Source organism: Ixodes scapularis, unplaced genomic scaffold (assembly GCF_016920785.2).
Source record: "Ixodes scapularis isolate PalLabHiFi unplaced genomic scaffold, ASM1692078v2 PGA_scaffold2__306_contigs__length_199485367, whole genome shotgun sequence".
NCBI classification, from domain to species: domain Eukaryota; kingdom Metazoa; phylum Arthropoda; class Arachnida; order Ixodida; family Ixodidae; genus Ixodes; species Ixodes scapularis.
In genome coordinates this window covers 180,482,589-180,610,072 of record NW_024609857.1, presented here as the reverse complement: position 1 = coordinate 180,610,072, position 127,484 = coordinate 180,482,589, and the positions used below count along the sequence as shown (strand labels likewise).

The 127,484-nt window shown below is 45.3% G+C and overlaps 1 protein-coding gene across 1 annotated transcript; it reads left to right on the top strand.

The window, feature by feature from the left end:
• Window positions 1-42,031: 42,031 nt before the first annotated feature.
• On the top strand, window positions 42,032-110,397 carry LOC115328450. Its single transcript, XM_040222720.1, has 10 exons — window positions 42,032-42,092; window positions 50,617-50,753; window positions 72,582-72,653; window positions 73,873-74,018; window positions 74,107-74,150; window positions 76,933-77,038; window positions 84,276-84,407; window positions 109,487-109,616; window positions 109,704-109,829; window positions 110,058-110,397. Exons 1-10 carry the CDS (start codon window positions 42,047-42,049, stop codon window positions 110,091-110,093), a joined length of 975 nt encoding a protein of 324 aa, XP_040078654.1. The 5' UTR covers window positions 42,032-42,046; the 3' UTR covers window positions 110,094-110,397.
• The last annotated feature ends 17,087 nt before the right edge of the window (window positions 110,398-127,484 follow it).

Here is a 127,484-nt window from a genome sequence, read left to right as displayed (position 1 = left end):
GTACAAGGATGGTGATGTCGGGAGCACAGACAAAAAGCCACTTGAGTGTGGCTTGACGACGTCTGTGCCTCCGATTGATCTAATTAGCGACAGCGGCTATTATACAATAATCAATATACTTTACCTCCTGTACGAATGCTCTACGCTGCACGTTTTTTATTATATATCTTTCGGCTCTGTTTGATTCTTCCGTGGTTAGAGGTCCAGTTTGAGCGCTAATTCATTTCGACTTTAATATGAAGCGGAGTATCCACGACATCGTTTGCCGAAATCGCATAGCTGTGCTGAACCGCTCAATTTCTGCAACCATCGTTCGGTCTGCTGCTGCCGTGGGCGACGCTGACACATTTTTCTTCTCCGTTTCTTAAATATTTAATTCTTGCTGTCCAGACTTTTCTGGCCACCGCTCTCGTACTGTTAACCAGCTAGGTCCTTTCCACCATACTTCACTGTAGGGCAGTTCTATGGCTGTGATTCCTTTTGTGACCAGGTTAACAGGGTTCTCTTTGCCTGGGTAGTGCTTCCAAGAGCAAGGATAATAGCTTCGCTGGATTTCAAAGAATGTTTCTTACAACTGTTTCCACTCCTGAGCTATCTTCGCACCGGTCCACAAGTGCATATCTTGCATGTTCTCCTGCAGCTTGATTTTAATGAAGACGCTTAGTCTGGTTACCAGAAAGCATCCTAACAGTTCTAGCCTCGCGACAGAAATTTATTTTAGAGGAGTCACTCGAGATTTGCCCAGCAGTATCGTGGATGACATGGTGCCAGAATCATTTGCCATATTTACGTATGCTACGGCTCCATATGGCTGAGCAATTAATTCGGCAACGACGGGCAGGTTTGTCTTAATCATCGCTCCCTCTATTTCCTGCCTGTAGAAACATGTCCATGACGTCAGAGACCTTGACGTCAAGAGGCAGTAGGTCGTCCCACTCCATCTTCTGTTCCCAGATTTGATGAAATAGGATCTTTGGTCGCACGACATATGGCGTGATGAATTCTAGGTGGTCGTAGGGTCGGCTGTTGTCAGTAGGACACACTTTTTTCTCTCTGAGTGCCTCTCCACGAAGTTCAGAACATCGCCTGATGCGAATGTTAAGAGGTCTGTTGCAGGATCCCATGTTACTCCCAGCACTTTGAAAACTCCCGCAACCCGCCCATATGGCTGTTCCTTGTGGTGATTCAAGTCGACCTCATGTTAGAGAGTTTTCGGGTTAGACACTCACTTTTGCAGCGTCATTGATGCTTGCTCGAAAATTTCTAGCGATTAATTGAAGATCCTAATGGCTTCTTTTTTAGCTGAATTCACCGCTAAGAATGGTCATCCACGTAAATGGAATCTTGCAGTAGCACCGCTGTGTCTGGATACTCGTTCTTCATTCTATCCTTGTGATGTTTTATCGTCTCAGACAATAAAAATGGGCTTGACGTATTTGCAAAAAGGAAGTCCGTCATCCTGGAGATGAGATTGGGGGAAGTGGTCTTCCAATCTCTGGCGTAGTTTCATACCATAGGAAACATAACACACCTCGATAATCTTCTTTTACGCTTATCTGGGGAAACGCCTTTTCAATGTCGGCCAGTAGCAGTAGTAGTAGTAAGTGGTGAGGGTACTACAACTGCCACTACTATGTCGACCACTAGCGCGCGCTATACAACGAGTTCAGCAGCTCTGAAGCAACGCCACATTAATTGGATTCAGGCTGGGGCCGCTTTCAAAACAGTCGTTCATCGACTTGGAGCTTTAGTTATGGAAAGAAGCGCCAAATACAACTCGCAATTTAGTGTCAGTGCATTTTTCACGACAAAGTGATTGGTGCAGTATTTAGAGCTTCCGAGATTCAGTCCGCTCACCTTACACCTGTTCTACAATTCCACCTCCAGTGTACCCCTGATTGCAGCATCATAGTCCCTCATCAACTTAGGGTTCTGAGTTAACTTTCTTGCTAGCTGCTGAAGCCTACTCTCCGCATTTTGTTTATTATCGTCTAAGTTCACTACGGGTTTTCACCGAAGGACCGCCTTGCACCGAAGACCAATATTCTAAACTGTTTCTTTGTAGGCGGCGATCCCGGGTTCTGTCTCTGGGTATGGTTCGTCGGTTACACCAATCGATTCAAGGTTCCAAACCTTTGCATGATTTCAAATGCATTCAAGCTGTTTGTCGTTGCGTTGAGCACGACCTTGTGTGAGCTCTGCATGACACATGCGGAAAGTTCTGTGGGACCGTGTACGGGTAAGCAGAGCGACGTCTCTATTGCTCAAAGTTTTCCGTCGAGTCTCCTAAATTGGCCCGTGACGAAGTTTCAATAACAATCGCCTCGAATCAGTATATTGACGCCGTTTGCTCCTTCAGCTTCGTAGAAGTCCGCGTCTGTATCCGATTGTTTCTAGTTGGCTACGCAGTTATTCTCTTGGACAGCGCAATCGTTGACCACAGATGCGGCTTGTCTCAAGTGTTTCCAGACGAAAAACTTCCCCTCTTTGATTTGTAAGTCACAAGAACTCTGCGGAAGTTTTGGTTTGCTTTATGGTCGCCAAATGCTCCTACCGTCACACTTTTGTTTCCCAGGTGCTTGCATCTGAGCTTTCGTGACGTTAGTTCTGAGACTAATGACTTGTGGCACATTCGACGGCGGAGGCTGTGCTGTTTTAATCCCAAGCTTTGCACTGTCGCTGTTTGTAGGAGGACGGTTTTCTTGTCACCGTTTTTAATTTTATATTGCAGGGCCAATGGAGCAACAGTAGTCGCTTTTTCCTCTTGTCTGTTTTTGTCGTCTATTGAACTTGACAAGTACATTGGGTCAGATATAATTTGTTGCGTGTCGACCTTGGCAGTTGGAGCAAGAAATGTTTTTCCTGCATTGTTTAGCCAGGTTGTTTTGCTTCGTGCACCTGAAGCCTTTTCCCGAGCTCGTTACAATCTTTATCTTCTCGGGAGGACCAATCGTTGTCGTGCACAGTTCTCTCTCGTGGTCTGCTGACCTGCAAAAAGCACAGCTCGGGTTATCACTCTTCTGTAGAAGTGTCATGGCTGATCCTTTTGTCGATGGTTTTGAACTGTGCTTTGTCGCATAAGATGCTGCTGCACCCTCTTTTCCTGCTTTACTTCTTGTGCCTCCTGATTTTTTTGTTTATGACTGTACTTCTTTTTCTGCTTTTTGCGTCAATTCTCAGAAACGGCATAAGTGATTATAGTTGCCTTAGCTGGGACTGTTCTCGAGCGTGCTGGTTTCCTTCTCCAGGCGGGTTTACAGCAAAATCTTCCAGGCGACGCTGCTCCTTCTTCCGAACAAAATCAGATGATGTAGAAGGCAGAAAAAGATAGTCGAATATGAATTTTCGTTCACCCCTAGAGAATAGAAGTCTTTTATATGCGCTTAAAGGACATCGTGTAGTCGTAGTAGTCCTCGGACGTCTTGCGACGTTCGAATTACCTGCCGTTCTGCTAGTTTCCCCATGTGGTCTTATACTCACAGCGACTCGCCACCAAAACAAGACTTCATGATGTCGCGCGCATCTTCATAACAGCTGGTTGTTGGTGGCGATCCAGCAATCGCTGCAGCTGCCTTTGCCGACAACGCTGATTTGAGGGAGTGGAACTTCTCGGCTGATGAAAGTTCTGGGTTACCATGGATGAACTGCTTGAACTGCTCCCAGAAGGGCTGCCATTGTTGACGTTGCCCGCTGAATTTCAAGAGTTCAAGTATTGGTAGCTTGACCTTGACTGACAAAGCGAGGATACGGTGGTTTATTGCGCTTTCTTGACCGCTTGTACTTTCACTTTCGTGAAGGGTCCGCAATTTGAAGGTCAGTCTTTCTGAGTAGGGTACGATACGATCGCTGTGCTTGACAATCGGAGCATACTCTTGTTCGATGTCACCTGCTGGCAACGATGGTTCGAGGGCAGAGTCAGTTTTGGTAAGCTGACCACGTAGCGTGATACGAAGAGCCAGTAAGACGTTGAGCTCTATCTCAACAGGCACTTCTGTCGTTTTTTTTTTAGCTGTATCAATTTCCGTCAGCAGCTTTGTTACTTGTGAACGCAGGTGTGGTGATATTATCGATGACGCCCGCTGTCGCGTTGCTGTTGCCGATGCCCGGGAATTCCACTGTCGCTCACGTTGCCCCCTTTTTTCCCTATGTGATGCCAGGACAGGTGACGCTTTGAGTATAACTGGCTTAGTATGCGTGTGTTTATTTAATATTTACAATATAGACAAAAGTACAGTTTATTCTCTAGATATCCGCGATTGCTGCTCTTATATATAACACTCTCTCTTTTTCTCTCTCAACCTCTCGTCGGCTTCCTCGACACAATCTCAGTTTCTCAAATCTCTCGATGTTCCTCCATCAAACTCTCCCGGTCGACTCTCTTCCAACCTCCTGCCTCTGCCCTCTTGAAGTCTCCTCCTCTCTCATTCCCGTCTTTTCTCCTCGGCGCTGGGTAGGCAGCGTCCCCCACTCTCCTTCCAATTACAGACTCGTCCCCCGTTCCCAGATTGTTCACCTCCGCGCCCACTTCCGAGAAAACACGGCGTCGCCGAAACCCAGTTGCCGGGCGGCTTTCCCAGCTCCATCTTAGCAGCTTTGTTAGGATCACGAGGGCCTGTCCACGACTAAAGAGAGCGCCCTCCCGCGCCACCTGGTTTTATGATAGCAGGAATTTTCGCTTGTGTTTCAGCCAATCCACGGCCGCGTCGTTATGGTCCCTCGCGTTCTCATGCTGGCTGGTGTCTGGTCCCGTAGCCTCGTTACATTAACGCTTGTGACACCTTCTCATCTGGCATATCGTAAAGTCCTGATCCCGGGTTTCGGCACTAAAATGTCGAAACTTTTGAGCTGATACGCTGATGAGTACAAGAAAAAAAAAACACTAATTTAATTACAGGTAACTGTGCTACTCACACATCCCCGCTCCAAGCGAAAGTCCCCGACAGAAAAATGTAACTCGCGCTCGGGCCCAGTCCGCCAACGTTCTCGCCCCCTTCTCGCTCCGCTCAAGGGTTCCTTTAAGGTATTCATTTCGCGCTGTGCTCGCGGTGATTCTATTTTTTTTTACTTATCCTAGAGAATAAAAGGGCGCGCACTACGCCGCACGCTGAATCCGAAAGCGAGTCGATATGTTGGTGACATCGCGTTTGAGTTAATTTTCGGAAGAACACACTAGATGGAGCCATTTTGAGGAACGTAATAAAAATTGGAAGACAGACATCGGCGTTTTGTCGTCGGCCCAAAGACTTTTCATTGATTGTATTGTTTTTATTAAATTCCCTTTCTAAAACGTATATCCTACCTTCTTTAATATCGTCTTTTGCGTTTATGGCCACAACAAGTCACAGGCGAAGGACTGGGCGCTCCACGAAGACCCGTTCGTGCATTTTACAAAGACAGACCTCCTCTCCAAAGTTGCCTGTACTGGAACGACGGACCTCTTGAAATTCCTATCCCAGACAGGGAGACCGGTGAAACGTGCGGTACGTTGCAATTATCGCGTTAAACCCACCTTCATTTATGGTCTGAAATCGGTCGTCCTCAGCTACAGGCTGGTTAGTCTGGACACCGTAGATATTTGAAAGTAAACAAACAGACATACCTCTCTCTACCTCCCTTCGTTGTGTGTGCGTCGTCATTCCAATTACACCTACTTAGCCTTGGGTTCCCTTTGGTCCAGTGACGCAGCCTGGAAAGCTTTATTCGCAGATTCTAACTAGGATGTCGCCCGCCTAGGGGCCAACGTCAGAAAGAAAAAGGAGGGGATTTTCTTGTGCAGTCTCGAAACGTAGGTTACGGAGGCCCACATACACCGCTATAACTAATAATACACAACGATAGTACTCTAAATGGGCAACGTGATGTGCAACTAAACCCCACGCCGTAACAACACGAAGAGGAAACCACGGCCTGCATGCGCTCGTGACCGGATCCGCCGGACGACGGTGGTTGTTCGGCCCAGAGGTGTGGGTTTTTCCCTGTAATAAGCAGTGCTCTATACTTGGTAGTGAAAACGTCTTGTTCGCTGTCTGGGTGTCCTCGGTGGCGGATGATTAACACGGAGCTACCTTCGAAAGTGAAAGTGATCGTAAAAACGTAAAGCTCGATGTGATCATCGTCGGCGCTCCCCGGTTGCCGAGAATGCAATAGCCTTGAAACGAATGTTATCATGGTCGACGGATGGTCAGCTGTGGTCTTGGTGTGTGTGTCTACTTTTACTGGTGCTTGTCTTTTTAGCGCTTATAATCGTCGCAATGTACCACCAAGTAGCCCGAGTTAATACCTTAATAAGTGTGCGCATGTAGAATTTGAAAATTAATTCTAAAAACAAAGGCAGGTTAGACGTTGCCTCATTTGGATTATACAAAATGTAATTATATGCTATGTGCATTGAGAGACTTATTCACGGTTTTAGTGCGTACGCGTACCGACTCCACCAACTATGCCCCATCGCTGTTGTCCGAAACCTTTGCACGGTTATCTTGGCAGCTGGCGTGTTTCTTCGAATATAGTTCGCGATTGACGCGTTGTTTTATTAATATATTTTTTTTTTATTACGTATGAAAAGGGCAGACACGTATTGCTCAAAGAGCTATCGCTGCGGCATCTTGAGTTCGCACCATTCTGAGTATGGCATATATAACCCCCCAGAGACCTCATAATATGCTATTTGAATTCAAATAAAGCGTTATTTTTTAGGCATTGTTTTCTCATAACTTTTGAACCAGTCTACTGGAATTTTATATCAGTGCATTCCTTGGACATGCGTAGTGTACATAATGTTGTTGAACCGGGCAAAATGTTAGCGAATGATTCGGAGCTTCTGTGGAGTTATTCATTTTTGCAAATTGACAAACAAGACAACCCAATTTCGGCCCATTACTATGTAATATGCCCGTTAATAATACAAATATTTGAACGATGTTTACGAAACTGAAATGACCTTAGCCTGCTTGCGCGGTTCGTAGGTTCCGAAAGTTTCCAGCGCTCACCCATGTAGAACATTGATCAAGAATCATTCAGTCGTCTCGCGCAATATTTTCGACCGCTTTTCATTTTCTGTACTCATTCTTAATGATGAGCGCTCGTTAAATAAAACAAATCATGACGTCACAAAATTGTGTTTAAGGCAGTGGCGCCCCGTTTAGTATCCACGAGACGTACTGCTGAATAGCGGCGTACCAAAGTGGACGCGGCGCTCATTCCTTTATACGTACATTCCGCCACCAGTGAGCGTTGTGTGACCTCAAATGTTACAAAAATCGCATGCCCATCGCATAACACTTTGTGTCGGATGACGAGACTTGCTGAAACGCAGAGCCCATGGCGAAATTATTCCCTTTCGACCGGGGCGGTTTCAATTTTTTTAATTTCTTTTTGCATTTTTGCTTTGCATGGTTTGCAGCTACAAGGAATTTTTAAATGTTAAACTAACTGCCCGCTCACCTTAAAAAAAAAAAAAAAACTACAGATTATTGAAAAGCAAAATTTGATCGCACAGTATTATTTGTAGGAGTCAGAACACGTCGAATTTGATTAATTGTGATGCCCAAAAAGGGGGGGGGGGGGGCGAACCGATTACCCTGTTTAACACCATCTTTGATTTTTGCAGCGCCCCTTATATTTGCTGGAACTTGCGAATAAACCAGAGAAGGGCGACTCTTCTGTGAGGAAGATCGAATAGCAAAGTACCGACCTCCTTGCTCTTTGATCATTTTCACTCCCTACTACTTCTGTGTTAAACGTGAAAACAAAATGGGTGATCCCTTTTACGCGAACCCATTTTTAACTGCCTCGACCGATCGATTTCACGATAATAAGCTAAGGAAATTTAAAGTAGAATTGTATCAGCCCAACCTACTAAATTAACCGATGGAGTGGCCCTGGGGGACTTATATTTGTCAATAAGCATAAGTAATGTCACGAGACCATTCAGCGATATATATTTGGTCACTTCAGCCGACGGAGGGAAAGTGGATGCCAGCAAAAGAATACAAATTGCCGCAAAGCAAGATTTCCTGCTGTCGCTGAAAATCAAACTGACAGTTGGTTGCCCCCAAAGTGAGTCTCAACCGAGAAAAAATATTACAAAACATTTCACCGAAATAATGCTTTCCGGATGAACTTCAGCTTGTTGAAAAAAGTCGGATTCGTTGAGGAGATTTTCGGAAAGAGTCACACTATGGAAGGCCGGGCCCAAGACAAAGAAGAAACTAGTTTTGATCACGGGGTTCAAATTGAGTCAATGAGGGTTAAACACGTCATGGCGCAGAAACAAATCGAAATCCACCTCAAGCTCCCTCGGACAAGTAGACATCTTCGTTATAATCCACATGAATGTCGTTGAGTTGCAACGATTATTGGCGTCAGCATTAGCGTAATGGACATCACGCCTTTTTTTTTTAGCATGCGCCATATTGTGTTTATCGAGATCATCGAGGCGGTCGGATGGGCATCCGGCTCGCACCCAAATTTTCGAGTTTGTACCAAATGTACGTTCTAATAACTGCTCCCAAATAAACCACCAAGTTTTTCTATGACACGATATCATAACCGACATGTAACGATCAATCCTGATTTATCGCACAGGCTTTGATTCGGACAGGACGGCATATTTACGTCCGTTTCCATGGCGGATCGTGATGTCATATTATTCCCCAACAATTACGCATTTACGTACGAAGATATCATAGAAACAGGACACGTGGGAGATGCGAAAGCGACTCTCTCTAGAGTCCTTTCCTTCGTGGTAACAAAAAGAAACGAAGTTATATCCTATTTCTTCCACCTCTTCCAATATAAAAAGTGTAATCGTAAGGGAAGTCAGCACCATCTGTCTCGACCTGGTTGGCAAAAAAGAACCCATCTCCAAGCATCTGCGATAAATCACGATTGATCGTTACATGTCAGTTATGATGTAGTTGTAGCTCGACGACTTTCATGTAGGGATAATAGCGAAGCTGTTTACTGCTCCGAGGGAGTTTGAGGTGATATTTCGATTCGTTTCTGCGTCATGAAATGCCACCGAAACTCCTCATTTATGAAATGCACGTAAGGTCTCCCCATTTTTGTCTCGACCACCTTTACGGTTCTGGAGAAAGCCACTTGCCACATTTACTGTCGTAACCTTCGTTTCAAATGGGGAGTGGGCTACACTCCGGCAATTATCACAGGCTACTGCCGCTTTTAAAAACAAGCAGCCTTCAATCAAACATTTACACGTTACCCCCAAAAGTAACTAAATACATTACTCGTTACCGATTCTTAAGAGGAACGCGTATTTCGCCTAATTTTTCGTTACTTTGACGGCCAAATGCACAACTGCTTTTGTTCCGTTTTTTGTTTTGTTTTTTTAGTAGTCGTCAAATTGAAGCAGTATCTTCTTCTCGAAGTTTTCCTCAGTTATGTCTCCCGCTTCATGTGTGGTGATGATAAAGAGTCGTTCTACAGACAGACGCGCTCGAAGGAACGGCAGTGTTATACTTCAGAAAGAGCTGGTGAATCTCGGATTCCCTTCTCTTTTTTTGTTCTCTCTGCTTGTAAAGTTCTAAGCTGATGATAGGTTCGGTGCATTTTGGCGTTGGCATCCTCCGGGTTTACGTTCGGTCTCTACACGATTCTATAAGGTTCAACCGACGAAACCTACTGTGTTCTCTGGATGAAGTAGAGTTCAAATGACGTGTTCAGCGATAGATGTTGCTATACTGTATTACTGTTTAGTTGTTTTTCGGGTTGCTCATCTGCCTTTGCCTCAATAGACGCATACTCCGGTTAAAATGAAAACGCGGCTGATTAAGCGTTATTGTTCGTAACTCCTCAAAAGTATCGAAATACCGTTACTCGTTTCTTGGCCTCAAAAGTAACTAAGCACGTTACTCCTTCCTTTCAAAAAAAGTAACCAAAACATTACATGTTTCAGAAAAAAATGTAACTAAGTAGAAGTAACTCGTTAGTTATAACGCGTTACTTACATCTCTGCCCCAAACCTCGGTTTAAAACTCGTGAACACCGGCATCTATATTGCAGATCGTGTCCGTCAGAGCTCATCACTGTGAGGTGAGCCCTGCCGAATCGGTAGGACCTATCAAGAAACGCGAAACGGACACTTGCAAAAGCTCTCGGGTGGCGGGACTTATAAAAGAAAGCTGACCCAACCTCGCTCAGATTGCAGACGACAGAAAAGGCGAATGGTCGGAAACTTTTTCGAAAAGAAGGACGACAAGAGATACTTTTACCTTGCACCTATGACCCTAGTTCTGTGCCCCCATCGAATCTAGTATTTTGTCACCACCACCTACATCGTTTCCCCATGAATAATTTATACATCTCGAGTTTTTCCCTGTCTTATAACGACGCCAACTTCAATTATATAATTTCACGTCTCCTCCTAGTGTCCTAACTTTTATGATCTGAAATTGAGCTTCCTGCACACTCAAGCGAAAATCGTGCGAGCTAATGGCAATCGTGCGAGCACCGTCGCTACCGACGGAACGTTCACACAAGACAAAGTCAAAGTCATACCAATTCAGGCTTTTGAATGATCGCTTTTCAATATCTCCACCTTTATCTGAAATAAGCGCTGGTAAAGCAGTACGAAAATTACGCCTACCACTTACATCTTGATAGTTTGCTAAACGCCAGTCGAACGAGCAGAAATCTTGGTCTTTCTTCGATTATCTTCGAAGAACACCCAGTGAATACGTCGGAGAGGTTGGACATTTCGGCAGAGGCTAAGCGTCTTGGCGCTCGTTTCAAGCGTACTGAGGGCTCGACCTTGTGCTTTATGTAAGCCCAACCCTTCACAATTTTTTCTAAGCAAAAAAAAAAAAAATATATATATATATATATATATTCTAAGCGAGGTTGACATTCGCCTAGTAATCAGGCAAAATACGGTAAATTTCCGACACTAGCAGCTGCGGTTGTTAAGAAAAATCACGCTGTGCAACTCTCTCGCCTCGTTCTCTACATTCAACGTATGCAAGTTGCCCCTACGGTGCTTATGGGATTCGAGAAACGTCTGTTCTCCTCTCCCGCAACATACTTGCTTTGAGACTTAAAGACCAAGACCAAGACCGTTTCCCCGGGCGTGTCGCACATCGTTCTTGACGATCTTTATTTTCATCGGGCGCCGCTCAAACACGTAGCTGACTTCGTCAATAGTAGAGCTTTTCAGGGAAGTTGCAAACACGACCTCTTCAAGTTTGAAAACTTCAATTGGAAAACTGCCGTTCTAGATGTCCTCGGTTCACAGCAGACGGAACATTTTTATTTCAGTCAGGATCTCTATATGCAGCCTTATAAAAACTTCCAGCATCGTCTCAATGAAAAAGACATTTCGTTTTTTGTAAGTGCCTTCTCAAAAGTCGCTTTGCTTCTTTACTACATTTTTAACCCCTACAAAGAAGAGCAGAGTTTGTGCACGATCCTTACAGCAAACATGAGACTCCCCCAGATTTTCAAGCAACAATTGTCAAAAGCCGTCATGATTCTCCTATTGCCCGAGACGAGGCGTCTCGGACAACAGGAGAATCATGACGGATAGAGATGTAAAGTTTGGAAAGTGAAAAGAAAACATATATGAATTTGACGCAGGGAACCAGTGTTTGCGTCCCTGCAGTTTCGCCGCACGTTTGCCTGCGACAAGATTAGTCGCAGACACCGACGCCGGACCTTTACGTAGTTAACACGCGCCGAGGCTATCTTCTGGCAGACACGATGTTATCTTTCTTGTGTGCCCCGAAAGGACAAGGCTATTAATTATTTTGACACTTTCGGCATGATCCCAGTACAGGGCGAATTCTGTGACTTTTTTGAGACGTTTGCAGCAATTTCTACACGAAAACAAATGCTTCAAGAATTTTTTTTCGCACATCTGCATCCTTTACTGTTTATATGGCGGTTCGCTCCACTGTTGTGGTATACCACTCCGAGAATGCAACAAGGAGTTTTCGTCCACCGATTATGAACGTAATGAGCAACTCGTTGCTGTTCTAGTGCGGAAGACTTTCCCGCTTCAATGTTAGAGATGTCCTGTTGCAATGCTTTGTAACCTTTAATAATAAATAGAAACACAAAAACGAAATTGAAAATGATTTTATATTTCATTACATTCACGACTATATATACAAAGCGAAAGCCTTTACGAAAAAGGGCTCAAAGGCATAAGATGTCATTCACACTAGCATTGGAAGGAAAATCTCAAAGGGCATCAGGGAGAATTGTACACAACAAACATTTCCAAAAAAAGTTACATGCGTCAATTTCACATATCCATTGGGTGATGTTCTTAGAAAAATAATTTTCCTACAGTATATATACGATTGTGTAAACATTTTATTAGGAGAACGTAACCAAATGGATGTGGGAAACTGATTTATGTAACCTTTTGTACGATTGTGCATTTATGCCCTTTGAGATTTCCCTTGCAATGTTAGTGTGAATGACTTCTGGTGTTCTTTTACCCCTTTTATTGTAGTTTTTTCGCTGTATACAAAGAAGAGAAAATGTAATAAAATATAAAATCAATTTCAATTTCGTTTTTTTACATGATCTTTACAAAGCACAGCAGCAGGACTTTCCTAACGATGAGGCAGGAAACACTTTCCGGACTACCACAGAAATTAGTTAATCGTTTTGTTTGTATTCGGTGGACGAAGATACCTTGAAACATTCTCAGAATGATATAGCAGAACGGGGGAGCACACCGACATATGAACTTTAGATGTCGCAAGTCCGCGACAAAGATACGATCTTTTTTTTTTTTTTTTTTTGGATGTAATATCTGACGTTTACAATAAATCCGTTGAATTTGCCCTGTATCAGAAACATAACTAAACTGTCAAATGAATTAAGAGCGTGGTAGTTCGGGGAAACAAATAATAGATACCAGTGTGTGCCAAAATATGACCTCGACGCAGTGTCAACAACGTCAAGGCTCGGCGTCGGCGCGTCTTGACATATCTAGCCACACTAAAATGTGCCAAAAAAAAAAAAAAAAAACACAACAGGAACGCGTACACTGGTTCCTGAAAATATTTTGCAAAATTTATATTCTTCCATCTTAATTCTTAGTTGGCGAATTTAACTTTTATTACCTCGTTAATCTTAAAAACGCGAGGTGTCTCGGATATGTGGAAAATCGTGACTGCTTTAGTTTTTTTAGATAATACTTGCTTGGTAGTCAGGGTGAGTTTCCTGTAATAATCGGACACAAAATGTGCTCTCCTCTGCCGAGAGTCAAGATGTTGTAGGCAAAAAAAGCGTATTTTGAGAAGGAACCTTTAAGAAACGGACGTGTTTTTATTGAGACGATGCTGGAAGCTAATAGAGGGGTCGTGACTGAAAGAAAAAAAAATGGTCCGTTTCTTGTCAGCCGGCGGCATCCAGAAAGGAAGTTTTCAGATTGAAGTGTTCAGTTATAAAGTAATCGTGTTCGCAAATACTCTAAAACATGTTTGCTTTTGGAGAAAGCGGCTACGAGCTTGGGCGACACATGATAAGGATAGAGATCGCCGAGAAGTGTGCCACACGCGCAAAGAAACCGTCGTTGTCTTAATCTTTCTGCCTTGAAGCTGGTATGTTGAGGGAGAGGACAGCAGACGTCTCTCGATTCCCACAAGCACTGTTGGGGTCACCTGCACACTTCAAATGTAGAGAACGAGGCGAGAGAGTTGCACAGCGTGTTTTTGTTTTACAGTCAAAGCTGGCAAAAGTCAGAACTTTTCAGTATTTTGACGCAATACTAGACGAATGTTAACCCCCGTTTGGAACGAGACTTTTTTCTGCTGGGAAAAGTTTTGTAAATAGTGGGGCGTAGATATCGCGCAGGATCGAGCCCTCGGTACGCTTGGAACGAGCGGCGAGACATTTCGCCTCTGTCGAAATGTCCAACTTTACCGACGTAATCAGTGGTTGTTTTTTTTTTTTTTTTTTTTTTCGAAGAGCATCGCGAAAGGACATTATCTCTGCCCATTTGATTTTCGTTCAGCAGAATATCGATATAAGAGCTGTATGTGTATATTTGATTTAGCAGGGCTTGGTTCAGATACAAATGCATAAATTGAAAGAGCGAGCTTCCACTGGCCAGAATGAGTATGACTTTTTCGTGTATGATCGTTCAGTCAGTTTCGACGGTGCTTGAGAGGTCGCCATTGGCTGCATTCTTTTCGCTTGAAAGTACAGGAAGCAATATTTTATAACGTGAACGTGAAGACCCAACAATGGCACGCAAAATCCCATAACTGACGTTGACGTTGTCATGGAGCCAGGGGAAAACCGGAGTATTCAGATTTTCCGAGTGCTAACAATATATGTGAGAGGGAGAACAAAAATTGATTTGACGGTGGTGAACAAACAGGATCGTTTTAGCAAGGTGCAAATATCTCCAATCGTCCTACGTGTCGACAAAGTCTCCGAGCTTTCGCCTTTTCTGCCTACCTCAATTTAGTCCAAATTAAAAGCTCATGTTTTTCATGCGTTCCGCCATCCGAGAGTGTTCGCAGAAGTTGTTCACTCGTGATTCGATATGTTCCATCGATTCCCTTTCTAACAGCGTCCCGCAGCGAAGAGACCTGTTTGACATGATCTGCAATGGCCATGCCGGTGATCATGAGTTTTAGACTGTGGTACGAGGTCATTCGTTTTGTAAAGGACAGTGAGAAACTGTACAAAATGTGAGAAAGTAGCATATTTCCCACTTGAAGCAGACGTCCCAAAACAAAATGTGGGAAGTGCGTTTCTCTAGAACCGTAGAAGTGGTCCAGACAACAGGGAGGGGGGGGGGGGGGGGCACCTTCGAAATAGTGTTGCGGTGACACGACCCGATCCGCCCCAAAATATAACCTAAGTATCTTTCTGGCCAACCAGGTCGAGAGAAATGGTGCTGATCTCCCTTGCGATTTTACTTTCTTATATCGCAAGACGTTTAAGGGTCAAGATATAACTTCATTACTCTTTAGTAAAAAGAAAGGCCATACTCTTAGGAGAAGCACTTTCACATCCTCGGAGTTTTTGTGCTTCTATGATATCGCAGTGAATATATAAGTATTGGGGCATATTATTTTACCATATGCCACGAAAAACGACGTAAATATGTTCTTCTTTCCAAATCCAGGCATGTACGATAAATCAGGATTGACCATTATATGTACGTTATGATGTAGTTGTAACTCGATGACTTTGATGTAAGGATACGAAGCATGTCTATACTTGTCCGAGGGAGCTTGAGAACAGATAGGTAGGAGCTATTCATTGAACAAATTAAAAAAAAATCAAATTGGGTTGTGGGGATATTTATACAGCGTGTAGTTGGTCAGCGCTTAGAGTTGCGACGAGTCACACGCTGTAGATGAGCAATGTAACCAGTGCAGTATAACCGCTAGCCTGGGGTCTTTAACGTGCACCACGCAGTAGTGATACATGACCGCACGCCGGTACGATGCTCATCCAGATCGAAAAGGGCAGGGGTGGGGCTCGAAGCCAGGATCCCTGTGTTTCGGAGCGCGAGCCTTCGCTCCACGCGCGTCGAGCTGGGTTTGCGCTTTATCCCACTCGGCCACCGAACCCCTGCATAAATTAAGTCTTGCGCTGATTCATAGAAACCCTCGAGGATCTCAATTCGTTTCTGCGTCATGGCGTGTTTAAACCTCTAGAGCTCAATTTCAACGTCGTGATCAAAAGCCGCTTCTTCTACGGGCAGGATTTCCGTAGGATGGCCTGGTCCAAAATATAATTTCAGAGAATCCGATTTTTTTTGGCAAGCTGGAGCTCACCGCGAAAGCATTGTTTTGCTAAAACGTTACGTAATATATATATATATATATATATATATATTGCATAACATTTTAGTAAAACAATGCTACTTTTATTTATTTATTTATTTATTTATTTCGATGGAGACTCACTTCGGGAGCAATCAACTCTCTCAGCGCGTTTTTCACCGACAGGTCAAAATCCTGCATTGCGGCAATTCGTAATTACTTTCTGGCACCTACTTTCCCCGTGTCGGTCAGAGTGACCAAATATTTCTCCTGAAATGTTCCCGTCACATTCTTCATGTTAATTGAATAAATTAATTAATCTAGGGCACCTTCACAGAGTTAAATTAGTAGAGTGTGTTGAGAGCATTTTACATCAAATTCGGTCGAAGATGTTTGCTTTCAAATCAAACTTTCTTAAAGAGATATTGTAAAATATATTGGTGAAGGCGTTTGAGAAATGTTTCACGTCAAACTGATCACTCGTTTTGTTCTCGCGTCCGACCCAGAAGCAGTAAATCGGGAGAACGATCAAAGTGCAAGATGGTTGGCTCTTTTCTATTCGCTCTTTCTCACAAGACTCGCCTCTTAATGGTTTGCAAAGTCTTCCGGAATTAATTACTAGATTGGAAGTTACCCAGGTCTTAGGAGGCGCTATTGGAATGACGACGCACACAAACCCGAACGAGAAAGAATGAGAGAGGTTTACTTTGTTTATTTTCAAATAACAACGGTGTCCACATACTGAGCCTTTACGGGAGGACATACGATGCCAGACGAGGAATGTAGGGGGCCTCAACATGGTAAGTGCAACGTACCGCAGGTTTCACTGTCCTCACTCTTTGCATGAGTAATTTCAAGACGTCCGTTGTTTCAGCAAAGGTGTCTTTGGAGAGGAGGTCGGTCGACCACCTTCTAAAATTCACGAACGTGTTTTTGTGTAATGTACAGTCCTTCGCCTGTTACTTGTTGTAGCCATACACGGCAGAGGCGATATTAAAAGCAATAGGATACACGTCGTAGAAAAAGAGTTCGCCAAAAACGATGACATGTATAAAAAGGAGCAGTGCCGTCACCAAAACCTTCATGTTGATCTTCTGATCTTTCTTACATTCCTCAATATGACTCGATTTATGTGTGCTTGCGCGCATTCTGTCAGACGTTATATCGCCAACATGGTCACTCACTTTTCGAATGAGGCTTGTGGGAAGTCGAGGAGGACGACGGCGCGCGAGGGGGCAGAAGCGGTGGCCGGCGGCCCGGTGCGCGTGAGAGTGGCACGAGGAGTTCGGACAAGGCACGGTCAGGATAACGACAGCGACTGCCAGGCCCAAAACCAAGACGCCGAACAGTAAACGATTTGAATCAATCCTTGCTCGTGTGACTTCTTTGGAGGGCGGACCAGGCAGGGACCGATTGGGCAGCAGTTTAGTAGAGCGACCCACAGGCTGTGACGGGTAGCGCAGCCTTTTATTCTCTACGGTGAAGTAATAGAAAAGGAATGAAGTCACCGCGACAACAGCGCTAGATGAATGCCTTGCGCCCGGAACGACGACCACTACGAGCCGCCTCAGTAGATCAGCGCAGGGCCTGATTCCTTCAACGCGCTTCTGCTCATGCAACTGGAAATTTCGCTATTTATTATAATGCATCAAAACCATGATTTGACAATTTAACACGCAAAATTCAATTATAATTTATGTGTGAAGAAAGGAAGAAATAATGCTACTAACACCCAGCTTCCAGTGGACAAAAAATAAAGAAATCAAAGAAGGTCTATTCTTCTTCGAGCTCCTATTTGGACTCAAAATGGAAGTATTTCAATGCGCGTTTTAGTGAAAAATAGCGCATGTTATGAACTAATTACTAGCCGACCTGAATTTCTGTGGTATGCGACCGGTTTTATATCTGGACCCGTTTGCTCGAAGCTGGTTAACTAACCGCGGTTAACCGGATTTCCCTACGAGGGGGAATTTCGGGTCATGTGACCGGCAGAGTAAGGACGGCGGGGTAACGTGGCGGTGCCATGGTGAGTGAGCGCCGCTGGCTTTGTAACTAATACATCGTAGTAGCTGCAGTAGAGGGCGCGTTAGTCAGGAATGAATGGTGCAGGAGGTCTTCGCGTTGGCTTACCTCACTTAATACGCAAAACATGAGCAATGGCCTCGCCGCATTTTTAGATAGACTTTCGACTCTGGCCATTCCTAAGCCTAAATAAACGCGATAGTTGTCGGCATGGCAACGTCTTTGGAAAGTGGATTGCCTTGACTCAATCGGCCGCACACAAAAGCAGAGAGCGTTCCCTTAGACCTTTCGCTAAATTTCAAAAGCACCGAGGTGCATGCTACGAGTGTAGTTACACGCGCTGCACCTGCTGGCATCTGCAGTAATAACTGTTCTGAAGCAAAAAGCCTAAAACAAAATTTGCCGTGCACCCGCGTTCCGCAAATATTTATTATGATTATGTACTTCAAATCTTTCATAAGTGGAAGGCCAGCGCGCGCGGATCGTAGAATTACACTTTCAGCGTTCTTCTCGATGTTCGAATAATTTACTAATAGTTCAACTTTCAGTGGAGCCGAGTTACATGTTTTTCAATTTATAACGGTGTTATATACAGTTCTTACAAGCTGGCCAACCATGCTGCCGGTGTACCGCCCGCCTTTCAGTGCTCACTTCTTTCTCATCGTTTCTAGGACTCACCTTCGTCCTCCTCTTTCGAAATCGGAAGGAAATTTCAACGAGGCTTTTCGTAACTTCATACAGCCAAATATTTAAAAAATTACAAACAAGGGTTAATTTAGTTTTAGCTTGCCAATTATTTGTACCACGAGCAATACAAAATTTTTCTTAAGCTCAAATGTATGCCGCGCTGCGTCGCGAAAACCAGGCAGCGCGCATTTTTTGGGCCCCCCTATTTCGGGAACCTTTTCACAGAAGCCAAGTATATTCGCTACAGCCAGTAGGTGAGACCAGCTACCACCCGATAATAAAATACGGAGCTATCGCTCATCCAGCCCTCGTCAAACTTGACTAGGTACTTGTAGGCACTTAGTAGGGAAGGGCGGTTAACTTTTAGCCGCGGTTAAAGTTAACCGGCTTTGAGAAAACGGGCCCAGATGGTTTTCTTAACAACATGGTTTTAATGCAATTCTAAAAAAAAGAATAGAGCATGATATCATCAAAAACAAAATGCACAAGTTTACAAAAAAAAGTTTTTCTTTGACTTTACAGGTTTTTTTATCCAAATTATTCATTTAGTTCCTGACCTAGAAATAACAAAATATTGCTGCGTCTCCTTTGGCATAGAATAACCTCACCGAAAATATGTTGTGTATCCAGACTTGCGGAAAACCACCGCCAGCGGAAAAGACATCTTAGAAGACTACACTTCTTACTGCGGAAGTGTGACAAAACTGAAGTGCTAAAACTTTGGTGTGCGTGATCGTTGAGCCTGTGGATCAAGCCATCTGCATCATCTAGGTTGTCCTAACGCCGACTTTACTATGACATGAGCCTCCCACATACAGGACTTGGATCACCGAGTTCGACATCCATCAGGAGCACCTTTCTGACGAGAACTAGGGACTGCCGACGACTTCACTGCCTGTATCATATACGCCTATTCAAAGGCAAGTAACACAAGATTTGTCAATAAATAAGAAATACAAGATTAAAATGGAATCGGTTCCGTTCCTTCAATTGATAATGAAACGGATTTCTGCACCCCCTCTCCCCCCCCCCCCCCCCCCCAAAAAAAAAAAAAAAAAAACTGAAAACGAGCCCGAAAATACTCTGATTTAAGCGCGCGAACCAATATTCATAGTGACACCGCACTTGATCGCACTGACATATTGATCCCCTAAGATCCTGAGACGAAAATGACAGGCTTTAATCTCATCAAACTAACTACCACGTTAGAAGCCAACTTTTCTTATGGAATTATATGAATTTGTCCTAACGCAAGACTAAACATCCCAGCCCGTGACACATGAAACTTCGAGAGTACTGCTACCCTTCTTCGCATCACCACACTGTGTGGCATTCAAAAGCTTATGAATAACATATGAGCAGCATGACCGTTAGAGTAATGGATGGTGTCCAGTTGACATCACCGAGAACGGAATTCTGCAGTGCGTCAAATAAAAAATGCCCGTGGTCAGGGTGCACAGACCAGAAACATCTGTGTCCCTAGCCCTTACCTTCGCGAATTCCAATGTCCCACAGGTTAATATTGGCTTCGTGCACCAAAAAGTAGGGCTGTACTATGAGAAGCCAACACAATGCAATCACTGTGGTTGACTATAATATGTCGCTGCTGAGTACCTCTCCGCTTCATGCGCCCAATATGGCACTAAGCACGAGGGAATAGACTGCAACGGGGCACCCCTCTGCATTAAATCCGGACCTGAACACATCTCCGCCTCACGTTCGAGTAAAAAAAGGCGTGAAGAATGGGATGTTGCTGAATATCAGCACAATAATCAAGCAGACTGCCTGACTGCAAAGACCACTGTCAAGCAGATGCTATCATTGGCCACTCCCGAGGCACACCCGGAAATCGTTTCTGAAAGGATGCAAAACAAGATGTCACGTGCAACATCTAGAGAAGGTGGGAGTAGGACATTTGAAGTTCTCCAACGCAAGATACAACCAAAACAAGCAGCCCCGAACAATGCCATCCAACTTCAAGAACTGTCGGAATTTCCGCCCTTGTCACATAGCATCGCAGCGCAGAGATGGTCGCAGAGGCACACATTTACGATCTCACATAACTGGCTGCCGCAGCTGTGGAATCACGGGACTCATGGCAGAACCCTCGTAAACCTCATTCCCTTATACAGGGTGTCACAAATGAAAATTTACAGGGTCTTTTTTACCCCAAAAATAAACTAGGCATCGCTGAACGCTCATTCTCCGCCCAAAGGTAGAGCTAGAGGTCCCAGCCAGATGCCAAAGTTTCAGCCCGATCCGATAAATTAATGAAAAGTTATAAGTGATTTTCTGAAAATTTAAGTGGGAAAATGGAGCCCATTTTTGCCCGTTTTCGGTTTCTGGTACCATAGAGCCCCATCTGTTTGAAAACTCCGACGGCCGCCAATTTCCCATTGAAATTTTCAGAAAATCACTATAACTTTTGATTAAGTCACCCGATCGGGCTGAAACTTTGGCATCTGATTGTGACCCCTAGCTCTACCTTTGGGCGGAAAATGAGCGTTCGCCGATGCCTAGTTTATTTTTGCGGTAAAAACGACCGTGTAAAGTTTCTTTCGGGACACCATGTAGAATACACGATTGGAGTACACATGCCATCAGAATACGCCGGGAAAGAAGAAGCGATGGACACTTCAAACGTGGAGAGGTCTCCAGGTTCAGCAAAACAGAAAACGTTTCAGCACAACTCAACACGGCCTTTTTCACCTCTAAATATTGGTGAACTGCTTCTTGTGGCGACCAACACTTTGCGTAGGATCGTTCAGCATTTCTCATCACCATTTGCCAGAACTCTAATTTAATTTATTTATAGAATCTTCACACACAATCAAGGATGGCTTGGCCATTGAGCGCCAACTTCCGCGAGCTACCATATTTCGATGAAATGCCAGAGGATTGAAAACGCGTTTTTCAGAGTTTCGCCAGTTTATTCTGAAGTACCGTTTTCCGAAAATGGTTATATGTGAATCCAAACTCGCAATCGATTTTCTACTCTAAGAGTATGAAGTATTTCACTCCGCCCGTACATCTAGTCATTCAGGAGTAAAAGTGGCAGCGCGGAAATAACTCACATATGTGTATTACGACGCTCCACAACATTCCGATAATAATTACGTCTGCCTAGCCACTTAAAAGGGAAAATGTAAGGTTTCTGTAATCGCAGCATAAATTCCACCGAGTGCCACGTTTAAAGAAGAAAGACTACAGGACGTTCTCAACATCTGCCTGGATCCACATATTGTCACGAACGACAATTAATGAGGCGATAAAAACTGAAGCAAATTAAACGTTTATTGAGTAAAAATTGTGCCAAAAGCAAAATATAAAAAGCCTGGCGTCCCAGGCGTCGTTGGCTTGGAAACAGCAGGATCGAACTCTGGGGCGAGACTGACACCGTCTTGCCACGCTGAGCCCCTCATGTACATACATGCGTGGGCTATTGCAACAGTCGGCACAGATGGTTCGGCGCGTGGAGCCATTCGAACCTCCAATAAGAAACACGATTCTTTATTTTACAAGAACACCAAATTTACAAAAAACAACATAAAGGTGAATCCTTAGCCAGGCATCAAATCTCGGTTCTTTGCATGGGAGCCAAGCACCACAACCGCTCGGCCACGGGCGTGTTGCCCACTTGGCTAACTGCGTCCTCGGCGTTACTTCCCCCTTTAAAGTGCATCGTTCTGATGCAACTAAAAAAATAAAAGCAAATAAAACAACGCTATACTAAACAGTCATTTGGAACACATAAAATTCGCAGTCTTATCGAGCGTGCGTTCCGTCGGGCACCACTTCGTAGCTCAGGTCTCCAAGGCGTCGAAGGACCTTGTATGGTCCAATGTAGCGCTTTAAAAGCTACTCGCTTAGGCAAAGACGTGGTACCGGTTTCCACACACAAACCCGGTCTCCGGGTTGGAAGTGAACGCCCAGGCGGCGAAGGTTGTAATGGCCAGCGTCGACACGCTGCTGGTCTTGAATCTAAACTCGGGCGAGCTGTCGCACTTATGCTTGTTGCGCAACCACCTGGGCGTCATCACTTCCGTTGCCAGCTAACTCGTGAGGTAGCGTGGCGTCAAGCATCGCAGTCACCTTGCGACCATGCACCAGCTAAAATGGCGTAACACCAGTGGTTTCTTCAACCGCACTGTTGTAGGCGAGCGTGACATATGGCAGGACCTTGTCCCAAGTATTGTGTTCCACGTCGACGCACATTGACATTACGTCGGCGATAGTCGTCGTTAAACGTTCCGTCAGCCAATTAGTCTGAGGATGGTGCACTGTGGTTCACCGGTGGGTGATGTGGCTGAGATGGAGGATATCTTGCATCAGCTGTGCAAGGAATGATGACCCGCAATCTGTAATGAGAAATTCGGGAGCACCGTGACAGCGGATGATGGACTCAATGAAAAAATTTGTGACTTCCACAGCAGTCCCTGAAAGAAGAGGTTTGGTTTCGGCTTACCACGTGAGGTGATCTGTTCAGTGGATTCCCGACGTTGACAGTGTAAATGGGCAAAGTAGATTCATTTCAATCTGCTGGAATGGTGCAGTTGGCAGAAAATTGGCTGCAGGAGACCTGCCGGCCTCGTCGGCGGTTTCTTGCGTCGCTGGCACTCGTGGCGAGATTGTGTCTATACGTGAACGGTTTTGGGTAGCTTGGGCCAGTAATACTTTCACGAATACGGGCCAGTCTCCGGCTGTAACCAAGGTGGCCGGACATGGGGTCGTCGTTGAGGCTTGCAAGATCTTTTATCGAAGGTCGGTCCAGATTTCCAGCAGCCACGGCGAGTTGTTATCCCTGAAATTCTCCTCGTAGAGTACACGTTGTCGAATGGCAAAAGTCGCCAGGGCTTGTGAAAAACAACGTGGAATGGTACTCTCGCGCAATTCCAGGTGCTGTATTAGTGCGCGCAGCTCACGATCGGCTTGTTGACGTCGCGCTACGTCGCCGGTGTTCACAGCGCCTAGGAAGCACTCGTCGTTATCGTCGTCGCTGCTGCCGGAAGGTGATTCAACAAGGGCTCTGTACAGGCAGCCAGTGTCAATGTCCTTGCGGCCCTACTAGTAGACCACAGTCATGTTGAACTATTGTAGTCGGACACTCCATCGAGCGAGTCGCCTACACGGGTCTTTCAGTTTAGCAAGCCAACAGAGCGATTAGTGGCCTGTGACTACGTGGAACGGGCTCCCGTGCAAGTTCGGACGAAACTTTGTGATTGCCCAGAAGACCGCAAGACATTATTTTACAGCCGTGGACTAATTTCTCTCCGCTTTGGACTTTGCGTAGGCGATGATTCCCTTGGTGCCTTCTTGCTCTTGTACCAGTATGCTGCAAGGCCTGCGTTACTGGCGTCCGTGTAAATCAAGGTTTCTGCATCCTGAACTTGAGTCCAAAACTAAATTGAAAAAGCCTAGCGTCGCATGTGTCGATGACGGTGAAACAGCAGGATCAAACGCTGGGCCGAGACAGGCTCCGGCTCACAATGGGGAGCCTATCATATATATGTACCCGTGGGCTTCTGGAACAGTCTGCGCAGAAGATTCTGCACGTAGAACATTCTACCCTCGAGTAAGCAACATGGTTATCAAATTAACGACAATGCTACATTTACAGAGACAGCAAAAAGTTGTAACCGCCGCCGGGCATCGAATTTCGGTTCTTTGCATGAGAGCCAAGCACGATAACCTATTTGCGTGGGGATGGTGGCACGTTAGCAGTGCACAGTAACAGAATGTACGCCATGGATTTTCAACACCTACTGAACTGCACGATGATTTCCTCCCAAAGAACGAGTCCGTGACTTTTCGTGGGCCCTACAACGTAGAACAGTCTTCATGGACTATGACCCGCACGTTCCCCGACATCACTGGGAAGGATCCCAGACGCGGTGACGCCACGGATTGGCATGTTTTAATCAATGGACAGCGACTGCTACCGTCGTCGACTGGACTTCACGCCAGTTGCAGCTTCGGCTGTGCTTATGCGCCGCTTGACAACTTTTTCGCCAGTGGGGATGGTGGCACGTCAGCAGTGCACAGTAACACAATGTTCGCAATATATTTTCAGGTAAGTAACAATGTCTCGTACTTGTGTAAGCGAGGTGACGGTATTTTTTTGTTCGTGCTGCAATTCCCCATGGACTGGATATCTATTGTATACGAGTGCTTTTGTATTTTGTACCCTCTGTTACTTTCGGTAGACGTGTGTCTCCTGATACACTAACTCTGCAAACTGCTTTTAATAAACCGGATGCCACGAACACATCTCTTCTTTCTCAAATTAGAAAGAAGAGAAGAGTTTACTGACCGCGCTGGCCAGTAAACTGCAACTAAGTCCTTGAATGAATTTGACTCGCAGGAAGGCAACCTATGCGACATAAGAGCATTAAAGGATGACATTGTTTCCGTTAAAAATGCGGTGTCTAAGGCAGTAAGTAGTGTAGACCATGTTCAATTTCTCCTCAATGAGCTAGAAGACGACTCGCGTCGAGAGAACCTGGTGTTTCGTGGGATAAGTGACGCACCAGATGAGGTCTCAGTCTGAACAAAATGTGATTTCACTATGCAAAGAAAAGCTTGGAATAGACATTGAGCCCTTTCATATTGTCACAAATGACAAGTGATGAGGCGACGAAAAGTGAAGTAAACTAAATATTTAATGGGGCGAACTTCTGCCCAAAAAATAAAAAAAGGAAACCGAAAATGACAATAGAACGTCGCGGGCGTCGATAGCCGCGTAGCAGCAGGATCGAACGCTTGGGCGAGACTGACCCCGGCATGGCCACGCGGAGTTCCTTTTGTACACGCGTGGGCTTCTAGAACAATCAGCGTAGAAGGTTCGGCGTGTAGAACATTCTAACGTCGAATCAGCCAACATGGTTCTCGAATTTACCAGAACATTACGTTAGAGTCAACAAAAATGCGTCACCGCGGCCAGAAATCGAACCCTGGTTTTCTGCGTGGAAGGCAAGCGCGATAACCGTTAAGCCACGAGCGCGCTGCCTGGTTGGTCAGCTGCGCTCGCTGCATTAATCCCCCTTTTAAAAAGTGCATCCTTCCGATGCAACACAAAACAAAACAAGGCAAATAAAAAGAACGCCAAACTAAGGAGTCGTTTGGCACACATGAGGTTCACCGTCCCATCGAGCGTTGTACGGCTTCAGACGCACGACGTGGATGACTTCAGGTCGTGGCGGGCGGCGTGATGATGTTCTTGTTCCGTCGGGCATCACCTCGTAGTTCAGCTCCCCTAGGTGACGAAGTACCTCCTATGGTCCGAAGTACCGTTTCAGCAGTTTCTCACTGAGGCCGCGGCGACGGATGGACGTCCAGACCCACACCCTGTCTCCGGGCTGGAATTGCACGTCCCTGCAACGAAGGTTGTAGCGGCCCGCGTCGACGCGTTGCTGGTCTTGAATTAGGAGTCGGGCGAGCTGGTGGCCTTCTTCGGCCCGTTGAGCAACCACCAGGGCCCGTTTGCTCGAAGCTGGTTAACTAACCGCGGTTAACCGGATTTCCCTACGAGGGGGAATTTTAGGTCACGTGACCTGCAGAGTAGGGACGCCGGAGTCAAATAGTACCTAGCATCAGACATTATGGCTGCTACGGCTGCTCGTCACGCTTGGGAACATTTATTTTTACGAAGATGCGTCATCGTCGTGCCACGAAAGAAACATGTCAACACAGTCTACAGTCGGAGTCGACGGCAGCTCGCCCACCGCCGGACGGCGAGCGTGCTGTGGGAGCAGGGCTACGCTTGACTGGTCACGTCAAGTTCACGCATCGCCCGTGGACTTGTTTCAACGAATGGTACAGTAAGCGGGATCTTCAAAATATATTACCTAGGTGACTGCCGCGATGTTTCACGAGAAAGTTATGAGATCTTACGGCTATCAAAATGTCATGTCAGCAGATATTGCTTTGTAATCAACATCCAGCTTTCTTTTTTTCACTTTTGAAACCTACCTTGAGCGGCAATCGCATGGTAGTGAAACAAATCCCTCCGAAAAACTGCCTCTAATCGCGGAGTCTGGTTTATAGTACACTTCGCCGTGTATCGTATATGCAGCGCATCCACAGCACCGACGACCCCTTTGCAGCGGGAGACGGTTCAACGAGGGCAAGATATAGACTAAAAACTTTCCTCGGAAGCAAATATCCGTTACCTCAACATAAACTGCCGGCACGGATGCCGGACTTGTACAACTGGGAAATAAACAAAGCTTCTATCATGAAAAAAGTGTCCATGTTTTCTCTGGCACCTGTCTTTCGTCAATTTATTTTGTTTTGGGATAACTAGATGTTTTGTTAGGATTATAAGGAGAGACATAATTACGTAGCAGACGATCACAACCAATCTGAAATCGAAAATGAGTCAGGCGACATCAAGCATCAGCATAAAACGGCGGAGGAATTGGACATTGGATGAACAATTACCACTAATTTGGGTAGTGGGCAAGCGAAAATATCAAATTATAGGGAAGTTCAGTGCTGCGATCACGACCCAAACAGAAAGACATGCATGGACTGTTTGCGCACCCCAGACCAATTACAGCAGTGTTCGAAGAACCTTTTAAAGAACATATTGCTGTACAGCTCATACAAGCACGAACAGCGCACAGGTAAGTTCATTGTGTTCTTAAGTTAAAAAAAATATTGCATTGCTTTAGTGATAATATATGGACAATCAAACCTAGCAAAGTGCATGTGGACATTTGTATATTTGTGCACCTTTGCCCTCTGCTGGGAGTCGACTTGTCTTCTAAGAACAGCAGTAAAAGCAGTGTTACAGCATCAGAAGACCATTTATTGCAGTTTATGTACAAGTTCGGCACAGGCTGTCTGGAACTCGTAACACCGTTCTAGTGGAAGACCCAAAACTTTGGACACAATATTAACACACACTTTTAGAGCACAATGGTCTAGGCCAACCGAGGCCGACAGGCCAAGCTGTAAGAAAGTAAAAATTGCATGATTACATAGTCCACAGTTTCAGCAATGTTATGTCACAGTTACTGAAGGTTTAAAAGAATGCCTCATGCAGTATTTGTTTATTTTGATTTTCCCATGAAAGTTTCATTTACATACTTGGTTGAACAGTGAACACCACCTCCTTTGTTTTTGCTCATGACTTGAGTAAGTAGTAGACAAAACGAAATTACTATGCCTTAATTCATAGGTGCTGGGCCAAACCCCCATGTCTTGACGCCCCTCGTCGAAGCCGTCCTCAAGACGATCGGCGAGGACTTTTCCAATCTGTGCGGGTTTGGCTGCCACGATAGGTGACACGGAAGAGTAGGTGACTGGTTTCTAGACCCGATTGTGTAACGAGTAAATGGTGCTAAGGAACCGGTCATAGTAAAGCAGAACTGTTGCTCCAGGCAAAGCTCAGAAAGACGAGGACAAATGTTGATAACAAGATGGGCATGTTGCCATTTGAATAGCATTACTGCCGAGTACTTTTATATAAAGACCAGAGTCCAGATTCCCGAAATATTCTTACGGCAAAAAAAGTTAGCAAATTCATCTTGCGACAAAGTTACAAACTCTTGAGTATTCCCGAAGCAAAATGTTTTTAGGTTTTGCGCACATTTCGACGAAATCTGTAACTTGTGCAAAACTTGCGAACATTTTGCTTCGGGAATACTCAAAAGTTTGTAACTTTGTCGTAAGATAAATTTACAAGCTCTTTCGTCGTAAGAAAGTTTCAGGAATCTGGCTTCAGTTTTATTTCAATCACAAAAGTTCAAAGGCGGGTCGAAGTATAAGTCACGAAACCGTCTTCCAGAGTACACTCCAAGATTTGACAAGACAAAGCGCTACCACATTTCTCAATATTTTCAGCAAGGCTGAAAGAGTTTTACCAAAGCTACAAATTTATGAAATAGGACGGCACGCAATGAAAAATCAGGAGGTAAAGCTGTTTACCATAATCTAATAAAAATTAAAGGCATCAAAGTGGAAATGGCTTTTTTATGCTAACTGTAACAGGTTTTCAATATGTAAATTAAAATATCACACACAGTGCAACCATCCTGTTGCTAGTTTTACCAACTTAAGAAAATTGGCTCAAACACTACCTTCATTCCAGCTGTGAAGTAACGACTCCCTTGACGGTAACCTGTGCAAGTAAAATCAATGCCAGTGAAACTATGTGCTGTAATGTTTAAAGTTGTCCTATCAATGTGCACAGTGCAACAAGATTTGACTGGAAATGTGACAACTAATTTTATGAACTGTTAATCACATAACTACACAGCTGCATTCGAACCTTTAGCAGTGAAAGTGTAGGAACACATGCCTGCAAATGCTCTTCACAACCAAATGCGCATTTTCCCACACCATGTATTGGGCAATTGTGCAAGAAGTAACACAGTGCTCCAACCTCAAGCATGCATGTCAGTATATAAACCAACTTAGCTAGCAAACTTTGTCCTCTGCACCAAAACGTATAAATACATTTTGGCCCAGCGTCGGCATCTTTATCAGGGTTACAAACTATGCACAGTGTGTTCTCTATGCCCATACTGACAAGAACAAAACCCGACCACTTTTTACACATGCATTTGTCGCAGCTCCAGGAGAATAGATCCACAGCCTGGTCCCTCTGGGAGCGGAAGTGCTGTACGAGAGTCTGCCACAGGAGGCGGTGCAGCGGGCTCCAACGAATGTGCCGTACAGCTGACGTTGGTGCCGGGAGGCTTCACAGCGGTTCCTGCAGGAGACAGAGAGGCAGCAGCAGCTGGAGGGAGCGAATCTCCTGCTGGAGAAGGGGTGCACAGAAAGGGTTAAACAAGCTGCCACGGCAACGATCGCAGCAGCAACTGCTGCAGAGGAGTTCTACCATCAGTCAAAAAATTACAAGAAGAACGAAAAAACTATAAAAATCTTTAATTGGACTGGAAACACAGCGTGCAGAATTGCAAATCAAATTGTTAAAAAACAATTAGGAGAAGAGTAAACGTCGACATATTATGCTGTTTTTAATTTGCAATTTGAATGTATTTGTTTACATATGACAAAGCCAACACAGCTGCTGAGAAATAAAATTCATTTTACTTGCAACTGTCAATAGATTTCTGGATTCAGATCCGCCGGGTCCAATCACGAGCCTGTTTGAAAACATGTGGTATATTTGCTATGGGCCCTTGTCCTTCGTCGGGTGAGATGAAATATAACTAAAGCATCTACAGTGTATTAAAAATTTTATATATCAACATTGTATCACAGAGGATAAGTTCTAAAAGGTATGTTTGAAGACTCTACATCATTGGGAGTACCTTGCCAGCACAGTGCACTGGAACTCTAGACCATGCGAAGCAGCATGCGCAATATGTTAGTATACTTACGCTCAACCGATGAACTGGCTAATGATGGCGTACCAAGCCTCACTGCTTTCGTAACGACCCGCTGCCACGGGCTCGACGGGAACCTCTTCAGGGAGGACAGTCCTTGGCATGCTGCAAGGGTATGTCTTGGCCAGGTTGTGCAGGACACAGCAGGCGACAGTGATGTCACAGCATCTCTCTGCTGCATCCTCAACTCAGCATAGAGGCATTGGAACCTACGCTTGAGCTGGCCTATCGTCCTGCACAGTGTATAAATAGAGCAAGATCTGTTATCCTTTCGAAGCGGTTTAACAAAAGCATCTAATGGGGTCGGCATGTGATGTCTATCATCGCTCCAGCCCATTAAAAACATGGTATTATGCCGAATATTTTATATTTTTGCTGGAATATTTTAACATAGTAATGATATGCAAATTTTGTTAAGACACCAGTGATGTGATTGGTCCGAGACATTTTGGCGCAGCTCTTGGAGCAGTCAAAAGTCAATTTTGGAGCAACAAAAAGAACTTCTGTACCACAAGCACACATTATTTTTTATTCATACCAATGCAAGCATTATGTCAAGCTTAATTTTTCGGCCTGTCCAACTAAAAGTCAATGTCTACATTGCCTTCTCACATACATTCAAACCTTTGTTAGCATCAACTGCACAGCAGGAGTCTCTCAAACACAAAACTATAGCGTTTAGTTGCATAGAGAAGCACCATGACAGGGTGACAAGAAGGTGAGTGATGAAGGACAACACAAACTGCTTCGAATGGTTATTTTAGGTACTGAATGCCACTGAAATAGTACAATATCATTGATGACATAAACTGATGCTTCCTTCAAGTTCTAGAGGTTTTAATAAAACTGTAATTTATAATTCAGATAAAAAGCAAAGCACTTGTCATTTGATTATCAACATAAATTACATTTTATCTGTAGAACTTTATAGCAAAAACGGCACGTGAACGAAACTTAAAAACAATCCCGCCGAACTCATTCAGGTTCTTCCCGATATTCCATCCTCTGCTCCTGTCAATTTAGTTCTAATCTACTCACACCTATTGAAAATTGATAGCTAAACAAACGAGTTGGCATAAATAAATAAACATACAAAAGAGCACATATAAATGTTCTTGCAATACCGAAGTACCCTTACTAAATCTTGAATTCGAAAAAGGTACCGCTAGGATCTCACAATCTATCATATTTACGAGCTAAAGTCATGAATTGTGCTGCGTTTTGCTTTGGAGGAGTACTTTCCGCTTAACAAGGAGGTGCGCTGCGGCGCAGCAGGACATGCAAAATCGCGATGCTTACTCAGTGGTGTTTGCTTCTCTGCAGTACACCAAAGCGCAGTGAAAAGCGCACTCAACGACACTAGCTAACCCTCCAGAATAAACAGACGACTAAAATTAAAATTATTACGAAACTTCCAGATACTGTCTGTCATTCATACAAAATGTGATCGAATAGTATGGTATTTGAGACGATAATCAGAAGTTTTGAAAACCTGAACACTTGCGTAAGCGTATCATAACGGACCGACCGCGCAGCGAGGCCCGAGCTATTATATTTTCAGTATTATTAAAGTAACATTAAGTTTTGGCAGTATGTTGGAGCAAATACCTCACATTTTCGTTAAATGTAGCAGAAGGTAGCAGGGTAATCAGTTTGGGGCAAAAGGCGCAGCAATCGCATCACTGATATAATGAAACTGTTCTTCGCAAAAACCTGCAAGGAAAACGCAGTTTGAGATAAGAAGTATTTAAGAGGATATGTTTGAATACGTCTGTACTCAAACTGTCCAAAAACAAGACCTGCATAAGCCAATGTGTAATTTGTTTTTTTCACATCGCAAGAATTGCTTTTTTTTTCTAAGAATTGCTTTACATTTAGGCATTTCTAACAACTGCTATTTTTTTTTTAAAGTATGAACTTCTAGTAAAAACTTGTAGGTTAATAAACCCAGTCATACAGCACCAACAGGAAGGATATGTTTCAGAGAACTTCTATTCTGGAGTACAAAGAGAAAAGAGCAAATGAAATAGAATAATTATTGTGACATATAGAGTTAGCTGACAAATGGTTGAACCTTAGAATAAACAATACAGGCTATGGCAGTAGGTTATAGCCAGTAGTATAAATAAGGTGGAGTAGAGATACGCCTTCCTTTCCTTGCTTCTGAGCAGCCGTAGCCTTCTATGCAAGAACATAAAAATGGTAACAAATGTAAAGTGCAGGCACAACCATATGAAAAAGTTTAGGTGCCTCAAGGTGCCGAAACCCTGAAGCATAGAACAAGGACGCATAGCCTGGCTTTACCGTTCCACGATGCTCCTCGTTGTGCTATGCGACGCATTGTAGGCGACCTCCGCTGCTGATGATGGAGAGAAGAAGGGCGTCATCAGCCATAGCTTGCCAGGTGCAGCCGCTATCTCCAAGCAGTAGACCATCGTAAACGCCATCGGGCAGCTTGCCTGACACCGAGCCCTCTGTGAATATCCTAGAGTCGTGGGTGCTTCCAGGCATCAACAGCACCCGCGACCAAAGGAAGCCCACCGACCTCAAAGAAGGCCTGTTGCGAGGCATGACCCTCAGCTTCACCTGGTCACCTGCATTGTAGATGAATCTGAGTCAGTCTGTAGCACTATGACATTAAAAGCGATGGTATTGTCGTTGTGATCACATGCTTTGAAGTAACACACCTATCATTCATCTTCATCAATAGCGGGCAATAAAAACCTTGTCCGCACAATGACAGTACTCAGTAGCCGCAAGACTAGCTCAGTAGCACCAAGTGCATAGTGGGGAGTGTAGAAACCAGGCTGTTTATAAATATGTGCACTCCTACTTTATTTGTAGTTTCGTTGCATTTGCACCTGCACCAATAATAGGTACTAAGGGAGTCATTTTGTACACTCCAGTTGGCTCGTGTAATTTTACAGCTCAGTTCACTGGTCTGCATGTCACGTTCATAACCAAAAAACAAATATCGAGTGCTGAAGCAACACTATTAATGTTCCTTTAGGGAGGTACCAGTATACGGGGGGATCGATACGCTGGCAGATATTCATGCTAGCAAGTCTACAGCTTAAGAAACAAAAACTGAAGGGTCATTGCACAGGTGGTGCGCCGTTAATAAATTGCAGAATATGTGTGCTCAGAAGACCACTTTCAACGAACTCAGGTATTCACGCACCAAAATTTCTATACAAACGGTTTCTGCAATAATGGTGATTGCTCATCGAGCAATCTAGGCCCAGGCTTTCTTCTTGCAAAACTGGCATGCACATGCGCCTAGTATGGGGACGCGCCAGGAGATGCTCCAAACCACTTACCCTATGAAGTCTCGGGCACGACGTGACAAGGCCAGAGTCTCCCGCCTCACAGTCCGCGAAGCAGTGGAGACATGCACGGGGATGTAGTCCCCTGCGGTGATCAGGAAGTTCTCCGTGGCGTAGAACTACAGACAATGACCTGCTGCTCTGCAGAGAGGACGCGGCTGCGAGGCGTTGGCCACTCCAAGTCCGGGCGCAGTGGGTCGGCGAGGAACACAATGCCCGCGCGACCGAATCGAAAGCGCTCCTGCACTTCGTCCTCGTCGAACCCCACCAAAGGGTTCAAGTGGTCACGGAACACACGCTGCCGTCCCCTCATCACAACAGCGTACTGGGCGAACACGCGCTCTCTTCGATGTCGGCGTCGCGTCACAGTCGACATTGCGTCCCTTATCTTCGCCAATCCGTCCGCAAATCAGTTGTCAGTCAGTCGGCGGGCGAGTCGGCGGGTCGGTTGGGAAAACGGCAGAGAAGACAAACAGTGAAAATCAGCTGATAACTAAAGCGCGGAAAACGTGCGTTGCAAGATAGGTGAACAAAACAACAAATCTATAAAGACCGTTGCCAGAACCGAAATCAACGCTGTAAACTTATGCTGTGTTTGGCGAAACAATACATGCATCAAAATATTTATGATATTTTGAAGTATATATATTTTTTTATGCAACAAAAAGAAACACTACGATAAGATGTCGGTTTTATTTTTTTTTTAATAAAGGCAAAACTAGCGAAAAAGTTTCTTAAAAGACTATTTGTTTGCTTCGACCGGCAGGTGGCGGTAGCTACCGCATAATAATAAAACACGGAGAAATTGTGCATCGAGTTTTTGTCGAACGCGGCTAGGTACTCGTAGGTACCTAGGTAGGGAAACTCGATTAACTTTTAACCGCGGATAGAGTTAACCAGCTTCGAGCAAACGGGCCCTGGGCGTCGTCGCTTTCATTTTGAATCGGCTCATGGGGCAGCATCGCATCCAGTGTGGTCATTAACTTCCGACCATGTACCAGCAAGGAAGGTGTGAATCCAGTGGTCTCTTGCACCGCCGTATTGTAGGCCAAAATGACGTAGGGCAACACCTCGTCCCACGTCTTGTGCTCTACGTCGACGTACATAGGGGTCATGTCGGCGATTGTCTTGTTGAGTCGCTCCGTCAGCCCGTTGGTCTGTGGGTGGTACGCAGTGATACGACGATGGCTGGTGTGTCTAAGCCGGAGGATTTCATGGGTCAGCTGTGCCATGAACAATGATCCGGGATCTGTAACCAAAATTTCGGGAGCGCCGTGCCGGAGGACGATGGACTCGATGAAAAACTTGGCGACTTCAACAGCTGTCCCTGAAGGAAGGGCTTTCGTTTCTGCGTACCGCGTGAGATAATCTGTGGCGACGATTATCCACCGGTTTCCCAGGGTCGACGGTGGAAAAGGACTGAGTAGATCCATTCCGATTTGCTGCAACGCTGCAGTTGGTGGAGGATTCGGCTGCAGGAGACCTGCCGGCTTCGACGTCGGTTTCTTGTGTCGCTGGCACTCGTGGCAGAATTGGGTGTAGAGGTGGAAATTTTGAGGAGCTTAGGCCAGTAATAATTTTCACGAATACGGGCCAGCGTCCGGCTGTAACCAAGGTGCCCGGGCGTCGGGTCGTCATGAAATGCTTCAAAATCTCCTCTCTAAGGTCGGCCGAGATTACTAGCAGCCACGGCGAGTTGTTGTTTTTGAAGTTCTCATCGCAGAGCACACCTTGTTGAATGGCGAAGGTAGGCACGGCTCGTGAGAAAACACGGGACACTGAACTCCCGCGCTCTTCCATGTGTTCAATTAATGCGCGCAACTTAGGATCGTCTTGTTGACGTCGTGCCAGGTTGTCGGTGGTCACTGCTCCTAGGAAGCACTCGTCGTCATTGTCGTCGCTGCTGCCGGTGGGTGTTTCGGCAGGGGCCCTGGGCAGGCATTCGCGGTCGCTCTACGTGTTGCCTGACCTGTACACTACAGTTATGTTGAACTCCTGCACTCGTAGACTCCATCGAGTGAGGCATCCTGAAGGGTCCTTGAGGTTCGCAAGCCAGCAGAGCGAGTGATGATCTGTGGCAACGCGGAACAGGCTCCCGTAGAAGTACGGACGGAACTTCGTGATTTCCCAGACGACCGCAAGACATTCTTTTTCAGTAGTGGAGTAATTTTTCTACGATTTGGATAGCGTCAAACTTGCGTAGGCTATGACTCGCTCGGTGCCTTCTTGCACTTGAACCAGTACCGCTCCAAGTCCTGGATTACTAGCGTCCGTGTGAATCTCGGTTTCCGCATCCTGATCAAAGTGTCCAAGGACAGGAGTAGTCTGGAGTCTTCGCTTCAGCTCGTCGAATGCCTTCTGCTGCTCCTCGGTCTACTCTAACTTCTCGGCGTCCTTCGTGAGATTTGTGAGCGGTGCGGAAATCTTTGCAAAATCCCGAACGAAGCGTCGATAATAGGCACAAAGTCAAAGAAATCTTCGCACGGCCTTCTTGCCTGTCGGCGCCGGAAATGCCGTGACGGCGCGAGTCTTCTCAGGGTCTGGGCGGACGCCTTCCTTACTAACAACGTGGTCTAGTAACTTCAGTTCGTCATAGGCGACCCGGCACTTTGACGCCTTGAGGTTGAGCCCAGCGGTGTGTGTGGCATGGAGAACAGCTCAGAGTTGTCGCAAGTGCTCGTCGAAGTCAGTTGAAAATACTATGACGTCATCAAGCAGACGAGACAGCTCTGCCACTTCAGCCCTGCCAGTACGGTGTTTATGACACGCTGGAATGTTGCGGGGGCCATGCATAGTCCGAACGGCACCACACTGAACTCGTACAGTCCATCCGGCGTGACGAAGGCTGTCTTTTCTCGGTGCCGTTCGTCGTCTTTGATCTGCCAGTAGCCGCTCTTAAAGTCCATCGATGAGAAATATCAAGAATGGCACAGCCAGTATAGAGTGTCGTCGATGCGGGGGAGTGGGTAGACGTCTTTCTTCGTTACCGCGTTCAGCTGCCGGTAGTACACTCAGAACCTAAGCGTTCCGTGCTTCTTCTTAACCAGCACGACTCGAGAGGCCCACGGACTACTCGAAGGTTGGATTATGTAGTCTTTCAGCATCTCTTAAACTTGCTCCTGGATCACTTCCCTTTCTTTAACGGAGACTCTGTACGGCGATCGATGCACAGGTCGCGCGTCGTCCTTGGTAACGATGCGGTGCCTCCCAACGGCGGTTTGGTGCACCTTCGACGACGGCGCAAAGCAGTCGCGGTATTCGTCAAGGAGGTTAGTCAGCTGCCGTCGTTTCGGGCCCGGAAGCTTAGGGTCAATGTCGAGCTGTGTTCAGTGGCGTAGGCAGAGGGGGGGTTCGGGGGGTCGAAAGCCCTCCCGAAATGCCAAAGCTACCCCCCCCCCCCCTACCTTCCCTCCCCAACGGGGCCCGCTCGCTGCCCGGCTGACGGAGTCGGTTTTGCACGAGGCACGGAGGAACGGGGGAGCACGGACCATCTCCAACTTACAGGCTTTCGGAAAAATTGTTTGTGGGGTAGAGAATGCTCAGATTAATAAAATATGCAATATTGCTTAATTCATGTTAATTCGATGGGATGGCGGAACTAATTAATCTCAGATATATAGAGAACAGATATTTCACAATATGGGGTGAAGGATGGCAATTTTGACGCAAAACAGGACAAACTATCCTCACTGAAATACACATTTCAATCAAACCAATGTGAATATAATAAAACGAACACACAATGATAATATAAAGCTATGTCAGTAATGTGAGGAATACTAAATGAATCGTAAAAAAAAATCGCACTGTAAGCAACGGGTGGCACTGCGCTCACGCACACCTTTTGTGATCAGAATTACGTGCTTTCAACTAGAAATTACCACAAATAAATAGGTAACTGCGACTAGTGATATTAGAATGCAATTGACAGGTTCTCTTTATCATCTCATTTATGCCAAGCGCCTACACATTAAAATGAAACCGCCTGCGTTCACGAAAAAAAAATATCCCGGACGTCCTCCGCTTGAACTTTAATGTCGCGGTGAACATTCAAAACCTCTATACTTCGTTTCAGCTTAAATGCAGGTGGAGCCAATGCTACAAGCACGAGTTCAGGGCTTTCAGCGTCCCTGCCAAGCACGCGCGCTTGTGCAGTGCAAGCACTGTTCAGGCCACATGGTCGCGCCTTTAGCCTCGGCTGCGTCTGGAACAACGGTCTGGAATTAAGCTGAAAGAAAGCATAGACCGAGCAGTCGCTCACTCGAAGTGGACGCTCTCAGGCATGTTTTCAACCGTCGTAGTGAAGAGAACGAGCGCTCAGCTTCCGCCGCAACTAGAATCTAGAGGAGACGATGGACGTTCTGAAATAGTGCCTCCGAACAGAGGGCGACCACCTGTATACCGCAGATGTGACGGGCGCTTCACGTTTCTCCCTCTTGCATTGGACGCCTAAAATTATTTTTGGCCAAGTTTCCCTCACTTTGCGAAAATCGTCGCTCACGGATGCGATGAAGTCCGTCCTGCTTTCTGCTTTGTATGTCAAGGTGGCATGCGATGCAATTCCTTATTACTATTAGGTTAATCTCTTCGCTGCAAGGAACATCAGAAACTTGAAGAGACATGCCTTCATATTCTCACTACGCAAAGGCGGAAGGCTAGTCAAGTTCCTTTCCACGTTCGGCGCAAGTTTCTTTGTGGTGCGTCATGTCATTTCTCCGAGTGACGGAAGGACGAGTTCGGACTGATGACTTCTTCTTACCCCGAGGATATGCTGCTGCTGCCTTTGGACCACGCTGCAAAATAAAACGGCCTAGCAAAGGTAAGACTCTCTTTCCTTCGGCATGTGGTTCTGTAACACGAATTTGTTAAACCTTTAATAGATCATAGATTTTGGTTTTGTGATTGTTCAGAATTACCTTCGCCCTAAATATGGGCCCCTAAAGTGTTTGTGCGTGGTCGGTTGTTCCAACTTTTCAATGTCGACTTTTTTTTTTGCTGTTGAATCTTTTTTTTATTTTTTGGGGGGAAAATATAGCTATTTTTGTGTTTTCTGTGGCCTTCACGCGTTGGTATTGCGGTGCTACTTGAAAAAGCGAAGGGAGTTTTGTGTTGTGAGAAAGCGTTTAAAGTTGGTGGGCCGCAATTACGACGAGAGTAGAACAGTGAGCCACCCCGCCCGTATTCATGTAAATGAAGCCTGCTCCGTTTTTAAAAATGACAATGCAGCGTTACCTGTTTTATCTTGACAGCGTCTCCCTAATCTTTGCCTGAGCGTCCGTGTCGGCGAGCTCACCCTCCCTCATTGACGGGGGGGGGGGGGGGGGGGAGGAGGTGCCGTTGAACCTTGAACCCCTCCCGAAATAAAATCCTGGCTACGCCACTGGCTGTGTTGGTGACGTATACTGTCGTGTTGAGGTGGCAAGGATTCGTCAGTAATCGCGGCGATTTGGGCGGCGTTTTGGAGTTCCTCGATGTGACCCACGGCGGTGCCTTTCGTCAGGTGCTGAGCCTCCTGTCGGAAGTTCGTTACGAATGCAACAGTGCGTCCGTGGTGAAGCTCCGCGATGCCTCTTGCGACGCCGATCCCCTTTCCTAGAAGCAGTTGGACGCAAACTTCCAGCAAAGCTTCTCCGCAGAAGCCTTTTTCGGTCGCGACAGGCACAAGTACACTGCAGCATGGTGGCAAGTTCACTTGGTCGGAGAGTACACGCACTGCAGCTGACGTGGTTGCCGTAGCTTTGCGACCCTCGGGCATAACGTCAGGTTTCCGCAGCCTCAATTCGTTGGCTTCCAGGTCGATGACGGCGCCGTATTCGCACAAGAAATCCACTCCAAGTATAACGTCTCTCGCACAGTCTCGTATCATGACGAATTTTACCGGATACGTCTCGTGGTGAATCTGGACGCGAGCAGTTCATCTTTTGACTGGCGTGATGAGATGTCTTCCGGCGGTTCGTAATTGGGGTTCATCCCACGGCATCATGAATTTTCGAAGGCGGCGGGACAGCCTCCCTACTCAAGAATGAGTAGTCTTCTGCGGTGTCCACGAGTGCCGATGCGTCAAGGCCGTCGATGACAACGTTCAGGCTGTTGGACACCGATGCAGGGTCGTCGTTGTGATGCGTAGTGTCGGGAGAGTGGGAGTGCTCCGTCGTTCTTTGAGGCTCTTTACGTCGATCGTCTTCGGCAATTCTACCTCCAAGGGTTGCCGCGCCTAGTTTCCCCGGCGAGGAGCGAGGGTCGACAGGCTTTCACGTCGGGGTCGGTGCATCGGCGAAGCTGGACGTCATGGCGACGGCGCCGGAACTCTCGGCGGGACGCAGGCTCGGGGGACTGGGGTCGTCGCAGGTACTCGTTGATCTCAGTAGGGCGTTCACCATGACGGGGGCGCGGGTCGTTCGGTTGGAACCCGCGTAGCCCGAGTCGTCGGTATGGGCACCGGCGGAAGGTGTAGTCTGCTCCCCCCAATGGAAACACAGAGGATGTCGGTCGGGCGTTCGCAACACGTCGGTCTTGCGGGGTGCGCGAGGAGCCGGGCAGGCGTACTGGACCTGGTCGTCGTGGCGTCGCTCGTGCTGCGGCGCAGGAGACTGACGTCGGGTCGGCGCGACATAGGTGCGAGGAGGAGGAGGTGGCCGTCGGGCCACTGCGGCGTAACTCAGCATCGGTGGTTCCGGAGCGGTGCTGACGAAAACCTCAGGCAGCAGCGCTTGCTGGACTTCTTCCCTGATAATCTCGGTGATTGAGGGCGAAGCTGGGCTTGCGGCGGCAGGTGGAAACTTCTTGATCTCCTCCCAGACGACGTCCCGGATTATCTTGCGGATATCCGTGGTGTTGCAGCCGGAAGACGAAAAGACAGCGACGCCGGGAACTCAATGATAGTGGGCGGCTCGAGCTTGAAAGGCACGTTCGATGATGATGGCCTCCGTCATGAAGCTTTCGACGGTGGTATGTGGGCTCCGCATAAGACCACCGGAAGTGATTTCCTTGACGCCGCGCATGAAGACATTGAGCTTCTTTGCTTCGGATGCTTGAGGATCGGCACGATTGCTGTTTCGCAGGACATCTTCCACGAAGCTAATGACCCTCTCGTTAGGGCCTTGGATCCTCGCTTGAAGAAGCTCTTCCGCGCGTTTTCTTTGTTGTTGGTTCGTGAATGCTCTTCGCAACTCAGCCTTGATTTGCTCCCACGAGGTGCTCGATGCTTCGTGGTTCTCGAACCAGTTCCGGGTGGTTGCTTCCAAGGTAAAGTAAGCATTCTGTAGACACTGCTCCTGTGTCCACCCGTTGTGACGGGCCACTCGTTCGTACTTTTGGACCCAGTCGTCGATGTCTTCGTGGCTTTCGCCGGGGAAGGGAGCCGGTTTCTGAGGAGCGACGGGTAGCTAGACGACGCCAGGAGCGGCGGGGGTCTGCGACTTGTTGGCCATCGTCGTCTTCTTCGGCTTGGGCTTGTCCAGCAGCAAACCGTACTCAAGATCCTCTCCCTTGGTGCGGCGGGTGGTCCGAGTTTTAGGTTCCGCGTTGAGTGGTCTTCTCACCGAGCCGGGAATCGGACTTGCACTGCGGGCCCTTGGAGGGGAACGCTGCATGGCATGTTTTACCCCTCACCTCCACCAGAATGTCACGAATAACAAGTGACGAGGCGACGAAAAGTGAAGTAACCTAAAGGTTTAATGGGGCGAACTTGGGCCCAAAACAAAAATAAAAAGGAAACAGAAAATAACAATAGAGCGTCGCGGGCGTCGATAGCGGCGTAACAGCAGGATCGAGCGCTTGGGCGAGACTGACTCCGGCTTGCCACGCGGAGCCCCTTTTCTACACGCGTGGGCTTCTGGAACAATTGGCGTTCAAGGTTCGGCGTGTAGACAATTCTAACCTCGAATCAGCCATCACAATTCTCGAATTTACCAGAACATTACGCTAGAGTCAACAAAAATACGTCACCGCGGCCAGGAATCGAACCCTGGTTTTCTGCGTGGAAGGCACGCGCGATAACTCTTATGCCACGAGCGCGCTGCCTGCTTGGTCAGCTGCGCCCACGGCAATACAATCAAGCACATCAGATTGATCGCTACTAGCGATATTTCGTTCAAAAATATGAGCCAGATATTTTTATGCTTCCCTTAATTATCAATAAGATCGCCTGAAAAACGAAGAATACTTAGATTGCCAAGTGTCTAGTTATTCGTATTTCTCCGCGCGTACGCCGCACAGTCATTGCAAAAAACTCACTCAATGTAACCAAAGTTTACAAATAAAAGTGCCTGTTTCCCGACATTATAAACCACAAACACATATGGCCGCCTGAAAAATGAGCGCAGCTGACAATTAGAAAAATTTTTTTCCACCAGACCAAAAACACCACTTTATGTTACAAGTGCGAGCGAAACAGATAATAAGTATTCATTTTATTTAATCGGCAAGACGGTACAGTACAGTACGCTGTCTCTTCAGCGGTCGAAGCTCTATTGCCGTCAGCAGTCCGCAGTGAAGGGACTTCGGTGACGCGGCATGTAATAAATTTGTAAGACTCTGCGCCGAGGCAAACAAGTATAGGTTTAATTGAATTACCACGGGGTAAAAGTCATAAATAAATAAATATAGAAAATACTTGAAATTGACCATAGTGTTTTTCTTCTGCACAATCGGCTGATCAGTGAATGTACTCGAGCGCGGATTTCGCAATAGCTGAAGAACTGAACACGAGGCAATACAAAGTCCTTTCCTTCGACGTAAATTTAGTGTTATTTATTACGGCAGTCGACACATCGTCATTTCGTGCGCACAAACTTCTGCCCATTTAAGGCTCCGTAGTTCTCTTGAAAGGTCGACCAAAGAGTTGGAGCGAAACAATAGTCAGTCGTCTACGGGGTTTCGACAGATCTTACTCAAGATGAATGCCTGGGTTATGCTCATGGCTCTGGGAGGCATTTTCGTCGGTAAGTCAAAAGCTTGTATTCGAAAAATGTTTCAACGCGCGCATTATATCTTGTCTACTTCTAACTGCTATATGCAATTCTTACATCGTTCGAGCGATTCAACATGTACGCCGCAACATTACTTTATACAAAATCAATTTATTGTACACCGAGCATCGATCATTCTACGTGAATCTCTAACAAAATAACTTTCATATAAGTTTGTCAATGGTTTTATAAACAACAATACTGTTTTAAATAAACAAAAAGTGAAGCAAATTAGCTCACTAATTTGTTAAACTTTCACTAGAAGCCGCCATTCGCTGTACGGAATTTTGGCGCTGCTGGTGCTATTGAAAAGTACTTTTTGCATAAGCTAAATAAAATAAGACAATATAACTTTAGGATTGGGTTAGACGAAAAATACTGCGAGTTGATTTATGTGCGGATTCAAAGACGTCGACATAAGCGTCAAAAGGCTTCGGCCCGATGAAGCGCACCGCAATGTAGGTTTGGTTATTCAAAATGAATCCGAAATTATGGAACCCAAAACGGCAAATTTTGTTCCAGCAAGACATAAAAAACATTAACAAACAAAATTAATGGGCAAGAAGAAAAGGAATCAGACTATTTGAAAACACATCAAGGTACTCTAGACGGTTCTGTGAGGCTGTCTTTAAACAACACCACCTTACCTTTGCATCATATCGTATTTATTTGAAAAGGAAAAAGTAAAGATTCTTAACACGAGGTTCGTCTATTCGTGGTTTTTCTGATGCTTATAAAATAAGACGAGAAATATGGTAAGTTTAGACAACATTCACTTTGTATTGAAATTTGGATCGAAAAGAGTATATCTTCTGTATGTAAAACAGCACTAGAGAGAGTATATGAGTCTATTGTTCAAACACATCGGCTGGCTCACATGCATCTGAAAGACTGTTAGTGGACATAGTTGCTGCCGAACGTGCGATATGTATGGAAAAGACAGTGATTATTCTTCAACACATAGCGGCGTAGCGGGTCTGGGTCAGATGATGGTCGGGCCGCCCGGCTTTTAAGCAAATTTCTGGGGCTAAGAGGAGACTCTATGATGACCTCTACCTCTGATGTGTCACGTCTACCCCTAGACGGGTCGGCGCCGTGACAACAGAAGTCCCGTCGACCCGGCTATGTCCATCTGGTTCAGGCTTGGCCGGTCACTGCTGCGAACACATCTGTGTGCCTCCTCCCCCGCCCCCCCCCCCCCATCCCCCCCATCACGCCGTTCTCTTTCCGCGCTTCTGTGTTTGTACTTTTCTGCCCTTCTCTTCAAATCAGAGGTCGTTATTGATACTCCGCTAAAAGGTCCCTTTTTCGGGTCTGCACAGGGCAGCGCCCTAAATGGGAAGGGGTTCCAAAATAACGGCATGTTGCTTTAATGATTCTATGAGTCGCAACAAAAATGTTTCGTATATTAGGAGGGGCGCCAAAATTTATACACACATTTAAATACGTACAACGTTCAAAACTGTTACGTTTTAAGAAAATATTTGATAGGATAGTGCAGGCACGATCGGTGGAATTTTACACGATTTTATGCTATATAACATTTGCGTACCTTATAATACCAAGAATAATTGTCGTCATTATTACTTCCGCTACGAAATCTAAATATTAGATTAAGAAAACAATCTACGAAAAGCTCGATCTTGTAACTTGTAGCTCTACAGGATTGCAGGACCGGATTAAGGGACTTCGAAACCCTGGGCTGAGGGCTCTTCTGAGGCTGTCATAATGATAATTATGACGACAACAACGGTGATGACGATATGACTGGTTAACACAGTACATTCTCGAAAGCCTAAGTTATTTTTTTTTTTTTTAGATTTCTACTTTCTGGAGCGATATCATTGCTCAAAATGAGGAGGAGCGTCATGTTATGCGATCACTCTATGCAAATTACCATTACTAGAAGAACGGAACGCAGCAATTTCATGACTACCACGACTAGCTTTCCAAAATGCGCTCAGGGCTACAAGTGCCGAACTGACTCTGCAAATGTAGTCAGTGTGCTCAACAGTAGTTGGTTCTCCGTGGTTAATGGCGGTGGGTCGGTAGGTGGCCCGTGGCAGACTCTCACGTGAACTAATGAGCGGGAAGGATAGAGCACAATGACAAGCAGCCTTACTAGTCTCGTTGGCATGATCGATTGATTGCACTCGGTAGTCACTGTCTAGACTTACTGATGATTCAGGTAGTAGAGTCTTCATTGAATGCCTGAAAACAACTGGTGACACCTTAATAAATTATGGTAGCTCTTTTTTTACAGTATTCTTTTATTAACTCTGATTTCAAACAAGACCCGCCTAGTAAGACGATTGTGATCTGACATTTGAATTGCGAATCAAAAAGAACTACGTAACCGGAAGAACGAGGCCTCGTCATGTTATCAGTTTTCCTGACTTAAATAAAAAAAATACTAAAAAAGGACTGGTGCAGAAGAATAAAGATATCCGGTTGGCTACCATTTACTTTCACTCTTAGGTTTGGTAAACTCCGACACTCAGAGGCAGAAACACGAAGCACAGTAACTAAAAACATCGTTCATTTGCTGTCTTTAGACCAGTCTCCTCATTTTTTTATAAATTAAACAAAATGCTTTTTTGTGAAACTTTTCTTTTTCTGGAAGGCCGGAGGCATTTCTTCTAGTTTGTAAAAGGTGGAAACATTTTGAACGAATTGTTATTGAAAAAAAAATTCTCCACGTTACTCAAAGGTCTTGGCGTTGCTAAAAGCTTCGATATGGAGACAATGAACACATCGAAAAGTAAAACCATGTGTGCGGCTTTTGGCTTAAACACAGACTTGACTAAAGGTCCACTATTGTTCCTAAGACGAACGTAAAAAGCGCCCATAAAAAAGAAGAAATCATGTTTAGCTTTTTCTTTTGGCTCCAATTAGTAAAAACGTTACTTTGACCACGGCGGAAGCGACAGTTCTGTCCTTTTCGCCAGGGAGCATCGCAGGCCGCACGTCAAAAACACGTGTTTGCTTCGTACACACTATACTTCGTTACACCTTAGCATGACCTATTGTTAGCCGCGCATGTTTAAAGCGCGAGCTGATTGCTTTGGGTGAAACCTCGGCGGTTGCACAAGCTCTCGTGCAGTGAGTGCTCCAGCATAGCCTCCTCTATGCTGAGAGAGCCAGGCAGATCGCCACGAGAAGCGGTCGTCGAAATTGAAAAGGTGGAGCGGCAGAGAATGGATGAGAGGAGAGCCACGTGACGGGCGCCCCGGTGCGGCGAGACACCGAAACACACTTCTCCCGAGCGATGGAATGTACAGCAGTGCTCCTCGCGTTCCTCGCGCTACCACTCCTTTTCTCGTCGGGTTTGAAAACCATCTTTCGGGTCCTCGCCGCTGCAAAAGCTGTGCGCTGACGTCCAGGTTCAACGAGAAATGCTCTGTCGTACCAGATCATGGCGCTCCAAATCTGAGATCGGGCATTTTATAGCCCTGTCGTGGAACTGCCAGGCTTCGTGAGCATAGAGGAGGCTATTGCTATAGGCAAGGCGGTCAAGGTTAGCCGCTCGTACTTGCACAGTTTTTTTATTTAGTCAGTCCTAAGGTGAGACAAAGTATATAACATTATCAAGAGTTAGAGCACGGCAGAGTGAAAAGGCATTTACGTTATATCCCTTTTGTTTCTATAATAATAGGATGGAAGGTTCCAGAAGGCTGAGGTCCCCTCGGCGTCTTTTTTAGCTCATACCCAGTTAGAAAAAGAAGGCCGAGATGTAGCGTGATGAGCCGGTCGCACGTCAAGTTAATCGGGTCTTCCTGTACACCAAATCAACAACCAAACAAGTTTGACAATCAGAATGTTGTTTGGTTTTGCTTGTAGCGCTATTAAGTTTGTCACGCTTCTCTTATTGAAGGGTGTGAAAAACGTCTGAAAATATATTTTTTTCTGTATTATGAAAAATATGTTTCTCTTTAATTTCTCTTTCCAAAATATATTTTTTGTGACCTACACTATCGGGTCTTCCAAGGGCCGGGGCCCCTGGGCTGCAGCATGCTTAGCCCGCACCATAATTCGGCCCTGCTGGTTTGGTAAACTTTGACGACGTTCTAAACGCGTTTTAGTATGCGTTGTATATTTTTGTGAAAAAAAATATACTATGGTTATATTTTGTTGAAGTTTATGATATGTGTCTATATAAAATATATTTATGAATACCAGGGGCCCTCGTAAGTACCCTTGTTGAGCTTATTACTTATTTTCTCCGTGATGCTCCTGCAAAGGGACATAAACTATGGAAATCACATGGAGTTAGAGTAGTCCGATTGATTTACCGGTGCAAATAGTAAAAAAAAAGGATGTTTCCGTATATTTTTTCAAAAGATGCCAGCGTTGGCATCTTTTGGTCACCAGCCTTTCAAAGGCCTTCAGACTCATGCCCTTTAAAACATCTGCGAACAAACACATGCAGAGTGGCACGTGCAGAGTCGGGGTCGCGAGCTCATTCGCCAACCGCTCAAACTTCCCTCAAATAAATGCCATCTGAAAGGCCTGCAAAGCAGGATGTAATAGTCTCTTAGCTCATGAACATGCAAGGAACAGAATTCCAGCGTCTGAAACACTTACGCCGCCGCTTCTCCAACCATCGCACGATCGCCCTGTGTCGTGTGGACGGACAGGGAGTTTAATCGGCGGAGGCAATTCCGCCGATGGAACTCCCCCCCCCCCGCCTTTAGCTTTCGGGATATTCACATGATTATAAAAGTAAAGGTGACAAACACGCTTAGAAAAGGTGCGGAAGCACGTCGGTATCGGCCTAACCCAGCGTCTTGTACACCGGGTAAACGAGGTCCCGCTCCTCGAAGTGCTTGCGGCAAACAAAAGCCGACGTTGACGGTGCCTTTCCCATCCTTAGTTTGATTGTCCATGCTCTCTTTAACATCGATCTCCTCGGGTGATGAACGTTGATACAGGCTTTTTTCGGGATTGCATTGCGGCACTAAACAGCAGGTCAGCATGATCACAAACCAGAAAAAGGGTGTAAGGAAGCGAGCCGGATGCGAGATCGCAGAGCTGAGTCCTTCCCCTGACGTTACGCTACACCTCACCTAATCAGGGCGCGGCAACCGCAGCCACACTTCTGTGTGCTCTCGGGGCTAATGGCTGACGGCCTTAAAAACAAAATTCAATGCACTGTTATGAGAGAGTAAGCCCCCCTCCCCAACCCCGCCCTTTCCCTCCCCTTTCTTGTTTTGCGGCACTTCCCTCGCTCCGTTCTGCCGCTCCCAGGTGTCGCCCCTTTTCCGCCAAAAATTTCGATATCCACTTCTTGACCCCCTCGTCTCCCTTTCCCCTTCGCGGCCGTAAACTTGAGGTACACTGCCTGGAGAAAATAAATATGCGTGTTCTAAAAGTTGGAGGTGTGCTGTCCATATTCTGTCCGTTATGCGTAATTCTTCCGTAAAATTTTATCAATTATTTCTTAGTTAACATCTAACGACTTTTGAACGCAGAATTTTAATCAAGGTCTTATTGGTCGGTGTTTTCTACCGGCAAGCTCTTATATTCACACTATGAAAGCTGAAACAGATTAAGAGAGAACTATGAGGTAATCGAAAAACCGAGTATCATTTGTGACTGACATGCGGAAGGGCTGATATTCCCTTCATTTTAAAGGCCAATCAACGAATTCATAACTCCGAAAAGCTCCAAAGGTGGTATTTAGTAGCATCATGCAACTAAAACCTAATCAATGACTATCAACGCAGGCCCCTAGCCAGGAATTTTTTTCGGGGGGGGGGGGGGGGGGGGGGGGGGGAAGCTGGGGGGAGTGGCCGGGGCCTACTTTCTGAAGGCCATGAATATTTGAGCACTGTTCTGAATTTTCAGTAATTATTTTTGGTAAACATGTTCCTGCTTACATTTTGTCAGTTTTTATTTTTTTTTAAAGGCCGATTGGTCTCATTATATTTGACAAAGACACAAAAATTCGTTAATCTCAGGTAAAAACTAAGAATATAAGTATGTGACATATTATAGTTTATATGTAGTAGAAAGCCCAATATGGCAAGCAGAAGACAAGCTGCGTCTCTATACAGTTTGTTTCGTTCCATGTTTTTGTATCTGAGCGAAACATAGCGTTTACACAAGGACCTCCAAGTGGATCTCCTGATCTGCCTTCACAGAAGTTAGATATGTTAAAGGTGACGTCGTCAAAGAATGGACGGCTTACCGAGCAATAGGTCCACGCTCTGGTAGAGAGTCTTGTCAATGAAGAGTGACAAAGCATGGATGACCAATCAAACTCTATACTTTACTTAGCGCGAAAACATAAAGAGTCAACAAAAACATACTCCAATATACAAGTGCAAAACGCGACGCGGCATTCCTTAGAATAAAGTAAATACTTAGAGAAACAGTTGTTCACAAACTTAAGACAGAAATGTCATACCATTATAAACAATAGGACAAATTAAAGGAGTACGGAAACGAAATTTTAGGGCTCGGTTTATTGCTTCTGTATATACCATATTATATCAGCACATGAGGAACATCAGTATTTTGTTTGGAAACGCAAGAAAAGTAATTTTAAAACAAATAAAATGGCTTCCCACTTGCACCTTGTAATTGGAGGGTCGACGCTTCGTTCGGGGATCGTCACGTATTGTTCTTTCCTCAGTGGCGCCACCCTCGGCAGTTCAAAGCACTCATATAGAGACCCTAGCCGAGTACGCAATGTCGAAATCGCGCTGCATCCGCGGATCACGATTGTTTTAGTACCGCCGAGTTGTTTTTGTGTTTATTCATCACGTTTTCATAAAGGATGCCACACAATTGCGCGGCAGAAGGTCGCGGCAACAGCGTGGCGCACTGCGACACGCCGACACAAGGGTTTCCGAACAATGAGAAATTCCGAAGCGTGTGGGTACGCCTCGCGCGTCGGCCGTCCTTCGGGCGCCGGTGAAAAGCGATCACCTCTATGGTGACCATTTTCGCGATGAGGACCATGAAAGGCTATCCACTTTGCTCGAGAGTCTGGGTCTTCCTGCCAAGAATATTCGGTGGCTACCAGAGGTTGTGCCGACTGTTTTTTTTTCCAAGAATAGAAAAGCAGAAGAGCTCAGCAAACCGCACGAAAAGCGGAGAAAACTAGTAAGTGAGCACGTCGTTAATAAATCACTAATAGAGGGTACCTCCAAGTTGCCAAATTATTTTTAAATGCAAGGCCTTTCTTGGCAACTCCGGCCCCTTCGAAGTTTTTCGAACGGATGGTCGGTCGGTCGGTTGGTTCGTACAGTTCTAGCCCTAATCGCATGTCCGTTACCGTGATTGAGAGTGACTACTCGTCCTCGCTGACATCTTCCAAGTCCCATTGGAAGTCGATGTCATTGTTATCTCGAGCTAGTAGCTCATGGCGGAACGCACAGCGGACTACAAGGGAATAAATGTATACGTCACGACGGTCGTCGTACAGCTGTGAAGTCCTCCGCCATTCCGAAACGCGAGACTGTCACAAGCAAGAGCCACCAACTGGCGGCGCTCATAATTACGTTAGCCTTTGGCTGTATTGAGGAGCCTGACGTTATGATTACGACGGAGTTTCCATGACGTATCCCACGCCTCGATGGCCGTGTTCGAAGCGCTCGCTAGAATCGGACGCTTCAAACAAAAAATATAGCCATCCGCTCAAAATACGAACGTGCGATTCTTATTTATGATTATCCTTGGTCATATTTTACCTATTTCAGAAATGTTTCCGTATATTCTGATTTTCGTTTTGGTACCCCAATAGAAGTGTAGGCCTGTGCTAAATAAGTATCATCTGGCTTGTCGGGCCGGCGTCTCCGCTGTGCAGCTCGTCCGAAGTGCGGGAGTCTCAGGTCGTGCCTGAGGATCTCTATAGGCAGGGGGACGGGAGTCAACGGGCTGTTCAGGAGACGATTGTAATCTGCCAAATTACGCAATGGAGCACGTCGTTGAGTTTGTCACCCTGCTTCTTGTCTGCCTGTTCCGGACTTTGTTCTAGTGATCTCCCAGACGCCAGCAATCTGACAATGATAACAAAAAAGGACCCGGGCTTGAGAGGGAGACATGCCCTGAAGAAAGCATGGTGAGAAAAAGGAGAAAAGCTAATTTAGGGTTAAAAGGACATCAGTCAAGCCGCCGCGGCACCAAGTTCTTTCTGATAAAATGAAAGGATGAGCCTATGAACTGCGGGCTAGTCAAAATTCGAAAAGCTTCTATAATCTCCCTCCCGATGCGTTCACAAAAATTTACCAGCGTTGTCGTGGCGGCAAAGCCGGGAGTGCAGCCGCGGCCTTATCAAGATAAGTTTTATTCTCCTTTTCTCTTAACACTACTTTGTTTGGTGATTCACAATTCATAATTAAAGAATGGCCCAAAGCAGGCTATTGGGTATACACAGGACGGCTTAAGAAAATCTATCCAGGAGCTTTAGGTTGTTGTAATCCGTTCTACTGTCGTCGAGGGTTCTATTTCAGAACTGTGTTGCAGGCTTGTGCTCATATGTCTGTTTCAGAGGCAAATACCGTATCAAGGGAGCAAGTAATAACGCTGGGCGTACGATTTGTGTGTGACACTTGGTTTGTGAAGTCACGGCAAGACAAACATCACACGACAGCTCTTCAGGACTACTTACAAATGTTTCTGAATGATGTGAGTCTCGACTATCTCTATCTTCCTGTGTTCTTATTAAATGCGATAGCTACTCACTTTTTACTTCGTAGTTTATTTATGTTCTTATTAAATGCGATAGATACTCACTTTTTCCCACTTAGATGATTTGTAACGCACGAACTAAGTCAAATTCGGGCTTTTATGTGCCAAACCAAGGACAGGCATCTGGCACGCACCCGCGGAGGACTGAGGATTATTTTAGACCACCTGGGGAGTTTTCACGAGCAACCAAAAGAACTGTTACGCGGCGCCTTATCCGCAATAAGCCTCCGCCATAGCGCGATCACCTAGGTCAAGATTTGAACCCGCCACATGAGGATCTGTAGGCGGCGCTTCGCTTCGGAGCCACGGAGGCGGCTAAGCGCACCAAGCCATAGCCTCCTCTATACTGACAAAGCCTGGCAGATCGCCACGAGACGTGGCCGCCGAAAGTGAAAATGGAAGAGTGGCAGACAAGAGGCATGTAACGGGCGCCCCGCTGCGGCGAGACGCCGGAACACGCTTGTCCTGAGCGATAAAATGTCTTATCGTGCTTCTCGCGTTCTTCAGGCTGCCGCTTGTTTTCTCGTTGGCTTTGAAAACCATGCTTCGGGTCCTCGCCACTGCAAAAGCTGCGCGCTGAATCCGAGAAATGACCTCAGCTACCAGATCATCGCGCTCCAAATCTGCGACCGGGCACTCTATGGCTCCGTCATCGAACTATACCAGGCTTTGTGAGTATAGAGGAGGCTATGACCAAGCAGATGGCACGAATCTTTTCTAGTGTATACCTACGTCAATTATGTATATATGAGGAAATTCACCCAATGAATGTGATAGGATATATTGTATTTTTGGAGCACAAAAAACCTATTTTTGGTCAATAAATATATTGGCTTCTTTATGAAGAATACAATTATAAATGGTATTGTGATACTTATATATCTATTATGATTATAGTGTATGAGCCCCTGGATTCCTTCTCCCAAGCAGGCATAAGCCGCAGACTCGACGGCCGGTGTCGTCCGGCTTCTAGTGCTCGCGTTCCGCCTTGATGGCCTACTTTCCCTCGCGCTCCTACTCGCGTGTGCTTTCTTGTGATGGCGGTAAAAATTGAGAATTTGACAATTTTATACGTGCTCCGTGTCGTACGTGTCGCTGTCTTTCCCGTTTCGAGGGACACAGTGGCAGTGACACAAGGAAGGGGACCGTAAGAAAGCGCTAACCCTTTTTTGTACAAAATAAATATCGCAAGGGTAACTCCAATCACGAGTGAAGGCTGCCAATACGGCCAGGATTAAAATATTATCAAAATAATCAAAAGGGTTCGTTGACGGACCGCTTTAAGCGCTAACGAACCTCCCCTTCTGTAGATTTTAGTTTCCGTTGCTGTTTCATCTTCGAACAGCCGAATGGACATCGACTACGTTGAGGTGTGCGGGAATGGGCCTCCGGAGGGTAACGACAAGTTCTCCGAATGTAACATTACCAATCTTATGTACTGTTAATATTAAAAAGCTTAAGACATACGTTGACGAAGAGCATTAAAAACGTCGACTGCCCGTGCACCTACGCTCCACTACGTCGATGTTTTTTTCCGACTACCTACCACCCGTACTCAGCCGATGAATATCGCAATCACCTCGCTGCACTAAAGCACCGCTACGCCGAATGGTGAACCATGTCAGTCCTCGTTGCATTCGCGAGCTTTGATTCTCACGAGGATGCCTTTTTCGTGGAACCCCTCTGGCAGAAGTGTTAAACCGAATTTGACAACATAGTGCTGGCATGCAGCGTTAGAGACCCAGCACGTTGGAGAGTTGTGCTACTGCACTATACCGGCAAGTAACTGTGTGACATAAGTATACGAAACGCTAACAGCGGCGACGGAATCGGTCGTCTTTACCAGTAACACGATCTCGAATGTCTTTAAACTCGGGGTTGAGAAGCTGTCCAAGAACCTTGATGCAAAGGCAAACCGAATGCCAGCGCTCTTTGTTTCGACAGAAACGTCAACTCCCCAATGAAGGCATTGATACCTGTAACACGATGATACAACACATCTCCATGCTATGCGGAATCACAGACCTGGAGGCGGAACTCAAATCGCATCTCACCCAAACTTGCTGCTCAGCAACGTTAAGGCGCAAGTCACTCCACAAAACGAACATGACACTGACGGAGTTACTCGAACATTCGAGGCATCACGGATATGGCATACCGGCAAGCGAAAAGTATGAAGAGCGCCCAGCTTGCATGGAAAATGTCGCACTTCGTGTGCAAAAAAATAGGTAAAGGGAAAAGACTGGTTATCTCAGCAACAACAATACCGCACGTGTGTACATTGTGGCGGCACCTAACCATATTGACCAGAAGTTTACCCGGCAACGGGACATACCTGCAGGATCTGTGTTAAGGCAAATTTGCACAAGTCTGCAGTTCGTCGGGACGATCAGAACGAGGACGGTAACTATATAAAACCAAAACCCTAACAAAAGTGGTCTCTCCATACTTCATCTCCAAGACCATCGACCGGCACAAAAAGTTGCCACAAGCATTCATAACCTCTATCTCGTATGGAACTGCGAAGCCAATGATCGATTCTGGTGAAACTGTCAACATGTGTGAGCACACTTTCAACACGCTCACCAGGAAGCCTTCTCGGCACACTTTCACAAGTCGGTCCTTATGAATCCTGCAAACCTTTGCACATTGTTTGTGACTTTGTGAATTTCTGGGTGAGCAATGCTACGACAGCCAATGGTGCAAAACGGTTGTACGCGTCGTCAAAGGCGACAGCCATCCACTACGACGCTAGTAATGTCGCGACTCAGCCACAGCACTGGTTTTATTACCTTTTGCATAATCGGTGTGTACTGCTGACACACTCCAAGAATATCCTGAGCACACCAACGGGATATATGCAAGTTCAAAGTGGTGTTATGTTCCTCCACATTAGCTCGCCTCCGGTATGCCAGAAACGCCGCCATAGATTGTTGGATCAGAAACTGAAGAAGGAAGCTGAACCTCAAGCCCTACATCGTGGATTTTATTGAATCGGTAAACGGTCCTGCCCTATGGGTCTCCGCAATAGTGCTTATTCCAAAGTCAGCAGAAGAAAATCAAGTTCGATATGTTTTGGCCACTTTTCTACATACGTAAAAACGTGGCCATAGAGACAACATCTAGCACTGACACTGAAAGGCGTGGCTGCTCAGCTAACACCTTCAAGGGTGTTTTTAAAGGTTGACCTACGACACGGCTACACCAGTTGGATATGTATCAGAAATTTCGCACAATCACCACCTTCACAACACCATCTGGCCTGTTCAGGGGAAACGTCTCTTTTCTGGAATTTGCTTAGCTGCTGAGGTATTCCAATGAGCAATCTAAACGGAGAAATTCCAACGAGCAAACTTAAATGTCATTGCAGACATAGCGGGAACAGTCAACATCACTGAAAACATCCTTGTCTACGGCTGCACAAGACAAGAACATGAAAAGTTCCTTGGTGCAAACCTGGAGCTATTATAGCGAACCGACTTCGAAGTGAACAGAGCCAAGTGTTTTTCTATCAACCCATGCTAGAGTTATTTGGCTTCATCTTTGAAAGGGAAGGACGCAAGGTTTGTCCCGATAAAGCGGCAGTCATTCAGAAGGGACCGACCTCAGAGCCTGTTAATAAATATGTTATCGTGGGTTTGCTACATATTGTTCTTCTTTCGTATCATACTTTGTCACTTTCTCCGCAGCACTTTGAAAGAAGTTTCGAAAGGCGCAGCCTGGCTATGGAATCGAGAGCAGAAAGACGCCTTCACCCAAATCAAGGAAGCAGTCAAAATGCGTTGCCTCTTGCACACTTCAACCCAGAGGCACAAACAACATTGATTTTTAACGCCAGCCCTGTTCCACTGGGTGCAATGCTCACCCAATATGGACATAACGACCCTCATCTAAGACCATTTCTGTACGCCAGACACTTGCTCCCATCAACTCTGCAAATATATGCGCAAAACGAACGAGAGGCACTTGCCATAATCTCTGAAGCAAAGTTTATGTTCATAAAGGTCCATAAATATCTGACGTCCATATTAACAACTAAGGCAACTAACACCCCTAAGAGGATTAAGAGATGGCGACTTTGTGTCTAGCTTTATGATTTTCAGGTGCGCTACAAACGTGGAGATCACAACCCTGCAGACTGCTTTTCTGGACATCATGTTGAGGCGCCCAAAAATCTGCAACGCTCTACTGAACAGTTTGTGTTTTTTCTGCATGGGAACAGCCCGGCTTAAATCACTTTTCCTTCATGAGGTTCGAACAGGTGCAGACAAGCTCAAACACTGCCATCGATGAAGCCATCGACAAACATGCCTGGCATTGGCTGGAAAACGGCTTCGCCTGCCGCAGGGATACCGAAGATCTTCGGTATCTCTGGGGTATCCCTGGGGTCTCTGTTCAAAACGATTACTCGCAGGTGACGTTAAGTAGACAAAAAATGCTTTGGGAAAGCACAAGTACAGAAAGAAACAACGGTTCCCGAGTTAAACTTTTCGACGACAAAATTCAAATCGATAACGACTTGTTCGTATGGGATTACAACACCACCAGCCGAACAAACCTGAGAGATAAGGTACAAAGCCCGAATAAACGACAATTGCGGGATACAAAAACAAAACCGCTCAGACTTATCAATAGGAACGCTAGAAGTCTCGTCAATAAAGTTAGCGAGTTAGAACACATACTAATGCTATATAATCCGCATATTGTCGTTGTCACAGAAACGTGGCTCAACGCAGACATAAAACACAAGGAAATAATACCACCTGCTTACAAGATGATACAAAAAGACCGCCCAACGCGGGGGGGGGGGGGGGGTACTGTAATTCTCAAAAAAATCAATCGTGCGCCTTGTGATGGATGATCTTCCAGATACCGAAAGTGTATGGTGCCAAATTACTTTCTGTGACAAAAAAGTATGTAATAGGAGCGGTCTACAGACCTCCTGATTCCCCACTGTCCACGATGGAAATAATTTACGATTTTACAATTGCTAACTTTATTAACGAAGATAACTTTATTCTTGCGGTTGATTTCAATCTGCCCAAAATAGATTGGACCAACCTTGAGGTAGACAACGTAGAAGTCAAATCATCTGAATTGCTTCTTGGTATGATGTTTAACCTGAACCTAACGCAAGTCGTAAATGAGGCTACCCGAGCGGAAAAACTACAAGCTCCGTACTGGACATAATATTTGTCGGTACAAGTTTGAGTGACAATGTTGTGTCTTTGCACGAGGGTATTTCACACCATAAATTAGTCCTGATGACTTGCAATATTGTATCATCAATGGCGGCCTCTAAGCGTCCGGTAGTTTATGTGCATGACTTTAACAACGCCGACGACGTCGATATCTTGGATTATCCAGAATCATCGTTATCTAGATTCGATGACGCAATGGACGTAGATGACCTGTGGTGCCGTTTTAAAAACATTATCAACCACTGCTTAGAATGATTTGTTCCTAAAAGGAATAAACGTGTTTATAGGCAACGCCCGTGGATTGCAAGGGACATTATTCAATTACAGCGTAGGATAAAGGAGGAGGTAGAGACTCCCTTCGGGAGGTACAGACTCGCTTCGATCTATGCCGGACATCACTATTACCGAACAAGGATTATTTTCACTATTACTAAATATTGATTCCAAAAAGTCACCTGGACCAGACAATATCCCTAATGAATTTTTAAAACGATATGCAGAGTGGATTTTTAAATACTTGACAAATATATTTCGAGTCTCTTTAGAACAGAATAGCGTTCCCAGGGATTGGTTGTGTGCCAGGGTTGTTCCAGTTCACAAATCGGGAGATAAGCATAATGTAACAAACTACAGACATATCTCATTAACCTGCACTTCCTGTAAGCTTTTTGAGCACATAATTTCCAGAAGCCTTTACGACTATTTTAAAGTTCAAAGGTCCTTTTTACTAAAAACCAACATGGATTTCGACGAGGGTTGTCCACAGTAACGCAGGTGCTTGAAACGTTCCATGAATTTTCGTGCTCGTCAAACGAAAGAGGGCAAATAGACGCGATTTGTCTAGACTTATCAAAAGCATTCGATCTGTTATCTCATGAAGGACTTATAAAAGAACTAACTAGTTACAGAGTTAATGATCATGTCACTCAGTGGATTAGCGCATACCTTAGAAATAGGAGACAGATTGTAGTTATTGAAGGTGTTGCGTCTTCTGTCTGTAGGGTGCCGTCGCGAGTCCCCCAAGGGTCAGTTCAGGGACCAGTGTTATTTTTATGCTACGTCAACGATTTGGCGAAAACAGTAAGCTCCAATTTTACACTTAGGTTATTCGCAGACGACTGCCTGCTCTACACTAAAGTTCGTAGCCCTGTGGACCAAGAAAACTTAAACTTGTCGCTCACCTCAGTAGATAATTGGTGTGAAAAATGGGAAACGAAGCTGAACCCGAAAAGACTGTATTTCTCAGAATAACAAGCAAAAAAAAACATTGTTACTTACAATTATAAAATAGGAGATGTGTCTTTAACAGTAGCTGATCATTTAAAGTACTTAAGAGTAACGATAGCCTCAGATTTAAGATGGAAACTGCACGTAGATAGTTTGTATCGTAAGGCTACAAAAAGTTGTGGTTCCTGAAGCGCAATGTAAGGCATGCTTCGTTTAATGTAAAATTATCCGCATACACAACCCTGGTAAGACCAACTCTGGAATACGCCTGTGCTGTGTGGGATCCGTCTAGGAAGAACCGAATTGATAAGTTAGAAAAAATACGAAGATTGGCAGCCCGCTTTATCTGTTCGAGGCATGGTCGAACTGACTCGGTGACTTCAATGCTTAAAGAACTAAGCCTCCCGTTATTGTCAAACGGCAGAGAATTTGGCAGACTTAAACTTCTTTTAAGCTCTCTCGAAACGAGCTGAACATCGACACCTCCCGCTACTTGCTACCACGCTCGACTCGGCCATTGCGGGGTGTGCATAACAAGGCCTTTGAAATACAACGGGTAAACAATGACATTTTTAAGTATTCGTTTTTTGTTAGAACTGTTAAACAATAGAGCGATCTACCAGGGGATACTGTAAATATAGAAAATATTGTTGCCTTTGAGGAAACGCTGGAGAATAGAAGCGGTTTGGTGCTCTGGGTGTGTCTTTTAGCTACATTTCAAACATTTTCAGAATGTGTGTCAAAACTTCTGTGCTTGTATCCGCGTGGTTGTACTGTATACTTTCTTATACATTGTGAAATGTATTGGAAAGTCATTTTCTTCCACTCCTGTAACCGCACTGAAAAAAGGGTGAACAGTATTAATAAATAAATAAATAAAAAAGAGATTAACGCGTTTAAATTGTGAAAGAAGAGCTCGCAACACTGAACAACATCATAATTCGTGGCACTAGGATACTGCTCTCCAGAGCCCATAGAATACTTGCAGTACAGCTGGCCCATGTTGGTCATCGAGGAATGGTAAAAAAAAAGAGCTTCTATTCAAAAAGGTGGGGTTCCCAAGAATTGACTATTTCTGCACTAAACCATTCAGACCGGCATTCCGTGCCAAGCATGCGACGAGATGTCTCGCCAGGAACCACTCAACATTACCAAGCTCCCCGATCAAACATAGTCAGAAATGGCCGCCGACCAACATGGCTGTTTGGAATCAGAAAGATACCTACGAGTTATTGTCGTCGACCCCCCTCGCTTCCCAATAGTGGACGTAGTTCAGTCGACGTCTGCCGGGCGGATAATTCCTGCACTCCGTAAGACGTTTACCCTATCTGGCACACCAGATATGGTAAAGTCCGAGAACAGTCCACCCTTTAACTAGAAGGTCATGGCAGCTATTGCTACAGAACCGAACTTTCATCACAGGAAAGCGACTCCGCATTGACCTCAGGACAATGGGACAGTGGAGAGGCTTCTGAAGCCTCTTTGTGAAACTCATCCAGACAGTTCACCTAAAGACAAAGGATCTCGAGATGAAACTGGATCCATACCTTGCCAGCTACCGGCAAACTCATCATCTCACCACAGGCCGCACACCTTACAACATCCCCTTTAAAGGGTCGCCAAAGGCTTGCTGCAGACTGCTATGCACCAAGGATTGCAGCAAACAGAAACGAAAACAATGAATCATAAAAGAAAGGAAAACATCGAAGCATAGTGACTGCTTGTAGCTGAGCTATTTGGATATTCATGCTTCTGAAGATGCCTGGTAAACGAAGAAATACCTTCTTACGTTCAGCTGCAGCATCTTCAGAAGCGTCAAATCATAACCAGTCTGTAGACATCTTAACGATTTTTAACATCCCTGTCCACTTCCTATCTTATCGCCATTTTTCTACAAGGTTTCTACAGATTTCCTGTCAACAGGAGTCTAGAGAGCACAGTCGTCAGAAATCCTGCCAACTGTCTGTCGCCAACAGTCGTTAGACTTTGCGTCGCCATAATCCCAGCTTTCCTACAGACCTGACTTGATAGACCATACACACTGAAAACATGACAAAATCGTTGATATGATTCATAAGCAGTTTTCGTGTGTAGTACTCCGAAGGAAAAGTCCATGAATGTAACCCTGTTTGGCAGTCAATGTTTACTAGTGGACCGCTGACTGTGCCCGACTGTACGTCAATCACGTCTGATTGGCCAACAAGTTACTCTGACCGACAGTCAAACTCCATTCAGACTCTACTTGTCGGCTTTCGGATGGTTTCCTGGTGGCAGTCGGCCGTCGCGAAATGCCATCAAGATGTCTTGGTGGCGATTCTGATTGTACATCGATTGTCTCTGACTGTACGTCAAAACGCTTTGACGTGCAGACAGACGTACGGTCAAAGGACGGAAAGTTCGTTCCGATACCACTATTTCGTCAAATCTATGAATACGAAAAATAATCTAAGCACAAGAAAACGATTTCGGGACGTGAGCCCATAAAACCGCTGATGTTATAGATATGACACGCAGCCGACCGACAACCTTGATCAGAAGCCCGCCGAAACGCCGAACACACCACTTCGCTTCGCCCATAAAGGCTTCGCCGAGGTTTCATGAGCGATCGCTCTCGACTCGTTTTGTTTGCCCGCTTGCTCCAACCTGTCGATCCTGCCCGGGCTCTAGAATGTCTTATGTTTTAGTGGAATTTCTACTCGACAAGACCCAGCCTTGTAAGGGACTTTAGCGGTGTAGTTGAAGACGACAAGGTGTAGTACCAAGTCTACTGGGCCGGAGACGCGCGAACAAAAGGATCGTTCTATGGCGCGAGAGTACTCTACATGGCAGGTGAGTAGAACTGAAGTACGGCGAGTGATGTATGAGTGCTTTGCATAACATGCTGAAGGCTTAACTGCATTTGCAGCCGAAGCATCTCATTTAAAACGAATGGTCAAATCGAGTTTCCAAAGCGATAGCATAGCATAGGGGTTAAGGTGCCCGATTTGTACGGAAGTGATGCGGGTTCGATCCGCGGTGGTCCTGCTTTCTTTTTTTTTTCCTCGAACATTTTGTTTTATCGAGGCATTTGCCGATATTTACGAGTGCGTATAGCTTTACTCTTATATAAAAGCTGCCCTCGTTGAGTAAATTCCCTTGGCAGTGACAGTCAAACGTCATCTGATGGACCATCAGATGACGTCTGATGGTCCATCACGTTCTACCAAGGCTGCTGACTGCCAGTCAGTGTCCCAAATTACGTATCTTGATGGAATTTTCAATAAGGACCCTACTGAAAAAAAAACATTTGGCGCCTGTATGAAAATAAACGGGTCCATACTGGTAACAGCTTAGCCATACCGGTCACCAGTTTGCCAAAGTCACTTCTTTGGCAAGCGGGTCACTCGTCGGGGCAAATGGGCGACTCGTTTGGGCAAAGTTGTCGCACGTTTGCTGAAACCGGTGACCATGTTGCAAACTGTACCGGTTTAATCAAACGGCTCTCGGGAGCCCGTTTAATATTGAACGTACAGATCGGCGGCCTGGGCACGCATAGCTGTTTGAGCCGTGGCAGCCAATATCTCCGGAAGGCTGGGAGCGCCGGTTCATTGATTTTAGATCGTGCGTGTAATGCAAGTAATTATATTTATATTTTAAGTGCGCTGATGTGCGCTTATACTGCAACGAAAACTAACACTTTTTCTTTTTCTTTTTTTTACGTAAACGCGCGACGTTGGTGAGCCGATATTTTTGACAGAACTTTAAAACTTTGTCCATCTTTTTGCCTCAATTTTCTTATTCAGCTCGAATCTTTCTCGCAGAAGACGCGACCGCATGAAAGAATGTACTTCTAGAGTCCGTTTCACTTCAATTCAAGACGCGGCGAAGCTAGCGCGAACACGTGCCTACAAAAATATCGAGCATTGCGAGAGCACGCCCGCCGTTGCAGCAGTCAAATTACGAGCTCGTGCTGGGTACTTTTTTGGCTCGGGCGCAAGCCGAGCTCATGGTCGACTCCATTTCCAGCGTGCGTGCTGAAATGCGCGCGTTTCGCCTGCTTTCCAAGGCTGCAATCGCGACGTGCAGTAGCAACTCCAAGAGAGAAGAAAAGCGCGAGTACAGCGGTCTGTGCACCCTCTCCCCTAGCATTGACTGCACTGCCACAAAAAGCCAACCGCAAGTTTGTTTGTTTTTTTTTTTGTTTTTTTTTTTTATAGAATGCATGAGGAGAGGGTTGGCGAGGGAGGGGGGTGGGGTGTCCCGGTGTCTTGCTCCTTGACCTCGCCGTCGCCCCCTTCCTCCTTTCTGGTCGGCTCTGTCACGTGACGAGAGTGAGGGTAGGGCACGCTCCACGCTGATAAGCATAGCCAGATCCGGCTGCGCGCGCGTTGACAGTCGCTTGTTTCTTTGTCTGCTTGTTTTCCGTTGCAACTTCGTTTGTCCTGCCTGCTTCGATCTGCCGCGTTTCCCTGCGGTTTTATAAGAATTTCTCTCGACAACGCAGGGGATGTGCACCATATGTTCGAAAAGTCCTACGCGTATATCGGCAACAAGCGATTCTTCAAAGAGGTCAGGAATTCTTGCGGTTTAGCTGGGTTCGGCAAGTGACAGGTTGTGCGCCGCATCGTGTTGAAACTTCAACGAGCCTTCCCTCTCGTTTTTGTGTTTGTGTGGTAGTGCTAGCTGCTTTGACCGTGACAACAAATATCACGGATTATATCTTTCAAGTCCGCTATTATTATGGTAAGTGCACTGCAAAATACGTGTTGGCAACGATTGACCGCTCTTCTACGCGTTCTCTTCCAGGTTATCCGTAGAATTATGCAGCGCCTATTCACGCGGCAGCCGGGATAATAATTTCCCCGAAAGTCTAGCTGTATAGCCTAGAATTACCTCGGTTCTTGTTTGCTTTGCAATCTTCTCAGTTGTATAAAAGCTTAAAGTGCCTCGCACATTTCATAGATCGCTTGCGCGTTTGTACTTGTCGTCAGAACAGGTAATAAACTTCGAGGAGAATTGAAAACAATCCTTTGTGTCTGTTTTCCTGTCCATTTGCAAGCACCTACCCGAGCGCATTTATTATACGTGTTTTCTCCATGTTATAAATATGTTTATGAGCTTCGGGACGTCTTAAATAAGTTTAAAAAAACCAACCTCCCAGGAGATACCAATTTAGGTCTAGCGAACCCGAATGGCACGTTCAAACGTGTGGTCACGTGCAAGGTCGAACGGGCACCCGTATCAAACGGGCATCCGTATCAAATGGGTACCGTTTCGAACGGGTACCGTTTCAAACGGGTACCCGTATCCCATAATCACGTTTGATTCAAACGGATCGACAGGTTTGATTCAAACGGGTCGACCACTTTGAATTTCAAATGTTTTTTTTCCAGTAGGGGACCCTACTGAAAAAAAACATTTGGCACCTATATGAGAATAAACGAGTCTATACCGGTAACAGTTTAACAATACCCTACTGAAAAAAAACCATTTGGCACCTATATGAGCCATAACGGTCACCTATTTGGACAAACAGGTCACTCCTTTGGAAATCGGGTCGCTCGTCTGGGCAAATGGGCGACTCGTTTGGGCAAAGTTGTCGCACGTTTGCTCAAACCGGTGACCATGTTGCAAACTGCACCGGTTTATTCAAACGGCTCTCCGGAGCCCGTTAGATACTGAACGTACAGATAGGCGGCATGGGCACGCCTAGCGTTTCAGCCGTGGCAGCCAATGTTTCCGGAAGGCTGGGAGCGCCGGTTCATCGATTTCAGATCGTCCGCGTAATGCAAGTCATTATATTTATATTTCAATTGCGCTGATGTTCGCTTATGCTGCAACTAAATCTAACACCTTTTTTTTTGGTTGTTGTTGTTTTACGTAAACGCGCGACGTTGGTGAGCCGATATTTTTGACAGAACTTTAAAACTTTGTCCATCTTTGTTGCCTCAATTTACTCATTCAGCTCGAATCTCTCTCGCAGAAGACGCGACCGCGTGAAAGAATGTACTTTTAGACTCTGTTTCACTTTAATTCAAGACGCAGCGAAGGTAGCACGCGTACACGCGGCTGCAAGAACATCGAGCATTGCGAGAGCACGCCCGCCGTTGCAGCAGTCGAACTACGAGCTCGCGCTGAGTATTTTCTTCGTTCGGGCGCAAGCCGAGCTTCTGGGCGCCCCGCCGCCATTCCCGAAATTCGAGCGTGCTAAAATGCGCGCGCGCGTGTGTTTTTTGTTTTTTTTTAGGTTACAAAAACACAATTTTCTGGAATGCCTGGGGAGAGGGAGAGGGGCTGTTCCCTGTGGTCCTCGCCCCCTCCCTCCTCTCTTGTCACCCGTCACGTGACCCACAGCCGCGCGCGAGCTACACGCTGATAAGCATCGAGATCCGGAAGGGTGCGCCTGACAGCCGCTTTTTTCTTTGTCTGCTTGTTGTCAGTTCCAGCTCGAACTTCGCGCGTCCACCTGCTTCGATCTGTCGCCTAACACTGCGGTCTTATTAGGATGTCTCTCGACAACGTATTGGATGTGCACCAAAGCTATCAGTGTTCGAAAAGTCCAAGCGATTCTTCAAAGAAGTCAGGAATTCTTGCGGTTTGGTTGGGTTCGGCAACTGGACAGCTTGTGCGCCACATCGTGTTGAAACTTCCAAGAAGCCGTTCCCTCTCATTTGTGTTTGTGTGGTTGTCCTGCTTTGACCGTGTCGACAAATATCACGGATTAAGGCCCGTTCACACTCTTGCGACCTCTTAAACCTGGGTTCCTTAAAACTTCTTAAACCAGAGAATACACTGGCGCCATCTATTGGGAACCAGTGTAAACTCGGCGGTCCGGCATATTTTTTTTTATTTCTCGCGCATTATCCTTATTTTTATGGCTCGAAAAACTTTTTTCAATGTTCTAAACGAGCCTTTCTATGGGTATTACGCACGTTTGACCTCGAAAATCCCGCAAAACCTTCGCTTTTGTGAAATGCAGTTCTAGGGTCACCGCATAGATGGCGCCAGAATGTCAGTGTGTTCCCTCATTCTAGAAACATTTAAGAAGTTGTAAGAGATCTCGTCTCTCTCAGTCGTACTCGGACGCAAGAGTGTGAACGGGCCATTACATCTTTCAAGTCCGCTATTTTTATGGTAAGTGCACTGCAACCTACTTCTTGGCAACGATTGACCGTTCTTCTACTCGTACTCTTCCAGATTATCTATATAATTATGCAGCCACTATTCTCGCGGCAGCCGGGCGAATAATTTCCCGAAAGCCTACCTTCATAGTCTAGAATTACCTTGGTTTTTGTTTGGTTTGATATCTTCTCAGTTGTATAAAAGCTTAGAGTGCCTCTCACATTTCACAGATCGCTTGCACGTTTGTACTTGTCTACAGAAGACGTAATAAACTTTGAGGAAAATTGAAAACAATCTTTTGTGTCTGTTTACCTGTCCATTTGCAACCACCTACGTGAGCACATTTGTTCTACGTGTTTCCTCCATGTTATAAATAGGTTTATGAGTTTCGGAACGTCTTAAATAAGTTTAAGATAACCAACCTACCAGACGATCCCCGTTTAGGGCTAGCGCATAATTTTCCGATTCGAATGGCACGTTCAAACGTGTGGTCACGTGCAAGGTCGAACGGGCACCTGTATCAAACGGGCAGCCGTATCAAATGGGTACCGTTTCGAGCGGGTACCGTTTCAAACGGCTACCCGTATCCCATAATTACGTTTGATCCAAACTGGTCGACAAGTTTGCACCCGTTTGATTTACCAGTTCGCCACCCGTTTGATTTTCAAATGTTTTTTTTTTCAGTAGGGTAGCGGTCGCCAGTTTGTCAAAGGGACCGCCCGCGTGGCTCAAACGCCATAAGGAGCCATAATGTTCACGTATTTGGACAAACAGGTCACTCCTTTGGCAAACGGGTCGCTCGTCTGGGACAATGGGTGACTCGTTTGGGCAAAGTTGTCGCACGTTTGCTCAAACCGGTGACCACGTTGCACTGACGGGTGGCCGGTGACCGGCAAACTCTACCGGTTTAATCAAACGGCTCTCCGGAGCCCGTTTGATATTGAAGGTACAGATCGGCGGCATGGGCACGTCTGTTTTAGCCGTGGCAGCCAATGATTCCGGAAGGCTGGAAGCGCAGGTTCATCGATTTCAGATCGTCCGCGTAATGCAAGTAATTATATTTATATTCTAATTGCGCTGATGTTCGCTTATACCGCAACTAAAACTAACACTTTTTTTTACGTGAACGCGCGACGTTGGTGAGCCGATATTTTTGACAGAACTTTAAAACTTTCTCTATCTTTGTTGCCTCAATTTACTTATCCAGCTTGAATCTCTCTCGCAGAAGACGTGACCACGTGAAAGAATGTACTTCTAAACTCCGTTTTACTTCAATTCAAGACGCAGCTAAGGTAGCGCACGAACTCGCGGCTGCAACAACATCGAGCATTGCGAGAGCACGCCCGCCGTTGCAGCAGTCAAACTACGAGCTCTCGCTGAGTACTTTCTTTGCTCGGGCGCAAGCCGAGCTTCTGGCCGCCCCGCCGCCATTTCCAGCGTTCAAGCGTGCGAAACTGCGCGCGTCTGCTTTTCGAGGCTAGAAAAACACGTCCCAGTGGAATGCCTGGGGAGAGGGTTCGGTGCTGTCCCCACTGTCCCGGTGTCTTGCGCCTCCACCGCGCCCCCACTCTCCTCTCTGATCACCTCTGTCACGTGACCCGCAGCAGCGCGCAAGCTACAGGCTGATAAGCATCGAGAGCCGGAAGGGCGCGCCTAGCCGCCGCTTTTTTCTTTGTCTGTTTGTTGTCAGTTGCAGTTCGAAATTCGCTCGTCTTACCTGCTTCGATCTGTCGCCTAACCCTGCGGTCTTATTGGGATGTCTCTCGACAACGTATTGGATATGCACCAAGCTATCAGTGTCAGTCTTGAGTAAGTTACTTTTAAAAGTAATTCGTTACAGTTACAGTTACTCTAAGAAAAAAGTAGCTAAGTTACCGTTACAGTTACCGCAACAAAAAAGTAACTCGTTACAGTTACAGTTACTTTCAAAAAGTAACGACGTTACTTTTCAGTTACTTTTTGATAACAAAAGAAAGTGAGGAATAGCTAGTGTCTGAAAGAAAAAAAATTATAGACACAAATCAGTCAGGCTTCCACCATAGCGGTAAATTGGAACTTTATAGTTTAGCTGAAAAATTGGTCAATATTATAAAAAGAATATGGTCCAAAATTCAGCTAAATGTGTTTTTTCATATTTGAACACGAAGACTTGTTGTCGGAGGACTCCTTGTTGCAAAGTTTCCGTACTGCGGTCAAATTGTTAGCAACCCCCTTCACCACAGCAAAATACTCTCTGTACTCCGTTCATGCAAGTTCTTTGTTTTCATCAATATCGCTATCCTTTGTAGCACTAGCGCATTGCTTGCGTTGACGGTTGCGCTGGGTTTATGGAGTCCTTGGATATATTTCAGTACGTACACGGCAAGCCAGAAACAAACCCCGCACAAACAACAATAAATTTTGCCTCCACTGTTGACACCACGCCGGAGTAGGGGCGCAAATCAAAATACGAAACATACGAAGTACGCTCCGCGTGTATTGTTGTTTCACGGTTGATTCACCCGATTAAAAAGCGTGCGCAGAAAAAAAAAACCGCAACAGAGATAGTGCTTTAAGATACTAAGATGTAAGTGTTCAGTCACAAAGTACAAGCAAGTGCGTAAAGATAACTAGATTCTTCTTTCTTTCCATCAAATCTACACGTGGCTATATTCGGGTCGTGACTCGCGAGAAAGAACGTATTGCCCAGTTTGTGCAAGGCCAACTGACACTCGAAATGTAAGAACAGACAATCTGGAAAGTGCAAGGAATAGCTAGATTATACTCGTTCAATAATATATTATTCATAAAGAACTGAAAAGTAACGACAAAAGTAACGTCGTTACTTTCATCGTTACCTCAGAAAAAGTGATAGAACTACAGTTACAAGTTACATTCTTAAAAAGTAACTCGTTACAGTTACAAGTTACTGAAAAAGTACCGCAGTTACAGTAACGCCTTACTAGTACCGCGTTACTACCCAAGACTGATCACTGTTCGAAAAGTCCTTCGCGCATATGGGCAACAAGCAATTCTTCAAAGAAGTCAGGAATTCTCGCGGTTTGGTTGGGTTCCGCAAATGCAACGAGGTATGGCAAATGACAGCTTGTGCGCCGCATCGTGTTGCAACTTCCAAGGAGTCGTTCCCTCTCGTTTGTGTTTGTGTGGTTGTCCTACGTTGACCGCGTCGACAAATATCACGGATTACCTCGTTCAAGTCCGCTATTATTATGGTAAGTGCACTGTAACCTACTTCTTGGCAACGATTGACCGTTCTTCTACGCGTACTCTTCCAGATTATCTATATAATTATGCAGTGTCTATTCTCGCGGCAGCCGGGAGAATAATTTCCCCGAAAGTCTACCTTTATATTTTAGAATTACCTCGATTCTTGTTTTGCTTTGCAATCTCCTCAGTTGTATAAAAGCTTAGAGTGCCCCTCACAGGTCACGGATCGCTTGCACGTGTGTACTTGTCTACAGAAAAGGTAATAAACTTCAAGGATAATTGAAAACAATCTTTTGCGTCTGTTTTCCTGTCCATTTGCATGCACTTGCGCGAGCACAATTGTTCTACGTGTTTCCTCCATGTTATAAATAGGTTTATGAGTTTCGGGACGTCTTAAATAATTTTAAGATAACGAACCTATCAGACGATGCCCACTTAGGACTAGCGCATAATTTGCCAAATCGAATGGCACGTGCAAACGTGCGGTCACGTGCCAGGTCAAACGGGCACCTCTGTTTATCACTTGTCTACAGCAATTCGTTAGAAACTCTCTTATTGGCGCTAGGAATGGGACAGGAGTGTTGCTAGAATGTCTCTATGTTTGCTGTGCAGAGTCGTCACACTATCTGTACACTGAAGTCTACACAAAACCTGTAGGAAGCAGCGGCCAATAATCTGTAGACAATAGTTAAAAAAGTGGATACATTATCCCTGGGATATCTATGCTCTCTTGCAATAATTATGTCTAGTAATTCTGTAGAAATTGTTTAAATTTTTTTGTAATGGGCGCCCCATCTTGATTTTGTTTTGGGGGAAAAGTGTTATGAGGAAACGTGAAATGAAAACAAAAGCATCAGCATGTGACCCACACGCTTCACCATTGTCGACACCAAAGGAAGTACTGTCATTGTTGCAAGCGCAACAGGAAGAAGGGCTAGCCATAACAAGATTTTTTTTTCCAAGAAGTTTCCAGTAACCATGCAGCTACGTTAAGGAGCCACAATCAATTTTGGAGGAGACGACGCCGTACAAGCCGGCAAGTCCACAGCCATCACTTCGTTCACTTCGACAGTGGTCAAGACCCAAAAGACTTATCGAACAGTGCTACCTGTAACCTTTTCCAAAATGCTCTAAATTGGTGAGAAATGTAGTGCTCAGATCCGGTTTCCCTTTCCCTTCCGAGCAGACAAATAGACATCGGCTATACCTGGAGGCATGCCGCGATCAGCCTCCCGAGGGGCTGAACAAGCTCCAACGATGAAACATAAACGGTCCAAAGGTAATTTCAGTGTTAAATGTAGTGAACCGATACACCGTTGACGAGAACTGGTCGCAAAAACCCAAGCACGCGAAGAGCTCAGGTGACACTGAGGAAAGCGCTCTGAACCACAGCGACCCCAAATACCTGAAATGAAAATCTGGCACCGCAGAGGTTATCCAAGGAATAATAACCATTAAAAAAGGTCGACTTATCACTCCTACCGGTCTACTCGGCTTGAACACACATAAAAATAAAAAAAAATGCGAAGATCTGCTGAATTCCGTGATAGTGGTACAGGCATCGGGTTCCCTTTGAGCACTGACCCCGCACGTAATGGTACGTTACACCCACAATATACGTGTAGTAGAAGCTTGTTCACATTTGTAACTTGCAGCAATCGTGCGACCAACTAGTGACAGGCGACAAGCGACCACCTATGTTTCCGCTGCGGACGATCGGCGAGTCGTACAGGCGAGTAGCTTCTCGGGAAACGTCGATTATTTCGTCCTTCCCAATAAAGCTCGGGTTCGTGTTTCACTCCTTTCTACTTTTTTTTTGTCACGTGCGTCGTTTTTGTTACGAGATATATTGTTGTGATTTTTGGCTGGGTCCTTCAAAATCGTACAGTAAAAGTACAATCGCTCACTGGCGTGCACTCACTCGAGCCACCTTAGTACACTACCTACCTGTCAAGCAAAGAGCCACGGGCTAGCTGACAGGCAGAGGTTTGTTTTTTTTGGGCACTTATTCAAATAGAGGTTCTCTTTGTTATGAAGAAATGGTTTCTCTTTGAAAGCGTTGATGAGAGCCGCCGCAGAGACTTTTATAGCCCTGTATCTACGGCCGCTACAGGCGAGTCCCTTCTCGGAAGCTCTCGGGAGCCGCTGTGGATTCTGTTATCACCACCACAACTCGGTGGTGGTGAAAACAGAATCCTCTTTTCTTAATTTAGGTACGCTGTTATATTTTATTTCGGCAACTTTCTATTAACAACATGTTCCCTTATTTGATTGAGAAAGAAGACATTACTCCCCAAATAGGATCCTTTTTCAAAGTCTACTCTAAGCCGTGCCTTATAAGAGAGGTGACTCTGAGTTCTACTTTCATGAAACTAACACACCTCTTTTGTACATTTTATTCAGATGAGGCCATTGATAACTATAGCAATCATTCACACTGTAAAAGTGAGGAGAAACTGCTGCGTACAAAGAAGTATCATATTACGAACTAGTGATCGGAAAAAAGATTATGCAGTCATCGGCCACGCACTTTATTTACTTTATTGTCCTATGACACTATATGCTCCTCTCTCCTCTCTTTAATCTCCATCTCTCTTCTATATATATATATATATATATAGGTGAGGCAGATTAGTTTGAGATCAATGGACCGGGAAAATGTAATAAGTCAGAGATCCGTACTTGCAGAGTTGCTGTGCTAGGAGTTCATTGCATGTAGTACGACTGTTTCGCCGAGAGGCTCGGCTTCGTCAGATGTCAGGAGAGGCTCGCCTTCGCCAGGAGATGGATATATATTTATATATATATATATATATATATATATATATATATATATATATATAGAACTGCCCACTAACCAGTGTTTCTTGTTTTTGCATCTGGACATGCGAAAACGACGCGACGGAGCTGGCGTACTCGTAAAGCAACAGGCCCCGCTGAACGACTGAGAGAACGTCCAATAAGCGCAATTCAGACGGCCAGGACAATGTTGAGCGCTCTGTCCGAGAAACTGAAAGGCCTGAATCTTGGGTATCTTGAAGAAAATGAGGTTGTTAGCTATTGTCGACAAAAAACACACACAAAAAAGAAGACTGGCAGAGGGTGGGCGCCTTTCCTGGCATTCAGTCTTGGCACGCGTGGCGGCTGCACAAGTCATCAACAGCAAGGACCTGTGACATATATGTAGCAAGGACAGTCCGATTGGTTTCGAAGAAACTTTTTTAAATGGGTACAGCGAGGAAAGCCTTAGCATAAAATGCCAAATTCAATTCCCCGATGACTGCTCCTTTTGATTGCAGGGACATCTTATTTATCACACTTTCCTTCTGGGGTATTTAACCTACTGTTAGTTGGCGATTGCTTATAATCTTCATCTGATCACCCTACGAGAATCACAAAACGTTGTTGTCGCACAGCATAAAAAATCTCGGCTTGCCACGATCCATTCGTCCACTGATAGCATCTGCAGTGAGGCACGGTGGTACCCTCACCTGCAATTGTTCCTATACAAAAATACATAGCCAACGTACAGAGTTTAGGTATTCTATCCTAACTTCGGTTTGTAGAAGTAAAGTCATTTTTTTTAATTTTAAATATAAAATATGCCGGAAATTAAGACTTTACTCTTCATCAATGTTTCTCGGATCACTAGTCTCCAATAAGATACCTCTTTATACGCTGTGTGCAAAATGCTGTATATAATTTCTCCTGTTTTTTACTGTGTGACCGATTACTCAAGTTTTCAGTGACATTATTTAGATAAAAATACAATCAAGATGTGTGTTAGTTTCATGAAACTGGAACTTAAAGTCACTTCTCATTTATGGCACTGTTAAGAGTAGGCTTTATAAAAGGACCCTACATTGGGGAGTTTTGTCTTTTTTCTCAATCAAATAATGCAACATGTTTTAATAGAAATGATTGCAGAAATAGAGTATGACAAGGTACCCAACTTAAAAAAACATCGAAAGTGGTAATTTGTTTTTTTTCGCATAGGAATTCTTTTGTTGTTTGATTTTCCTTATGTTTCCCGAAATGTATCACGACTACCGTATCACTGAGCTATCTAATATTTTTTATATAATAGCCAGAAATAAGTATAATATTGACTGAAAGTATATGATGATTAAATTATTTCATGAGATACACGCTTCCAGATGTTGACATTTGTTGTTCGATCACGCATGTCTGGAAATTTAAAAAAAAAATTTAATATAGTGTAAATGAATATCACTTTTATATATTAAAAGCAAGCTCGACGGATACTATATCTCTAAAAAGTATTAAACTTCTCCCAATTTTATATTTTTATTTATTCACTTACAAACGTGCGCCTTCCATTTGTGGGCGTTAGTGCAACGGTCCATCTCTTCATCTTTTACGACTTTTCCTATCCCCAAGCCTTTTTCTCGTCAAAACTAAGTGTGGATTCGTTTGTACTAGACACTAGACGGTATATAAAAAGAAAACACTAAGTAGATATAAAAATGTCGACCAGCCACTCTTTGGTTGATTTTACCTGAAATCACACTGCTATGTCTTGGTGAGCTTTACCTTGTAAATGTTTCGGCTTATGTAAAAATAATTGTATCACCAATTCTGATCAGTTCAGTATTGGACTAAGAACAAGAACAACATCTCGGTAGATGCTTCATTTTCTTTCTACGCGGCAGTGACTAGATACATACTAAATTCTAAGATTCTTTGAAAATTCGTACTTTACTGATTGAAATTAATAACTGTTACATTGCAACATTTTTGTGTACAGGTAGTTTGGCTGGTAGTAGAAAGATACGTTAAATAATCGATATTAAACATTTATATTTTCTTATGGAATATTCGCTTGTGTCCTTATTGTTTTCCTCTTGCCTTATCATTTGCGGCTGAAATTAGTTTTAAAGAGCGTTGTAGGCGTAGTGTGCTAGCATAGTTTGGCATAGTGATTGCAAGCTTCCATTCATTAAGCGTGAAACACTTTGCATATAAAAAATATGAAAACAATTCAAAGATAAATTTTTGCCCTCTTCAGGTGGAGCTTTATCTCAAGGAATCACGATGTCCGCAAATTCAATTATTTCTTACTGGTGTGTACGAAACAAAGGTATGTTTATTATTATTAGTGAGCGGGAATCAGTTGGTATATATATTATTCTTTTAAATGCGTAATTATTTTGCTTTGTCCATTTTTTAGCAGACAATATGGGAGAGAGCAGCTCTAAGGCGCTCGTTTCCGGGTTTAGTGGCTTCGGCGTCACCGTCGCCAGCGGCGCAGCCACGCGCGTTGCATAATGGGAATAATGCAACCGAGCGTAACTGCGCATTGAATTATGTAAAAATTTCCAGGTTAAATTTAGCGTAGGTGGTTTCGCTAAATTTTCCGCTAAATCTTTTTGCTAACTTTAACGAGAAATGTTTTCGCTGTATTTGGCGGGGAAATTTTACCACTAAATTTAGCGCGAAAATTTTCCCGCCGAATGTAGCGGCAAACTTTTCCCACTAAATTTCGCGGGAAGATTTTTCCGCTAATTTTAGCGGACAAACTTTTCCGCTAAAGTTACCGGAATAATTTTCCCAATAAATTTTCCGGGAAATTTGTTTCGATAAATCAAGCGAAAAAACTTCCCCGCTAAGTTTAGCGGGTTAAGTTCCCCGCTAAATTTGCCGGAGAGGTGGACGTCACGTGACCTCAGCACCATTTTAGTTTTCCCGCTAAATTTATTGGGGAAAAGGACGTCACGACTTCGTGTCACGTCACCCATGAACAAATTCAGTGGCAGGAGGAGAAAAGAACAAAAGGAGGAGGAGGAGGGTAGCAGAAGAAAAAAAACGGGGGGTGGGGCATGGAGGACGAGGAGGCATGCTCTCCGTGCCCTCCCCGCCTCCTCCTCAAGAGCTGCGCTCTAATACGGCATTGCGAAAAATTCTGCACGTCTTTCATTTTCTTTTGTCGAAGGTACGTTGATAAATTAACAAATTTATTCATTATTATAATGATTCTATTTAATGACGATCTCATAATAATTAAATACTTTAATGAAAGTTGTAATCAATTACTGCAGGTTTACGTGTTGCTTTACAGTAGTCCCTAAGATAAAATTAATTTTTTTCAAATCGGTCGATGACGAAAGTACTACGAATGCAAGCATTTCCTCAACTTGAGTGATCGTAAGGCACATAAAAATCCTCGTTTTTTACATAATATTTTATTGAAAACAACTAGAAGAAAATACCTGTTAAGATGAACAAAACCTTTTATAAAATATTTAAACAGTCTATATGGGTGGCTAAACTAAAATGGGGCACTGATTATTGAATTTCAGGAAGCAGAAGAGATATTATTCGAGAAAACGGAAACAGAAGGCAAAAGAACGACTCTTGACCCAACATTTACACTGGGATTGTTCCAGGAGTGGGTTCAAACAAGGGACGAATTTAAGAATGATAACATTGTTTTCTTGTTAACCAGGTATATATTAATTAAAAATAGTGTCTGAGAAATCGTGATACAATTGAAATCACGTCTATTAATTGTTCCTTTTTGAAAAAAAATATAGCCTCATGATCGAAGACCACGTTGGAAACGCAATCAGCAAAAATGGTAAGCTGTGTTACTGTATTTAGTCCTCCAGCTTCAATGTTAAGTTTTTTTTTTTAAGAAGGCAAAACATGTTCTGAAGAGACATCGCGAAGAATTTTGGTCTCGAATGTTGGCTTTGACTTCACAAAATTCATACTTACAAGTCGGAACGCGGATGCTGATCAGACAAGGGCCCGATTTTCACTAGGTCTATTGTATAGTGATATTCGCATTGGAAATGAGGTGCGTTTTCTTCACGATTGTTCATATATACCTTTGAGACGATGCGTCGCATAGCTGTAAGTTTTAAAAGATACCCAAGCTATCCGGTAAATATAACCTTTTAAAAGACCACTATCAGCAGAAAATAAAAGCCATTTACAAATGACTAGTGGAGTGACGACCTCTGCTAATATTGCGTTTGTTGATAGCACTACCGAAGCTGGCAACACATTATTCAGATCAGGACGAACACTATTATAGTAAAAGTAAGAACGCATAAAGTTTAGAAATGCACGAAACCAAAATTTTCCACAAGATCACAGCTGACTGCATGAACAATTACAGCAATCTTAAACAGGGGCTCCAATATTTGTACACGAATTTCATAATTTTAACAAAATACCGCTCAAATATAATAAATAAATATATGTAAAAAGAGCTGGATTCAATCGCAATATCAAAATAGGTTAAGCAAATATATTGGTAAAAATTCTAATGACTTCATCTTAGAACAAGTGCAGAAAATCAGCAAAAATGGTAAGCTGTGTTACTGTATTTAGTCCTCCAGCTTCAATGTTAAGTTTTTTTTTTTTAGGAAGGATTTTTAAGAATTTTAAGAATTTCAACTTCGTATTGACTAAGTGGAAAATGAAAGTACTGAAAAATATTTAATCATGCTCAAAACGCAGATACATACCCTAGCTGCACCTTCACTCACATATTACAAATATTGAGGCAGAGATTATGACGTGGCACACGCGTTTGAATTCCTTCCTCATAAAGGGCTGTCGTCAGGGGTCTCAGTCACTCCATCATGCATTAGAAAGGAATAAAGACAGATATATACATAAATCTATTTTCCCCCGGACGGATATAGATGCTGAGGATGCAGTTCGTGTCGAATGCAAATTGCAGTGCTTGTACTTTTCTCTCTCGTCAGTTTATTCGCATCATTTTGCCTCAGACTATTAATTTATTCACTGCGATCATCCCGAATTGCTTTAAAAAAATCGTTGTCGCCTCGAGTGGTCCATAGGCCCCGGAGAACAACGGCTGCTTGAAATGCTTGACAAAAGGTGTTTGCCCGAAATGAGCCGCTTTGCCATGAGGGTTTGTCACCATTAAAGACGCACCCTTATGGAAAAGTCTGGTTATGGAGTGAGGTTATTCGGATCTTCTATCAAATGACAGTTCTCAGAACTTCCTTTGTGTATATTTTGCATATTTTTAACTGTGGTGATTGTGATATATCATACAACTAGGATTTTGTTTTTCGTGTAGAGGGGATTATGCGTAGGGGGCACATTACAAATTCTTGCACCAAAAAGATGGGTGTCAGTGTTTAATAGACAGCCGACAGTTCATTTTGACAACAAAATTTAACGAGATACCTAAGCGTGCAAAGTATTTCGATACAAGCGATACATCGCAAAGATATTTCAATGTTAAAATACATATACAATTTTTAAAATTAACTCAATAGAGAGATAGAGATTCACGAGAAATATTTAAGATTCTATAGTGATATATTTGTATCGTAATACTCGCCAACACTGTGTGTGTGGAGGAAGCAGCATGAAACCTCAAGAACGACGGACATAAGTCCTTGATAGTGGGGGGCACAAACTAACATCTGTAAGGAATTACAGCCGCGTTGAACTCGTGACGAAATGACTGACGACCCAACCCTTTTTGGGAAGAGAAACTAAGAGACTGTAGCATGTCATAATAAATGGCTAAATATGGACAGGGACTATCTGGAGAAGTATCTAGAGTAAGTAATAAAATTCTGTGTATATCTTTCAACTCAACACTTTTGTTTTTGTTAAAATTAGTCGGTTATATATCTTTCTAAATATCTGCCCAAATTTTGATTTATGGCTGAATAAATCTTTGTCGTGATTGTGTTGACGAGTGGCTGGGATATGCACCTACATTGTGAGTAATTAAGTAAAATATTTTTCATAATATTTTTGCTTACTTCATAAGGACTTCAAGTGCATTGAAATAGTTCTGGTAATGCTGTAATCTCACTCATTTTGAACACGAATACGACCAGAAGTTCCAAACAGGATGACGCAAACCTTACCGAGCTTCGAGTTTTGTGGAACCTTCGGTTGTTTTTCTGAAGTGTTAAAGCAGCTATGTTAAGGAGCCTGCCTGTACGGATACGTGGTTTAATTTGGATAACATAACTGCTCTCACTGTTTTATTCGTGCCAATCTTCAAAGCAGTGGTTGGCGCTCAGACTAGGATAAGTTGGTGAGTCTCACTTGACCACCAGGTTTGACAGTTTATATATGGGGAGGCAGTACATAGTTTATATCTTTGGAGTCAGATTTAATATTACATTTACAGTATCAAATAACATGAAACATGTGAAAAGCATCCCACGTCAACTTTTTTTAACGACTCTACATCTTTATGGCAGATAGCAGCTGCTTGTTTCCTTTTATACACGTTGTGGTCTTGATTTGAATAGAAGGCTGTTCAATCTGCATATTAGCGGCATCCATCCTCGGTAACCCCATCGCTCATGGTAGAAAATAAGTAAAAATTTAACGTTTCAATTTATTTTCAGGATATTCGTACTTCAACGGGGTCTGCTCTTTAGGTGTTGGAATTTCTTATGACTCAGGCTATCGGTTTGATGGAGTAATTCATCTGGCACAACAAATAGCTCACATGTAAGCGTTTTGATTTTTATTAAAAAAGTTGCCATACAATGTTAAAATAGATTTCTATAAATAAGTAATTCCACTTGTTGAAAATATTCTGACCTAATATTTATGTTCCTTATTTTTATTGCTATTATATTCCACTGTCATATAATCGCTCTTCGTGCCAATTCAACAGAACACTGATTGTGACAAAAAAACGACGAAAAGTTCAGCTAGCCTGCCTTTAGAAACAGGTAAAAAGAGAAAAATTGGCCGCTAAAGGTACCGGTCAAAAACTCGTAGAAAATTTTAAGTTTCTTAGTGATTCAGATAAGCCAGGAGAGCACCGAATGTGCCGTGCATGCATTATGCGTGCGCTATGATTTGTCATATTGGGTTATGTTGTAATGGAGCCATCCGTCAAACACTGAGTCACACATCAGCTTGACGTGCAGAAGGACATCGCTCTGGTAGGACGGCGACAATGCCTTATCTCCGGCGTTGGTGAGTCATCGCCAGAGGAAAGAATCTTTTGTAGCTACTTTGGCCTTCGTTAACAATGCAGAATGAACCATATAGGTGTTCAGTACTAACTCTAAATCAAGATCGAAGTGGATCGAGCTCGCGTCCTCTGACGTCTGCTTTCGGGAGCGATCAGGCATATAGCATCACGGCAACTTTACTCCGTGTATTGCCAACATTGTTTGGCGTTGTAACAAAATGCTTTGAGTGGCTTCGAATCCGTTGAACACACTACAGACTCATGCATTCCTTGTGTTCATGAGTTATCAAGACTACATTGCATTTATTGAGGACCCTTGACGTCGTAACATAAGGAGGGAGCATTGCTTCGTCATTCAGAGGTGCATTGCGGGCGCCGACGGCATCCTACTTCCGGATGATCCCTTGAGTAATACATAGTCCAGCTACTTACACTCCCGATCACCTCAGCTTCTTCTAAAGACGTATAGGTACCGGCGTGTGGTTGTGTATCATTACTGCGTGGTGTACGTTAAGGGCCCCAGGCTAACAGTTGTACTGCACTGGCTATATTTCTCATCCACAGCTTAGACACAAGACGTCCATTAACACTAACTTCCGGCAGCATAAACGTACATGCAATTATTCTCATTATCAATATCTTTGAACCAAGATGTCTGACTGCCGGTCGCACCGTAAGAGTCTGAACCCTCATGTGAATCTTGATAAATCTCCCAAAGTATAATAAAGCATCATAACAAATGAATAAGTGTGATAAAGTAGGTTCTTTTATCCTTTATAAATTTCTTGCTCTGGGACATGTATGCTCTGTGTTTTTTTGAACTGCATGTAAACGCTTATCGTTCCACTGGACCGTAATGCTTTTCGCATAAAATCCAGCCCATAATCACATTCTGTGCTAAACAGCAAGTGGCTTGGAGAACGTATGCTCCGGAGGAGGACTCGATTTTACGTTCTAAGTTATTAAAGCAAGTTTTTGGTGGTCAGGCTTTTTTGGCATCGTCCCTACTCATTTACATCTCACCTAAGAACATTTTATCCAGCCCGCGTTTTACCAAAACCTCGCAGATGAGGGTCGTGGTTTTTTACTTTGACGCCCCCTATCGAAGTCCAGCGCAGGACAGAGTGGCCACGAATTCTACTTCTGCGTTTGGCAAGGGTTCGTGTTTAGGCAATGCAAACGCGAGTTCCAGAAGAACTCTGGAGCAGCACTAGTATATACTCTGAGCACCAATCTGGCCTCTGTTAGGCTAGATAAAAATCTAGCGATACAGCCTTGTCATCTAGGAATTAGTTGGTTCTACTATCGCTGGAGTTGAGTTCGAAACTTGTTTGCTTGAGGTTGGACGTACGAGAAAGTAAGCCACAAATATCTGGCCACAAAAGCATACCCAATGCAGCTGTAAACGTTAGTGAAAGCAGGATGCATAGTAGTCAAACAAGGTAAAAAAACACGTCCGTTTTTTACGTTGCCCCATGCTCCAAGGAAAAATAAAACACAGCGGTCAGATGACCGAAAAACATGCTACCCGTGTGGAACTCGTGAAAATATTAGGTGCTAGAGAAGATTGGCCATCTGCGTTACATCCTTACGGCGCATTCAAATTTGCGAGTAGCAGCAGGTATCACGAGACATATTTTGTCGTAAAAGCCACCTTAGAAAATTGGAAAAGCGACCGGTTTGGAGCAGTCCTTTCCAGACCAATTTTAGCGACCTGTCGTGAAGTCGCCCGTCCGCTGAACCAATCAGTCGCATCTTGGAAGTGACGTGTGGTGCACGTCGCGTCTGTTTACATACGGCACGCCGAACTACTGTGAGAGAAGCAAGCAGCATGCCCATCCAACGCCTCGCTTCGCAGTGGTGGCAATGGATACAGAGCCATAGAGGTCTCTACGGCGTTTCTGGCCAGCACGCTTAAAGAATACCCATTTAAGTCTAAAAGCAGAACCCCGATTTGAACGAGCGCCAGAAATAGAACTCGGCATGGTAACAATTTTTTTATATTTTGGGTTAACAGGTTCGCGGAAGCTTAAGTGAGTGCACGCCATTGTAAACATTGTGCTTTCAATGTATGGTTCCGGAAATCCCAAGCAAACACCGCAAGTATGTTTTTTTTCTTTTATGTGGCAAAAACAGAACATGTGAAAATTAAAATAAGAAAGCAGCGCAACGCGAACCCGAGCTGTTGCGGGAAGGACGCAGTCGATGGCGGCTCCCGAGAGCTTCTGAGCAGCGATTAACTGGTATCGATTAGTAGATTAGAAACTATGGGTATAATAATATCGTTAAAAAAGGAACTCCTGTTTTGTTTTTGTCATTACAAAATGATTTAGGGAGAATATCTGGTGATTGCAAGCAAAAAATGAAATGGCCCAACAGTAATTTTCCCAAATCAACCCCATGGGTTGTGTATCAACACTTACTGCAAACAAACAGCTTAATTTTGACTATTATTAGCGCAATCTATTAACCCAAGGCACTGGAAAGAGGAGGAAATACAGACCCCGGCAAAAAGGATTATGTACAAAATTGTCCTCGACACAATTGCGCACCGAGGTGAATCTTAGAGGCAATGATCAGATTCGGCCATCTTCGGCCATCTTTACAATTTCGTTGTGCGTGTAGCTTCTGTCCCCAATGAAAAAAATAAAAAAAAAACTTTGTTACCATGCTACAACCCACCCACTGGCACCGTTAGAGCTTTCGTGACGAAGGGTCTCGCGTAGCGGTCTCTCCCGTTGGCGCACTGCTATCGTGCGCTCTCCTGTCATCCACTCTCAAGTTGTTCGCTCCAGCAGCGGGTCATTTATTAGACTACAGAAACGTCAGGATGTTACAGATTTCGAAAGCATGGGAGAACAGGTTTGTGAGGGAGGGCGTAGTTCACACAAAGTGTATTTAGGATGCCTGGAACACGTCCTCGACTGATGTGTTTACCGCGTCCAAAAAGTGTAACCACTCCATTTCCACGTGATGACGTCACAATAGTGTCATTGTGTCACCGCCCACAATGCTTATATTGGAACAGCAGTGGTGCTGTATATGGCAAACGCATGTTCTGCTGCAGGACGCTTTCCAGCTTGATAACCTTAGGAAGCTTCGGCAGCCGGAGTTGTGGCGTTACGATGGCAGCCACACTCGCGTTACGTTGCACTTGTCTGTCGTACGTGTCCCCTTTTTGTTTTGCTCGTCTTTTGTGCGCTTTCTATTTTATTATGAACTGCTTAGACCTTGCCTCACTTTCAACCCTGCTGCGTTACATCATACTTTCTCCTAGAACTTCGAAGCCGAACCGCCGAGATCGCGACATCCTATAGCATGACACTCCGGCTTTTGTGAGGTCATTTGTTGCTACATCAGAATCATTTTGGATGCATGAGCAGAAAAGAACTCCAGACACGAAAGTCAAAGACCCGTTTCAGGCACGATATCGCTACCCCCCCTTAGTTGTACTAACGACTCCGTGGGTAGTCACACGGCACGCAATCAACAGGTAGTCGCAGTGACCACTCCCAGAGGCAAAATGGCGGCTGGCAAGCGACAGTGGAGCAATACGAGTAAGGCCTAGCGAGCTGGACTGCTTTTTGCTAAAATGCAATTCTCAAGTGCGTACGCCCGTTGGCTGCCCTCCGCGCGCACTAAAGCACTCCAAAACGCGCCTCGAAGCACCGTCACCGCGCCTATTACGAGTAGCGGCGGCGATGTGAGGGGAGGGGGGGGGGGGGGGGGGGGTAGGTATTCGAGGGGGTTGGTCCGGCGACTGCTTTCGCGCAGCCGGCTGCAGTTACTTCGCGGCCAGAAAACATTTAAAGAAGGAATCGTACACATATAGCGGCAAATGAACTGATGTCTTTAATAAACAGAGATTCTACTTGCTGTGCTTGCCGCAAGAGATCCGGCGTTTTCGGTTTACAGCGGCGAGGCGAGGCATCACCGATTCAAGCGGCGTCGGTTCCGATCGTTCAACGCTCCTGCTCACCTGTTAGCGTTCGTTATCCACTTTCAAGTCCCTTGTAATTCCCACCGCGTCTGTGCACGCACTATTCACCGCACGGAACACCCATTCAACTGGCTATGGGACTGATCCCACCGAGACGAGAGGCCGAGAACCGAACCCCTTGTGGCTGCTCCGTGGAGCCATGGAGCGCCTCCATGTTTTTTACTCTAATAAGTAGACACATAAACGCGCGACTTCTTGAATTGGGCAGCGACACGCGCCACCTAACGGACAGCGCTCAAACTAAGAAAAAAAACCAACAGTCTTTGCACTAAGCGCCTCGCCACCATGGACGTACTACATATTCCACACCACACTTCACACATACGCGACATACAGACACCATATGATATTATACATGAACGCGTTCACAAACAGCACAAGGTACAACATGAGATATTGAAACTCTACATTCCTATACACACGACTAGTCGACACCACCAGCTTATATACTACTGTATTTTTTGTTACCGATTAGGATGGTGACCACTGTCACATTTTGCATAAATACGAAAAGACTGTCCAAGATTTATCCGTGTATATTATTTTCCTCTACTGCCCTTAGGAAAGCGCGCGTATCTCTAGTGTAATCCATTGCAAAAGTGAACTGCAGGTTATAAATCAAATTGAATAGTCGCTACACGCCGCGTTTTGATCAGTTTCGTTTTCTCACTTGCCTACTCTTCAAGTATACAGAAGACTGTTTAATTAATTGTATTAATTATCCAAACCAATTTCTGCAATCACTACTTTCTGAACACGCTGATGCATTTTCTTTTCTCTTTTTACATATCCGAATGACTTCAGCGGCGGTTGAGTAAATGTTGAGTACACTGAGCGCGCGCAGGTGATTCTAGCGAAGCCCGTCCGCCGGTCCTTCCCGAAGCGTTGTTTCAGTTTTCTTCTTTTCGCTACAATTGTTTCTGCTCAAACGCGTGTCTTTCAAATATGCGTTCTATGCGATCGCGCTCGCGCCAAGAGGACAGTGCAGAATTGCCGTTTTCGGGCCCGTGCCTTCACCTACAGCAAACGCGAAATACACATGCTAAATTATCTGAAGCCTGGTTCAGACAGTTGCATTTGAATGCGTTGCGGCAGCGAGAAACCAAGACATTCCTGCTGCTTATATCGCGCGCCAAGACGATTCCTTGAATTGTATTCCACGCTTCATACGAAGTACAGATATGCCGGTGAGTCGCTTTCGATTCTCGACGCAACGCTGTCGAACGCATTCAAACGCAAGTGTCTGAACCGGCCTCAAGCATCAAAAAACGCCGAGAACATAGTTCTCTACGCTGCACCTGCTGGCTTCTCCAGCAGTACTTTTTCTAAAAAAGAATCTAATTTAAATAGCACGTGTATGTTTGCCATCGCCTTATTTTCGGAAATTTACTTGGAATCTTTTATATAGGTAAAAGGAACGCGTGCAGAAAGGCCTGAAATCCTTGTTCCCTTCAAAGTACTCCACCTTGGATGACACACACTTGTTTGAAGCATTTTTGTTTGAAGCATTTTTTATCGAGTATGCTCGAGGAAATGTGCCAAATGAGCCAGTGAAGGCGAATCATATATCCCAAGACTGAGAAATACTGAAATATACGAGCATTATCCCAGATATTTACGTTCGTTCGTCCTGTCCCGCCTCAGTCGTGGTGTTCAATGCTTCAAACTTCACTGCACTTGAAAGCAAAACAAATTGGGTATGACAGGCGTGTAAGTTCGGCGGAACCGAGGAGGCCATTTGCAACTGATCTGCACGCAGAACTGACCGATCACAGCTTTAATGAGAGCACGCTCTTTACTGAACCGCACAATAAAAGACGACAAGAGTATCTCGTCCGGCGAACATTCCAGTCAACTCACCCCTGTGTGTAGGTTCCTGTGCTTTTCTAGAGATTTGGTAAAATTCCTCGAGCACGACTCCAGCTGCCAGCTGTTTACTAGCAGCACATGGTAAAACCCGCGATGGAACCAAAAAGGACAACCGCGATACTTTTTATCTGCCTCGGGTTTTAGTAGGTGCCTACGAGGGTTGCCTGTGCTCTTTGGCAATGTTTGCTTTCTGCCAATTTAGGCGAACTGAGCCACACGTCTGTTTCGACCGGTTCAAATTTGAATAAATGGTAACCAACGCACAAAGAAAACAAGTTTCAAGTACTTTTTGAGATTTTTGAAGTGACTTTTACTATTGAACGACTGCATACACTTGAATGTTCAATTCATGAGTTTATAAAACGTGACTACCGCATGCTTGTCACTCAATGGTGACAAAACGTTCAATGGCTCGAGCCCAGTGAGTGGGTAGTTAACTAAGCCAGTGGGGTAGTTACAGCCGTCAAAACGCATGAGGACTAGGGGGGGTGCTCACTTTTTCTTAGATTGTAGGCATAGGCAGACGGAGCAACACGGCACGGTATCACTGATGATGGACACGCCTAGAATGATGCAGTCGTGTTTTGAGTGCTAGTAGGTGGACGGTCGTGTGTGAAGAAAATCACGGGGTGTCAGACAGTTTCGGCTAGTTAGAAATTATTGAGAAAAATAAACGACTATTAAACAAAAAGCACTATTCAATTCTGAGAGCGAATCCAATAGGGCGGTATTCAGTTCGCTATTGAAACTTCAGAAATATTCGCAACCCTTATAAGCGGATGTTCTTCCTAGTCCGCCGCCCTCCCAGAGCTATAATGTCAGGGTTTTTTATACTGTGGGCTGTAGTTTAGCCATTCATTAGTTTTTATTTTGCTCAATACATTTTTTTCCAGGTTGGGCTCTCCGTGGGATACAACTAATGACTGCCCAGAAAACAGGAAAACATTAATGGCCGCACCTGGTACACCCCACCGTTTATCAAATTGCACGGAAGAGGCCTTGCGTAAGAAATACAACGAGAATGTGTAAGCACTCTATTTGATACATTTGACTATACATTTTTAAGTTGCAAATGTATAAAGGTGTCCCTTAAGTTCAACTATCAAGCGACCTTTTATGTGCTTTCTTGGATTGGGCTTTATAGAGTCTCCTTGCCACAAGTTCAAAAACCGGAACAATAGGCACGCATGCTAACGTCGATTGTCAGGTCAACGAGACTCAAAGATAATTTTTGTTTGGAACTGCAAATTAAGATTTTGATTCAGGTTTGGGTATATAAATATTCATTTCTGATATGTTAGCTATGCTTGGAAGGTATCACATGGCACACTTTCAGCCCATCCTATCAAGAGAAGACGCGGTGATGTACCAATACTTGGTTGTACAGAGCCAGTCAGCCGTGTTCACCTAACATGACTGGTGCCTATTTAACCGATGACTAACTCCCTCATCGACTAACATGATCACGTGATGGGTGGTATTGACTAAGTAAACAGTTGGTGTTTACCTAACTAGTTTAAGGCTCAGCAGCCACGAGCGACTTCGAAAGAGACTAAAACATTGCAAACGCGTAGGGCCAGTCTAGCCGGTATTGAGTGGGTGATTGGTTCACTCCCATCAACAATGATTGCCAGCAAATACAAAGCATTCAATGTTTTCTAACGCTGGGTGACACATTCAGAAAAAATCGTAACAGCAAATATTGTGGGCAGACATGTTCAGATAGCACAGCTGCCGCTAAAACAATCTCAACATGGCGTTGGACGAGTAGAGAGGCCTTATATCAACGTCACTAAAACAACACAGCTGAAAAACTGCCATAGAGCCTGCTCTAAAAAAGTGGCACCAATCCGTACTCAAGAACCGAGCTAACGGCGATCGCAACGCCGCCATTTCTCCCGCAGCGGCCACTCGGGGAACTGCACGGCTGCTTGTATTGGTTCGGCAGTATCGCATTCGATAGCGTCCACTGTGACTGCGCTATTTGGGCTTTAATCGGCCATTTTGGCGCCCAAACATATACGGTGGAAGGCGTTTCAGGGATGCCATTCCCCGTTTCCCAAGCGGAGGCGCCGCGAATTACTTTTGAGGTTAGGATACGCCTAGTTCGGGACGCGCTACCTGAAATCACCGATGTGACAAGGTTGTATAAAAACATTATTAATTGTGCCGTGGAACCTTGTGAATAAACTCTTCTTGAGATAACTTCACGCGCTTGTTTTTGTACTAAACATCAATTAAACCTTCTAATGAAAAAAAATTTTCGCTTAAAAAGACCACAGAAAAAAAAATTGAGCCGCCATTTCGGCACTTTGAAGCTGGGAGTTTCGGTACTCTAGAACATTCAGTGACTCTAGCACAAGCCATATATGGAAACGAAACTTTCACGTTTCAACTGGTCGCTAAAGGGTGGCGCCGTTATCGTATTTAGCTCGGTCTCGGTGGATGTTAGCGGCCCAGGTTTCAATGGTGAGTTTTTCAACTGAGTTTTCTGGTAACGTTGCTTTATATGCAGGAGCTCACGGGATCTGTTTAGTCTTATCAAGCGTTTTTCGCGAAAATCTCTACAGCCACCCTTGAAAAAATCTACATTTCCTCACGATACTCAGAAAAAGCACCTACGTCCGTTCCTACGTATAGAAAAAATGCCTGAGCAATATAAACAACTAGGCACGACCTTCATACGTTTTGCTACTTGGTTCTATTGAAATCAAAACGGTACTGTTTTCTACCAGTGGTGTGTGAAATTTTTCTTCACTCGGGTAGTTTGTTGTCTTGCTTGTCATGGCACTGAGAGAAGAAAAAAGGAAAACAGAACGAAGTAACAGCGAGCAGTTCTACGACACGGAAGTTCGTCTGCTTCTTGCGCACTTCAGTGCGTTTGTTTACCTGCCAAATGCGTCCACATGGTTTTTGTTTTCCCCTTGACCTTAACCATGGGCGGCGCCCGATTGGCTGCCTGGTCATCGCTCGTTCAATGCTCCTTCTGAATGCTGCACTTTAATTGGATGAACGCATTGAAATGCGTTCCGATGCGCCAAATACACATTTATGAAAACTTTCTCGACGTATAAATAAACAAGAGAACCAAGAAATGACTAACGTGTGTGATGGTATAATATAATATGTCTATAGTCTCTTACAGTTTTCACGCGGTTAGCGTAGATTGTGGTGTCGAACACGTTAAATATATTTTATAGATTGCCTCAGTTCGTTATTTGCTTAAGAAAAAAAGATTTCTTCCCAAGCACAGTTAACCCTTGAAATTGCTTTCTAATGATCGATGTATACCATGTTATATCATAAAACTTTACATTATGTTGTGCTGTTTTTTTATAATTGTGCATTCCACCATTGCGCCGCGATCTGAATAGGCAGTTTTAGCATAGCTATAACGTGGGCTGCCGTACGGAGTGGTACTGCTACATTCATCTCGCGCTGTGACTTCAAAGCATACTCCTCAGCGCGCGCCTCGAGCCGAAACAACCGGTAGCCTGCGGTAAAGCTCTGCCATACTTCCTTATAAGTTCCTTGTATTTATAAATACATATTTTATGAATATTACCGCGGAGTTAAGTTCACGTATTTCATAGCCTATAATGCAACGCTCGCACACATCTAAAAACATAAGGAAGTATAATACACGAGCGGATATTATTCCGAAGCAGAAGAAATAAATGTGAATATATCTCACCCATCTACGTCGAACAGCGCGCCACCGTAGCGGCGACAGCCAACCGCAACGAGTCACAGTAATCACAACCAGCTTAGCAGGTGCAGCGGCAGTATCATCGTGCCTTAAACACGTCCGTCAAATTTTACAGTTGATCATCGAAGTGCTGTGCTGTTCAGAGATACAGACGACACTTGGAACTATCGCCATCACCGCCATTGGTCAACGGCAAGAAACAGAACGACGTCACCACACCATCGCTGCCATAACTGCACTCTGCGAGACGCCATCATTACAACCAGTTTGGAACCAGTAGCGGCAGCATCTTTTACCCATAAACACGTCCTTTTACACTTACAGTTGACCGTAGAAGTGCTGCGCTGTTCCTGGATACTGACGACACATGTGAACCACCGCCATCACCGCCAATGCTCAACGGCAAATAACAGAACGACGTCACCAAACCATCGCAGCCATAACAGCAGTCTGCGAGACGGCATCACCATCGTCAGTTTAGCAGCATCTTCCTCCCCTAAACACGTCCATTTTTTTATAGCTTGGTGCATTGTTCCTTGTTTAAATTTCTAACCTAACTCCCAGTGGTGCTGCCGCTCCTACTGCCAGCCCCAATTTACCTACCTGTGTCATGTCTGTAGATGGAAATTAAAACGTATGTATCACGTGCAAAGAACCGTTTCATAAAACCGACCCAGTTATGGGTTGCGTTGGGTGCGAGTTTAGTTCCCACTTGGGGCATGTTTGGGAGTAACTCAAAGTACACTGATAAAAAAGTGATGCTGCCCTAAAGAAAAGTTGGATGTGCCCAAGCTGAAAAAAAAAACGGTGAGAAGCAATTAAAGATCTCACAAACGCACATCGTGTAATTCCGAAGGTAATGAAAACCCGCTTGTTTAAATAAACTAAAAGCTCGACACCCTTTTTTTGCTCCACAAAAAAGTCGGCTCATTTATCGAAATTAGAAACACTGTCAATGCAATTGAGTACTCGGTTCAGGTCGTATCTCACCAATATAGCGACGAATGACAGACGTTAAGGCAGTAGAAAACGAAATGAACTAAAGGGGGAAAACTTGTGCCAGAAAGGAAAAAGAACACGCGTCGGAGAAAGCAGCAGCAAGTGTCGACGGTGGCAGCATTAAACCACGCTGCGTCGGCGTGACAACAGGCTGTTTCGAGAGAGAGTCAGTGAATGAATTGAAAATCTGGCGCTCGATTTTTTAGCTACTATGCTGGTTATCTCAAAATATTTGACCTAGAATGTTCGGCAACGATCTAGGGCGAGACTGACTAAGCAAGCTCATTACGGCCTCCTTGACTTTTACGCTCGGGTTAAATGTATACACGAGTCTTCTAGATAAACGCTGAAGCGCATCTTCTCGGTCATGAACGCGGCATCAATCTCCCATTTTAAAGCGCATCACCCCGATTCAAAATAAAACAAATAAAGCTAAAAAAGCTTTCTGGATCACGAAAAGTCCACAATCGTACCGAGCGCAGAACGGCTTGAGGTGGACGACGTAAACCACCTCGGGTCGCGGTAGGCGTCATGATGATGTCTTAATTTTTTCGCGTTTCACTTCTTAGATGAGCTTTCCGAGGCGACGAAATACCTTGTAAGGTCCGGAGTATCTTTTCAACAGATTTTCGCTGAGGCCGCGGCGACGAATGGCTGTCCACAACCGCGCCCTGTCTATGGGCTGGAAGTGAACATCTCGAAGACGAAGGACCTAGCGGCAGTGTCGGCACGCTGCTGGTCTTGAATCTGGAGTAGGGCCAGCTGGCCGACTTCTTCGGTCCGTTGAGCAACCACCTGGGCGTCGTTGCTCAAGTCGTTAGTTGGCACGTGGGACAGTATCGCACCCAGCATGGTCTTTACTTTCCGAGCATGTATCAACTAGAAAGGTGTAACGCAAGTGGTAACTTGAAATGCCGTGTTTTAGGCAAAGGTGAAGGTGGGTAGCACTTCGTCCTACGTCTTGTGCTGCACGTCGACGTACATGGTGATCATGTCAACAGCAGTCTTGTTTAGCTGTTAAGTCAACCCGTTCGTCTGCGGATGGTATGCCTTCCTTCGACGATACCTGGTGTTGCTGATCCGGGGGATCTCTTGAGTTAGCTTTGGCAAAAACGATGACCCTCGGTCTGTAATCAGTATTTCGGGGAACCATGCCTGAGGACGATGAATTCACCGAAGAACTTGTCGACATCATCTGCAGTACCAGATGGAAGGGCTTTGGTTTCGGCATGCTTTGTGAGGTTATCGGTCGCGACAATGATCCACTGGTTTCCTTGCGTTGATGGTGGTACCCACCATCGACGCAAGGAAACCAGTCCAAGCAAGACTATTCCGATCTACTGGAGTGGCACAGTCGGGAGAGTTATCGGCCGCAGGAGTCCTGCGGCCTTCGTCGGTAGTTTCTTGAGTCGTAGGCATTCGCGTTACTATGGCACGTAGAGATTGGCAGTCTTCGGGAGCTTGGGCCAGTAGTTTTTTTCTCGAATCCGTGCAAGTGTTCTGCTGTACCTCAAGCACCCCGCCGTCGGATTGTCATGGCACGCTTCGAAGACTTCAGCTCGAAGATTCGCAGGGATAACCAGCAGCCACGTCAAGTTGGTGCCGCGGAGTTCTCTAGGTACAGTACACTTTCTTGAACAGCGAAGGTTGTCAGGGCTCGTGCGAAAATACGTGGAACTGCACTTTCTCGTCCCTCCAGATGCTCGATGAGTACACGCAGCTCAGGAGCGTCTCGTTGAACTGCTGCCTTTTTGTTCAAGGTCACCACGCTGACAAAGACCTCGTTGTGGTCACTGTCGTCGGTGCGCTAAGAGGCCAACTCGACAGGTGCCCTCGACAAACAGTCGGCGTCGTGTGCTTGCGGCCGGGCCTGTAGACCACACTCACGTCAAATCCTTGATGTCAAAGACACCACTGCGCGAGACGTCCTGATCGTTGCTTTAGGTTTGCGAGCCAACAAAGTGAGTTGTGGTCTGTGACCACTCGGAACGGGCTTCCGTACAGGTACGGGCGGAACTTCGTGATGGCTCAAACGACGACTAAGCATTTCTTCTCGGTCCTTGAGTAATTGCTTTCTGCCTTGTACAGCGCCCGACTGGCATAGGTATTTACTCTTTCTGTGCCGTCCTCCAGTTGAACGTGTGAATTTTGGTGGCTGCAAATCGGTTGAAGTGGCCGAGAATCGGAGGCGTTCTTCGTTTTAGCTCGTCGAAGGACCACCGTCATTTTCCTGTCCACTCGAACTTTATGGCACCCTTCGTAAGCCATGCCAGCGGCGCAGAGAGTTTAGCGAAGTCCCTAACGAGGCGTCTATACTAGGCGCAAAGCCCAAGCATTCTTCAGACCGCCTGCTTCTTCCTTGGGAGTGGAAACGCAGCTCCGGCGGACGTCTTCGCAGGGTCAACCCGTACACCCTCGCTACTCACGACGTGGCCCAGAAACTTCAGTTCAGCATAGGCGAACAAGCACTTCGTCGGCTGGAGTGACAATCCAGCGGTCTTGATAGCTGGAAGAACAACCCGGTGTGACCTAATTGCTCGTCAAAGTCGCTTGAAAATACAACGACGTCGTCGAGGTAGACGAGACAGCTTTGCCACTTAAGGTCAGCTGGCTCGGTGCCCATAACACACTGAAATGTTCCTGGTGCTGTGCAGGATATGAATGGCATTATTTAAAATTCGTACAGTCCGTCCGGCGTGACGAATGCTGTCTTATCCCGATCTCGCTCGTCGACTTTGATCTGCCAGTTGCCGCTCCTCAAGTCCAAGGACGAAAAATATCGGGTGTGGCGCAGTTGATCTAGTGTTAAAGCAAGCAGGTTGAGTATAGACAAAGTAACCCTTGAGCTAGGGCACAAAAAGGGACGGAGAGACACGAAACTTCGAACACAGCTAAAGATTTACTTTAAGAACACTTACTTAAATGGGCCCAAAAAACCTCAAGAAGACACTCGCTGCGCAAGGTCACACACTTGTGGAAGGTAAGAATCAAGAACAATAGAACAAAGGACTGGCTGCCCGAGGTCACACACCCGTGGCAGGTAAGAAATAAGGCAATAAAAAAATGAGGTGTTCTGAAAAATAAATCTTTAGCTGTGTTCGGAGTTTCGCGTCTGTCCGTCCCTTTTTGTCCCCTAGCTCCAGGGTTACTATGTCGATCTAGGTTGTTGTCGATTCGGGGAAGCGGGTAGACTTTTTTTCGTCACGGCATTTAATAGACGGAAATCCACGCAGAAGCTCAGTGTTCCGTCCATCTTCTTCGTTAAAGACCCCAGGCTAGCGGCTGTACCGCACTGGCTAAATTTCTCATCTACAGCTGGGAGACTCGTCGCCCCTGTGAGGCAGACCAAGTTCTAGGCTGTATAAACACACACACAACCCAATTTGTTTGTCCATCTTCTTTACAGGGAGTACTGGGGTCACCCATAGACTATTTGAAGGTTGGATAATATCAAGTACAAAACGAGCGTGTTGGTAACAGTAACTAAACATTCTCTTCCTTATGTTATCTTCCTCATGTTTAATTGATGGATAATATCGTCGTCGATCATTTCCTGAACCTGCTCTTGTTTCCCCTCCCTTTCTTTTAAAGAGACCGGGTACTTCGACTGGTGAATGGGCAGTGCGTCGTCGTTACTAACGATGCAGTGCTTTGCTACCATCGTGTGTCGCACCCTTGATGACTTCGCGAAGCAGTCGGTGAACTCGGTGAGAAATTCAACTAGCAGTTGCCGTTCTAGAGCTGGAAGCTCGTGGTCGACGTCTGGCTGCGAAGGCGGCGCGCTGTTGGATTGTGACGGCGAAGGTTTCTCGGAGATCGCGATAATGTCGGCTGACGCTTGAAGTTGCTCGGCGTGCTTCACGGTGGTACACCTCGGTAGGTGCTGTGACTGCTGTCGAAAGTTTATCACGAGAACAGTTGCACGTCCTTCTTGGAAATCCGCAAAGGCCTCGTACGACGACAATTCTTTCTCCAGGAGCAGTTGAACGCTGCCTTCCAGAAGAACTTCCCGAAGTCTGCTGGATCTGTCATGACGCGCACACGAACACTCGACAACGGCGGCAGGTTCACGTGGTGCATAATGACTCGGATGGCGGCTGGCGTTGTTTTGGATCCCTCCGAAGATAGGACGGGCTTTCGCAGCGTAAACTTGTTTGCTCCAACTTCAAGCACGGTACCGTGTTCATAAAGAAACTCCATGCCAGGGATGACGTCTCTCGCACAGTTCTAAAGGACGACGCACTCGGCTGGACAGGTCTCCCCGTGAATTTTGACGTGAGCAGCGCACCTTCCAACAGGTGTGATGAGGTGTTCTCAAGCCGTTTGTATATGAGGTTCGTCCCATGGCGTCGGTACTTTCGGTAGGCGTCGAGAGAGAGTACTACTCAACACGGAGTAATCCGCACCAGTGTCCACGAGTGCCAACGCATCGTGGCCGCCGATAACAACGTCGATGTTGTTGGACACCGTAGCGCAATCGTCTCTCCGGTGCATGACGTCGGTCGAGTGGGGAATCTCCGGCGTTCTTCTAAGTTATTCACGTCGTCGGTCTTGGTCAACTCCACTTCCAGGTGTTGCCGCGCTTAGCTTTCCAGGTGGGACATGGAAGACAGGCCTTCGCGGCAGGATCTGCGCAAACCCGACACTGGGCGTTGGCGTGACGGGGGTGGGGTGACGGGGGTGACGGCCGCAGCGGGGAAGTGGTCCCGGGAATGGCGACCGGCGAAGGTATTCCTCGATGTCCCGGAGTCGCTCGCCGTACCTTGCGCGCGTGTCGCACGGCTGAAAACTTCGTAGTCTAAGGTGGAAGTAGTAGCAGCGGCGATAGGTATGGCCACCCATACGACAGTGGAAGCATATTGGGCGCCGTTCTGCAGCCCTCCACACGTCAGTCTTTCGAGGCCCACGCTGCTCCTGGTGGGTAGGGTGGGTAGTATACTGTGGCGAAGAGGCGTCTCGTCGAGGTGCCACCGAGTACTGCCTGGAGTGCGGGTAACGAGCTACGCCTGCAATACTCACGGCCGGTTGTTCCGGAGCGGCGTCGACGAGAACCTCCGGCAGAAGCGCTTGCTGAACGTCTTCCCTGACAACCTCGGCAATTGAGGGCGAAGCTGGGCTTGCGTCAGCAAGTAAGAGTTTCTTTAGTTCCTACTGGACGACGTCGCGGATGATCTCTCGGATGTCCGGGGTGTTGCAGCCGGAAGGCGAGTGGGCAGTGACGGCGGGAAGCCTCTGGTAGTAAGAGGCACGCGCTTCAAGGGCGCGCTTGATGTTTGTTGACTCAGTGACGAAGGCTTCGAGGGTGGTTGGCAAGTTGAGCCCGCGGCCCCCGAAAATATAATTCTTTACCCCGCGCATATTTCGTAGCTTCTTTTCGTCTGTTGCCTGATGGTCGGCACGGGTGCCCAGGCGCAAGACGTCTTCAACCGAGCTCGTGACGGTCGCGTTTGGGCCCTGGGCTCGCTCTCGAAGGTCTTCTGCCTTCTCGTCGATGTTCGCTGGTTGGTCTGTTTCAGCGCGTCCTGGCAGGCGGTACACGACGTTAAGTAGGTCTCGTGATTCTCAAACCAGTGCCTGCCCGTTCCCTTGAGCGCTAATTACAGATCTTGCGGGAGTTGTTCTTCCGTCCATCGGTTGTTTTTAGACACTTGTTCGTACTGCTGTAGGCAGTCCTCGACGCATTCGAAAAGTGTACCGTGGAAGATTGCGGGCGTAGGTACAGCGACGGGTAGAACGATAGTAGAAAGTGCCAGTGTCAATGAATTTATTTCAATTTTGAAAGTTGTGCTCATGTGTTTGTTTTGTAATCTTTTAGTTGTTGATTGTTTTCCCTTCAAGTTTACTTTGTTCTTAGGTCTTGCAGCTGGTATTGATGTCTTCTCGGTGCTATATATAATATTTATATTGCCATGCTCACTACTGCTTGGACTCTAACATGAGTCTGCAGTATTTATAAATAAATAAATAAAAATACACAAAGACGGATGGGCTGGTCATGGCTGGTCTTGTCGAACGCTTGGTCGTGCTCTTGGCTGGCAGGGTACCAAACTCCGGGGACTTGTCTTAAGTCCGGGGTCTTGTCTTAAGGCTTGCTCGTGCGTCAGCTTTCTTCTCAAAAATATTTTTTTTTCTTGCTGCGGAGCGGGTTAGCAATGCGGGCCATCGTAGGAGTACGCTGTACGGGTTGCAGTACCTCGCACTTCCACCAGAATATCACGAATGACAACGATAAGGCAGGAGAAAACGGAATGATCTTAAAATTTAATGGGGACGAAGTTGTGCCAGAAACGAAAAAGAAGAACAAACATCAAGAAAGCAGCAGCGAGCGTCGACAGCGGCTGCCGCAAGTGACGGAACGTCGGCGTAACAGATGACTATTAAAAGAGAAATACAGTAAATTAATCGGTAATACGGAGCTCGGCTCTTTATCTACAATGCTGGTCACCTAAAATATTTGGCCTAGAATGTTCGGCAAGGTCATTCTGACCTATTTATCATTTACGCTCGGGGGATGAGTGTACACAAGTCACCGAGGTGAAAGGGGAAGCCTATCTTCTCGATGATGCACGCGGCCATTAGGCGAACTATTTGCTCAAATCCAAGAACAAGGTAAAAAAATAACCGTGCTTAAAAAAACGTGTCAGAAAGGTAGGATCTGGAAGCGATTCTCAAGGGAAATTGCTCAGGTGAGAATTAAATTACCTACAACAATGCAGTGGGGGCCAAAATATTGAGGTGCACGTAGTACCGCAATGCGAAAATGAAAACTTATTAGACCAGCTAAACATCCTTTAAGGGAAACTGCAACTGCCAAACTTGACTGAGCTAAATCTTGAGACAGTGCACAAACTATCCCCTAAGCACGACAAAGTACTATTTGTACCAATGGGATTTTCCTCTCGAGTGACATAAAACAAGTGGCTGCAAGAAAATGCTCAGTTAAACCAAATAGCACCAACTGCGCACATCTACGAGAACCTGACAGCGCGAAACAAGGAACTGTTTCGGCATTTTAGACCCAAAAGTGCTGAGAAGGGTTACCAATTTGCGTGGCAAAAAGAAGGAAAGACTTTTGTAAGGAAAGCTACTGGGGATTGTGCTATCAAGATCGAAAGCAAATACAATATCGATATGTTACGGTAAACAATAAATGCACCTTCACTGTTTAGTTTGCTCTTGGCATGTTTCTTTACTGAACGTAGATACTACGACAAGAATGCGTTAAGCACTTTTATAAGAAATATAGAACACAATAACAATAATTGGCCGTTATTTCACTTAAACACGAGGAGCATTACGAACAAATATGAAGACATTGAAGCCATGCTCGGCTGCCTTGCAGTGTTGCGGAGTTGCCACTCCGGAGTTGGAATGATTCCGGAATCATTCCGCATTTCCACGACCCCGGAATGAAATGGGAATGGAATGGCGGGAACGTTGAGGGGAATGGAATGGAAATTGTATAAGATGCCTTTTGCCCGGAATAGAAGGGGAGGGGAATGGGCACGGTTCTTCTTTTTTTTTTTTTAGTATTTACGGTCAGCTAAACTGAGCCAGTCAGCGAGTCAGTTGGTTAGAGATAAAATAAGCGGGAAGCTGCTAGCCCGCGTGGAGCCCTAACAGACTTATACGCAAAAAATGACATACAAAAAACAAGCGTCAAAGCAAAGAGCAAAGGGGGAAAGGGGGGTAACGTGGCGCCTTTCACGGACGCGCAGGCGTCGGGCTTCGATGGCGTTACACGAGAGCGAAGCAAGAAACCAAGCACCAAGCAAAAGAAAAGGGAGCGGCAAAGAAAGAAACCGCCATGCACAACTCCTCATCGTCGTTCTTGTCATGCTGTTTTTGTTGTTGCGACGGTTTGTAGAATGCACGAGCGCGCACAAACTGAGATCTGGGAGCGGAAGCGACTCATAACTCGCAGAGCTCCGATAACTCGTTGACTCGGGGGCCGCAAAAAGATCATTAGGTATTGTTCCCTTATAGTTCGAGGAGCGATGTTTAGCAGGCAGCAAACCCTGCTGCCTTCCACGTTCATTCGTGCGCACTCCTTTGAAGAGCGAAATGTGGGTTTTCTTTGGCATTAAAAGAAAGCGAGATTCACCCCCTCTTCTCCTCTTGCGCTTTGCTCCGAGGCTTGTTTTTTTATACTGCATTTGTAGTGTAAGTCCGCCTTTTAGTTGGTCTTTGTTCGGATGCTTGTTTTCTGTGTTATATGTTTTAGTGCGCTGGGGTCGCAAGCAACCTAGCGGATTCCCGCTCATTTGCTTTGACTTTAGTGTCTCCATACTTCGTTTCACCTTGCGATGGACCGCTGCGGACGATACGAGTCACCCTAGGCAATCCAGCACCGTGAGCGGGACTGCAGGGCCATGCGAAACTCGGAAGGCACTGGATTGGTTTCGATGGCTCTCGTGCTGTCTGTTGAGGTCCATCGTAAGGTGAAGTAGACTATCGTCACCGCTCTTGGTGTGAGCGGACTGACTAGACCTGCGGAAAGAACGTCCCGCGTCAGACGAGGCGCGATTGTTGCTGTGAGGGCACCTGAGAAGGAGAGCTGGGTGCTAGCTGCCACTGAGGTTTTGGCTTCCGCGCGTCTCGGCTGTCCGGTCTGCATTTGTGCTCATTGTCCTGGACCCAGTTTGAGGCGGTGAGAAGTCATTTGGACGGTGTTGTTGAGGAAACACGGGGAATGTCAATTCGAACGGTGCGGTATTACCCCGTTAATTGTATCTTGATGTGAAGAGCGTTGTCAACGCTGACTGCTCGACCCGTCGCCACAACGCGAACAACCGACAGCGAGGTAGAAGAATGAATCGGTTGGTACCGTCTGCTGCCTGAACCCGCCACTCGATCAGCGCGAAGAGGAACATCACAATTCGGACGAGAAGACGAGATAAATACAGATCGAGTCATGGCATCGTGGAAGACATTTTTCGACATTTGTCGCGAAGAAAATAAACAAGCTGCACGCTGAAAGTTGTGCAACGAAAGTATACATGGTCCAGTCGGTGTACATCATCAAACTGTATTCGCCATCTGAAGAGGAAACACGAGAATGCATATGAGAAGGGTGAAAAAGCGTAGGGCAACCAGCCAAAAATATATTTGAATATGATAAGAAATATCGAGATTCGTAAAGCAAGAGTGAACTTATGCGCTTCTAAGCAGGCTTCGTGACATGGTCTATACGGTCCCTCGTGCTGCGCCGCAGAGCTTGCATTTTGTCAGAGAATGGGTTCTTGCCGCTGTGCATGGGGCCGCTTCCAGCAGTGTACTAGCCGTGTTGCTGTATTTAAGTACACAATAATATAGGTTATTCCTGCGCCACGCACGAACTGGATATCTTTATGGTCTTATCAAGCAAACACGCTGGCCGCGTATGTCCTAAAAGTCAAATACAAAAAAAAGTTAAAAAAAGAAAAGTAAATGAGTGGATTTAAGTTTGGCTGTTTGTTGCGAACCACGTGGTCGCGAGACCGATGTTTTAAACAAGCATCGAGATATGAAGGGGCTTTCTCGATATTTTCAGTAGATTGTAAATAAACACTTTCTGCCACCAGCGGTCCGCTTAGTAAAAATCAGTGCTTTTTCAAACATTTAGCTTTTTTTTTTCAATTGCCTCGGCATTTGGTAATGTCAGCTTTATGCTACTTATGCCGGCAGCACAATGTAGCTGTCGAATGCCAAATTTTACGGTAAGGAATTAAAGGAATGAAATGAAACGATCCAGCCATTCCAGGAGTGGGAATGGACCCAGTGTCTCCACTCCTAGGAATTGAAAGGAATTGAATTATCGAAAACTCCAATTCTCTGATTAGTATGTAATTATTAACTGAAAATTCTAATCATCAAAAACTCTGATTGGAATGGAATGGGGGTGCCCATTTCGCAACAGTGCTGCCTTGAATTGAACTTTGACATTCTGGGATTTACCGAAAAAGGGTTCAATAGTGATTCAAATGTTCCCGAATTTAATGGGTACTGAAGCATTGAAGTTTTTCGTTCTGAAAAATAAATGGTGGATGAGTCTGACCTAACTATAAAAATAATTTTGTACCAAATGCTATTTTTGAATATTTTCGCTTCAGATATTATTTTGAATGTCTCCTAGCACAAGGCTGTAATTACCTTATAGCTGTTGTGTGTAGACCACTATGTGGCTCACCAAGTGTTTTTCTGGAATTCTTTCAAAGCGTTCTTCAATATTCTCCGAGCTTATTACTCATTTAGTGCTTGTTGGCGATTTTAATCTTAATCTAAAGTTATCTGACTGATGGCAATTCGAATTCCTTTATCTCCTGTACTCTTACGGCTATGAAAACCTTATTCAGAGGACCACGTTAATTACACCTGAAACAGAGACCTTAATCGATTTGTTTATAGCCAATGCACTGGCTAAAAACACATTCTGGAGCAATAACAGTTAAGCCAATTTATCATTTATCACTTTTCATTTATCTACCATTCACATCCATTAGGCAGACACAAAACGTCACAAACCCACATTACCGGGAGATCAGCGGCCGCACTATTGAACACTTTGTTATGCTCGGATCTAGCATTAGTTCGCACACTGTATACGACAATCCTGACCCTAATAAATAGGAGCACACGTTCATAACAAAAATCAAACTAGCCTCTGAAGACGCATTTTCCATTTCGAAAAGCCAAATTGCACAAAAAGTCGCGGAAACCATGGATTACTAAAAGGCTTTTCAAAGGAATAATTGAAATAAACAAACTTTACCACACACTTGTGAAAACAAACGAAAAAGCTCGGCATACTTTAAGAATTCAAATCAATAAGAAAAAAATCTTAACTCAGACATAAAAAAGCAAAAGCGAACTACTACGAAAACTAATTTATTTCAAACCAAAATGCATCAATGCAAGCATGAAAAGCAACATTGGAACTGCTTCCCAAATCAAAGAATACAGTACCCAGAGTCCTTACAATAGATAATCTTGATTATTTTGGTAAAACAATAAAATATTTTTTTTGTGATTGCATTTTGCATTCTGGTGCAACAGCGTCTGTTTTAACTAACAAACGCTTTGAATCGTAAGTGCATTCACACATTTCGAAGGCAATCTTTTTATCACCTACCACGAAAGCCGGAGTGTTTATTTTTCGGAGTTCATTTAAAAACAGCTGTGATGCGGTGATCATGATTTAAAGATTAAGCCTTTAAAACGATTGCTAAGATAATCAGTAATTCTTTCGCGGAAATCTGCGACAACATCAAAAGCACAGGAGTTTTTCTTTGCAACTCAAAATATTTGAGTATCAGTTATTTACAAGGGTGGTTCAACAAATAATTTTAATTGCTAATGACCCATGTCTCGATCGCTATTAGTTTTCAAGAAGTAGTTGAACAATAACAAATCACAGACTCCCCTCCGGTTAATTAAATATATTTTAATTGTTTGTCAGCAGTGCGGGTATTAGAAGCGGAAGTCAACCGAAGAAGTATTGCTAAATTTAATAAATACAATTTTAAATAACATTCAAAAACAATCTTTACGCAATAGAAACATTTTAGACTTTAGAAAAGCTGTCAACTCTATCAAACATGAAATAATTTTTGAAGTTTTACACCTATGACCCAAAAGGTCTTTCCGTTCATCTCATTCAAAATTATTTTTTTAGATCGTGTCCAATTTACCGTTGTCAACAGCGAAAATTTGATATTCAGCAAGCACGTTATGCCGTACTTCAGGGATCAATTCTTGGGCAACTATATTTTTTTATGTATATTGTTACGGGTGGTGACTAAAAGAACAGTTAATAAACAGAAATGAATAAACGCTTAATGGGGCGAACTTGCGCCCAAAACAAAAAGGAAACAGACAATTGCAAGAGCGCCGCGGGCGTCGATAGCGGCGTAACAGCAGGATCGAACGCTGGGGCGAGACGGACTCCGGCTCGCCACGCGGAGCCCCTTTTGTACACATGTGGGCTTCTGGAACAATCGGCGCAGAAGAGTGGGCGCGAAGAACATTCTGACCTCAAACATAGAACAGAGTTCTGGAACTTACCGGAACAATAAATTGCAAGAATAAATAAAAGACGCGTCGCTCCTAGGAATCGAGCCCTGGCTCTTCGCGTTGGAGGCAAGCACGATAACCGTTAGGCCATGGCCGCGCTGCCTGCTTGACCAGCTGAACGCGTGGCAATATAAATCGCATTCATAACATACCCCACGACATCGAACTCGATGCAGATGACACGAATGTATTTTTTTTCGGAACTAACATAGATTAGCTTGAGGTATTTTCTAACGTATGAATAACAGGGCTAAGTGCATGGTTAGCACCTAATGCATTAGAATCGAAAAATAAAAAAAAATGTAATATATAAAGGAAGTAATAAATACCATCGGCGCGCTTATATTACACTTTAGAAACGATGTGATTGGTTCTGGCAATGCTCAAAACACTTTAAGGGTATATCTTCAAGAAAATTTATATTGGTCCTATAATAATGGTCAAATTCGAGCCGACATCTCTGGATCAATAAGAATTATTAATAGTATAAGAAATAGCCTCCCTCTCTTATAAAAGCGAAAGCTATAATATTCTCTTGTTCAGCCTGGCTTAACCTATTGCAGTTTCGTATAGGGTGCTTGCTCAAAGAGCTTAGAGTACCAACTTCAAGTGTTAGTGAAACGAGCAGCACGATATATCGCCCCTGTTCCAAATCACTCATATTCTCGCCTATATTTCATGCAGCATTGACGTTTAACAATTCAACAATCACTCAGGAAAAAAGTGGCAATCTACATTTTGCAAAAAAATAAAATAAGATCGTCAATACGTACAAGACAATGTTACCAACAGAACAAAAGGAACAGATTTCGTCCCACCCATTGCCACCATCCAAGAGCACGAACAAACTATAGAAAACAAATAATATCTCACCAATTTCCACAGCTACTAAACACTTACCTAGAACTACTGCCAATGGTTCATACCATAAAAATTTCTTAACTTTAGCATAAATATTGAAATAACCCTGCATATAAGAAGTGGTATGATATTTAATATTTTATATTATTAACATTCAAGTAGAATTTTCATATCCGCTGCATTTATATGTCGCGACACTTAATATTTTTTACGCTGTTCTCCTTCTAAACTGTATACATATTTAGCATACTTAGGCGACTTTAGTCGCCACTTTTCTCACCCTTCTTGGCGTTTTTCTGAATGAAACAATTTGTGTAATGGAATTTGAGTGAATTTGAATGAATGGAACTTGACATCATCGTGGATGCGGCACCCACTGTTTTTTTAATTTATTAACAGAGTTAATGGTAAACACGTACAGCAATGTTGAATTTAAATGACGAATTTACTTTGTTTTTAAATAAATGTTTAAAACTACACAAAATCTGGCAGAAGTTTGAAGTTTTCATGTTCGCTAGTGAAAATGGCAGGGTGTCCGTACGTTCCTACTGGATCAAACAATCTCCCAAAGTCCCTACGTTTAGGTACATGTCCCTTCAGTTGATAACACTGTGCTTTCATGCTTGATTATGTCGTTGTTAATGCGGCCTCTAAAATGTTCTTCTTGTGTGTTTTTAATTTTATTTTTAAAACATTGTCCTGGACAGTCAGAATCTTATTATACTCTTATATGTGTCCTAAGTTATAATTATTTGATACAATATAATCTCCAGTCATGCAGTTTCGTTCCAGTACTGGCATGCGTGACCTATATTTTACCTCACTTCCGCTCGTTACGCCCGACCAACCTTAGATTAGCTCCGTCACGTAACTGCACATAGACACAGGCTCTACGAGCAGTGTCTAATGCTTAGCTATTTATTTTTATCATGACACAAACACTACATTCCCCCACCTTTTGAAAACTCTACAATTACATTAAGTTAGCAGATACGAAACAAACCTTTCGTATGTAATTAGTACAGTTTAGCAGCCCAAAACGGTAGTCGCAATGTCCAGATGCACAATACTGAACTGATGTGTACCAATCTGGTGGACGTATTTCTAGTGTGAGGTACCGAGGCCGCGATGAAGTTTCGCTGCCCCTAACGTTTTATCATGGCCGATGTTTTCTAAACCAATTTGTTCCGTGAATATTTCGCCTCCTGTGGGAACCTCCTCTTTGGTCTTCAACCCTTCAGGCAGCTTCTTGCGCATGAAGTCGAATTGCACCTGGTTCCTCAGGGCTGGTCGACGCTTCACACAGCTTCCAGGAAACAGTAGAGCTAGTGCCTTGGTAGGCAGGCGTATCCTCCTGATTCAACTCCCTTGGACATATCTGGTCTTGAAGGCTTTTCTTTTTCTGGACTTCACGCGAAGTATTTAAATGTAACACATTGGACACTAGCCCAGATCGTGACGTCACAGTTGCCTCCAGCCACATTGGAACTTCTTTAGAGTTTTTGACGAACACTGCGTCCTCTACAGAGAAGAATCCTTAAAATTCCTTTCGACCACGCGTCTGTTAAAACCGTTTCTGTTCCACCACTGACCATGCACTACGCTTCAGTAAATAGAGTAGTGTTCTAAGGGGTCGTCCTAACAAAAATAAGGCAGGAGTGTACCGTGTGGTTGCATGTTGTGTATTTAAATAGGACAGAGGAAAGTTGCCAGTCTTTCTTCCTGGAGCCTAATGCGCGGTCGTTGATTTATTTTCTAGTGTGTTCTTTCACTGTTCGGCCGAATCTCTCAGCCAACCCGTTAGCGGACGGATGATATGGAGCGGACCGCACATGTTTTATTTTGTTCATATTGAGTAAGAACTAAAATTATTTACTGTAAAAAAAGAAAACTGTGGCCCGTCATCTGACGCGACTTCCTCTGACAATCCAAAATGCCTGATGAGGTCACGCCGCTCGCCTATGGTAGCTCCTGTCGAGATCGAGGGCATTAAAAACACCTCTGGACGCATTAAATAGGCGTTTACCACCAACAAAAATGCGTTGGAGAAACGGGTCGGCAATGTCCAGGTGCAGCCTGGTCCATGACCTTGTAGGCCAAGCTCACGGATGAAGTGGAGCTTGAGTAGACATACTGCGCCTGTCGCTGTTGGCAGGCCGCACAAGTGTGCGGCATGCTCTTTTTGTCGCCATTAATTCCTGGCCACAAGGGGTAGCTTCTGGTCACCCCTCCCATCCGAATCACTCCTGGGTGTCTTCCGTGCAGTTGCTCCAGAATGATGTTCTGTAAAGATGGGGGAACCATAATGGGGAACCATAATGCGCATTCCCCAAGATACACATTGTCGACCTAAAGAAACCTTAATTCTTTTCGAGACGAAAGGTGTAATGGCTTCATTCCTTACACGCTCAAGCCACTGTCCCGTCATAGCGTGAGGTACAGTCGCCGGCCATATGAGCTGCCCCGGCCGAACGCCGACCGGAGCAGAGAAAATTCCGCATGCGGCGCGTCGAGCGTTGCCGCGTTTTGGGAGCCGGGCTATTGGGACCAAACCATTCCGTTGTCAAAGGGGTGGACGCAGGAAGTTTCATAGCATTCCGCTTTTTGGAACCCGAATCTGAAGCACGGCCGATTACAATCCCGCTTCCGGTTGTAGGTAAACGCAGACGGCTTATCGAAATTCTTTAATGCATAATATCTCTGACGTGGTAAATGCTACTTTTTTTTTTTTTCAAGACCGGTTAGTCATTTTAGGTATTTCCTGTCCGAAGAGTAATTATATACACAAGCCCCCCTTTCTTACAATCTTTCTCAAACCTGTACTGGACAATGACAAGCGATTTTGGAATAATTTATTTAATCTATAAGGATATGCTATAGATAACAAAAAGAAAAAGATTTGTGTCGAAGCAGAGTAAAGATTCAGGCACTTTTCATGAACGCGTTTTATCGAGGAGACTTTACTGCTCTGCGCTCAGTACGCCTGTTTCTTCGCCAAGGGTAATTATCTACATGATAACTTTGCAGATGGCTTCCTGGTCGGCCACTTCTCGCTTGGCAAGGGATCATTGTTGTCATGCCTAATATTATATCAAACATAGGGTGCCTTTTTTTTCATTTGTAAGCATCGATCGAGCACTGCTGCTTTATCTACGCCTTAAGCAATCTCCAGTTTATCAGCAGTTATAATATCATCTCCGAATACCTGGGGCCAACACCCGAAGGCAGCAATTCTAATCGGCATACTTTTGTGATTCACACTTCTAAAGGCTGCAATCCTGATAAAAGCTATGCGTCCACCCCTTTGATAACGGAATGGCTTGGTCCCAATAGCCCGGCTCCCAAAACGCGGCAACGTTCGACGCGCCGCGTGCGGGATTTTCGCTGTTCCGGTCGGCGTTCGGCCGGGGGAGCTCATATGGCCGGCGACTGTACCTGCCATAGGGTTGGGCCTCGTGAAGTTTCTCGCGTTATGTCGGAGTTTGTCACAGGAACACTTTCCCAGCGAAGTGCATGGCAGGCTGCTATCCTGTCGTCATCTTCATTTTTGCAGTTTTCGGTAGCCGCGACATACAGTCAGCTTCTACATCGCTTTCTTCTGAACAATATACCAGATTGTGACTGTAGGCAGACAGCATAATGGTCCACCTCCACAAGCGAAATGCGGCAGTGCTTGGTATTTACATCTTTCGATCTATAATCGTTTGCTGAGGCTTGCGGTCTGTCACAAAGCAAAACTCCCTGCCATAAACGTTGTAATAAAACTGCTTTATTCCGAAAATTAAGGTTAGCATTTATTGTTCAAGCTGTATGTATTTCCATTCAGTTGGGAATTACGTGCGCCAAGCAAGCGAACACAACTGGTTGTCAGATACCATCTTTTTCCACTCTAGCTATAACGGCGTCGAAACCGTAGGATTAAGCATCACACATTACCTCAGGTTGGGCTTCGGTCGGGACCATATTCTACCAACACCTGCGCTTTCACTAGCGTTTTTACTGTCTTGAATGCCTGATCGCACATATTACTCCGCACTCACGGCGCGCTCTCGCAAAGCAGTCGATTCAGTGGAAATATTAGGGTGAACAGCTCCAGTAGAAAGATTCCGTTGTTTGCTATCATACCCGTGAGCGTTCTCAGCCGCATTTATGAACTAGAACGGGGGCCTTGTAGACGAATTTAATTTTCTCAGGAGTTGCTGTGATTCCATTCTTGCAGACCACGGGACCAAACAACTTCGGCTCAGGTTGCAAAAACTCATATTTGTTTGCCTGCATCCGCACTCGTGCACCCGGCTTGTAGTTCATCAGGATTCTCAAGGCTCTCCTTTCATTCTGCACCATGACAAATACATCATCTAAGAAGCATATAGCCCAATTCACTCCTTTTAAGATGCTGTCCATATTTTTTTTTTAAGATTTGAGGAGCAGACGTAACACCGAATGCTAGGCGGTTACTGCGAACAGTCCTTTATGCGTAATAAAGGTTAGGTACTCGCTGAAAACTTTGTCCATTGCCACTTGATGGTACGCCCTACGCAGATCAATATTTGAGAATACTTGTCCTCCCGACTCTGTGGCAAAGATTTCTTCAATCTTGGGTAAGAAATAGGTGATGATGTTTAGTCAAGAGTTCAGCGATGCTTTATAGTAAACACAGATGCGCACGGTGCCATCTTATTTGACTACAACTACGATTGTTGAGTCAAATCAACTGTAAAAAATTGGCTCAACCACCCTCAGGCCAACAAGCTTCTCAAGTTCTTTCTTTAGTGCTTCTTTAAAAGCGAACGGAATGCTTATAGCTTTGCAAAACTTCGGGTGCAGTTCAGGCTTTATAGAAGTTAAGCTTGCTCACATTGAATCTCACCGAGTTTGTCGTTGAAAACTGGCAATGCTTGTCCAAGACTTGTACCAGGGTACGCTGGTCTTCAGCGTCCACATGGTTGAATCTACTCCAGTTTAGACGACGCTGGTACAGCCATTCTTTTCATAATAGGGCAGGACCCTCCTGGAAGAGAACATGCAGACGGCTGGCGATACTGATTCTGATGCTCAAGATTTACTGTCGCCAACCCTTTCGGGGGGCGCATGCACTCCCCGGTGTACGTACGAAGCAACACTGTAGCCGGTGTTAGCTTCACCTGCGCAAAACATGACCGAAAAACCCGGTAATCGCCGATACTGCTGCTCCAACGTCCAGATTCATTTTGTGTGTCACTACCTGAACAAACATTTAAATATTATATCCCGTGCCCCGGTTTCTTTAGTGTTGTCTGGAGCAGAGGCCCGACGTCCTCCTAGGTGTCGAACACTCCAAAGCTTTGCTCGCGGAGGTCTTTTCGCTGTGTCTCTTGCCCGCTCGGTCTTGGGGGTGGGAACTAGACGTCTGTTTGGGTGGCATACTTTATGTATATGTCCCACATGATGGCACCTGGAACATGTCGTGGTTCGGAATCGGCACGCACGGTTGTGAAGATGAAAGCCGCATCGCGAACACAGAGTGCTGTCCCGTTCTGGGCGTTCGAGCGCTCCACTGGTCGAAAACTCCCCCGCGTACACGCATTGGCGCCCTTGTATTCCTTGTATCATAATACGAGGGAGAACAAAGAGAGAGAGATAGGTTCGTATCTGTAGAATTGACATTGGCAACGAGTTAGCAATTTGTTTATCAGAAGACATACACTACAGCTGTCGAAGCTGGAAAATACGGCTGCATAGTTTCCAGATTATTCGAAGTTAACTTGCGTCGCAATCAACCGGACCATCGTAGAATGGATGCTTGGGCGAGTTGGATATTCATATTGTAGGAGAAGCGCAAAACTAAACTCACTCACGCTGAAAATGCACGAACGCCAGAAAGTGCGACATGAGTGACCGTTTTTCTGGTGTGCGTGCATTTTCAGCGTGAGTGAGTTTACTTTTGCGCTTCTCCTACAACTGGACCAGCTACTCACGACGAAGAAGGGTCGCGCACTTGGGCGCGACTCTTCTTTATGCCTGCGATTAACGGCTTTCTTATAAGCCAAGATGAGCTGCGGCTTTGTTAAGGCGGTCGGGCCATTAAAGGTGGTCTCGCTCAAGTGATTTTGCCGGAACATTCACTAAACGGGTTTTTGCAACTTATCAGGATGGAGCTTGCTACTTTCGTGCTTATTCTCCTCTTTTTTGGGATATTGTATTCCATTTGTAGAAAAATTGAACGTGTTTGACAAGCGTGAGATAAAGCCGCTCAAACTGCTTAAATGACTACTAAACCACTTTCTATGATAGCTTATTTATGAGCATGGCTCAATCAATGGGCTCTAAGCTTCATAACAAAAAAAAAAAATTTCCTTCTTGCGTAGCCGATTTTAGAGCGCAGCTCTTAGGGGCCCGTTTCCGGCTTGAGCGGCGTCGGCGTCGCCGCCGCCGTCGCCGTCGGCGAAACCGCGCGGTGCATTATGGGTAAATTTCCCCGCTAAATCTAGCGGAAAAATTTCCCCGCTAGATTTAGCGGAAATATTTCTCCGCTAAATATAGTGTAGAAATTTTCCCCGCTAGACTTAGCGGAAAAAATTCCCCGCTAAACCTAGCGAAAAAATTTCCCCGCTAAGTCTAGCGGAAAATATTCCCCGCTAAATGTAGCGGAAAAAGTTCACCGCTAAATCTAGCGGAAAAATTTTTCCCGCTAGATTTAGCGGAAAAAATTCCCCGCTAAATCTAGCGGAAAAATTTCTCCGCTCAATCTAGCGGAAAGACTTCTCCGCTAAATTTAGCGGAAACGTTTCTCCGATAAATCTAGCGGGAAAAATGCCCCGCTAAATCTCGCGGAAAAATTAACCCGCTAAATCTAGCAGAAAAAGTTCCCCGCTAAATCTAGCGGACAAAATTCCGCGCTAAATCTAGCGGGAAAATTTCCCCGCTAGATTTAGCGGAAAAAATTTCCTGCTAAATGTAGCGGGAAAATTTCCCCGTTAAATCTAGCGGAAAAATTTACCCACTAAATCTAGCGGAAACATCTAGTGGGAAAAATTCCCGGCTAAATCTAGCGGAAAAATTTTCCCGCTAAATCTAGCGGAAAAGTTTCTCCGCTAAATCTAGCGGAAAAATTTCTCCGCTAAATTTAGTGGAAAAGTTTCTCCCATAAATCTAGCGGGAATAATGCCCCGCTAAATCTAGCGGAAAAATTAACCCGCTAAATCTTGCAGAAAAATTTCCCCGCTAAATCTAGCGGAAAAGATTCCGCGCTAAATCTAGCGGAAAAATTTCCCCGCTAGATTTAGCGGAAACAATTGCCCGCTAAGTCTAGCGGAAAATTTTTCCCGTTAAACCTAGCGGAAAAATTTCCCCGCTAAATCTAGCGGAAAAAATTCCCCGCTAAATCTAGCGGAAAAATTTTCTGGGGGTCACGTGACCCCCCAAGGTCACATGACCCCCCCCCCCCCCTGCCGCCCCGCCCCAAGATCAGGTAATCCTCAGTACCCTTCCCTCCTCCTCCTCAAGAGCTACGCTACAATTCGGTGTTACAGGGAGTTGTAAACGGCTTTCATTTTTTCTCTTGAAATCAGTGTCAAATATTGATTAACTCTGAACTAAAGAAGACACCAGAGGGTGCCGTCACACGAGGGCAAGCACTTCTCCTCGTCTGACGGCTTTCGACGGTGCTATTGATCGCTTTAGGACATTACAAACTATAAAAGTACAATATAGCGAAATATGGCTCGGTAAGCACTCCACTGCAACAGGTGCAGCAGTCCTTAAATATTTAGTCTGTGGGTAGCGAAGATGATCCACCCATCAAATACATTTCTCTTGGACCCAACTTCTTTGAAACCACACAATCCTGGAGATGACAACATATAAAAAAGATCGTGTTCGCGGGTCGCATGGCACAAGCTATGCCGGCAGCAGGCGCCTAGCCACGAAATCTGCCTCACGTCCACTGACGAGATCTCGCACCAAGATCAAATTTCGCGCAGAAGCAGGACCAGATATCGTGCCGCGCAGCTTGGATGAATCGCTCGCACGTTTTTCATACGTATGCGCGCCCTGCGTACCTTCGATTGATATGTGAATATCCTCCGAAGCAAAGAAACCTTCGCGTAGCGACGCTCCGTCATAGCGGGACTAAACAATGCGATCGCGGTCTCTACTACTAGGCGCGCGCTGGCACTCTCTTCTGTGGGCTTATGAGGATTACAGTATGTCATGGTACAGACAAGCAAATGATTCAACAAAAGCGCTTTGTCGCAGTCCAGCAGGAGACCTGGACGTTTGCACTCGAGATACGGCCTAGTGACTGCGGCGGGTAGTTCGCATGAAACGGCGCTTCTATCGTTGGTGCAGTATATTGACCGGACGGTATATGCAAGCTTTTACAATTATATCCGCCATTTTGATGCGGTATCTCGGCGGTATTTTTGATGAAAAACAGCCTACTTGACTGCTTAAATAGAGTGGAAGTTTATAAAAGATTTAATTGTATGTGTTCTAATCCTTTAGGAAAAAAGACGTGTGTTGGAAGAAATTTAAAAATCTTGGTTCGTCTTCTGTTAGAAGACTTCCAGCGGACTACTTTAAAAAGGAAAACTACTGTGCTACTCGTAACAATATAGCAGTTCACAAATGCCCCGTAAGTAAATAATCATGACAGAAGAAAATATTTAAAACATTCTTTGTTGAATGATGTGAATATGTATCTCATTGTTCTTCATTACAGGAAGGTCATCCTTACAACATTGAGGACCTGACTAAATGTTGGATGGGATGTTGCAGGAACAATACTACAAATGCTTCTGGTCTTCGTTACGAAGTGCCAGACGGCACTCCATGTGGAAGTGAAAAGGTACGCATGACTGCACCTAAAAACATGACATAGCATCCAAGAATCGTTAACCTGACGAGGATGTGTCACATTAAAGGTTTTGAGAGTTTCTTGGCCACATGAAGGCATGATTATTAAAACGACGATGACTTTTTTGCTCGCTTTAACATTATGCCGTGTAGTTCTCGTATTCGGCTTTCTGGTTTGAATGGATTGTTAATAATTACGGGAATGTATTTTTTTTTTCAGATCTGCATTGCTTGGGAGTGCTCAGCGGTGCAGTAGGAAGCCAGAGAGTAGCAACATTTATTAGGAAACGTTTGACGGGGAAACTGTTATTAATCCGAATGAACTACGTTTCGTCGATGAAAAAATGCCAAACACTAACATAAAAACACTCTGTAACTTTACTCAAAATTAATAAAGCTGATTAATGGAACAAAAGGTTAATGTGACGTGATAATTTAAAAAAAAAACAGAAGTAGTGATTTCCTCGCACAAAATGCGCATATTATATTGTACATACAATCATGCCCCCTTCGTACTTTTCAGAGATCTAATGCTGAAAAGATGCGATTCATCATCACGAGTTACCGAGCAATTTAGCCATAAAATTATGAATAAGACAGGAAAAGTTAATGGGAAACAATTAAATCAATAGTTGATGCTCGAGGCGAATTCGGGACTAAAAAGCCTAAGGAACAATGCCTGCTTCAGATGCGGTGGAGACAAACTCTGGTTAATCGCACGTGTCTTTGCGCAGCTACTACACAGCCGATAAAATTGAGAGGTTTGAGCACTCCCTTCCTGAAGGCTTGCTCACATATTTGCGCTGGAGTGTGATCGAGTGCGCTGTGCTCGCTTGTAACCGCTAGTGACGAAAGACCGCTGGCACGCTGGTGCCATCTACCAGGTAGTCTTAAAAACGGTTTCAACCTGCGTCTGCTTTTTTTTTTTAAGCATATGTTTTCTTACGCTACCCTCAATTTCCATTTCTTTTCCGTTCGTTAGTCCGTCCGACCGTGCAGTCCCCAATAAATTTGTCGGGAAAATTGAATTGGTCTCCATATCCCGTGGCGTAAGGTCACTTGACATATATTTTCCGACTAAATTTAGTGGGAAAGTGATATTACGAGACCTGGTGTGTATTGATGACACGAGACCTATAAGCGAATTCAGTTTCTGTTAAATTTAGCAGAAACATTTATGTCACGTGAATTGACGTCACATGATATACACACCATTTCAATTTCCCCCTCTAAATTTTGCGGGAAAATTGACGTCACGTAACTTAAACACCAATTCAGTTTCTCTGCTAAATTTGGCGGCAAAGTGGCATCACGTGACGTCGGCGTCACTTGACCTATGCACCTTGTGGAAATTGAAGGAACGTCACCAACACGTCAACTCAGTTTTCCCGTTAAATGTAGCGGGATAATTAACGTCTTCTGATTAAAACATCGATTTAGTTTGCCAGCTAAATTTAGCGATAAATTGACGTCATGTGACCTAACCACAAATTCAGTAACCCGCTAAATTTAGCGGAAAAATGAATTTCTTGTGACCTTGACGCCAATCCAGTGTCCCGGATAAGTTTAGCGGCAGAAATCGATGTGACGTTACCTGACATCACGCGACCTATAACATTTTTCAGTTTTCCCGCTAAATTTAGCGTAAAAACATACGTCACATGATACACCGATTCTCTCACGAATTACATATAATGCATTTTATGCATTAAAGGACTTTTAGTTCACAGGTCGCTGCCAACTTTTTCTTTTTTTGATTACCATTAATTTAATCAGGGCTTGAAATAATTCCGACGACGTTATAAGCGACCATTCTTTATCAAGACTACGCAGCGTTGATCTCGCAAATACTGAGAAGCTTTCTCAACATGATTCGAAGTGTTCCAAGGGGACCTGATAGACAACGCCAGAGTGCCGATGGGTTCTTCAGTTGTAATCGGCTGCAGCAAGCACAGCGCACTTAGTCACACTAAAATAAAAATGTGTGAATCATTCCGGTTCGTTGGTACGCAGCTAAAATTATGAACGGAAAGTTGTGGGCCAAACGAGGGGGATCCAGCTAAAATGCTCACGTCTAGAATGGTCCTGGACAACCTTACCCCTGACAAAATTGTTCCGTACAAAATAGTTCCAGTTGTAAACCCGTACTAAATGGCCAACCTGAAACTGAGTGGCAGAGTTTGCTTTCTCCTGAACGATTAGCGATTTCCCGCAATCCTTAAAAATCCAACGTACAGAAACGAAAATATTTGAATTAAGTTATAAAATCTTAATTAATTTCACGTTTATATATTGAATCTAAAACACAGCGCATGGCACTAACATGATCAAAGACATGAAGGCACGGTACAAAAATAGAAAAACACTTATGTATGAAAATAAAATATTCACAATATTTGACATATGCAACAGAATAATACGGACTTTGTTTCATATCATTACACCGCATCAAAAATGTGTAGTGAGGAACGCATTTCAGTTATCACGCTTCATCCAATCGTAGCTTTGCTGCCCTAATTGTACATCTAATTTATCTTGAGTAGCCTATTCAACCAGTAGATGAGCCCAAGGCTAGCTGTCGAATAACGGTTTCAACTGGACATCTCTTGATCGATTAATTTATCGATTAACCGATATCATTCACTGATGTGCACAATATCTAAAAACACGCATATATATATATATATATAGATATGCCCAGTTCAGCGAATTCAAACGTAACAATACACAGAGAGCTGGTCAAAGATTGCGTCCGCCAAAACCAGTGGCGGGCCCCGGACAGGCCAAGAGAAGTTCAATCCCCGCTCCTGGCCCAATGTTTTGCCAGCTCTCTTCCCCTTTCTTTTTCCCTAACTTCAGCGCCATAAATTCACTAATCACCTTCTCTCCTCTCCGTTCACAATATATATATATATATATATATATATTTGCTGAATATCCTATAAGTGGCGCGCTATACCAGCTTGATTAAGAATCAACATCGAAGTGAATGTAATAACAGTTCAAAGCACGCCCACTCACAGAATATTACTTTAGCTGCATAATGCAACCAGGTTCGCTGATAGTTTTCGGCAAGATAGACCTCCCTTGATTCTTCACAATAGTCTCTGCTGCTCGAAACGGACACTCGAACGTTGCTGAAGGCACTAGAAACCTCCTGCACTTGTCAGATCGAGTTACCAATCTCGCCGCTACAGTTTACTTGATAATTTTTGACCCAACGTTTGCCCTTCTTACAGGTGTACTTGCCGTTGTTGTGGAGGCGCGTCATATGCACTCTGTTATCGCACCTGAAACATATTACCGATGAACCGGTTAAAACAACTAATTATGATTAAGGCATTATTTTATAAATCGGTGGGTTAATCGTTCAATCGACCAGTCCTCTATAAGACCAATCAAACTGTGTTGAATCAATTTAATCCAAGTAAGCGTAGAGTGCGTTGCAATCCTTTATTTTTGGTCTGCCTACGTATATGTGTTTCTATTTCTGCTGACTTTCAGTCTTCGGAAGTGGTTTGCATTACAATGAAACAAATTTTTAAAAATCTTGCCCTTGACAGAGCAAAACTAAGTGTACGGAGGTCCCGGTTCGATGAAATAAGAAAGTCTTTCAATATTTATTTATATTTATTTATTTATTTATTTACAAATACCATCAGGGCCCCGAGGGGCATTACAGAGGAGAGCGGTGGCTTAAGGCGATGCGAAACTTGGTGTTACCTGTGATGGTCACGATGTTATGGGGAAGGCCATTCCGGTCCACAATAGTTTCGAGTAGAAGTGAATGCTGGTGGGCTGTAGATTTGATCTTGGGTCGGGCAGTCTTTCATGTGTGGTTCAGTGTTGAAGAAACATAGTTGGGTGGGCTAAGGAGAGACTGATTTAAAGAGGTAAATTATGCGGGAGGCAAAGCCTGGAAATTTTACGCCGCAGAGAAAGGTTAGGGAGGGTTAATTCCGATTTCATTTTAATGACTCTGGGAAAACAGAAGTAATCGGAAAGAATGAAACGAGCTGCGCGATTTTGGACAACTTCTGTTACATTGGTGAGAAATGAAAGGTGGTGATGCCAGATAGATGAGGCATATTTCAGTTTAGGGCGAACAAGAGTAACATAGAAAAGTCCTTTAAGGTTAAAAGGAGCTCACTTGAAATTACGCCAAATATAACCAAGAGAGGGAATAGCTGAGGATATGGTATTATCAACATAAATATTCCAGGATAAATTATTCGTTAAATAAACACCAAGAAATTTATATTCGGCAGTGGTCTGGGCGACGGTGTCATTTAGTGCTAATGTTGCTACGTGGGCATAGGACGAGCGCCTGAAACATACATGCATGTATCTATTAATATCTAGGGACACTTTCCAAGTACGGCACGAGTCGACAATTTTGTTAATGTCGCTCTGGAGTAGCAGGTTGTCGTCGGGAGATTTCCTTAGACTATATATAACGCAGTCATCGCAAAAAGACGAATTGAAGAAGAAAGTTGAAGTGGAAGGTCATTAATATACAGGGTGATTCAAGGAGAGGCAAGACTCTTTAAATCGACCGGAAAATTCGGTTTCTTAACCTACCGCGCTACGACTTTGTGCAGCGTTGCCCACAGATGGTGCAGTTTTTTTGTAAAATTTGCAAAAAGCGAGCTGACTTGAGGAAAAAGTAAAGAAAGAAAAAGTCTTAGCTCCAATGGAAAAGCAGCGAAGTCATCGGTCTTCAAACAACAATCGCCTTCTTTGAAAAGAAGGCGATTGTGAGGGACCTTGTCGAAAACCTTGGCGAAATCAAGGTAGACAGCATTAGTAGGAAAGCCGGAGTCGAGATTTTGAGAAAGGTCGTTACTAAGAAACAGCACCTGGCTCTCATATGAAAGTTGCTTGCGGAAGCCGTGCTGTGCGTGGTTGAAGTAATGGCAAGGATCCAGGAAACTGATAAGAGGCTTGTAGATGCCGTGCTCGAGAATTATACAGGAAATGCAGGTAAGTGAGATTGGTCTGTAGTCGAGTGGAGACGTTTTGCCTCCAGATTTGAGGGCTGGAATGAACTTTCATATTTTCCAATCAGAGGGTACCACACCATTCTCCAGAGACTGCTGAAACATTTTAGTAGAAAACTAAAAAAAACGCTGATGACATTTTGGTGTTTGTTAGAAGTTTGGTGCTGATATCATCTATACATTTGAAGAGGACATTTTAAGGGATTCTATAATGCTTAGCGAACCGTCAAAGTCTATAAAAATATTATCCATTAGGAAAACATTTATTCATGGAACGAGGGGTGTCTGAACGATGAGTGTAGATACAGCGAACGCGTCGGAAAATACAGTGTTAAGAATATCGGCACATTCACTATTCAATATTTGATAACCAGAACTACTCACGCGCTTAATGTCTAGGGATGGTTTATTATTAACAATGGTCCAAAACTGACGAGGGTTGTTTAGTAACACAGACGGTAGGGTGTAGTGCAAGAATGTGTGCTTACGCTCACGCAACAAACACTTGTATTCAGACGAGCAAGTGGCATGCTTAAGCCAGGCCTCCGGCGTATTTAGTTGTCTAGCATTCCTAAACAGTTTTTTTTTTTTTTTTTTGGTTTGAAATTCGGCGAAGAAAATTAGTAAACCATTGCTTAGATGCATTAGATCGTACATTTGTACATGGCACATAACGATCGACAAGCTCGAGTAATTTGGCCTTATATAAATTTCAATTTTCATTGGCATTGTAGTTATTAAAGTTCACGTTAAAAGAGACGAAGTAATCCGAAGGCTGGCGATTGATCATGTCGTAGTTGCCCCTGTGATACATACGAATTTTTTTTAGGAAATAACACTGACTTCTGTGGCTTAATATTAATAAAACAGTGTAGCGCTTCGTTGTCACTAATGCCATCTGTAGGAGGCAATGATTAACTAGATGAGGATCAGCAGTAAGCACTAATTACAAGCACTTTTGAACTGCTGTTGCTTACTCGTGTAAGAAAAGATGGAAGTTGAGAGAAATTAAATGAAAGGCACAAGTCAATAAAATCTCTGCCTACATTTGTTTCGCCAGAACTTGTTAGCGACAGCGTATTTCAGTCAATATCCGGAAGTTTCAAATCACCAAAAAAAGGTAGCTTTACTATGTGCAGCCTAAAAAGACAATTCATCGCGAAGGCAATCACAAAAGTCACGTGAAGCGTTGGGTGGACGATAGCAAACACGGTGCAGCATCGAGGCGTTGCAACATTTTATGCAAACCCAAACTATCTCAAGGACACTTTGGATCGACACAATATAATATGGAATACTTTTGTTAACAACGATAAGTGCCCCTCCTCCTCGACGATCTGCTCTTTCACACTGGCATATGTTGAAGTTGGGATGATCCGGTAATATTTCAATAGCATCAAAGTCATGATTAGACCACGTTTCTGAAAACAAGACAACATCAGCATCACAAGTACTGATATGTGAAGAAAGAATCATCTCGCTTAGGTAATACGCTACGTGTGTTTGCGTAGAGAACACTTAGGACACTGCGATTTAGCTGTATCAGTAGGGACACTCCCCACCTTCTACTATCTCAAGAGCTCTACTACACTATCTGACTGGGCATCGTATATGAAAGTCTTATGGCCAATGTGAAGTTTGCTTAATCGAAGTTTAAAAGGTAAATATTGATATTTGGCAAAAATTACGAGGTTATGGCGCACAGGACGAGTATTTTCGCAGAAGTCTTTCGATAGTGAAAACAAGCTACCCTTCAGCCAAAAACTACTCTGTAGTATTTGGATTTTGGTTTTAATTGGCGCAAAACAACTTGTGATTGGTCGGTTTCTTCCTTCTTGAAAGTTGCCGATTCCACGAGCACGTTCAATATCAGAACTTGCTGAAGGTATGCTGAACTTTTCTTCGGTCAATTCAAGACATTTTTGTTCCGACAATGACCATGACTCACCGCGCGTGTCAGGAATACCTATTAAAATCAAGTTGCGACGACGGGATCGGTTTTCTAGATGGTCACCCCGAGTGAGAAGCGAGGCTGTTACTGTTGCCTTATCGGCAAGAGCACCACGAATGCTGCACAATTCTGTAGCGATACCACATACTAGGCGTATGCGTGCCGGAAAGAAGTCAGACGACGAACTGCGCTCTAGGTCATGAAGGAACCAAAAAGCCTCCGTTTATTGATCGGGCCGATAATATACACTGCCGGGAACATCACGCGATCATGACGCTGGGCGGACGGGCCAACGATAACAACATAGGCAAGCGATAACAGACAACAACACATCTCTTGTTTTTCGAGAACAAAAAAAAAAACGTCGCACATACAAGACAAAAAATATACGTTGCCCCCGAACTTCAAAACAAAACATAGTCATCAATACCCAGCCTTATGGGTTTCTTAACTACTCTTCCAATCCGCGTTACAGTGCGAGTAGGGTCACCATTGGCTACCGCGCAAGAAGGAGGCGCCGAATTTGTAGCCGCAGAGTCGTCCGGGCTATGTGCCAATTGTGCAGTACTTGGCTGCTGTAGCCGCAGAGTCGTAGTCGCAGAGTCGTCCGTGCTATGACCCAACTGTGCAGTGCTCGACTGATGTTTATTGTCCGAAAACTCGTATGCCTCCGCGTTTTCACCTTCTTTTGGGAGACGGTTAAGCATTCTCCTGTTTCGGTGGAGATCAACGCCGTCGTCTGTCCGCAGCACATATGACCGCGGTTTCGGCGCCGGTGCAAGGACTGTGGCCTTGGACTGCATGTCTGTCACCCAGACCGGGTCACCTGCTTCCAGCTCGGGAAGCCGTCTGACCCGATGGCGTCTGTTGTAGTAGCGGCACTGCTGCCTCCTAACCTTCTGGTCGCTGGCCACTACTTCTTTCGGGTGGCTTTCTCCCGGATTTCGATGACGCGGCAGCATTGGGACCCTGGTCCTCAGTCGCCTACCCATAAGTATTTCAGCAGGGCTGACCCCAAGAATGCCGGGCGTTGCCCTGTAAGCCAACAGTGCCAGGTAAGGGTCTTTAAACTTTAAAACAAGATGCTTAACCGTCTGGACCATTCGCTCTACTTCTCCGTTCCCTTGCGGGTGTCTCGGACTCACGGTGACATGGCGGAACCCGTACGACACAGCGAACTGTTCAAACTCGTTACACGCGAACTGAGGACCATTATCGGTCAGAACGCACTCAGGGATTCCATGTCTAGCAAAAATACTTTTCAGTCTTTTAATGACTGTTCCCGACCTTGTGGAAGGCAGAATAGCAACCTCAGGGTAACGTGAAAGATAATCAATCGCGACAAGGTATGCCTGGCCGTTCATTACACACAGATCAACTCCCACTCTCTCCCAAGGAAACGATTGTGTTGCGGTTGCTATCGCCGGCTCGGCATGTTGCGGAGCATGTTGTGCGCAAACAGTGCACCGATTCACGAACAGTGCCAGTTCGGAGCTCAATCCTGGCCACCAGACAGAACCTTTGGCCACACTGCGACAACGGCCGATGCCCTGGTGCCCATCGTGCAGTTTGCGCAGCACTTCTGTTCTTAGAGACTCTGGGATTACGAGCCTTGTTCCTTTCAACAAGAGACCATCAACCACGCTAAGGCATGCTCTATCTTGCTAGTATGACGTGAGAAACGAAGGAACATTTGGTTTCTTTGGCCAACCGGTTTTACACAGTCTGATGAGGTGTTTACAAATGTGATCCTTAATGGGATATTCTCTCACTCTAGACAAAAAAGTTTCCCCCGTTTCCAAGCCAAGCAAACATGCCTTAGAATATGCTGTGACCTCCGACACACAACTTCTTTTCGGAGTCGCCGCATTTGACAGGCGACTGCGAAAAAGTGTCGGCCGTGACTAGCGATTTGTCGGGAACATACTGGACACTGTAAAGATAGCGCATTAGTCCTAGCCGGAACCGTTGAATTCGGGGTGGCATATCATCAATGGCCATCTGACCCAGCAACGACACTAAAGGCTTGTGATCCGTTTCGAAAATAACATTTAGGCCACGTATGTATTCATCAAACCTTTCAGCCGCCCACGTCAGTGCCAACGCTTCTTTTTCTATATGGGAGTATCGTCGCTCTGTGTTCGTGAGGGAACGAGATGCGAAAGCTATCGGCCTGCGGTGACCGTCTTTCTGTGCTTGGTAAAGGACAGCTCCACCCCCAAGAGGATGCGTCAGCTGAAAGGACTGTTGGAAGCGTTGCATCGTACATGGCCATAGACTGCGCAGAACAAATGAGCCCTTTCAGCCCGTTCAGTGCTTTTTCTTGGTCACACACCCAGACCCATTCGCTATCTTTGTGCAAAAGAGCACGCATCGAGGCCGTAATTTGCGCAAGATGAGGCAAAAAGCGACCTAGATGATTGGCCATGCCGAGCAAGCTTCTTAGTTCGGTCACATTTTTCGGTGCGTTTAGATTCTTAATCGCGCTGACTTTCGCTGGATCAGGCTCAATGCCATTCTCATTCAGAATATGGCCCAAGAATCGCACTTTATTAACCCCAAACAGACACTTTTCTTTGTTTAGGGTCACGTTTGCGCTAGCTAGGCGTGACATAACCTCAGCTAGACGCTCATCATGCTGGGTTTTCGTTTCGCCAAACACTAAACCGTCGTCCATGACGTTGACGACTTCTGGCAGGCCACATAGGATTTCGGACATTCTTTTCTGGAAATACTCCGGAGCGGACGTAATTCCGAACGTTAGTCTGGTAAAACAGTACCTTCCGAATGGAGTCAAGAACGTAGTCAGTTCCTGGGAGTCCTTACTTAGACGAACTTGGTGGAAGCCCGTAAAAGCGTCAAGCTTCGAAAACACTTTCGCCCCTGCCAGAGAGCTTAAAGCTTGGTCGACCATAGGTAGCGGGAAGCGCTCGCGAACAACGCACTTATTTAGCTTCGTGAGGTCTACGCATACTCTTAGTTCCCCCGACCGTTTCGTGACCAGCACGAGTCCTGCGCACCACTCTGTGGGGCCGTCTACTTTTCTAATTATTTCCATGCGCACGAGTCTCTCAATCTCGTGTTTAGTCTTTCCATGAGCGGAATCGGCACTCGCCGCGGAGCGGTTATGGCATAGGGAATTGCACCAGGTTGTAGCCTGATAGTGTATTCTCCTGGGATAGTTCCTAGGCTACGACCCATGTGCGGAAAAAGTGTCTCGTACAGCTCTTTATCTGCAGTAAGTGAGTCGGCAAATTTAACGACACCTAGTGCTTCCAAGGCCGGCAGCCCGAGAAGTACGTCGCGGAGAGGGCTAACTACGTAGCACGTTTGACGGGCAGCTTTTTCTTTCCACGCAATCTCGGCTACAAATTTGCCTAATACATTGAGCTTGTTGCCGCCAGCCCCCTGTAGTACCTCGTCTGCCTTATCAAGGTGGATGGGCAATCCTGGAAAAGTAGACGGTAAAACTGACACTTCCGCGCCCGAATCAACCTTAGCGAGGATGGGCACCGAGTTAATCCGAACCTGCACATAACGCGCTTTCCCGTCCGTGTCAATCGCGCCAATGAAAGCTTCCCCGGTGTCGTGTTGGGCAGCCGAGACGCGTACCTCTTTTTGCGCTGACTCAACTTTCTTGAGGCATGCTTTCGCAAAGTGTCCTTTGTTGCCGCAGTTGTGGCACTTGGAAGTTTTGGCCGGGCACGCCGACCTTTGGTGGGCGTCGCCATCGCAGTACAGGCACCGCCCCCTGTTGCGTTGTGGACGTCTCTGGTGGTCCACGGCATCCACGTTGGTGCCCTGGTCCTGAAGTTCCGGCGTACTCCCGGAGTGTAGACCTTTCGGTCGGAGGCTCTGCTGCTGCTGTCGCACGGTTTCTTTGAGACGCGCCTTGGCCAGTGCTGTAGCCAATGCCAGCTGCGAATCCATCTGCAGGGCCTCGGATAGTTGTGCGTCACGAAGCCCGACGACAAACTTGTCCCGGATGAGCCGTTCCTTCATATCCGCGAAGTCGCAGCGGTCTGCAAGAACGTGAAGTGCAGTTGCGAACTGATCCACCGATTCTTCTGGCCGTTGCTGGCGTCTGTGAAAGCACGCACTTTCGTAAACGATGTTCCGCTCATTGACGATGTGACTGCCGAACTTCTGCTTGACTACATCGTACTTCTTTGCTTCTTCGTCGGTCAGCCCAAATGTAGCAAAGATTTCGCGGGCTTGGCGACCCATTGTGTAAAGTAGCGTGCGTACCTGGGCCTCTTCCGAGCGTTCGTTCAGCGCTGTTGCGAAGCGGTAGCCATCGAAGTGGTCGATCCACGTTGGCCACTTTGACGTCTTGTCAAAGTCCAGCGGTGGCGGTTGCTGGAGGGCCGGGATTACCGTTGCGGGCTTGTTTTCCATTTTCCAGGAATGCTGCCGTCTGCTGCCTCAGCGCGATAGATGACCACCGCCCACTTCTGACACCATGTAGCGATACCGCATACTAGGCGTATGCGAGCCGGAAAGAAGTCAGACGACGAACTGCGCTCTAGGTCAGTAGTCTAACGTGGGCACACAATCTCTTTTCCCTTTTGAAAAGAAGGCAGACCCGTGGAAATTGAAAACTACCCCCAAAATGCGAGAGATGCTTCAGGGGGTAAAGAAAAGGTGGTTCCTCTTTGGTGTCACCGACGTCGCGGGTCATACCGCCGCCATTTTGCAGACGAGGGGACTTCCGGAACGGGGCTGCCATCTTACGAGAAATATTCTGCTTGAACAAATCGTTAAACGTCGGTGGCATGAAATGGCCCATTTTTTTTTTTTTTTTACTAGACTCATACCGAGCTAGTATGTATGTGAGTAGTGGGCACTTCCCGCTGTTTGCGAGGGAGGCTGCGAAACCTCGAGCAGCGTCACGCAGTGGGTTTGAGTGCGCCGGAGTACAAAATCTTCCACCTCTAACTGCAGGTAACGTCGCCCCGGGATGCACTGTTCCTTCTGCTGTACTCGGACGACGTGGAGATATTTTTTGAGCCTCTCAAAGGTTGTCGGAAAAGCGCTTTTGTAGGTCTTCATGAACTTCACGTAGGCGAGAAGCTTCACCAGACTCTTTAGAAAGGATGCTGTTAAAAAGCGGAAACACGAGCTTTTGTCAAAATTTAATTTCCCAGGACTGAGACACGTTGACGGCTAAGTGGTCGTATGGGTTGCGAATATCAGCTCCTACAGTTTCGCGCCCAGTCTTTGTGGCGCTCGGTGTGAGCCACTAAAATCATCTTAAAGCTCTGATTTACCCTTTCTGTGATATTCGCTTGTGGGTGTAATGGTAAATATATTTTGTGTTTAATTCCCAGCACCCCACATGCGTCCACGAACACCTTATTCGTCAGGTAGGAGGCGCTATCGCTTACAAGCGCTGCTGAAAAGCCGAACCTAGCGAATGTTTCAAGCAAACAGTCCCAGGTTTTTTGCGAATCTAGCTTTCGCAAATGAAAGAATTCAACCCACTTCGTGAGGCGGCCGGTTAACACGAAAAAATAATGATTGTGACACTGACTATGTGGGAAGGGGCCTTTGACGTTACAGCAACAAATCTGCAAAAGGCTCCGGCTCCCGATTGGTTGCATGAGACCGGGGGGCTGACTACCATGTTGTTTAACATTCTGGCACATCGAGGAATTACGATACTATTGGAGCACATCCTGCCTCATGCCTGGCCAGGTAGCGATATAAGATACCTTTTCGTAAGTTTTGGACCCACTGCTGTCTCCTGCCAAGGCATAGTGGTGCATGTATCAAATAAAAAGGTTACGTAGCTTGCGGAGTATCCTGGTCCGGAACGCCGAGCCATCTGAATCGTCGTCAGCCAGCGGGATTTAGCGCAGCTGGTAGCCGTCGTCATTCATCAAGTCGGAGTCTAACTCCCTGTCATTGGGTGGTTGGCTGGACCTCTTGCTGCCAGCCAAGCGGACGCTCTTTGACAGAGTCCGTCCTCCAACTGCGCCTTGCCAAGCTCCTCGAGGCTCATCAATGTTCCCCTCAGTGAACCTAGGGATCCTCGTGCCGTGGCCGCGACAGCCAACAAGTTATGTGTATCCTGCGAGTACTCTTCGGGATGTGGAGCACGAGAGAGTGCATCAGCAACTTTTTGGGTTCACGCCAGGCAGTGCTCGATGGAGTAGTCGAACTGTTGGTGCGTAAGCTCCCAACGAGCAAGGCGTCCATCTGGATTCTTAAGTCTCCTTAGCCAAGAGAGTGCTAAGTGATCAGACCGAATCTGGAACGTTGCGCCATTTAGGTGCATATGGAAGCGCTTCAAAGCACGAATAATGGCAAGACATTCACGTTCTGCGACATTCTAGTTGCGCTCGGCTATAGTTAGCTTGTGGCTCGTGAAAGCGACTGACCAAAGCACACCGCCCTACTCCTGCAGCAGGACATCACCCAGGACACACTCGCATGCATGTATCTGCAGAACGAACGGCTTGTTAAAATCTGGGAGCTGTAAACAAGCGTTGTAGGACACAGTTTTTGAAAGGGGTGCGAATGCGCATTGTTGCTGTTTGGCCCAACACCACTTGACGTCTTTTTCAGAAGGTGATTGAACTGTTGAAATATTACCACGTGCATGATCAAGATGATACATTTCTTGCTTCATTTAGAAGATTCGCGAATACTCTAACCATGAGCCTAAACGATAATTAGGCCAGAATCACCTGCTAGTAAGTCTCGCCCTTGATATTTATCGAATATTCTAGGTCGAGTATTTGAAATGACGACCCCGGTAGATAAAAAAACAGATCGACTTCGCTAAGGCATTCGATACAGTTCCGTATTTTCGCTCACTACTAAAGCTTCCACACCTTCAAATCGACCCTTTGATTGTAAAGTGGATAGCAGCCTTTTTATGTGGCAGAACCGCAGTCAGTGAGATTAAATAACACACTTTCATCCCAATGTTCCGTCCATATCAGGTGTCCCACAGGGTAGCGTAATAGGACCTCTCCTCTTCCTGATATGCATCGACGACCTGCCATCAACCTTAACGTCCACCATCAGGTTGTTTACGGATGACTGGGTCTTGTATCGGATAGCCAACTTCGATGATATTTCGCCCTACAGGATGACCTTGGCAAAATTGGAAGATGGTGCGTGGTATGGTAACTCAACATCAATAATACAAAATGTCGGCAAACGACAGTCACAAAAAGTCAGATATGGGATTGAGCCAATACCGCCTTGTCTCTCTTGAACTTGAAGTTGCCACGTCGTATAAATATTTGGGCATCCCCAGTACGCACAATTTAACTTGGAAAGAACACATAAATCCTGTCATACAGAGCGCATAAAAAAACCCAAAAAAACTTGGCTTTCTATGATATTGTGATGGAAAGATGGTGAATAAAGGACAAAGAACCCGAGGACGGCGAGTGAAAGAAAGAGAGGTGTGTTTTGTACAGAAGAAAAAACAAAAATAATTGACGTAGTCTCACTCGAGTCAGGCACCGCACCTTCAAGTCGTCGTCGGCGGCGGCCACGGGTGCTGCCTTCTGGGTCAGCTTGGGGAATGTTCGCTTTCCGGCGAGAAAGACGACGAAGATGAAGGTCATGGATTTGAAACGGGAGCTTAAAGCCATGGGTTTATCTACCGTTGGATCAAAAAGTGAACTTGTGGATCGCTTTCAAGCCGCTACGGCAACTCCTGACGGCTTCCTGACTGGGACAGAGTTGGGTGAATCATCGCTGGGCAGCACTGTGAAGGTGAGCACAGACACCTTGCTTACCCCGCCGGTGGGAGAGGCTGGCAACGGATCGCTCAGTGATCGCGATGAGGACTTCCTGTCAATCCCAAGCAGGGCGCCTAGTTCTGCGGGGAGCCAAGGCAGACCTTTCCAGGAGCCGCCGGAAGATACAACCACCGAACGCGCTTCGCAGCATTTCATCGAGACGGTCACCGATGAACGCCTTCAGACAATCAGAGGTCTGTCCCAGGTATCATGCAAGGACTGTGACTCTGTTGCTGAACTGCGGCGGATGCACAAGCAGGGGATGGAGGAGCTGGAAGTACGCATAGGTGGTTTCGCCGAACGACTGCAGCAGGCGGCGACGGAAGGAAACATACTACGTGAAATGCAACGGAAGTTCACGTTGATGGAGCAACAGCTTAAAGAGCTGTTGGCATGGAGGGAGCTCCTACAGGGTAGGGAGGCTAGGTCACTAAAATCAATGCCGTCAACTACTCTCCCAGCTACACTGTCGATGTCCGAGGAGCAGTCCAACGACGCGCTCGTGGGTTTCGACATAAGCAACCTGAGCGACCGACGAAACAGCGCCGGTAGAACACAGTGCGAAGATCTGACGCAATACGTGTCAGATTTCATTCAACACGAAGAGGAGCTTGAAACCGACCTGAATAAAATACCCAGTGTCACAGGACCGGAGTCTGAAGGGCTGATTGGCATAGATGAGCCGAAGGATGATTCAACTGAAGATCTAAACCTCCTGCACATTTCAAACAACCCGAATGATTCGAAGAGACCTGGGATCCCCGACGGGGCGACCACGGGTTTGCGCCTCACCAGTTTCATTAAACGACAGGAAGTCAGTAAGGGCCTCACAAGACTGGACAGACCTCCCCCTGGGGTCACACGAGAGGTCTTGATTGTTGGGGACAGCAACGTGGAGCGCATTGCCCAACCTTTCGTATCTGCAGTGAATAACCCACAAAGTGTTGAGGTGATGTTCAACAGAAAGGCGACAGCAGAGCAGGTCCATACAATGATTGATGAGTACGAGGAAGGGGCCCGGAAAATTCCTCGTATGTACATCATACATGTGGGGATTAATGACCTGCTGAAGGGACACCAACCAGAGGATGTTGTAGAAGTTTTCCGTAAAAGATGGAGCTCACGTAAAGCATCGCTGACTATCTGCTCGGTGCCAGAGGTCGTGAGCAAAGGCAAGCTGTATAGGCTGCGACAATGATGCTGAACGCTAAGATCAAGGGATTGTGCAGGAAGATACGTGCACGGTACGTTGACCTCACTGCGGAGCTGACTGGCCACAACACTATGGACAAAGATGGCGTGCACTACGGAGAAATGGGTGCTTGTGTGGTGTCCCAACAACTGGCACAAGTGGCAAGGCGTTTTTTAGGCAATGTCCAGAGAGGCGTTGGAGGGACAGTAAGCCGATCGTGGAAAGCGCCAGAAAACCTGGAGCGGCGCTACCAATGGAACCGCGAAGAGCAGAGGACGAAACCTCCTTTCGGCTTCAACGATGCTCACCAAAAGAGCCACCGGACGCCTGCATTTCGCCTGCTCAAGCCATCCAGACATTCCTGTCGCCAGATTCCCGGGCTCATCCATACACAAAGTGGCCCCAACAAAGTTTCCCGCAAGTGCGGTTCTACGGGAACACTATAACAGACAATCCCTTTCCACACCCCAGAGACGCGGAGGTGAAACAACAGCTGCCTTATCCTGCTGTGGTAAACTACACTCCGACACCCGGGCTCGAGCAGCAAGTTCGTTACGTGGACTCGAACATACGCCTGCCACCGGCGACTGGAGTTCCAGGGTTATCACCACTGAGGTCCACACAGGCCGCACACAACAGTCTTGCAGCGTTCGGATGGCCTCCCGTGATGACCCCACTCCACCCTCAGCGCCAGACAGATTCAAGCGGGCGACTTCCGGTGCGTTCCTCGGGACCTTGTACCTCTCCAAAGACAGCACATGTCGCCCAGTTGTATACACATGTGGTGCCTCCCCTCCCCCTCCACGATCTGCGTGCAATCGTGACCGAGATGGTGAACCAGCAGCTGGGCTACCACTGTCAACGGCAAGGGGTTTAAAGGCGCTTTCAGTGAGGGGGGTCAGGGGTAAGCGGGCAAAAGTCACAATCAGTAGTATTAAAAAAAGACGAAGGCGACGTAGACGCAGCAGACGACCGACAGAGGTGGTAGGATTTCGCAATCTCCAAGGAGCCCGACGGCAGCAGAAATGGGAAGAGTTGTTCAGCGAGTCGGAGGACGAAAAAATGATACATTTTGGAGTAGCCGAGACGCACCTACGTGATCTGGAAGAAGCTCCAACCAACGAAAATTGGTGTTGGGCTGGACGCAATCGTGTGGAAGGTCAGCGCCGAGGTAGAGGAGTGGGCGTAGTGTGGCGCAATACATCAGTATGGCAGAAGGAGCCACGAGAGTGCTGGGACCATACTTGGATGACAGGGGAGAAAATATGTATCCCTGTAGCCGTTTGCATAGTGTACCTGTCGGTAGGAACTGCGCGCAGAGAAGAGAACCAGCGTTTAATGGCTTGTGTGACAACCGATGCCAAGGCCCTTGCTGTTACAAGAGAGATCCTGATTATGGGTTTCTTCAACGGACACCTGCATGAACTGGATGGACTGGAGGACGAAAATGGACGAATGATGATGCAGATGGCCGAAGATAACGCTCTGGAGATATTCATTCTTAGAGCCTCATGTGAAGGGCAGTATACGTGGAGTGCCCGTGGAAGCAAAACTTGCATTGACTACGCCTTGGTTTCACAGAAGCTGGCCCGCTACCTTGTCCACGCAGACATCGACGAAGCTGGTGACCACAGTGTTGGGAGCGACCACAACCGAATAAGGTTACAGTTCTCAAAGGCGACACGACAACTAAGAAAACAAAACCCGCCTCGGACAGGTGGTTTCCGGCTATCCCCGACGG

Excerpts from the sequence above, each read along its gene's own strand:
- LOC115328450 (XM_040222720.1), top strand. The coding sequence starts at position 42,047 with ATGAATGCCTGGGTTATGCTCATGGCTCTGGGAGGCATTTTCGTCG. Across the intron at positions 74,019-74,106 it reads ATTGTTTTCTTGTTAACCAG|CCTCATGATCGAAGACCACG; the intron begins GTATATATTAAT and ends AAAAAAATATAG. Across the intron at positions 84,408-109,486 it reads AAGAAATACAACGAGAATGT|GAAAAAAGACGTGTGTTGGA; the intron begins GTAAGCACTCTA and ends CTAATCCTTTAG.